The following is a 118,862-nucleotide window of genomic DNA, read 5'->3' as shown; positions in this document are numbered from 1 at the left end:
CCCAATGACTGCTGAGGGTCCGCCGCACACACTGGTCTCAGGGGGACAGAGAGAACAGTAGGATACATTGCGTGTAAACCTAAGAGAAGCTTATTTAAGGTGAATTCATGTTACAGTCTGGATGCAGAGCGATGGTTGTCACTCTGCCCTGAGCGGCAGCTGAGATCACTGTGAAAGCTTGTAGCGGAGACGAGCCAACGGCAGCAGCCGCTGCTCAGAACAGTAAGTAAGAAAACATTTATTTATATAGCACTTTTCAAGAGCAGAAACGCCACAAAGTGCTTCACAATCAGAGAAATAAAACAGAGTTAATACAAGAACAGTCACAATGCAAAATACAGACAGGTTAGACAAAGGCAAGTCTGAACACATAGGTCTTCAGCTGCTTTTAAAAATGTCCACAGAGGTCAGGGCTCTCAGTTCTGGGGGAAAACCATTTCCAAGTTTTAGGAGCCACAACCTCAAAGGCACAGTTACCGTTGGTTTTTAACCTTGTGTAAGGAACAACCAGCACACCCTGGTCGGAGGACCTCAGGGACCTGTTGGTATTATAAGGTCTCAGCAGCTCAGTGACATAAGCTGGAACTTGACCATGCAAGGCTCTAAACACAATAATAAGAACTTCATACTGGATACGAAAACTGAAGGGATAACTACAGAGTGATACATGCATTTGAGTCTCTAAAACACCAGAAAAAAATCCAATAACACAAGATAAAGTCCATACATTTGTCACTAGTCTCTGATGAGAAAAAAGTTGCTAAAAGCATTCACAAAAGAAACCGCTAAAGGAGCAGAGAGAGGATTCTACATACTGCAGCTTTAAGTATTCAGCTGTTTAAAATTAAACACAAGCACTTCCAGTCTATTGTATTTACTTCATTCTTATTATTATTTTTTTTACTTGTCTGCACATGCTGTCAAAGGTCAACACTACAAGAAGTGCAATCTTTTTTTAGACAGCAATGCATTTTATTATTATTATTTTGTTATTGCAATTAAATAAATTGCATTATTTTATTGCATAATTGTGTTCACTTTAAAGTTCACATTTATTTTTCTTTTATTTTGCCTTGTATTGGTGAATATTATATCCGATGTCATGATATTACTACTTTCTAACACTTTTTTCAAACAGTATTTGCTGAACTAATGTTTTTCCATCTACCAGTGTATTGTGGGTACAGGTTTTGATATCCACAGGTCTATCCCAGCTGGATCTGGTTATTTTAGACAACTAAGTGTGATACCTGCTTTCAGGTTGCATCTTTTAAAAGGTGTTTCTGAACTCGAGCACCAAAATAATATTAAAATAATGTAAATAGTCATTAAATATTGTTTGCTTTTTTATGCTTTTTTCTCTTTATTTTTTTATTAGAATCAAATTTTTATATAAAATTTTGTGCTATAAAGTGATTAAAAAATTGCCTACAGTGTAGTTTTGTTTAAGATAATAACACTTATGACATTAAGTTTATACTGCATATTATACTAGCTGCATTGTTGAAGTTCAATGTATCAGTAAATCATTATTGGTTTTAACAGAAATCCATGAATTGTAAATGATTTCAAACTATTTTCAGGGAATTTTTATTCCAACTGAGCATTTGATTGCTCTAAGTCTGCTTCTTTTTTTTTTTTTTTTTTTTTTTTTTACTTCATTGATCTTTTAACTTGTTTTAAAAACTGATCATGAGACTTTGGCCCGTTCTATAACACCAAAAAAGTGTTACAGATGAAATAGAATAGAGCTCAGGTATGTAGCCTCTGCTACTAAAGCTAGCAAAACAGAGGCTCATTTAGCTAACGGCTAACAGAGCATGCTAATTAAACTATTTCTCCTGACTATTTAGTTTTTCACTCACAAAACACACAAAGTGAAACCAACCCATCAAATGAATGAACAATAGATGATAGATTTAAAGATGAATAATACAGTTTTTAATTTGTGTAATAAATGTCTTTGGAATCGTCAACATTTGACCAACACCGGTCCCTCACATTTAATATTATTTGGGCTTCTTAGTCAAAATTAAACAGATCATATAAATTAGCATAACATACAACAAATAGACACAAGCTAACTGTTAGCACAGGAACAAAACTTCAAAGCAGCTTTTTTACAGTTTTTTTAAACAATACAACAAAACTGAGACATTAACAGAATACTCAACATAAATATGTGTATACATTTGTTGTAGCCTGAAGATGATGAAGTAGCTAATGGGCTAACATAAGGCTAAAACACAAATTGCAGCATCGTGCTTTTAGTTACCAACTTTAGTTTATAAAAAACGAGTATCTACGTATATTGACAGTTTATTGACTTCTTGTTGTAGTTTTTTTAGTCACAGACCGTTTCCAAGACAAATTTCACTTAAAGATGTTGAGGTTATTGTGTTAATTGTTTATGAGGTTTTACAGACTTTTTTGTATTTTTGGTGGTCATTTGATGAATACAACATTCAGCCATAAAATTACGACCAGCTAAATTTTGTATCGGTCCCACTCTTCTGTGATTAAACATTTTGCTTCTTCCAAAAATCAAGTTTTTGAGCAAAATTGAATTTGTTATAGCTAATTGTTGTCCCTGGGGCCATCATGGGTGTATAATAATTGTTTACGGACTGCAGCGCTCTTTACTCTGTTTAAGCTTGACAAATCCCCTTTGTTCGTGTATAACTGCTTATTATCCTGCTTTAAACATGTTAACAATTTCTCTTTCACTATTTAAAGGCAAGCTATTGAGGATTGTTGTGTAGTGTTCAAAGTCAGTTTGACTAAATACATTTTTGTGTAACCAGACTTTTAGTCTCTGAGGTCATTGTGCTCTAAGAACTTTTTTTCTCATGCAACAATAAAAAAAAGAAGTTTCTTTTGAACAAATTCCTCATTTGCATTCTTTTAAAGTCTCTTCTCTTTTCTACTTTGTTTTGTTTTGTTGTTCAACTTGTGATAGATGCAAAGGTACAACTTTGGTCATGTCGATGTAAAGAACACTTATTTAAAGAAGCTGGAACTGAAAGCTCTGAAGTTTAAATGAGACTTAAGATCACACTTGTGATACATTCTGTGGTTTTACGAGCAGCTCGTCTTTTATTTTTGCAACACTTCCTGTCCATCACATGAAAACCAACATTAACCTTGGACTTCCTGAATGTGTGTATTGCATAAGGATTAAAACACTGTTCTCACTACCAGTTATTGCACAGAGTTCTACATTATTTCAGTTTCTAACTTAAAGAATCTTATGAACCATAGATATGTTCACTGTTAATACATTTGCCCATTTGGAAAAGAAGAATCTCAGTTATATTTATTACTTTCAGGTTTTTATATCCCAACTTTTACCGTCATTGTTTCACTTCAGCGTGCACACCAAAGGTCGACATGTGCTGGTTAATAAGTAGAGTAATGTGAGAAGCATTTCTAGTGTGCATGATTTAGCTCTGTGGATCTATCACAGCATGGAGGCACCATAATTGTCCCTCCCCACCATCTCAAATCAGGAAGTCTAGAGCTGAGCCAGTTTCAGCTTCCTTTTGCAGCTTGTTCAGGCTGAGGATGAACAAGTCAAATCAAGCTTAATTGCAGGCCCACTGTTGGTAGTTATTAAGCCAGGAGTCTTTTAGTTAGTTTGTTTATTTGCTGGAGTTTTTGGTTGTGAGGGCAGATGCAGCACCATTAACAGCTTAGGCTCGTGTGTTGGGATCAGGATGACAAACCATCAGCCTTGGTACCATGGAAATATAACCCGATCCAGAGCTGAGGATCTACTGTCCAACACAGCAAGAGATGGAAACTTCCTAATCCGGGACAGTGAGTCCATACAGGGAGCGTATGCTCTCTGTGTCTTGTAAGTTTAAAACATTTATAACCTTTATTTATGACTTCACTTCAGTTTGAACAAGCAGCAACCAACTAACGGCGCAGGTTACCATCCAACAAGGGAGTGATAATGTAACATGGAAAACAAAATAACTTTGAGTTGCAGTGACCTTTGTCTTTTAACTGTGCACATTAGACTAGTTCCCCTTTATTTGCATGCTCCTTTGCCACAAAGCGTTGCCCGACACATCCTGTTCAGCATATTTCACAGTGTGACATTCACTCAGCAGTTCGACTATAGCCTTTTAACATATAAAGTAGATGATACCCACTGTGAATAACATATAAACATAATATTACACTGTATGTTTTAAATGCAGACACCAGAACTGTGTGCACACGTACAGGATCTTGCCAAATGAAGATAAGAAGCTGTCTGTCCAGGTGAGTGATGTTCAATTCTACACAATTCCTGTGAGGATAACCAAATAGTGTAAAAAAAGAACAATCTTCAATATGATCTAAAATATACCCTCCCAAAAAAAAAAATCTATAGAATAACTGACAGGTGAGCTCTGTTCATCCCTCGATCACATAACAGACAGTGACTGGACCTCAAAGTTGATGTGTTAGAAGCAGAAAGAATGGCAAGGTGTGTGTTTCTGAATGCAACTTCAGACCAAATGGACTCATGTCTCAGCAAAACCTGCGTCAAATTACACAGCGTCACTTATCAAAACAAGTGCCCAGTGCCGTCAAATGACATGGCCTTGGGCTTCAAAATAAAAGTCATCAGACCCAACGGCCTCAGGCCTTAAAACACATGTCGTTTTATTTTGAAGGAAACAAAAGTACACATGATGAAGTAAGTTGAAAAGTCGTTACATATTAATGTATTGTGGGATTGATGAATACAGAGTTAAATGAAACGCTGATACATCTTAACCTTTAAAAATAAATCAGCTTTCAACTTACTCTCATATCCAAAGCAGCGCATATTGATGACATCATGTGTATTTCTGGTTTCTTCAAAATACAACGTTATGTTGTGTTTTACAGCCTGAGGCAGTCGAGTCTGAAGACTTTTATTTTGAAGCCTGAGACTGTGTCATTTGGTTTGACAAGCGAGGCCACTTGATTTGACAGAGGTTTTGCTGAGTCATCAGTGTGTTTGGTCTGATAAATGCCAGAGGTTTTCCTGATACCTGATGCCTCACTCTGAGACCTGACGATGTCCTTGAACATAGACCGTACACCCGTGATGAGTCGCTTGAACATAGTTGTTCTTTTTTCTTGCACCATTGCTTCAATAATTTCAAAGCCTGTTTCCAGCTCAATTTTTGTTTTCTCAAAAAACATGTTTCTCCACTGACTTGACGACCGGGAAGTGACATAGCGAGAAACTCTTTGCCAATTGGATATTGCAACACGGCGTCACTCGAAGTTGCTTGAAAAGTTCAACATTTTCAACTTTTATTGAATCGTGTTTTTTGAAGGAAGGTTGCTTGACATCGCGTCATTTACATTGATTTTGAATGTAATTTAGTCTCAAAAATCTCTTTCACAAGGGCTCAAATATAGATGAGCAGAAAACTGAGTCAAAGCACCTGAGAAACCTTCCATCTTCAGAGGTAAACCAAGCATTCCTGTTTTTAAGCTGCTGAAAATAAAACACCACTGTAAGTGAGGAAAAAACGTGAAAGAAAGACCTGTACACGTGGTGTACAAACAAGTGGTGGAGAAACAAAAAGACATGAACCTTTGGTATAGTAACACACCAAAAACCACACAGATATCTACACATGTGCAATCACGCATACATGTCATTTACATGAAACACAGCTACACACACAAAGGAAATTCTACACACAACATAATGACAGATGCTCACAAGTATCAATGTACTGTTTGGTTCTGTATGAGAACATGAGCTTTCCTTCTTCTGCCCTGTGCTCTGCAGGCCTCTGAGGGAGTTCCCATCAGGTTTTTCAGTTTGCTGCCTGAGCTGGTGGAAGCATATCACAGTCCAAACATGGGTCTGGTCACACATCTTCAGTACGCTGTTCAAAGGGAGGAGGAAGTAGAGGAGGAACAAGGTCCTAAATCTTCATCCCGACCATAAAGCATCCAACATAAGATATCCCAGTCCCAGATTCCAAATGTCTTCTTCTTCTCTCTGCTACAGAACACAACGACCTCCCACCTCAGCTTCCACCAAGAAGTTCAAAGGACTGCGACTCCAAGAACTCAGAGCACAACTGCAAGTCTTTGTCAGACTTCTACCAGAGCAGACTGCAGCACATGGACCTGTCCACGTATGTCCTTTACATTTTAGTCATAGTTCATGCTCACAGGCATCTCAACTGCAAATCAAAGTAAAAACCTAAATTGACCTACATAGGTAAGGCAAGGCAAATTTATGAGCACATTTCATACACAATGTGATTAAAAAGTAAAAGGACCACATTTATACACCAGCAGCACAACTTTAAAGTCTATTCTAAGGCTGACAGGGAGCCAGTGTAAAGACTTTCAAACTGGACTAATGACCTCTAACCTCTTTGTTCTGGAACAGCTGTAGATGTTTGATGAAGACCATTACAATAGTCCAGTCTGCTGGAGATGAAAGCATGGAGCAGCTTTTTCTGATCTTTCTGAGTCATTAAACCTTTCACTCTGGAGATGTTCTTTAGGTGGTAGAAGATGTTTTTGTGATAGATTTGATCTGATGCTGAATGTAAGATCGATTTCAAGTCCCACGATTTGGGACTTGGTCTTTAGCTTTTAAAGATGGAGATGGAAGGTCCTTGCTGACAGCAGTCCTCTTTTCCTTATTACCAAAGACAATCGCCTCCAACTTGTCATGATTTTGTTGAAGGACATTTTCCCTCATTCAGCAGTTTACTTTTTCTAAGCAGTCACACAACACCTCAATGGGACCATAATCATCTGAGTTCAGTGATAGATAGAATTGTATGTCATCTGCATAGCTCTGATAATCAACCTTACAGTTCTGTAAAAATTGTCTAAAGGAAGCATATAAAGGCTAAACAGAAGGGGTCCAAGAACAGAGCCCTGAGGAACCCCACATGACATTGTTCTGCTTACAAATTAAAGTCACTTTTTTTTTACTTTTCACTCAGAACTTTGAGTTACTGAAATATAATTTTTTTTCGAGTGAACGTTCCTCAAATCCTTTACATTCTACTTTGATAGGAACACATTTTGCACTCTGTTCATGCTCTGATGACCAGTTGTTAATCTTTGAGTCCTTTTTTTCCTCTCAATTCCACTTGTGTAACATTTACAGAATAGCTGAAGAGCATCAAATGGCCATTCAAGAATACTTCAGGACTTCCATCTGTTTGGATGCTGAGCAGGTGCAGTGTGGTAACTCTAACCTGTCAGGTCTGAAGAAGCTAACAATGGAAATCTGCAAGAATCTAAACAGGTACATTTGATTAAGAACTACTCTTCATATACTACTGCTGCTAAAGCTAAACTCATGCTCTAATCTCCACCCTGACAGTGAAATTTCCAGAGTTCTGCCCGCTCTGGAAGTCTTCCACAGAACATTCGACCATCAGCTCTCACCAGAGATCAAACATTTTCCAAAACACGTGAGAAACATTGTTCCTCCTTTGGAAATGAAATGATCAGCAAACATATAAGAGCCTTTGTCTTCTGCTTTTATAGATGTTTGACTACTCAGGACAGTCTATATCCTACAGGCTGGAGCAACTCACCAAACTTCTGTACTCAATAGAAGATAAGGTAACACATATTGTAAAGCCTCCAGAGATGGGGCTGAATTTCAAAAAAATTCAATCAAAATATGACTTGTATTCATTTATTAGGCTAAAAGTTCTGTCTGTGAATCTGTGGGATATGATGGAGGTCAAAGGAAGTCTGTCATACCGCTTGTTACTTATGAGGTACTCCTTAAAGCAAAATGAAAACAATGAATCCGTAAAATGAAAGCAACATTGTAACCTTTTCTGCCGCTCCATAATTTTTGCAGGTCAAGCAAGAATCTCTCGGAATTTCCACAAAGATTCTCCTGAAAGTAGACGTTGAGAGTGGAAAGCTCTACTTCAAGAAATCTAAAGATGGACCTGAAGATAAATACTTTGTTCAGAATAAAAGTAAGGAAGTCCACTCTACGACAACAAAGGGTTAGGGTAACAAAGGACACTTAATGACAGCCTTCGTGACACCTCTTTCATGCTGACATCAACAATCACAAATATCTTCTTATCTTCACCCTTCTCAAGTTGTAGCGAGTTGTATTTCACAGTTTCAGGATGATGAATATTACTGATTCCATCAACAAATGTGTGGGAAAAAAAGACTAATTAATTAAATAAAGCAAACAAGTGATCATTTTGAATAAGATATTTTATTGTGTGCTTACAGATTATTATTCTTTTTTATTATATATTATTCCTCAACAGGATAAGTAAAACTCAGGGGCAGATTTCACATTGTATATGACATTGCATTATTATGTTTTTAAGTGTGCAGGAATAAGGGGTACATGGTTTCAGGTTAAATGTCTAAAGGAGGGGAAAGTTTGGGAACCATTGAAACAACGGCCGATGACCAACTCACATAATCCTCTCAAGGTCACGTTGTCAACATTGATCATATTGTTTTACCTGAATTGCTTTTTTACAGAAATGATCTTGTAAAGCTTTTGTAGCAAACCGTCCATCTGTTTTAAGGTTTTCAAGGGTAATTCAAATGAAATATTACAATAGAGTAATCTTATTTGGTCCGACTCCGAGAAAAATAAATAAATAAAAGACTTGGAGTGGAATGTGAAAAGGCAAAGCTTTGGTGTGCTATCAAAATTACCATATCTTCATCAATAATTGCATGATTAGAATAAATCAAAGAGTTTCTGAGAGCTTGGTTATTGTACTTTACAGACAATATGATTATGATCATTACTGTAATTTCATCCACACTTTGTTTGGACAGCTTCAGAGACACAGAGCGGAGTGAAGAAAAGTGAGCAAATAACATTGGATTTTGAGAAAAAAATGCTAGCAGAAATAAACGGTGCTTTCAAAGTTTACAGAGAGGGCCGCTGCTGACTTAGCAATTATCCGGTATATTAGTATTACAACAGAGGTTCTTAACATTTGGGTCGAGACACAAAAGTAGCCAAAAACGCCGCAATTACGTAAAAATCTTTTGCTCTTATTGAGACTTCACTCCTCTGACAATTTACAACAATAGTCATCTGCACTTATCAAAATAAAACCCAACAATTCCTCGTGAACATGCATCAGCTACAATGGGGAAAAAACCTCCAGCAGAACCAGGCAACGTTATTTCCATTTTAATAGCAAATAATGACAATTGGATTTTATCACACACATCACCTCGTCATTGACTCAATCCTGAGCTCACCAAACTGGACCCCCTCAATACTCACTTTTGTTTTGGTGTTCTGTATATTTGTATTGTCCTTTTGTGTTTTTATGTCTTTTTGGAGTCATTCTGTGTATTTTTGTTGTCTTTTTGTGTAATTGTTGTAGCGTTTTTGGAGCCATTTGTGTGTTTACGTTGGAGCTGCACAGATTCAGACTGCAGGACCGAATCTAAAATGGCTTAATCTTTTGTTATATTTGGATTTAAAGGCCCAGTTTGGACTGTCCTCTAACTCATATTTCTTTGGTAACTTCTGTTCTCAGTCCTTCAGTTGGTGAAATCTCAGAAAATGCATACCAAGCTCACTGTGGTCGTGGAGACTGAGAAAGAGAAAGTTTTACGAAAGGAGTTTGTGTTTGATGACACCAAGGTAAAGAAAAAAAAACCTGTTATCCATCAGTGAACAAGCTGTGTTATTTCATCAGGAGCATTGCTACATTTATTTTGTCTTGTGACTTTAGAAAAGAGAGGGTTTCTGTCAGCTGCTTCAGCTGATGAAGAACAAACACTCTGTGAAACCGGAACCAGACATGATCACAGTCTTTGTTGGAACCTGGAACATGGGTAACAATGGACTCAACCCTGATCGGAGTCATACATAAAATACTCCAGTACAAGTAAAAAGTAGCTCAATTAAATAGTACTCAAAGTAAAAGTTACTAGTTACTTTCACCCCCCATGTTTATTTTGGGTAATAAATCTTGCCACGGTTCCCTAACATACAGTAAACATCTCATGTAGAAACTTTAAAAGTAAGAGAGGAAATCTTGCACAATTGGAAATTAATTTATTTTCCACAAAGGCGTCTGTATAAAATAAAATATTTGTCAAAATTTACTATTTTAAATAACTTATAAATAATAATAATGATATATAACAAAAACAAATACAAAAATAAATAATAATAATAATAATATAATTAATTAAAAAATAACTAATACATAATATTGTAGCGTCCCACAGAACGCTGGAAAGGACGACAACCTTCTTGCTTGTTAGCCGCTTTATTTCCGTACAGAACTGCGGTTACTGTCGGCCGTAACCATGCCAAAAACAACAAAAAGGGTCAAAGCTTATCAGGCTCCTCTCATTCATCTACCTCCCCAGCTCTCACTCTCACACACAGGGGCTCACCTCCTCTCTCTGACCCGCCCCCTCGTTCACTCAGCCACTCACATCCCAGCTCCCCCAAAGGTGCATTCAAAGAACAAGCGATAATTGGAACCATCAACATTAACATTAGAACGACAACACTACAATTATAAAACCTCCAGGGATGCTACAATATTAATGATATTAATTAATATATAAAATAATAATAACTAATAAATGCTCAGAGAAAATAACCTTCATTCTGCTGTTTTGATGGCGTGCATTACTTTTAATCTGATTGATTGGCTATGATGTGATGCATTTGATTGTTGTCTGGTTATTTTATTATTATTTTTTGTAGCTTCACAGTGTCTTTTGATCATTTTAAAACCAAAAAATAGTAATTTACTAAATAACAGTGTGTATCAAATGTATCAAATTACTTGTTTCTTTAAATTTTTAAAAGTGTAAATGTATAAGTGAAATTACTGATTTAGAAATATACTCAAAAAAGTACAAGTACCCATAAAAGCAACTCAATTACAGCAACATAAGTACTTGTAATGCATTACTTTCACCTATGGTTGGCTGTAGGTAATGCTGGACCTCCTCACAACATCAAGTCCTGGTTTCAGTGTAAAGGTCAGGGAAAGACACAGGACGACACTGCGGCTCACATTCCGCATGATCTTTATGTGATCGGGACCCAGGAGGATCCTTTAGGGGACCGCGAATGGACGGACCACGTCAAGGGGGCCCTGAGGAGCATCACCAACATTAGCTTCAAACAAGTGAGTGACACAACCACCAGGTCACAGGTGAAGGCATGGAGGACTAACGCATCCATTCTCCAAAAACACAGGTGGCCATTCACACACTGTGGAATATTCGGATTGTAGTTTTAGCCAAACCTGAACACGAGAACAGGATCTCCCATGTTTTCTCTGACAGTGTGAAGACAGGAATCGCCAACACTTTAGGTATTTCCTATGTTTCACAAAGTAAAACCATTAAATGACTGATGACTGTCTTAATAATCCTACACCAGTGCTGCTCTAATGTTTGATTTGTAGGAAACAAAGGAGCGGTGGGAGTGTCGTTCATGTTCAATGGAACGTCTTTCTGCTTCGTCAATTGTCACCTGACCTCTGGGAGTGAGAAGAAGCTCAGGTGAGCAGCAGGATGCAGCACTTTTCCAAACTAAAAGTACAAAGTGATAATGTTCTTATGAACATTTTGTCCACTACTTTCAGAGCATCTAAATCAATTACTGTAATACCAAGTTTGAAGAGCAATGCCTCTTGGGCCACTCAAGTGTTTGTCTAAGACAGGGGTTCTCAACCTTGGAGTCAGGAGACACTGGGAGGAGGTCACGAGATGCCTTCAAGAAACTAAGAATATATATATATAAATATAAATATATATATATTTTTTTTTTTTACAATTTGAGCACATTTTTGCTTATTTTTACCCTTTTTCTGCAACTACACCAAACTTGTCATATTTTTACCTATTTTCATCACTTTTTCTTGCCATATTTTTTCTCCTTTTAATACATTTTTGCTACATTACTCCCATATCTGCCACTTCTCCATCTAACTTCAATGCCTTTTCTGCACATATTTTCCACTTTCAAGACATTTTAAGCACTTATAAACCCTTTATTATTGTCACTTTTAACCTCTTTTCGCCAATTTAACCACATTCGTGATTAGTCATGCCCATTATTTTCCATTTTAAACTAAATGTTCCAATACTGACACTTTCAACAGTTTTTTTTACCACTTTCTCTGTCTGTTTTAATCCAGTTCTTTTGTTTTTAAAATCCCATTTCACCACCTTTTCCACCATTTTTGGTCACTTTGAACCCATTTTATTTGTGATTAAAACAATGATTTCCATCTTTAATCAGAATCAGAAATGTTTTTAATGGCCATGTACAGTTTTAAGGACAGTACAAGGAATTTGTCTTGGTAGTTGGTGCACAAAACAAACAACAACAAAAAATAAAAAAACAAAGAACAACCCAGCAACAATAATAATAATAATGATAAATATAAAGGATGAGGGATAAATAAAGGATAGATAGAGAATAAAGGATAAATAGGATAAATATATATATATATATATATATATATATATATATATACAGTGCAGCAGAAAATGTCATCATGGAGGTGGTGATCGGGTGTGTGTGTGTGTGGGGGGGGTTCAGTGGGTGACTTGGGGTGTGTTCATGTGGATGGTGGCAGAGGGAAAGAAGCTGTTTTTGTGTCTGGAGGTTCTGGTCCTGATGGACCGAAACCTTCTTCCAGAAGAGAGAGATTGAAACAGTTTATGACCGGGGTGGGAGGGGTCGGCCACAATCTTTCCTGCACGCCTCAAAATCCTGGAGGCGTACAGGTCCTGGAGGGAGGGCAGATTGCAGCCGATGACCTTCTCTGATGACTATATTAATAATAAACGTTCCTGGATAACAGTGGATATTATTCAGATGAATAAATAAATGTGGTTATCACAGATTCATAGAACAATGGCCCATCATTTTACTGACTTTATGGATGGACCCCAAAAATCTCTCCCCTTTATTCCCCCTTATAGATGGTCCTGTCTCCACATGACTGTTCTTCAATGTTCATGTCTGTGTTCAACCACCCTCAGCAACAGTGGGGGTCCCCATCTCTGGGACCTTTATTTTGGGGGTTGCAGGCTGAAGAGGTTGAGAACCACTGTTCTAAGAAATGCAATATATCTAAACATCCTAGTTGAGATTTATTGCATCTGCAGCATCTAAACATCTGGATAGGTTGATATCCAGTGCTTTAGGTGAATCGGTTTGTAACGGTACACATTACCAGCACTTTTGAATTTTACCCCACAGCATTCGGGACTTTTTTCCGGCTTGCCCTCCTTCAAACGTCCTAATTACTCAGGGTCATGGCTCGGTAAGATAAACCTGCCAGACTAAAGAAGTGAATAGGGAGCAGGCAGTATTCCACAGAAAAAGCTCATTCAGCCATTTCACAAGAACAAACAGTGCATAACTCTACTCAACCATAACAGTAATAAACTTATTAAGAACGATTTTTGTAATAATTGTTGTAAATCTTAGCTCCAAATGGGACTTATTACTTCTTTATGTTTTTAAGGAGCTTTTATTTTATATACAGTATTCATTTTTTGTCTATGTTATTTTCACGTCCATGTTAACGCCATGAGACTTGACGTCATTAAAAGTGGCTCCAACTTTGAATTTGGTTCATGTTGATTTAGAACTGGCCATTCTGTAAACAAACCATTAACTAATATTTCATAAAAAACTAATTTAGCCACAATTAATTCTCTGAGCATTTGGAATCCAGAAAACAAAACATAATAATCCATTTTGTTAGTAGTAGTGAACGTCCTCATGCCCCATAATCTAACTTTCTCACACCTTTCCACTGGTTTGGTGCTGAGCTCAGATAACGTTAACTTTAACGCTCGTCGCTCTGATCAATACAGGTGGAAATAAAAGAGCTGTAGAAATCAAGTTCATTTATGGTTTATTACAGAACTGTTTCCAACTACTGCTCTGTGAGAGACTGTGTTGTAGTTTAAAACGTCATACTTTTAATATTAGCAAAAAAATGAGTATTGGTTTATATTGGCTGTCCTCTAAAATCTGATTGTTTTTATTGGATTTATTGAGGTTATTTTTCAGCTTCTTCTAATTTATCTAATTGTAGAATATTCTTATGTTTAAGTTAAACTAGTGGTTATTTTGCACTTTAAAAATGTGATTTCTTTGTTTTATTTTGGATTTAATGAGGATATCTTTCAGGGTCTTTTAATGTAGTTTTTGTATTTTATCTAATTGTTAAGGTTAAAATGTCTGTAACCTGTTGGTTAATAATAGATGGGTGAGTTTTTCTCATCCCTACTGTTGACAACTATTAATCTCTGAGTAATATGACTTGATCAAGCCTTTTCTAACATTCAACACCACAAAATAAGTAATAAAAGTATGTTTGATCCGTGATGATATTGTATTGGATCAATACCGGCCAATACTCAAGGAGGAAATATCAGTACAGTATTGGGACACTGCTAATCTCACAATAGTTTTACTAAAGATAAAGATGAAGATAACCTTTATTAATCCCACAGGAGGACATTTGCACAGTTTCAGCAGCAGATAAATAAAATAAAATGAAATGAAACAGCATAATAAAAAATATGAGATATATACACGCATGGGATATAGATTAAATATATAGATTATAGATTAAAGTCATCATTTAGGCAGAATATTGAAATACTCTGCACATTGTGTAATTTAAGGGGGCAGCAGGAATGTGTGGATTAAAATTTAGCATTGCTTTCTGACATTTTTAACATTATTTGGCTACAAATATGTTATGACTTTATGACTTTTAACCCAATATCCGGTTGAAGAAATATAAGAAAAGTTAAGTTATCATTTGTTGCCTCGTTATTAACGGTTAAAACAATTTAACTTCTTCTGTTTTCCATGTTTAAATAATTCACCATCATCACCAAGATGAACAGACCAGCCTTCTTCTTCTTCTTTTTTTACTTAATTTACTTTAATATAGAAAAATTAAATATCATGAAAAATAAACCTTGCACATTGAATATTATGATTTGTCTCTTATTTGTGATATTTTTTTGTTTTACATTTCAGGCGAAATCAAAACTTCATCAATATCCTACGAATTCTGAATCTGGGGGACAAGAAGCTGAATCCGTTTGATATCACCCACCGCTTTACGCACCTCTTCTGGTTCGGAGATTTGAACTACCGTGTTGAACTGCCGTTTACGGTACACCGTGCACGCTGGTCGTCATATTGCTTTAAATGTCAGAGGTCAAATGTGCATGACTTCTGAACTTTTAGCTGCTAACTCCATCCATCTGCATAGAGTCACGTCTGTCCCCTCACAGGAAGCTGAGAACATTGTGACCAAGATCAAACAGCAGCAGTACCAGGAACTTCTCAGCAAAGACCAGCTCACTGTGGAGAGGAACGATGAGAAGGTCTTCTTGCATTTTGGTCAGTTTCAGAACATATTAACGAGTTCTGGCACATGCAGAAAGTTACAGATTTTTATTTCTAATCAAACAGTAATATATGTTATTAGTAGATTATTTGTATTAAATAGAGCAGTGGTTCTCAACCTTTTCAGCCCGCAACCTCCAAAATAAACCCCCACTGTAGCTGAAGGTGGTTGAACACAGACATGAACATTGAAGAACAGTCATGTGGAGACAGGACCATCTATAAGGGGGAATAAAGGGGAGAGATTTTTGGGTTTCATCCATAAAGTCAGCAAAATGATGGTCCATTGTTCTATGAATCTGTGATAACCACATTTATTTATTCATCTGAATAATATCCACTGTTATCCAGGAACGTTTATTATTATTATAGTCATCTTAAAGATGAAAATGCTTGTTTTAATCAGAAATAAAAAGGGTTAAAAGTGACCAAAAGGGTTGAAAAGGTGGTGAAATGGGATTTTAAAAACCATAGAAATTGGGTAAAAATTGTACATCAGAGTGGCCAAAAACAGACAGAAAAAGTGGTCATTATTGGAGCAAACATGCATTAAAAGGAGCAAAAATTTGACAAGAAAAAGTCATGAAAATAGGTTCAAATATGCCAAGCTTAGTGTAGTTGCAGAAAAACGGTAAAAATAAGCTAAAATCGGTTCAAATTGTTAAAAACATGTTTTTAGTTTCTTGAAGGCATCTGGCGACCGCCTCCCAGTGTCTCACGACCTGACCACAAGATTGAGAATCCCTTAAATGGAGAATTGATATATGTGAAATACTTTCCAATAATGTATTATGTTCTTATTGTTTTTCTCAAAAAGTAAATATACATTTAAAAAAAAAAGAAGCTTGATTTAGTGCCTTTAAAAGCAAATGTTATTACAATACTAACGTTGGCTTTTTAGTCACGAACCTACTTTGATGTCACTATTTTAAACATATTTTGATTAAGGATTCAACAAAAAGTACACAAATACTGGATATGTGTAATATAGGGTTTATATCAGGGGTGCACGATCTTTAAAAAGCCTGACCTGCCAATCCAGATTTTGGCTGATCTTTTTTTTTTTTTTTTTATGAAACTGACAGCATACACCTTGAATTTTCCAATCAAATTTTATTGTAAAACAATGAACAATACCTGTGAAACAATACAAACTTGTTGCTTTAACTGCACATGAGGTAGTTATCTCAAATACAAATTAAAAGTTTAGAACATTGCTGTCCAAAATACTCAGTTATACCAGTTCTTTTAGTCTTTCATTTTAAAAACAAACTAAACTTGTGCAACAGGTTACACAGCAGACCTGTTTTTAGTTCTTTAAAAAAAAAAAAAAAAAGTATTTTGGTTTTATAAATAAAGAAAATCACAACATTTGAGAGAGTATAAAATAATAATTTAGAGGAGCGGCCCCCTGGTGCCTTATGCGGCTTGGGGTGTGGTCGTCCTCCCTGGGCGGGCTGCTCCTGGTGCTGCATCCATTCCGGGTCCTTCTGGCCTGGGGTCGGGCCCCTGCTGGCTCTGGGCTCGCCGGCGGGTGCCCGCCGGCTGCCCGTTCGGCGCGGCTCTGGTCGTCTGCTGGGCGTGGGCTTCGGTTCCTCCGCTGGGGCCTCGGGCAGGGAGTTCTCTGGGCCCTCCCCTCGGGGGGTTGGGCGCGGGGGTGTGTGTGGGGGGGGGGGTCGGTGGGGTGGGGGGTCTGGGGGTTGGGGGTGGGATCGGTGGCGTGGTGCGCTGGGTCCTTGGCTCCTTGGGGCTTTCTCGGGTGTGTATGGGGGGGGCGATGGCTGCCTCTCGGCTTGGGACCTTGGGGGCGTGCGGGGGGCTGCTTGGCCGTGGGGTGGTCGCCGGGGGCCCTTAGGCTGCCCGCTCTCGCTGCTGGCCTGACTGCTTCTTCGGGCCCGGGGACGGCTCGTGGGTTTTGCAGTGGCGGTTCTTGGAAATACATTTGTCATGTATGCACTGGCCTTGGGCTGTGGGATAACACTCATACTGGGCTCAACCTTAGACACCTTGTTCCCAAATACCTGTTTTATGGAATTTCCACTCACCTCTTCCTCTGTTCACAGCCACCACTATTATTCCTAAACCGCACACTGGTCACCAAACTGCACAATATACACAACCACAATTTCACATCGCATCACTTGGAACCTAACAACTATTCCCCACTCATTCCATATCCTATCTTGTATCCCTCTTCCCTGTTAACTTCCCCACCCCCCTCCAACCCCTCACCTTGGTGTAAACACTGCCCTCTCTTTTTTTACATCCTCCCTTTAATAAAGTATTTCTTACCCTTCCCTAGGGAGGGCTGGTGATGGTCACAATTATGCAATGAAATAAATAAATTTATTTAATTGCAATAATAAAATATGCATTGCTGTTAAAAGATTGCACTTCTTGTAGTGTTAACCTTCGACAGCATGTGCAGACAAGGTAAAAAAAAAAAAAAAAAAAAAAAATAATTTAGAGGACAAACTAAAAAAACATTTTAAATCATTAATAAAGTCTCCTGAGTTTTAAGTTTCCAAGCAGTGCAAAAGAAAAAATGTCCAATCAGGTCGGTGCATCCTTAGTAAATACTGTATATAAATGAATATAATCATGTATTATTGGGTATAAATAAATGTAGACATAGTGCTTGGTGTAGTTTGAAATAAACCACACTTTATAACACACTCTAACCCTGATTCAGGCTCATAAATGCATTGCAATAGAACTGTATTAGCTTTATTATTGTATTTTCTCTGGGTAATGCAAACTGCACAGGTCTAAATTAACCCTTGTGATCGATGGAAGACCAAACATAATTCATTTTTTCATTGCAGATGAAGAGGAAATCACATTTGCACCAACATATCGCTTTGAAAGAGATTCTCGAGAAAAGTACGCCTACACAAAAGCTAAAACCACAGGGGTAAGCCTGAGTTTACTGCAGAGTCGTACCCTTGGTTCACACACTCAGCTGCAGTGATGTTTGTGTCTCTGTTTGTAACAGTGTGTGTGACAATATGTGCATTTTACTCTGTAGACAAAGTATAATTTACCATCTTGGTGTGATCGTGTCCTGAGGAAGTCACACCCTTTGGTTCATGTTTTCTGCCGAGCATACGGTAAGATATGATCCTTTAAAGCACCTGTGTCAAACTCAAGGTCCGAGGGCCAAATCCGACCCTTCGGAGCAACTGATTCGGCCCGCAGGAGAATTGAAAATTATTGTGTAAATTACCAAATAATTCAGTTGTAAATTGTTGTTGAAAGCACTCTAGAATTTTACAAAATCCTGCAATTTTTCTGAAATCATTCCACAAAATTTCTTTAAATTAAACAAGAAATTGTAAAAAAAACAAAAATATATCTAAAATCAAAGAACATTTAAATAATTGTCACTTATTGCTAAGATAATGTTGATGCCTTCCATACTTTATGTCTAATTTATAACTGGAAGTGCAAACTTCACATTAATGTTAACACCTAAAACCTGCAGCCCACTTGTGATCAAACTGGTCTGTATTTGGCACTTGAACTAAAATGAGTTTGACACCCCTGCTTTAAATTATATTTATGATGTGTAATAAATCTCATAACATTTGGTGTGCAGCAGGAATTAAGATACATTTTTTTGCAGGATGCACGAATGACATCGCAACCAGCGACCATTCCCCTGTGTTCGCCTCATTTGAAGTTGGCGTTGCCTCACAGTTTGTCTCCAAACAAGGTCTCATGATGATGATGATGATGATGATGATGATGATGATGATGATGTGGTTGGAAACCATTCCAAAGTTAAAGATGCTTATTTTTTCATTTTCAGACCCAGACAGTGAAACTCAAGGTGCCATACAGATTATGAACTGTGTGGCCATGTTATTGACTAAATCAAAGACCAAGTTCTTCATTGAGTTCCATTCCAGCTGCTTAGAGCGTAAGTTTTGACACTTTGTTTTATTTTGAAGGATTCAAGTTTCAATGATTGCTGCAATGATCTGAAAACCCTTCCAGAAAGAAAGACGATCTCAGAGGGAGAGAACACGGATCACTCTAATGGATTCGTTAGGGTTTGGTTTGGCAATCAGGTTGAGGTAAGTAACCACTTCACATCAGCTTCTAATAAGGGTGTAAGAAAAAATCGATTTGGAGATATATCGTGATATTTCACCACACAATTATTTTATTGATCCAAAAAATGTCCAAATTGATTTTTTAATCATGTTTTTTAACTAAAAAAACATTTAACTGAGCTAACATATGCATACGTAAACACCCTGTCACCTCCTTAAAACACTTCCTTTGTTGTTGCACGTCTAATGTGACAATAATAACTTTCAAGTTTAATGCTAAAAAATGTCCCAGTCTCTTCCTCTGTTTACACGTACCGCCTCATGTTTTTTCTGAGAGCAGTGGTCATGTGACCAGGTATGTCACGTCCTGTGACGTGTATTAGTGGAGAAACGTGTTTCCATAGCGCTTTTGCAACACATTTCAAAATTGAAACGCCTGAAATTCATGAAAGCGTGAAAACTTTTGAGCGATATTTGACAATATGAATCAAAAATTAAATCAATTGTATTTCAAACCATTTTCTACTTGTAAAGTTGAAATTTGTAAGTATTGATATCATGATATATTGTGATGCATATCAAACTGTGTAGTATCATTTGTGAGATATCGTATCGTGACATGCCAATAGTGAATTGTATCGTCAGATTCATGGCAACGCACACCCCTACCGTCTATGTCATCTATGTCAAACTCAAGGCTCGAGGGCCAAGTTTGGCCCGCCAGAGCATCTAGTAGCAGGAAGATTTTGTTTCAGGTAAAAATTCGAGCAAAAACAGGACATTTTGTAAATTGCCATATAAGTTGCAGATAAAATAGGACGAGGGTTGCAGTACTACATTATTTACATTAATATTATATTACAATTTATCTTTAAGAACCTGGAACATTCTTGCAAATTGTGCCACAGAATTCTGGCAAATTACATCGCAAATTTTGAGAAAAAGTGTTGCAAAGTCAAGGAATTTTCAACAATTGCAAAACACTCAGGATTTTGTTTGAATTTGTTGCTTTTTCCTTCACATTTTTCTGGTCCGGCCCACTTGAGGTCAAACTAGGTTGTATGTGGCCCTTGAACTAAATGAGTTGTGTTTTTAGCTCATCTGATATATCTTGTGTTTCAGAGCTTATATTTTATTGTTGCCTTTTTAATTGTAAACCAAAACTGTAGTTTTGTCATTTGATAAACCTGATCTGCCTAAAAATGTGCTGAAGCTCACCCCGATCATCTCCGACCCCGAGTACCTGCTGGACCAGCACATCCTTATCTGCGTGAAGTCGACTGACTGCGATGAATCATACGGTAAGATTGTGATGAATTCAGTTCATTCAGAAACACTCTGACTGCTTGTTGTTGTGCTGCTTTCATAGGCGAGGGCTGCATTGCGTTGCGTGCGGCCCAGTCCTGTTACACTGAGTTTCACATCACACTAACTCATCACGGTGAGAAGACGGGAACGCTGACAGGAGGGATCCAGCTACGCACCTCAGAGGGGAAGCTGACTGAGAAGCTATACGGTGAGTATGGGAATGAACTGTAAACTGCATATGAGGTAGAGCTATTTTGGGGATTTAGAAAATTACAATATCGCCTATAATGGTATATTTCTATTTTATAGCTTATTTTGCATTAAAATACTCGTTTAATGAGTCACTCACACGTGCTGTCCTTTAGAGGAGAAAAAGCCAAAAGTGGCACATATTGGGCAGTTGTTTGTTAACAAATTAGCTTGAGTGGCATTTTTCATCAGCAAATTTGTCCCTGAATTTTATTTTTGATAAGACTTTATTGAGTTAGAAATATTGAGATTTATATTGTAATTCACCATTTTGAGAAAAAAATATCGAGATATGAGTTTTGGTTCATATGGCCCAGAAAAAAAGCTTTTTTCTCATCTCGACTAATTACATTGCAAAAAAAATTATATATATATATATATATATATAAAGCATCTAAAATCTCCAACATGATATTATTTTTGAGGGTCTTCTAATTTATTCTTCATTTGTTTCTTTTTTTTTTTATTGTAGAATATTCTTCCGTTTAATGTTAAAATGTTCAATGAATAAGTAATTTTTTTCTCATACCTACTGTTGTCACTTGATCAAGACTCTTCACTTCACAAGTCATAATATGATTTGCTTTGATATGATATATATTAGGTATTTATAGGAAGTGAAGAAGTAGTATCTGGCAGAGGTGTTCACACAATGATCCACCTTTTCTTGGGCAGGTCGTTTGCCAAGAGAACTGATTGGTCAGGAGGCGGGACTTTAATACTCACTCAGATCTTATCCAACACTTAACCTATTCCCAACCAGGTTAGGTGTTCAGCCTAAGTTACCATGGTGAGTTAGCCCAATAAGAAGTTAGCCAGTGTTGTAAGACAGCTCACAAGAAATAAACCCTGGACGTTAGTGTGATAACAGGAAATACAGCTTCGTAGTACAGGCCCTAAAGTCACCGCTTCTCAAGTCTGAAGTCATGTCACTAAAGTCCTGAGTCGAGGCTATTTGAGTTTTCCCCAGTCAATAAAGTTTGAGTTAAGTCACGAGTAATTTGTTTTCAAGTCTTTAGGGGTTACAATTAATTTGTGATTTTGTCAAGTCGAGTCATCAACATTTGTGACTTGAGTCCATGTCTCTATAGTATCTGGACACCCCTAGATATTTGTAGGTATTACTTCAATAACTTCATTGGCTCTTATTACATGATCTGATCCTAACCATGTGCCTTTACATCTTATCTTTTGATCTGCTTATAGACTTTGTTAAAGTTGAAAGAGATGATCCTGCCACCTCCAAGAGTAAAGGTGTGGACCATAGCAAGTAAGGCCTTTCCTACTTTGATTTTATTTGAAATAAAAATGCAGGGTGCAATGTTTCCCCCCTTTTGTGTTCTGGTGAACAGGTTCTCAGTCATCCAGACCCATGACGTTTCCAACCCCAGTTATATGGAGTTGTCTTTGAAACATGGTAAGGTGACGGATAGGGGCTGGAGTTACAGGAAGTCACAGCTAAATCTCCCCCTCATCGGGCCTGGAGGTAAAAAAGAGGCTAAAAGGAGTGGTTATGACACGGGTGGACATAGTCCGACGGGAAAAGCTGCTGCAATGTAAGGATTTTGATCGTAGTTTCTGTTCCCATTCAATGACCAGTAAGAATTAAGCAACATCACACGAAAGGGAGTGCTGTTGTGATGAAATATCAGCACTGGTGTGATTCAGTCGTTGTGCCGTAGATGATTAGCTTAGAGCAATTCCAGACTCATCCACTGTACCAGATCTAACTGTAACACAGATAGATTTCTGTTTGGATTTCCAGGCAAGTACCGCAGATAATCACGCCAGTGCTGATATTTCCTCACAACCAGAGATGGCAGAAGTACCCAGATTTCTTACTCGAGTAGAAGTAAAATACCTTTAGTAAAAGGAAAAAGTACTGATTCAAATATATACTCAAGTAAAAGTAAAAAGCACAGGCTTTGAAATGTACTCAAAAGTACTTTCAAACGTAAAAAGTATTTCTGTTTCACGATTCACTGGCTGCAAAACTATTAAACACAGGATAATTTATAAGGAATCTGCTTTAGCAATGTTATTGTTTGACTAAACACTACCTGTCGAGTTCACTATATAGTTTTTTAGGCATTTGTATTGTACACATAAGGTTAACACATCACACTCCTGAACATCGTGTGCATCTCTGGTTATGACATAAGAGCCTTAAGTCATAACCAGCCACATTTTTTTAACCTGGTTCTCAAAGAGCACCAGAGGTTGTTTCTTGGTGGCGCTCATTTTTTTATTGTCTGAGTCATGGGTCAGATATTTTGTCTGACAAAATAAGATTCAATACAAAATTGGCATTTAAATCAAACCTACAGATAACATGTGATTTCATAAAATGAAAAAGTTCACTATAACATTACTGCTGTTGACAGTACTGGTTCGCTATTTTGATCATTTTAACAGTAGCAGCACCTAAAATCATTTCCCCAGACAATGTTTGTATGCCTAAGAACTAACACACTTGGATGTGGTGCTCATTTTAATATTTTCAACACTCATGAGTGCTTCATGTCCTCTGATGTCACCTGACTTGCTACTAATAGCGTTACTGTTTTGGCTACTATCTTAGTAGCGGTGTGCACCGCTACTAAGATAGTAGCTAAGTAGTACTAAGATGTTTGATTAGATTAGAATAACTGAAGAGGACACTTGAAATGAATTTGTTTCTTTTTACAGCAACAGGTTGAAGTAGTGATTGTACTTCCACGCTGTAAACACCAGTTTTAAATCAACAGACTTCTCCAGGTTCCACATTATTGCTTCTTGTCCTCTGTTAACACAAGCTTGGTAGCAACGCCCACTTACCTAAACACTGTCACTGATGGAATTTCACTCTACCTTTAGCCAATCATCATTAGTCTGTGTAAGCCCTCCCCCTCCCCTTACTTTCAGCTTCGGTCTGATCCTGGCTGCTGGGTCAGAACTGTTGACACGCATTGGTGTCGCTGTGCCAAAAAATACAAAATATAGGCTTATTGGCCATATCAGCCTGGCATTGCCTGATCCCGTTAGATCTTGGAAGCTAAGCAGGTCTGGGCCTGGTTAGTAGTTGGATGAGAGACCACTGAGAATTACAGGTGCCACAGTGGGGTGGCGGTTGCTGCAGTGGTATCTCTCATTGTGCCCTTGGGCAAGGCACTTCACCTACATTGCCTAGTGTGTGAGTGAGTGTTTGTGGTGGTCGGAGGGTCCGATGGCGCACTATGGCAGCCTCGCTTCCGTCAGTCTGCCCCAAAGCAGCTGTGGCTACAACAGTAGTTTGCCACCACTAAGTGTGGAGTGAAAGAATAATGCCTTAATTCTGTAAAAGAGTCTTTGAGTGTTTATGATAAAGCGCTATATAAAATTGATGCATTATTATTACATATATATATATATATATATATGTATATATATATAAAACGAGCCTTTTTGGGAAATATAAGGAGTAGAATGTACCGATGATTATGTTGAAAATGTAACTGAGTAAAAGTACAAAGTACCTGAAAAATCTACTGAAGTAACAAAGTATTTGTACTTCGTTACTTGCCATCTCTGATCACAACAGCACCATCTTCTGCACATGCAGGGTCGCATTCCAATTATACTCCAAACTGATTGAAGACACATTTAATATGTAATGTGAACAAGCACACAAAACAAAATGTGATTTTTTTTTGTTTAAACAATCCAAATTGACAGTGTACTGCAGTGCTGCCCAAGATGTAACAGTTAACAGTATTTAGATCACTTGTACAGTGGAGTGATATTTTTTTATTAGCACTCTTGGAATGTCTGTTGTCCACTGAATTCACTTGGTTGGAAACAACTGTTGTATAATTCAAAGTTTCTCCTTTACACTCTGGCTTCTGATGTGTAGGAGTGAAAATTCTTCAGAGATGTTTGACAATCCGTTGTATGGTTCCATGGGGAAGAGCCACGGTTTGGCTAAAGGTCAAGACCTCCAACATAAAGACCACCTCACAGTGCCCGTTTCCTTTAAAGCATCAGAGGGAGACGTTGATCGCCCTCCAGTTCCGACTCCGCGCAACCGCTCCTTCACGAGCTCTGAAAACAAACATCAGCCTCCAACCAATGTGAAGCTGCAGACTTCAACACACAAGAAACCAGTGACAGCCTCATGCCATGACGGTGGACCGTCAGCTCAGAGTCGTCCTCCTATACCGGCTAAATCTGAAACCATGGCCCCGAAGGCCAGAGACCACAGAGACGGCTCTGAGCTCCAGGGAAAACCACGACTTCCTGCAAGACTTGATCAGCACAAGGACGGTAAGAAACACCTCAACATTGATGAATAAAATACCGTAAATGATCCAAACCTTTACCGTTTCTTAGACATTCCTGGAGCTACCAACATGAACCATCCTGTGAAGTGAGCTCCCATCGCTGTGAAGCTTCTACCACTTTTGAGGCGCTTCATAATTAGCATTTGAAAAGTAATCTAATTGTTTCCTTTGTGTCTGTTCCAATTTCAAAATACATGAATCCCAATGTAATCCACGCAACCATTCATCAAGCTAGCTAGCCGAGCTTTCCAGCTAACTAAATACTGTATGTTGCCACATCTACCAAATATTCACCTCAGCATCAGGGGTACAATACAGTCCTAGGTTGGAAACATTTAAACCAATAAAAGAAGAAACTTGATCATTGTTGTGGTGGTTTGCATGAATGAGACTGAGTCAAGCTTTAGGGTTGTTGGTCAGATGCAGACACAGGGTGTATTTGGTCAAAGGGTTTTGGGGAACAGACCGGTTTGGGATTTGGAAGTAAACAAGCTTTCAGTTACTATGCCTCAGTGAATTTGCTGCTGTTCAGTGCACTCAGGACCTATACTGCAAAGCCAGATAATCATATCCTGGGTTTGGCCGTACTAATTAAGACATTAAGCTATTTTAGATAATTATATTATTTAGTAGCAACAAGTTATTTCTATGTAACAAGACTTGCAATAATCTTGTATTTACCTTAATAGGCTACAATATATTCAACCTTAAAAATAGGCTATTACTAAAACTGTTATTATTCTATTCAAGGCAACTACAGCAGGGAAGCAGTAGGACATCTACCAGCTAAGAAGTTGAGATAGATGTACGTATCTCCAGATTCATCTACAGATAAAGCAGAGTCTATAGCAGCACCAAGTCTATGCACAGTTACAGAATCAGAAGTGCTGTCTGATGACCAGAATGATGGAGAACAAGAAAGGCATGATGTAGCCGCTGCATGTGAAACAGAGTGCTATGCTTTTATTCAGATATTAACATAAATAAATATCAACATGTGCCTGTAATGTTTATTTATTGTTTAAATCTCACACTGCTATAATAAGGCAGCCGTCAGTTCTACATGCTGCATAAAGTGCCCTTATTTTTCACTGAGCACCTGAACCCCAAAATGTCTCTGATGCTGCGTTCATACAGATCAGCCTACATCATAAGGTGGAATATATTTGTATTTTACATAATCTTGCAGGACTGAGGCTCTCTGCGTTAGAGAGGTTACTGTACTTTATTATGACCAAGATATTATGTTCACTTAGTTTTCTTTAAGTGGAGAAATAAAATAAATGGTTCCTTCTTCACTCGACACAATGTTTTTGGTCTTGTTTTTTTTTTCTGGTCAGGTCTTACCAAATAGATTAAATAAATAAATAAATAAATAAATAAATAAATAAATAAATAGTGCTCTGAATTACACATATACTGTACTCTAAAATCTAGCTTTGTCAAAAAGCGTTAATGGCGTTTCACAGTGTTACATTATGTGCTGCATTTACAGATTTTTTCATTTAGTTTTTTTATTTAGTTTTTTTTTAGTAGTCCACATTAATAGGCTGAAATATAATTATTAAACCTCAATAATGACAGCAAACTTAGAAAATTAAACAATTTTATCTATAATTTATCATTTACAAGGGTGTAATTTTATACTTTTATGAATTATTAAACCTTTGACTTTCATCACAATGTTGTATTTTGACAATTTTCGTTCATGTAAACTAAGATGCATGAGAATTTAACATTACAAAATACCGTTTTGTTGTAAATTCTTGATTTTATTTTATTTTAAACTTTATGTTGTCATTTACATTATTGAAATAAATAAATCAAAATTTAAATTTTTTTTTTTTAAAAAGAAGCTGTAAAATGTAGCACAAATTTAAAGAGCATTCCATTATTAGACTGCATTAGATATGCAACCGGGAACAAAACGTGGAACAATAGCTGACTTAAAAAATGTATATACTTTTTTGTTTTCTGAATTGTAAACACTGTTCAGTTATTTCCTGTATTCTTCAATGCTACACTTTTACATTTGTTGTTATGCAGGTATTTAGGATAATTACATTTTTGAGTTATTATGAAATATGATGTTACTTGTTTAGTTTTTTTTATAATTATTATTTTTGCTTCTTTTGATGCATTTTTGCTACATTACTCCCATTTCTACCACTTGTCCATGAAATGTCAATGCCTTTTCTGCACTTTCTTTCCACTTTCAAGACATTTTCAGCACTTTATAACAACAACAACAACAACAACAACAACAACAACAACAACAATAATAATAATTTACACTTAATCATCACATATGTAGAGCTACATACACACATGTTTGCCAAATTCACCACATTCACAATATGTCATGCTCATTATTTGCCAGTTTAAACTAATTGTTTCTACTTTTTAAATGACATTACCCCTACTCCCCTCCTCCCATTTCTGCCACTTTGAGGCCAATATTGACCTTTTTAACCCTTTTTACCACTTTTTCTGTCCGTTTTTGGCCACTCTAATTTGCAACTTTTAATCAACTTTTTAAAAATCCCATTTCACCACCTTTCCACCATTTCACCCATTTTATTTCTGATTAAAACAAGTATTTACATCTTTAAGATGACTATATACTATGGCACAAATAATAATATACTTCCTGAATAACAGTGGATATTATTCAGATGAATGAATAAATGTGGTTATCACAGATTCATAGAACAATGGATCATAATTTTGCTGATTTTATGGGTGGACCTTAAAAAGCTCTCCCCTTTATTCCCCCTTTTAGACCTAATGGACTTTTTTAAATAGCAACAGATAAATTCGAGTTTGGGGTCATTTCACTACATTTCAAACGGACCGTGGATGTGGACGTTGATACTTTAGCGCCTCCGTGTGGTTAAACGGTAAAGTGCACCGGTCTGACCTTAAGCGTGACGTCATCAACAAGGGACGGAGTCAGTGATTCTTACGACAAACCAACGGTAACAATGGTGAGACGTGCATAGAAATGCTTCTATTCTGCTGCTTGTTTCCTCTAACATATTAAGCGACTTTCTAATAAAGTGTGGTTAACTATGACACGTTCACTGTGTTTGAGCTGAATTGATATATTATACGGACAGTTTGGACGTGGTGTGGCCGTGATGCTAATGCTAATGTGTGTTTGTGTGCGTTTGCAGCTTTTCTACTCGTTTTTCAAGTCGCTGGTGGGGAAGGATGTGGTGGTGGAGCTAAAAAATGACCTGAGGTTTGTTTTTAAACTCATTTTTAATTTTGAAGAAACGTGGTCAAACCTACAGATAACATTTAGCCTGAAAGAGAAACGGAGGGAATTCAGTTGTAGATAGCTTCAGCTTAATATACACAGTTTCCTCATGTTTATATCACATGATGGCAGTCGTTTTTCGTTTTAAAATTGTTGAAAGATACTATTCCACAAATACTTACATATTATCACAAACCTAAGGAAATTTAAGATCATGCAGGGACTGATGTCTGTCACTTATTGATTAGATATTTCTTCCATACTTCACACAATGTTTTTATACGTCCAAACTTAAAAAATGTAAATATTGCTCTTTTTCCCCCACTTGAGATCAACACCTGAACTAAAAAGAGTCTGACACTGATGTCTTGGTTACACATAGATTTTAAAATATAAATATACAGTACATTATTTATTAGAATCCTCACTTGTTGAAAGCAACTTGTCTAAAAATATAACAGAAACAAACACATCACTTGTTGGATTCAACAAGTCAAAGCAAAACAGGATGAAGTTCATATAATGAATGTAATGTAACAGCCCATTAATAATGAATCCTTATTCTAATAGCACTGTTCATTAGTGCAGTGGTTCTCAACCTTGGGGTCGAGAGACATTGGGACGGGGTCGCAAGATGCCTTCAAGAAACTAAGAATATTTTCTGAACAATTTTAGCCCATTTTTGCTTATTTTTACCCTTTTTCTGCAACTACATTAAACTCTCCATATTTTCATCACTTTTTCTTGTGATATTTTTGCTCCTTTTAGTTTATTTTTTCTACACATCTTTTCTCCTCGCAGGATATTTTCGGCACATTATAAACCTTTTCCACCCAATGTCACATATGTTGATCCATTATTGTCACTTTTATGGGGGTCGTGGGTTGAAGAAGAACAGCTCTAAAGTCTGAGCTTTTGTTTGGGAAAAATACATGGAAGTTACCATGTCTGTACGACTCTGGTCCTGGAGGGCCGCAGTTCTGCATGTGATCGTCATCTCCGTCAGTTTAAAGTTGTCATATTTGATGTGAGTGAATAATGTCGATTCTCCTTTTCTATCTCTGTCTCTGCAGCATCTGTGGAACGCTGCACTCTGTGGACCAGGTTAGAAACAAACACCCACATGTTGTCTGTTACCGACAGTGTTGCCAACTCCTCAGTAAGAAAAGTAGCTATTGGTTGTCCCAAAAGGTGCTAAGTTACGTCATCACCTAATTTGCATAATAATAATACATTTTATTTATTGGCGCCTTTCAAAAAACCCAAAGAAATTTTACAAATTAACAATAAAAACAGAATTACAAAGCAGCAAATATAAAACAAACATTAGGGAGTTAAAAAAGAGGTAATTAACAGTTTTACATAAAAACTCATTTTAAAACAGACGTTTTACAGTAAAGTGGATGGAAATCAGAGTGAGTAGGCTGGTTTGAACAGGTGGATTTTGAGACGTGATTTGAAGATGGTCACAGTGTCAATGTTTTGGATGTCAGGTGGGACGGAGTTCCAGAGGTGGGGGGGGCACAGCGGCTGAAGCCTGTGGACTCCATGGTGGTCATGCGGGCAGGAAAGATGAGGAGGCTGAGGGAGGAAGATGATCTGAGGGTCTGATTGGACGTGTTTATGTGGAGGTGTTCGGTGAGGTTATGGAAGGCCTTGAAGGTGAGGGGAGTTTTGTAAACAATGCGGTGTGTGATCGGAAGCCAATGGAGTTACTGGTGATGTGGTGGATGAAAGGTGTTCTGGTGATGATCCAGGCTGCAGCATTCTGAACCGGTTGTAGTTTATTTAAGGACTTATGGGGGAGACCTGAGAGAGGGGAGTTACAGTAATCTATACGGGAGCTGGCCAGAGAGTGAACCAGAATGGAAGGGGTGAGGGCGGTTGATGTTTCAAAGATGGAAGTATGCAGATTGAGTGATGCTATTGATGTGGGTTTGGAAAGACAGTGACGTCGAGGACGACACCCAGACCCTTAACCCTCTGGGGCCGACGTATGCGGCGGCACATCCTGATCACACGATCGTTTTAAAGAGCCAATAGCAGAAAAGCACAGAGTCCTTGGATCTCCGTTTCAAACCGTGTTGAAAGTGCGGATGTCAAACTACAAACCAGTTTTCAAATCATGTTGATAGGCCAAACAGAAGTGGAGTTATGAGGGGAAATGTGTGTGTTTTGAGTGAAAGTGTTGTGCAGCAAATTTGAACAACACTGAAATGTAACATTATAGCTGTTTGCTATTGGTTGAGAAGAAGAAGGCCATTGTCCAATCATAATGTCCACATATAGCGAGAATTTAGTTTTCAAGCGACAGGTAAACAGAGACGGAGAGAGAGAGAGAGAGTGAGAGATTGAGAGATAATAGTGATTATTACTGTGATTTGACTGTTTAGTTAGTGTGTAGTGAGTGAGATTGGACTGTAGTGTCTACTATATTTGTTTATTGTTTTATATCAACACAATGAGGCACAAATCATTTGCCTTTCCCTGTATTTGTGATTCATAATTTTTTGTAAATAGTTGTACAAAATCGACATTGCTTCCATTTCACTGTAAATAGCTATATATAACTGTGTTTTTTGATTCATCTGTATATAAGTTTTTGAAATATATAGTTTAGATGTGCTATACAAGCAATAAAAATGATCCGCTACCGACTCTGTAGAGTTACGGACTCTGTCCGTTACCGACTCTGTAGAGTTACCGACTCTGTCCGTTACCGACTCTGTAGAGTTACCGACTCTGTAGAGTTACCGACTCTGTAGAGTTACCGACTCTGTCCGTTACCGACTCTGTCCGCTACCGACTCTGTAGTGTTACCGACTCTGTCCGTTACCGACTCTGTAGAGTTACCGACTCTGTCCGCTACCGACTCTGTAGTGTTACCGACTCTGTCCGTTACCGACTCTGTAGAGTTACCGACTCTGTCCGCTACCGACTCTGTCCGTTACCGACTCTGTAGAGTTACCGACTCTGTCCGTTACCGACTCTGTAGAGTTACCGACTCTGTCCGTTACCGACTCTGTAGAGTTACCGACTCTGTAGAGTTACCGACTCTGTAGAGTTACCGACTCTGTAGAGTTACCGACTCTGTCCGTTACCGACTCTGGCCGTTACCGACTCTGGCCGTTACCGACTGTCTGTTACTGACTCAGTCTTTTATTCTGCTGTGTTTCAGTACCTAAACATCAAACTGACAGACATCAGTGTCACAGATCCAGAGAAGTATCCACACATGGTGAGTTCACTGTTGATAGTGATTTTATAGTGTGGGAAAAACTCACTCATCTATTATTAACCCATGTTTTACAGACATTTTAACATGAAATATAAAAGTAATCTACAATTTTGTCAAATAAATTTAAACCTTAAAGAATCCAATAAAAATAATACATTTAATGTTGGAGATTTTAGATGCAGGTCAATATTTTTTTTATTTTTTTGCTAATATCATATTGATATCAATATTGGACCAGGACCCCCTTAATATTTATTTTACTTAAACCAAATCTTGTGGAAACTGATCTGACTCTGAATATCAAAAGATTTTTTTTCAAGAAAGAATCACATTTACAAATATTGGGAACAATTTAGTTTAGGGAACACCTATTAACCATTAATTTGTTGCTTATTGTTACCCAAATCTTTTCTCTTGGTGGTTCTTGTATTATTTATTGATTTATTTATTAATGAATTAGAATGCAGCTCTTCTGATCACACGTGAATAAAATCTGTTTATTTATTCATAGAAGTTTGAGGTGTTTTTAAAATCTGTCAGCACTGAGCAACTGTTATCCTCTCTCTCTCTATATATATATATATATATTTACGCATACACATTTGTGTATGATGCTACACTCTACATTGAAGCAATAAACCCTTGAATTCAATAATAAATAAATAATAGTACATAATAAACCCAATCACTGTGATGTAATGAAATAATTACACTATTAGGGGAAAAATATTTTGCCTGCTTTATAATGGCTCATCATCTTGTTACATTATTTACCAGTTATTACATTTTGCATTTTGTTAAAGTTGGAGTCTTGTTACATTTTGGGTTGTTGTTACACATCAGGCTCTATCATGGCCGACTTGTTGAAAAATCCACACAGAGCACTCATTGGCCACATCCTCATATTAAAATGAAAAAAAAAATAGCTGTCTATAAGATGGAAAATGCAGTATGTGTGAGTGAGACTAAAGGATCAAACACAGCAGAGTTAATCCTATCAAACTAATGCTTATTCTGTTTAATCTCTTAGTACTGTTTGTTTTTGTGTGCAAACGTCTCATCGTGTGTAAAACGAAGCCTCGTCTCGTTGTCATTTCTCAGCTTTCTGTGAAAAACTGCTTCATCCGCGGGTCGGTGGTTCGTTACGTTCAGCTTCCTGCAGACGAGGTGGACACGCAGCTGCTCCAGGACGCCGCGCGAAAAGAAGCCATGCAGCAGAAGCAGTGACGCATTCAGAACCACAAGGAGAGGCTTTTCTTTAGTTTGTTTTAAAAAGGAGGAGTCAGCGATTATTTTTGTTTCTAGAGTTTAGCAGCATTTCTGTCATCAGTGAGAATCATTATGATTATTGTAAAGAAAAGAACAACACTGCTCTCTAATGTTTATTTTATTAAAAAATGACTTCTGTTTTTTTTTTTTTTTTTTTATGCATCTTGGAAATAAAAGTGACATTTATTTTTATTTATAGATAACCATGTCTCCACGTGGCTGTTCTTCAATGTTATGTCTGTGTTCAACCACCTTCAGTACCTGAAGTGGGGGTACCTTTATTTTGGGGGTTGCGGGCTGAAAAGATTGAGAGCCACTATACTATAGTGAGGAGTGAAAATGGGCAAAAACATTTCAAACACCAAAAAATGGATGTAAGGCTTAAAAACGGGCAATTTTCAAACACCTCGAACAGACAAAAAAAACGGGTGAAAAAAATTTCAAACACCTCAATACGGAGGCAAGGCTATATATATATATATATATATATGTAGTAAGGCATAAAATAAAAAAAAAAAGCAAAAAACATTAAATTGCCTCAAAACCGAGGTAAGGCATAAAAAGGGCAAAAAAATCTTAACGCCTCAAAATGGGAGGAAGGCCATAAAAACGAGTAAAAAATGTAAACTCTACATATGCCTAAGAGTCATATTTTAGCTCCCTTTAATGCATTTTTGCTGCATTAATCCAATTCCTACCACTTAATCATCCACTGAGCACCCAGTGTCATTTAGACGCTCTTTTGGTCTGTATCTGGTTGGTCCGCCTCGATTTAGTCAAAAAATAGTTAAAATTGGGTTGTCATTGGATCGTCCAACGTAGACCAATTTTAGCTGGTGTAGTCATAGAAATTGAGGTCCACATTTTTTCACAATATAGTTGTAGAAATTGGGTTGTTATTGGACCGTTGATTTGGTCTTAATGAGAATAATCAGAAAAGGTATTGTAACAACTTCAAACATAAACCAAACACTTTTAATGAATTAATTTCATTGTATAGTGACTTTGAGTACCCAGAAAAGCGCTATATAAAATTTATGTATGATAATGGTAATTTTGAATGCGTAGTACTTCAACCAGAAAAAGAAAAAAGGCTTTTCACTTTTCTACCAAATTTAAAAGTTGTTTTAGAGGTGTGACAAAAATGTCCTTTCTTTTTTATTATTTCTTCACTTTTCTGCACATGCTGTCAAAGATCAACACTACAAAAAAGTGCAATCTTTGCAATGTTTTGTTCCTGCAATTAAATAAACTAATTTATTTATTGCATAATTGTGACCATCACCAGCCCTCCCTAAGGAAGGGTGAGACACACTTTATTATAGGGAGGATATAAACAGAGGGCAGTGTTACACCTAGGTGAGGGGGAAGGGAACAGGGAGGAGAGAGTCAAAGTAGGAAATGGAAAGGATGGGGAAGAGATTATTATTTGAGAGTGAGGTGTGAAGTTGTAGTTGTGTATATTGTGCTTATTGTGTTGTGTAATCAAGCCATGGTGACCAGTGTGAAGCTTAGGTATAATGGTGGTGGCTGTGGACAAAGGGAAGGAGTGAGTGGTAATACCTAAAACAGTTATTTGGGATCAACGTGTCTAAGATTAAGCCCAGTACGAGTTTTATCCCACGCGTGCTAGTGCATTGTAAACCAATGTATGAGCAAGAACCACTACTGCAAACCCAAGCGCCGCCCTGGGCCCGAAGATGCAGCCAGACCAGCAGAAAGAGCAGGAGCCAGGGCAAAAACATCCTTTCAACCATATGTTGCTGGTTGGGCAATGCTGTTTTTTCTTCTTCCAAGATATTTTCAGCACTTATAAACCCTTTCCACCACTTTTTCCACCTAATGTTGACCCATCATTGTCCACTTTTTTTAACCATATTTCAGACCTACATTTTTTTTTTCCTTTTTAACCACGTTCACGATTAGTCATGTTCATTATTTTCCACCATTTTGGGTCACTTTTATCCCATTTTATTCCTGATTAAAACAAGGATTTACACTTTTAAGATGACGATATACTATGGCCCAAATAATAGTAAACATTCTGGATAACAGTGGTTATTATTCAGATGAATGAATAAATGTGGTTATCACAGATTCATAGAACAATGAACCATCATTTTACTGACTTTATGGATGGACCCCAAAAATCTCTCCCCTTTATTCCCCCTTATAGATGGTCCTGTCTCCACATGACTGTTCTTCAATGTTCATGTCTGTGTTTAACCACCATCAGCTACAGTGGGGGTCCCTGTCTCTGGAACTTTTCAGTTTTAATTTAGTTTGTTTCAATAGGGGGCAGTGCAATTTAATAAAACACATGAGTAAAAAACCCAGAATTAACCAAGGAGGCCATTTTTCATCTGTAGTACCCTGGCCATGTTTGGTGGTTGTGGGCTGAAAAAAGTTGAGAACCCCTGCTCTAAAGAATAAATAATGTTGGAATCTCTCAATTGATGTTAATCAGGTGAAAACTTTTATTATTTTGGCAAAAATCAATACAAAGGAAACTGTCTTTGTGAAGTTTTCAACCTCAGTGAAGAGATGAATAGAAATAACAGAAACAAATTCATTTCAACTTCAATTCTACTGTATTTAACAATAACGTTTCTTCAACATAAAATAAAAAAGTACCATTTAAACACTTTAATCATAAAGAGGACTAAACTTCTATATAAAAAAAAAAGATGATTACACATTAAGGAAGCTTTTAGAAAACTGCATTTATATAAATTGTTCAGCACAACAGTTAGGATATATGATATATTACCATGAACAGGTGACATGATAGTGAGTGCAGCACACAGACAAACATCCTGATGTCCTTATAACAACACGTAACGAGTGACTCCGCCCCCTCGGACTTCCCTCAGGCGCTGGCAGTGACGCAACATGTTCAAAATTCCCTGAAATCGTTTGTCGACCTTTGTCTGCGTGAACTCACGAATGTCATCTTCCACAAAAAAACACTGACCTGCAAGAAAAAAACAAAAAAGTGTTAATGCATGCACTGTATAAACCTATGAAAGCTCAGTGAACAACTTAGAGCAGAATGCAGGCTTTGCACTTAAACTAAATGTTTATGTCTATATGTAATAACATAAATAATTGTGTCCATTCAAAATAATACAATTAAAAAACAACATTTGGACTTGGGAAATCATTAATATAGTTTGGAAAATATATTTTAGCCAGGGTTGGGGTCATTTATAATTGCAATTGCGTAATTGGTAATTAATTACAATATTGACAAAATTATAACTGTAATCGAAATTGAAAAAAATCTGTTGCTTGTGTAATCGTAATTGAGTTCAGGTAATTTACTTTGTAATTGTCATTAACATTCTATAAAAACTGTCACTTATAATTTAATTAAATGCTAAATTGGGGAACAATGTTACACTTCTATGACTTACACATATGTGATTAATAATAATAATTATTATTATTAAGGGTGTCCCGATCCGATATTGATATCGGTCCAATATCAGCCAGAAAACGAATATCGGAATTTTTTTGACTGCATCTAAAATCTACGATATATATTATATTATATTTATTCAATTGTAGAATACTGTAGATATTATGTTGAAGGTTAAAAAGTATGGAACCAATTGGTTAATAATAAATGGGTCAGTTTTATTTTATCCCTACTATTGTTGACTATTGTTCTCTGTTTGAGTGACATCACTGGATCAAGCCTTTTCTAACATTCTACATTACAGAATAAGTTATAAAAGTATGTACGATTTGTGCTGATATCGTATATCATATCAGCCAATACCGAAGGCTGCAATATTGGGTATCGTATCGGAAGTGAAAATGTTGTATCGGGACATCTCTAATTATTATATTATAATTCATTTAAGTTTACCTGTTTGTTGTCTTTGAATAATAATAATAATAATAATAATAATAAAAAAACAGACACAAAAAGGCTCAGATGTAATTTAACTATAGTAATTGAGAACATACTTGTAATTGACTTTCACGGCAAAATAATAATTGTGATTTTAATTATCATTATAAAAATGCTGTAAACTTAATCATAGTTGAGTTGTACACTGAACAAAAATATAAATGCAACACTTTTGTTTTTGCTCCTGTTTCTCATGAGCTGAACTCAAAGATATAAAACATTATCTATATAAACAAAAAACCCAATTTTCACAAATATTGTTCACAAATGTGTCTAAATATGTGTTAGTGAGCACTTCTCCTTTGCAGAGATAATCCATCCCACCTCACAGGTGTGGCATATCATGATGCTGATTAGACAGCATGATTATTGCACAGGTGTGCCTCAGGGTGGCCACAATAAAAGGCCACTCTGAAAATGTCCAATTTAATCACACAGCACAATGCCACAGATGTCGTTAGTTCTAATTAGCATGCTGACTGCAGCAATGTCCACCAGAGCTGTTGCCCGTGAATTTGGCAGTACGTCCAACTGGCCTCTCAACCGCAGACCACGTGTAACCACACCAGCCCAGGACCTCCACATCCAGCATGTTCACATCCATGATGGTCTGAGATCAGCCACCTGGACAGCTGCTGCAACAAGAGGTTTGCATAACCAAAGAATTTCTGCACAAACTGTCAGAAACCGTCTCAGGGAAGCTCATCTGCATACTCGCCGTCCTCATCAGGGTCTAACCGACTCGAGTGGGCAAATGCTCACATTGGAGAGGTGTTCTCTTCATGGATGAATCCCAGTTTTCACTGTTCAGGGCAAATGGCAGCGTGTGTGGTGTTGTGTGGGTGAGCGGTTTGCTGATGTCAACGTTGTGGAGTGGCCCATGTTGGTGGTGGGGTTATGGTATGGGCAGGCTTAAGTTATGGATGTGTTTTAATATTGTTTTAATGTTTTAATATTGTAACTGGTACTGTCATTGTTGTTATTGACTTGTACATGTATTGTCATGCTTGTATTTTATTGCCTTTTTACATCTTGGCCAGGGGACTACAGATGAAAAATAGCCTCCTGGCTAATTCTGGCTTTTTTTAACCATGTTTGTTCATAGGTTATATGAAATTGCACTGTCCCCTTTCAAATAAACCAATACAATACAATACAACACAGGTGCATTTTATTGATGGCATTTTGAATGCACAGAGATATTGTGACGAGATCCTGAGGTCCATTGTTGTGCCATTCATCCACAACCATCTCCTCATGTTGCAGCATCATAATGCACGGCCCCATGTAGCAAGGATCTGTACACAATTCCTGGAAGCTGAAAACATCCCAGTTCTTGAATGGCCAACATTCTTACTGGACATTTCACCCATTGAGCATGTTTGGGATGCTCTGGATCGGCGCATATGACAGCGTGTTCCAGTTCCTGCCAATATCCCGCAACTTCACACAGCCATTGAAGAGGAGTGGACCAACATTCCACAATCAACAACCTGATCAACTCTATGTCAAGGAGATGTGTTCCACTGCGTGAGGCAAATGATGGTCACACCAGATCCTGATTGGTTTTCTGACCCCCCAATAAAGCAAAACTACACACTTCAGAGTGGCCTTTTATTGTGGCCACCCCGAGGCACACCTGTGCAATAATCATGCTGTCTAATCAGCATCTTGATATGCCACATCTGTGAGGTGGGATGGATTATCTCTGCAAAAAAAGTGTTCATTAACACACATTTAGGCACATTTGTGAACAATATTTGAGAGAAATGTCTTTTGTTTTTATAGAAAATGTTTTAAATCTTTGAGTTCAGCTCATGAAAAATGGGAGCAAAAACAAAAGTGTTGTGTTTATATTTTTGTTCCTTGTAATTTAACATAGATAATTGAAGACGTAATTGTAATTTAAAAAGGTAATTTTAGCATTATCTAAAATATCAGCATTAGTTAATTGAAATGACTCCCAATTTCAAGTTAGTTCCAATAAATAATTCCCATGAAAAGTTTATATTTTTAAATATTCCCATATTTTCCCACCCCTTTGCAACCCTAGTCCTATGTCCACATCATTTTCATTCATAGCTTATTCATCCCATAAGGTTCTCATCTGTAACACACTAGAAAAACATGGAATGCTTGAAGCTTTTTGTTTCATTTGAATAAAAATAGTTTGTCAGACATACCTTTAATATCTTTAGTCTCTTCATCCTTAAACCTCTGGTGCAGTTTTCGAGTGTGATTATTCAGATTTTTCACAGACTGGTGAAGAATCTTGTACTTGGCGGTCACTGCAGCGTTAACAACATGCACAGTGGCATTGACTTGGTCGTACAATGTGCGTCCTTTCATGTATCTAAATTAAACAGGAACAGGACAAACACGTACGTTAAAGTTTATAATCGCTAAAACTGGAAATCCAGCAAAACTAAGTAGGACAAAAAAAAAAAAAAAAAAAAAAAAAGCCAAGGCCAGGGTCAATTATAATTGTAATGTGTAATTGATAATGGTAAATGGACTTGATTTATATAGCGCTTAATAACCACACTGAAGCAGTCCCAAAGCGCTTTACATATCAGCTCATTCACCCAATCACTCTCACATTCACACACCAGTGGGACAGGACTGCCATGCAAGGCACTAGTCGACTACTGGGAGCAACTTAGGGTTCAGTGTCTTGCCCAAGGACACTTCGACACATAGTCAGGTACTGGGATCGAACCACCCACCTCTCGATCAGAAGACAACCCTCTACCACCTGAGCCACGGTCGCCCATAATTAATTAAGAGTATGACGTAATTGTAATCGGAAAAAAGTCTGCTTCTGTTGTAATCGTAACTGAATTGTAACGGAGTTCAGATAATTGACTTGTGGAACCATGTTACATTTCTATGTCTTACACATATGTTCAGTTCTCTTGAGCAGGGGTTCTAGACCATGGCGTCAGACACTGGGAGGGGGTCGCCAGATGCCTTCAATAAATAATTTGAGCCCATTTTTGCTTATTTGAACCTATTTTCTGCAACTACACCAAACTTACCATATTCTAACCTATTTTCATCACTTTTTCGTGCCATATTTTTTACTCCTTTTAATGCGTTTTTGCTACATTACTCCTATTTCTGTCACTTCTCCACCAAATTTCAATGCCTTTTCTTCAATTTTTTTTCCACTTTTGAGACCTTTTTGGCACTTATAAACCCTTTCCACGTTTTTCCACACCTAATGTTGCATATGTTCGCCCATTATTGTCACTTTTAACCTATTTTCACCATAATTCATGCTTATTTTTGCCAATTTAACCACATTCATCATTTGTCATGCCCATTATTTGCCAGTTTAAACTAATTATTAGGTACAGTAGGGGTCCCTGTTCTATGAAACCTTTAGTTTGGGGGTTACGGGTGAAAAAGGTTGAGAATCACTGGTCTTGAGGATCATTTTACCATTTTTATAAACATTTTAATTGAGGGGTATACTGACAGAAAAAAACAGCTCAGACACCCACACCAAAAATAGAAATAGCAATATTTTCACTGATTAGGAAAACTAACAATGTAACCAACAGATGAAAAACTAATTAGATGCTAGATAATATTTTTTGTGTATTTTACAGCTGACCTGTTATCATAAGAGATGCTAACAAAAAACTAACACAAGAGGAAGCTTAAATATTATGGGGTTATTTATTAAAGACAAGTAATTGACTTTCAGGTAAAAAAAAAATATAGTTATTGTAATTGAGTTGTAATTGAACATGGATAATTGAAGACGTAATTGTAATTGAAAAATATGAATGACCGCAACACTGACCCAGGCCAAAAAAACTAAAAAGATAAAAGAAAACTGTTGTAAAATGTTGAAAAAGTTTTTTAAAAGAAGAGCATGACGAGGTTGGTAAACATTGAAAGAGCTTAAAAGATTGAAAAAGTTAAAAAACAACAAAATGTTGGAATATAAATTTTAAAAAAAATGCAACGTTAAAACTTTAAAAACGTTCAGATGCAAAAGTAAAGCTGTTAAAATGTTAATTTCCCCTTGTTTTAGGATTGAGTTGAGGAGTGTAATAAACTGTGGAGTTTGTAATCTGACAGTTCTGAATCATAATGCATTCTGTCCTCCTTCTTATTTGCAGTTAATCTATGTAGTAAACCATGTGCAAACAAATAAATGAGAGAAAGACACCAAAGTAAGGGATTCCCTGGTTAAATGTAATTCTTAGATTAACACACTTACTGAGGAATGCTTTCAAACTCTGGTAAAGTGAGAACCTCCATCGCTTTAACAAGGCTCTTAACGGGCTTCTTAATGTTCTCCTTTTGGAATGAAAAAACTTCAGGAACTTTATCCTTAATTATTCTCGAGTCAGATTCACTACGAGGGGAAAAAAGAAGAAATTAACAAATCAGAGAAAACACTCAAAACATCTGAAACAAAACAATGAAGAATCAGGGAAATCACAAACACTGGATCTTTATTACAATGATTTAAAAAAGGTGATATGATGATAAATGTCATATACTATTTATTATATTATAGTGCACTCACCTGACTGAGACATCTGTCCTGGGCATGTGTGGAGGAAAATTGTCCTTCATTTCCTGAAGACTTTCTACATATTTTTTGTAACAGGAATCAATTTCCTGTAACACAAACATCAAGTGTTTTATTCTCAAAATATGATTGGATTTGAGCCAAAAGTTAAAAAAAAAACACATCACAATATAAGATTTACAGTACATGTGCTCTATTCTTTCACTCCCAATGTTTTTACTACAATAGTTGAATTAATCTCTAAATGTTAGAAGGAAGTTCACCCTTCATACCATTGTGCTTCTCTAGTAGCAGCACCTTTACAGCTACTCCAGGTTTTCATTGCTTTTATTTTGTGTTTCCTTAACTGGGGGGGTTTCATTAAACCCAGCTCAGGGTTAAGTCCAGGTTTAACGTGATAGTCCGGCTCAGTTAAACCGGGTTCTAACCCGAACGGCCGATTCATCAAAGAAAAAACACCTTAATTGCCATAGTAACACAGTCCGTGGGTCAAACCTGCTCCCGACCAGGCTTAAAGGTCCAGTATTTTTCACACATCTCCATTTGTTCTAAGAACCCCAACAACATAGTACTTCAGGTTTATTTTCCCAGAGTTTAAAGGTGCAGTCTGCAACTCTTTTAAAAGTGACTTTTTGTCATATTATCTAAAGCTGTCACTATGTAAGGACAGCTTTACATCAAACTAGTAGTTTGTGTGAAAAAATACTCATTGTGTACTCAAGTGTATCTGGAGAAAATCACATATCCTACCTTTAAACCTAGCTTCTCCCTGGGTGCTACACTGGGGCTGCTCCTCAGGGAGGGGTTAAATGCACGCAACAAATCGTGTATGTAGGTTTACATATATGACAATAAAGTATAATGTATATTCTATATGTGTTTTGTTTGACCTGTGAGGTAGTTTGAGAGGGAGGAGCTCACATTCTTATAGGGTAGGGAGAGCCAGGATTATCAAAAGGAGGAGTTGCCACGTTGTGACATCATTACGTGAGAAAAATCCAAAGCGCCCGTTTGGAGGTGATTTTTTTACAAAATGTGGAATAATAAGGGAGGGAGGAAACAGAGCTTTTTCAACTTTGGTCCTCTGAATGAAGCTAAAGGGATGTATATCACGAATTAATTTTTCATATTACTTCCCCTTTAATAAGCAGTTGTTGGTTGGATTGTAAAAAGTTATCTTTAAATTTCATGAAAAATCTAAGAAGATTCAGATTAGTGTGACAATCCAGTCCACTCACAGAGTTTCTATTTATTTGATCTCTTATTCCAACCACATTAGCTCCTCTTATTAAATGTCAATTATTGTTTTATTGAGGCTTTGTTTGCAGACAAGCTCCACACATGGTGTGAATCAATGACAGCTTCTATTATTAATAGGAAAACACATCCATGTATTAATTAAAGTGAGAGGAAATACTAGCAAAATAAAAGTGATTGTTACTCTGGTGTCTCCAGTTTGCAGCAGACTAACCTTGAGCTGCTTCGTGTACTCCTTGTGTTGTAAAACACAGCTGTTGAGCTTCTCCATGAGTTCCTCCAGTGCGAGAAGTTCTCTTGAGAGTTTTGTCACTTTTTCATTAGGCAGATCTACAAAAAAAAAAGAATTATACACCAGGATTAATGGACATGTAGCTTTTAAATGTTCTAAAATTGGTTTCGTCTGAGTAGAAAAACGTGAAGGTACAGATTCTATGTGGGAAGGAACTCTGTGATTTTAAAAAAAATGTTTTTATATACATTACATATTGCAATGTTTCGCATTAATAGACTCCTTAATTGAAAAATACAGACATACTAACTGAGTGGTTCTCAACATTTTCAGCCTGTGACCCCAAAATAAAGGTCCCAGAGAGCGGGGACCCCCACTGTAGCAGAAGGTGGTTGAACACAGACATGAACATTGAAGAACAGTCATGTGGAGACAGGACCATCTATAAGGGGGAATAAAGGGGAGATTTTTGGGGTCCATCCATAAAGTCAGCAAAATGATGGTCCATTGTTCTATGAATTTGTGATAACCATATTTAACAGAAAAAGTGGTAAAAAAAAAGGGTTCAAAGTGTCAATATTGGAACAATTAGTGGGAACAATTAGTAATGGACATGACAATTCATGAATGTGGTTAATTTGGCAAAAATAAGCACTAATTATGGTGGAATAAAGTTATAAGTGACTGTCAGGGCAAAATTGTTCGTTATGTTTATTAACATATTTACTCATAGACCTTATTCCTTTTAAGGCTTTAAGTTGAGACTTTTCATTTCTGCTGTCTCATGTTTTCTGCTCTCTTCTCGAGGTCAGCTTCCCAAAACACATCTTATCCCTCAGACACAGTGGCATCGCACACTCACATGCCTACACACACTCACATAGTCACACACAAACACCCAATACACATCCATTCATACACACAAACACCATACACGCACATACCTCCAACACTCACGACAATCAGGAGATACCAGAGAACTGGTTGTTTTGACCTAAAGAAGAAACAGTCTCTTTTCACTCTCTTCTTTCACCTCCTCTGTCCTCTTTATCTCCTGGGGGGAGGAGGGAGGGGGACTGAGGGGGAATATACGTGATGAGTTAGAACTGTGGGCCACTCGATCATCGGACCCGGGCGGTCACTAATTTTGTCCATCTTTGTACTCTTTTTTATTTAGTTTTATAATAAACCTTTTTTATAAAATCATCAATGCCTCGCCTGGACTCCATCACTCAACCAGAGCAATAAATCATGTCTCCAAATGAGGTCAACCGCAAATTTGCCGTGACATGACAATAATGGGTCAACATAGAGTGACATTAGGTGGAATAGTGGTGGAAAGGGTTAGAAAATGTCTTGAAAGTGGAAAAAATGTGTAGAAAAGGCATTGAAATTTGAAGAAGTGGAAGAAATGGGAGTAATGTAAATTAAAAAAAGCAAAAAAAGGCAAGAAAAAGTAATGAAAATGGGTTAAAGCTGATATCTGGAGTTTCTGAGAAATCTATGTTTATGTATGATTTTTTTTTTTAATTCATAAAAATACCTAACTAGTATTTTACTATGGTCTACTGCTGGTGGTCATTCATATACGTTAATGTATATAAGTCCCTCCTTCGTCCTATAGACCCCTATACAAATGGAAACAATCGCCCCAGAGCCACAGGTTGCAGACCCCTGCCCTGGGAGAACCACAGCTGAACATCTGTCCTGGCATCATAGTCCATCAGTTCTGGTCCCTCCATGCTGATTCTGATGAGCATGTACGTTCTATCGCTGAGCTCGGCACCTTCTTCCTTTTTACTGCTGTCCTCAATGTGAGCGTGCTCTCAGTGAAAGACTCGTTATGCCTCCGTTCGCGGACCACGCGCACTCCAAAGGAGCACATTGGTGTTTATACTTGGTGCATTCACTGCTGCATTACCCGCAGCCAAGTTGCAGAGAAGTGCACTCTGTGTGGGACGTGACGAAGCACTCACCCGCTCCGTATAAAATAACGTCACCCTATACGAACTCGCACGGATGCAACCAGATAAAATTTTCACTCGCACACAATGAAAATATACTCGCATATGCGACCATTTTGGTCGCAGTCTCGAGCCCTGAGGAAGTGAGGCTGTTTAGGGCGGGACATCGAGACATTTCTCAGAAACTCCGGATAGCAGCTTTAAAATATGGCAACTTTGGTGTAGTTGCAGGAAAGGAGCAAAAATAAGCAAAATGGGCTCAACTTGTTAAAAAATATCCTTAGTTTCTTAAAGGCATCTGGCAACCCCCTCCCAGTGTCCCCAGGGTCCTGACCCCAAGGTTGAGAACCCCTGTGCTGACGAACACACTGAGGCATAGACAAGCATTGTGCGGTTGTGTTTCTTGGATGTGGGAACCAGAAATCACATTTTACACCTTTTCATCAGAGTTTTCTTTAGATCTAAAGAGGAGAAAAACTGCTCCGTTTCTTCACTTTGGTTTCAAGCCAAACTTCCAAGTCCACTTGTTTTAATGAGGCTAGAGTTACAACGACTAGATTCAAGGTGACCTGACGACAGAACTTTCAGACAAACACTGAACCTCACCGACAACTGCAAAGTCCACAAGGTGCTGCACATACAATATTTTCTCGTCCATGCGGTGCCAGAGCTCTTCCAGATCACTCATTTTCCTGCAACAATAAAACCTTGTGTCAGTTAGTGATTATTTTCAATACAATAAAAGGATGTAAAGACAATGATGAAAAAAACTCATTAATAATAACTAGGGATGAGCAATATTGACAAAAAAAAATATCCTGATAATTTCTGGTATTTATCATGATAATGATAAAAATCACAATAAATAAAAAATAAAAAAAAAATTCACAACTTTAGTGTAAACAAGTTCCTTACAAACACAAATAAATGTGAATACATCAACACTAGACACATTAAAAAGGCTACAATAGCTGCTGACTTAAAGAGTTCATGTGCTGATATTTTCTGGAATATATTTGTGCATGTGGATCACTATTATTGTTATTGTAGGCAATTTATTTATTTCCTCACTTAAAATTATTTAAAATCAAAAAAACACATGAAAAGCACAAAGTTACTGCTGAATCTTGTTTCATTTATCTGATAATGATATACATAAAGTTATGGTTAATAAATAACTGATTTCCTATAATTAAACCAGATCAAGCTGATGATTTAATCATTCAGTATATTTTGGTGTAATAATCTCAATAGTTACATTAGTCTAATGGGACCAGCTTTGTCAGTGAACACATGAAATATAATTAAAAAATATTGCGTTTCACAAATTGGGACGAATTAATAGTGACATTAATATTATGCTAACATTTATTTCACACAACGTGTGACATGTTTATCTTTTATCCTTCCATACAAGTGTTAAATCTGACCATTAACAAATCGATGGCTCTCTGTGGCTTTATGACATTAAGACGTGTTCTTTTTACTTGGTTTATTCCTTATATGGAATGGTTAGCATTAGCTCGTAGCCCAGTCTGTGTGTCGGAGAGTTAGCTTAGCATAGTTAGCTTTAGTTGAGTTTCCAGTTCATAATCGATGCTGCAGGTTCATCTCTGTCCCCGTGTTTGTGGAACTTTGGGTGGATTTGATGGAAGAACTTGGATTAGTTGACTTTGTTGGATGGTTATCTGGTTTTAAAGGAGCAGTCTGCAACTCTTATAAAAGTAACACAAGTGTGTTGTTTGTGTGTCCGTGCAGCAGCCTCCGTGTGGGCTGCTGTAAGTGACACTGTGTCGTTGCTGCTGCTGAGGTTTGTGCACATAGAGAGAGAGCGAGAGAAGCACAGCAATATGCTTTTAACAAAGCATGTCATATTACTGTGATGTTGCTGTCTGGCTAATGTTAGCTCCTCTGAGGGAGGGACTTTGGAAAGTTTGGAGGCAGGGCAAGAGAGCAGCGGGGAGGGAGGGGGAGAGAGGGATCTGAGAGTTGTGGATTGCACCTTTAACCAAGTGGCGGTCCATGATGTATCGCTGCACGGCAGATTTAGGTAGCCGTGCAGTGCCTCACACACAGAGGGCGGTGTGTGAGGGGGCGGTGGCAGTGCACACCGTGGAGCTTCCATAAACAGTGTTCTGCTCCAGAGAATAATAAGTTGTTGACAACAAACGGGGCAATTTTAGCCCGTGGATCACGGGTTTTTTTTTTTTTTTTTTTTTTTTTTGGGGGGGGGGGGGGGCATTCTTGGCTAAGTTTCCGACATGGGAATTTATCGTTTATATCTTATATCGTGGGATGACAAATTCTTACCGGTGAAAATATCACACATTCCTAATAATAACCATAAATTATTATTTTTTAAATACCAATGATGGCTTACACAATGTTTTGATCAGGTACTTAAACTAAATAAATACTTAAAGTTTAAACAATAACATAGATCAGTGGTTCTAAAATGTTTTGGCTCCAGTACCCTCTTTCTCTCACATTTGAATCCAAGTACTCCCCTTTGTCCGACTAGAACATATGCTCAGAATTACTGTATGTGAAAAAACAACTATAGAGCATAATGATAGAATGAATGAGTGATAACACACATTTAAAAAAATAAGTTAAACACTGACCTTAGTATTTTCAGTTCATGTTCTAATCAAGATAATTTCTATCATAATTATGTTTGTGTATTTTTGTTGTCATTTTGTGTGTTGGTATTATTTCAATAATTCTCTCTCAATGTCTGTGTTTTCGGTGTCGTTTTGTATGTTTCACTGTTATTTGTGTGTATTTTGTATTGATCTTGTGTATTTTTCTATCATTTAGCGTGTCTTTGTTGTCATTTTTGTGTGTTGCTGGCAATAGTAAGTATTTTTCTAGTGTGTGTGTTTTTCGTGTCATTTTGTGTATTTTGTTGCTGTTTGGTCTTTGCATTATTCGGTATTGTTTCTCTTATTTTGTGTTTCTTTGTTGTCATTTTGTGAATTGCTGTTAAAATTTAATATGATAAACATTTTTAACTAAAAATACAAAATGACAAGACCCCATATTTTAATGCTTTCATGTCCTCTACACAGTCTACCAACAGGAAAAAGAAATAATGAACTTATCCAATGACATTAATCTGACACACACACACGAAAGAAGATACGTCGTTCGTAAAAAGTGTGTTTAATAAAGAAAATATGTACTTTCAAAACAATTCCCCGTATAAAGCGCTTTTTAGAGCTTTATAAAGTTAGTTAAAGTTAGTAAAACAAGCCTCTCACCTTGAGTTGCTGTTTGTTTCTTTTATTCCCGCTTTTCTCTGAACATTTGTTTTGTATTTTCTTCTTCTACTGCGGCTTCTTCTTCTTTGGTATTTTTAAAATATTACTGTTTTCTAACGTCTATCAGAGCTTTACCGCCACCTACTGGTCAGGAGTATGACTATGGATTTTAGGAAATCCTTTTTATATAGTAAAAGCAATGACCGCATTCTATTACTTCTTGTCTCTCAAGTTCCTTTTAAAATATGTGATAAATGTCCAGTCTCCACTTTATTGTATTTAACTTATTTTGTTACATAATAATAGAGTGGTTCACAAACTTTTCACAGTCCCGCACCCATTTAACCTGAAGCCACGTACCCCTATACTACACACTTAAAAAACAATGTTTTTCAAGCCTGTCGATCGTGACCTCATATGGGGTCACCTGAAATTCAAATGAGGTCCCCTGAAATGTCTAGTAATTTATAATAAATAAATAAATAAATAAAAAAAGCACTGATTAAATATGTATTTTTAAAATGTTTAAATTATTATTCTTTTTCAAATTTTAACACCACATACAAAACAATTTTAAATAACTGTATTCTATACTTTCATTTTCTTAAATATAAATCTGGATTAAATAAAATGCATCTCGTCACTTTGTGCACTAATCCTGGCAACAACAAACATTGTCAAAAGCTAATTCGTGTAGAAAGAAAAAAACAAACTTGTGATATTGAAATGTGGTCACGACCCAAAAGAGGTTGGGAATCACTGATGTAATGTCACATACAATGTAGCCCTACAGTGAAATGTGTCTCTGAATTTTACCTATCCCGTTGAAGAATAATGTATAATAGCAAAATAAATAAATTATATTAATCTGTAAAGAATATAAATAAGTAAACCAATGTAGCTCTCATCATATTTGCACTTTTTTGAAGAGATTATTTCTCTGTAACCATGGGGAGTCTTACATTGCCTAATGTAAGACTGCTCGTCGATTTATTTTCTAGTTTCTAATTTTTATTCTTTATTCATTTACCCCCATGACCATTTGCTTCCCCCTCTTTAGGAACAACATAGACATTAATACATCTGTACATGGTATTATATTGTTATATATTAATATTTTGAATACAAACATGCCAGTATATGAAAGAATATAGAAGAATTTGATGGCATGACAGCCAAAGTTGTCATTGGCGGAGCAGAGTCCGCCCCTTTCGCCGTGAACGTCGGTGTGAATCGAGGCTGCCTGCTGGCGCCCGTCATCTTCAACCTTTTTCTTGCGGCGGTGACCCTCGTTTCTCGCCAGGGCATGTCACCAGGGGATGGGATCGCCATCAGCTACAGGACCGATGGGAGTCTCTTCAACCTACGCCACATTCAGTCCAGGATGAAGACATCGCGCGACACCATCTCCGAGCTCCAGTATGCACGCGACGCAGCATGCCTATCCCACACTGCCAGCGGACTGCAGTGGCAGTGCTACCTTTACCTCAGCTCTCCTTGTCTGCAACAGAAAGGACGTCTTTAAAAAGCACATCATGTAAAAAACATTAAAACATCAAGTGATTTTTGATTGAATGAATGTTTTAGCAGCAGACTCAATGTCCATGGAAAAACACTATTACATACAAAAATAATCATAAGAACAGTTCAAATGAACATTACATTAGACAAGGCATTTGTTTCATTTACTATATATTTATGCTGATTAACCTACAAGTGCACTTAAGCTACTACCTGTCTTCATAACACTGGTAGTAGATGAATAAGAGTTTTAATTAATCTAAGTTTGGTGATATGATTTTTTTCCCCCATATCGCCCACACACATAGGAGTGGGCGATTTGGGGAAAAAAAAAAATCATATCACGATTTTTTCTTTGTAAAATCACAATGCGATTTTTTTCATTCAAATCATTTTGACTATTTCAAAGTTATTTACCAATAAAACAAACAAATTCACTTTAACTAAAGAATGTAGCATTAGCATTAGCAACACTTGCTACATAACAAGGCAGCATATCAGTCTAGTGATTTCTATTTGTTATTGAGGTAACACACTCATATTAATAAAATCCTACTGTAAACAGTGTTTGAGTCCCTCATTTCACACAGTTTATACAATCACATCCTTTACAAGATAAAAGTTTACTGCTTTGGTTACATCAGGCCTGGGTGATATGGACCAATACTCATATCTCTATATTTTTCCTCAAAATGGCAATAGGCGATATAAAGCATTTATATTTTATCAATAGTTTTACAAGAAAAACAATAATGGGTCAAAGTCAGTGGAGCCACAAAGACCCTTTTATTAATCACTAGCAGCACAATAACAACATTTTGTGTCACTTTTGACTTTTTCCTTCATTAAGGCTGAAATGTGATTAAATTATGTAGTGTTGCTTTTTTCAGGGCAGCTCTGAGTTGTTGAAAGTAGTTTTTAAAGTAAATCACATTCAGGACACTGTCTCTTTAAGAATGTGTAAACAGGCCCGTTAGCTACAGCAGCAGATCTCTGCTGAGGACCAACAGAGAGTTAGTTAGAGAAGAGAAACACATGCAGTGTTTCCTCAAACATCTCTCAGTGCTTCAACACTCAGAACTGATGGAGTTTACATGACACTTTACTGAGACATTGTCGGAACACATATGCCCAAAGATACAATATTTTACAATGAATACTACCCAGTGATGTGCCGTGACCACTAGGGTTGGGGAGGCACGTTGCAAATCGAGACCACCAATGACAATTTGATATGTTTCTGCTGTCAAGTGTTAATTCAATTCAAATCAATTTTATTTGTATAAAGCAATTTACTACAGTCATCTCAATGCACTTATCAAAATATAAAATTCATAATAAGAAAGAAAAAACCCAACAAGATTCACATGAACAAGCATTTAGCCATCTAACAAAATCAACATCATAAACACCATTAAAGAAACATAAACAATTATTTTATATAGCCTCCATACTCTCCCAACAAGATATATCTCATGACACGACAGCACTTCTGTGGTTTGTGTTGGATACACAGAAACACGGAGAAAATGACAACAACAACAACAACTCAGAACAGCCTCAGTGAGGACCATCCACAAAATCAATCTTTCCTTTTGTACAATTCACTGTATAAAATACAAAACATTTTCTGACCATACCTTTGCTGAAGGTCTGGTAACTCAGGTGTTGGTCTCCATCTTTTAAAAGCTGTCGTTTTTCCTCAAAACTGTCATCCTGACTGTAGTGTTATCCCGCCCACTCGCTAGAGAACGTAGCAGCAGCAGTCACGTGGGATCAATTCACTAAACGTGTAAAGGCAGCTCTCTACGCTGCCTTTGGACGTAAATGGTTGTCATCTTGGGGACCTGACTGCGCATGTGCAAACACGTAAAAACATGCAATGGGAACTGAGACAGAAGAGCAACGTGCCTTTGGGAGGGGGCGTGGCCTCCCTCTGCAAAAAAAAGACTGTGCAGCTGTTCCAGGAAATAGGGCTGTTTAGTAATTTGGGCTATGAAACGCACAAAATGCGGACACTTTCAAACTAATAGGTACTGTAGGCTATTGGAAATGGAAAAAGAAATAATTTATAATTATACTATAATTCAAAAAAAAAATAATAATAATAATTAAAACAAATAATTAAAATATCAATTCACCCATGGGTAGGCACTGCCTACCTTGCCTACCCTGACGGCACGTCACTGATACTACCACTCTCTCAGTAATGTAGGGGAGTCGGAGAGGAACTCCAAACTTTATTCTCCATTCAACCACACTTCTCTATAGCCCTCTAACATCACAGTGCACACACTGAGTCACACCAAAATACATCCGACCGGAAACACCGCCTTCTCAACACACTTCACAGTCAATGGGTGAATTATCAACGTTGATCACCACAATATCATTCATTGTATGACCACCACCGGCAACAGAGTAGCCCCTCCCCTAAACGCGCTCTCTTCCCAACTTGTTTGGGCACACGTTCAGAGCGTCTTCGACGCTCGGTGACTAGTGTCTGATTCACTGAGCACAAGCATCTTAAACTCAATGCTGCTCAAGGTTTAATTGAGCATTTGATTTTTCTTTTCTTGAAACATTTTCTTTACACATTATATCTAAGTGCTAAATTATCCAGGTGTTCAAAGGTAAGTGATTCAACTTGTTTCCATCTACCAGTATTTTACAAGTTCTTAAAAAATAAAAGATATGGAATTTGCTAGTTTAAAAACTCTGTCTTATTATTGAAGGGACAATTGTTTTATTTTTTCACTTAAGTAGGAGCATGTACTTTTACTCAAAAGTAAGTAACTTCAATACTTTTACTTTTACCAGAGTAATTTTTTATTCAAGTATCTATCTGCTGTATGTAACCTTACTGCATTCCAACACTGTCTCAGCTGGTTTATTATACTATCCTGCCTTTTAGCATGTATGTAGCTGCTCAGATTTAATATTTACAAATTCCAAGACCTGGGGTCTGAGGGAGGGGTGTTTGGGGTGGGGGTCAGAGCAGAGAAGAGGAAAAGGATTTCCAGCCACTGGGGTCGAGGGCATGCAGCCTCTTCTGGGCGCTCCAGTCTATCGATTGCATTGAGAGACCAATTGATCAATTCCATAATTCCAGTTTGGAATAGGATGCAAAGAGAGGCAGCCATTAGATTCACAAGACCAGACAAAACAAAAGCAGCAGCAATTCAGATATGGGCGGAAAGAGAGGGAGCCAAAAAAATTGTGACCGCCTTCGTCGAGTAGGAGGAAAAGAACAAATGGGATCATCGTGGGCTGATTCAAACTGGGTAAACAGGAACCATCAAAACACACACATTTACTGCTTTGAAGTCCTCCATTAACATCCACACGACACGTAGGTCCAACACTTGGGAAAAAGGCAGGTTTATTAAAAATGGGCAAACATTAAAATATTCAACAATATATGTTAAACAACAAGCTTTAAAATGCTGCAATGAATATTTGATTACAGATACAAATGTGTACATTTCAGCCACATCTACGCCTTGACGAGCAAAGATACACTGCAGCTCAGTCTGTGATTTACAGTCACAAAATAATCCCTATCAAAGCTTAGAGTGTGCATTCCCCAACACTAAAACCATTCAAAGCCATTTGGGACCAAAACAACCCAGTTCATCACATTTGACTGTTTTATACACACTAACATTATATTTTGTTATATATATATTAATTGTTCAGCTCAATGTCCCAGCACAGGATTAACGAGTTTTAGAAAATTAATGACTAATATTGTTAATTATTAGTTCGTTGTGAAATTTGTGTGAACCTGGCTCAGCCATTTCGGAGGGCTGAAACCAAAGATCCAAACAGTTTGGTTCGGACAAACTGGGCCAGGTTCACACAAACTTCACAACTCGTGTTTGTCTTTGTTGGTCCTTACTTGAACTTTATTGACCACGGTATCTAAACTTAAAATAGAGAAGTTAGAATGAAGCTACTTTAGCTTCATAAATGTATAATCGCCACAAGAGATTCATGTTTCTGAAACAACGGTTTCTGAATTTATGTTTCTTTATTTTGATCCTAGCATGTATTTAATAAAAGAAGTTCTACATTTTGTAACATTTCTACACTTTAACACACATCAAACATCACATTGTAAAGGTTACACTCCAGTGTGGATGTTCACATTTCTTTAAAGTCAAATTTGTTGCAAAGTTTTGGCCACAAACCTCACATTTGTTCTGTGAGTGGTTGTGAGTCTTTCTTGGAATTACAAGTTTTACGACAAACATCACATCCAAAGGGTTTCTCTCTAGTGCAGGGGTATTCAGGACGCCATCGTCTGAGTCTTTCCCTTTCTTCAGCTCTGTCATCTTTCGTTTCTTTTCCTCCATGATGCAAACTTTCATTTCTTTTTCTTGTGTGATACACTCTTGTCAGTCTCTGATCTGAGTCGTAATATCTTCCAACCATAAAACAAAAACCTGATTGGTTTAGCCATGTCACGTAGGACAGAGAACTTGCATGTGATTGGCCTGAGTGTTTCCTTGCACAGGCTAAACATAGAAGCGCTACATTAAGTTTTCACTCTGCATGGCACCCCCTGCAGTCCAGACCCAGGGTATGCCATTTGGTGACAACTGCTCTAGTGTGTATTCTAATGTGTCGATTCAAGTGATTCTTTTGAATAAATCTTTTCTGACAAACATCACAAACATAGGGTTTCTCTCCAGTATGGGTTCTCATGTGTTGCTTCAGTTCAAAATTGCCTTTATATCCTTTTTCACAAACATCACATTTAAAAGCTTTCACTCCTGTGTGGCCACTCATGTGTCTGGAAAGACTTCTCTTAAAAGAAAAACTTTGACCACAAACACCACAACCAAAGGGTTTCTCTCCTGTGTGGATTCTCATGTGATTAATCACTAACTGCTTGGTAGTAAATCTTTTTTGGCAAACATCACATTCATAGGGCTTTTCTCCTGTGTGGATTATCATGTGATTAATCACTAACTGCTTGGTAGTAAATCTTTTCTGACAAACATCACATTCATAGGGTTTCTCTCCTGAGTGGATAAACATGTGAAGCTTCAAATGCTTCTTTTGAGAAAACCGTTTCTGACAAACAACACAACCATAGGGTTTCTCTCCTGTGTGGATTCTCATGTGATCCTTCAAATGTTTTTTTAGAGAAAACCGTTTCTGACAAACATCACAACCATGCGGTTTTTCTCCTGTGTGGATTATCGTGTGGCTCTTTAGACTAGATCTGTTGCTAAATCGTTTCCCACAGACGTCACAAGCAAAAGGTTTCTCTCCTGTGTGAATTCTCATGTGTGCAGAAAGACTCGCCTTTCGATTAAACTTTTGACCACACACGTCGCAAGCAAAGGGTTTCTCTCCTGTGTGAATTCTTGTGTGGACCTTCAGATTTGTTCCGTCGCCAAAACGTTTCCCACACACATCACAACCAAAGGGTTTCTCTCCTGTGTGAATTCTCGTGTGGATCTTGAGATGTGTTATGTTGCTAAATTGTTTCCCACACAGGTCACAACTAAAGCGTTTCTCTGAGTTCTGTGATTTTCCTTTGGTGTTCTTCTCAGTCCTAACCTCAGATGTCTGAAAGCTCTCACAGCTCATGTCCATGTGTTCACTCTGAGCTTCAGACTGGGACAAAGGTTCCCTCCAATCCTCACTGTCTTCAGTGTCAGAGCAGTCTGTTTCCTCTCCATCAGTGTCTGGTTGTGTACAAGTGTTTGTTGCTTCTGGACCTTCACTGATGTCTCCATTTGGTTCTACTTTAATGAGTTTAGCTGAGCTGCAGGTTTCAGGATCTCCTTTGTTGTTCTCCTCACTTTGTCTCCAGAGAAGCAGAGAACACTGAGATTCCTCCTCTTCATCTTCACTCTTCACAGTAACAGCTGTAATATCCATCTCCTGCTTTACCTCCAGACTTTCCCACAGTTCTTCCTCCTCCTTCTTTATGTGGAGATGATCCTGGAGCTGCAGTCCATGAGCTGACTTTCCTTCACAGGAAACAAAAAAAAAGTTTGTTTAATTTTGTTGTCATTGTGTAGTTGTTGTGGGAAATGTTTGTTCACACATTATTGTTCCAAGTAAACTGACGGGCACAAAGATGAAAATATCAGAACTCATGCTAAATGTTGATACAAAATCTCATGATATGACAGACTTCAACCTCTGAAATGTAAATATCTTTATGACACAGACTAAACCCTCACCCACATGTTTTGGGACAATATCAAGCATTCCACCATATTTTTCACAGTAACGAGTAGGGATGTGCCGATCTGGTTTTTTTGCCACAGAGTCCGAGTCCTTTGATTTTCAGAATTGGCTGATACCGAGTCCCGATTCGAAATTTCTAGAATACATTAAAAGATAAAGAAGAGCAAAAAAAAAAAAAAAAAAAAAAAAAAAAAGATCCAGGATGTCCCTTATTTATTTTATTCACATTATTTTACCATTCAAACCTAAACAGAGCACTTCTGTGATGTAGCTTGAACAATCAAGCAATAAATAAATTTAAAAAAATCACGTTACACTTTAAAGTTACTCAGGCTACTCAGAGAGATGGGGGTGCGAGGGAAAGACCACCGGCAAACATTCAACGACCTCTCCAAGTTTGCTGAAATTGGCAGTCAGTGGCTGCGAAGGAAGAGGGAACAGACCATAACGTGTTTTTTCTGGATCTCCCCAATGCCTTTGGCTCAGTCCCTCACAACCTTCTGTGGACAGCCTTTGACTACTTCAACGTGTCAGCAGCACTCAAAACCCTTGTAAAGGCCTACTTCCAGCTCTGCCTGAGAACAGCTGAGTAAACCACAGCATGGCAAAACCTGGAAGTGGGAATCATTGCCAGATGCACCATCTCCCCACTGGCCTTCACCTTGGCCATGGAGGTGATCATCCGTACCTCTCGATGGGTTGTTTGCAGACTTGGCCTGAAGCTGCCTTCTGTCAGAGCCTATAATGGAAAAAGTAAATGTACACTGTTTTCCAAGATGGCGCCAGTGTGTTTCGGCTGCCGTCTGCCTGCTGTGCTGGAGCTGTTCCTTATTACTGTTTTCTTTGGATTTTTGTACCAAAATGTCACTGCGTTGCTGGTTTATGACCGTCAGGCACCTATGAACTTAAATCGTTCACATGAGGTACGTTTTTACCACAACTTGGAGGACCAAGCATCCAGACTTCCTCCTCACATGGCTTAAGTTCCTGCTTACCTGCTGCGCACACCTGTCCCACGGAGGAAACGTGTGAAAAGACGGGGTAGACGCAGTGGTTTCCTGGTGAGGATCAAGGCGATTTTGAGGCCCAATCTCGGGCTGCTCTGTTTTGGATACAGTAGCTCCAGCTAAAAACACTCTAGGCCCTCATAAAAACCATGTCCGTGGATAAATTAAGTTTTTTCTAACATCAGGAAAAGCTGCCGGAAAGTGGAACGTTTGTGGAAAGCCACAAAATTAAAAGTACATAGACTCCATCTTAAAGACATGATAATGGAGCTAAATGAAAAAATAAAACACGCCCGCTCTGCCTATTTCTCAGATCTTGTATCACGAAATAAGAAAAACCCCAAAGTGTTGTTTGAAACTATTGAAAACCTTGTTGCACCCCAACCGCCCCATGTGTCAGTGCACACGCAGGATGACTGCAACAATTTTTTGAAATTCTTTGTAAACAAAACATCAGGGCCAGTATCACTCCTCCTTTGACCAGATTGTGCACTACAGTAGCCCCTGTGTGCTCATGGTCCTCCTTCACTCCTGTCAACCTACAGGATGTTCAGGATTTTAGTGGGAAAAATGAAACCCACATCGAGCCCAGTGGACATTGTTCCCACTCTATTGCTCTTAAATGTTTTTGATGTCGGCCCTTGGGTGGTAAAACTGATTAATCTCTCACTTTTATCTGACTTGGTCCCCAAATTTTTTAACATGCTGTATGTTACGGTCTCCTGAAGAAAATGTGGCTTGATGAAGGGAGACCACTAACATATACAAAAGGACACAGACAAAAGGGTTCGAGTTGGCAAGTTTATTGTAAATAAAACATTAATGAGTCAAAACATAAATCAACAAACCAAAAAGGCTATAGGCGCCGGCCAAAATAAGGAAAAGAGGGGTTAAGAACCTGGCTAACAGCTCCATGGGCCATCGGACCAGGCCCCACCCTGGCTAAGCTACCTCAACCAAAACTAACTATTAAACCAAAAAAAGAAAACCCGGAAAACAGGACTACCGGCGACTATAGCCAAACTAAAATAACAAAGCCCAGCAATCTAAACATGCCTGAGTTAAATAATTGCTACTTAAATAGAAAAAGGTTTCAAACCACTCAACAAAACAACCAACAAGACAACAACCAACCAAGCGACAACCAAACCTCACTATACCTCTGTCCTGCAGTGTGTGTGTGGCTCAGTGCTCAACTCTGCTCTGCCTGCTCCTCTCTCCTGCCATCCTAAATAATCTCCCTCACCCTGATTGCCAACAGCAATCAGGTGTGCTACAGCCACTCAGAAAGGGGAAGGAGGGAGACCGGCCATAGAGGAAACACGTAACACTGTAATAAATCTCATTCTTAAAAAGCCTAATCTGGATCCCGGGGAGCCTATAAACTACCGGCCCATATCTAAACTTCCGTTCATTTAAAAAATCATGGAGAAAGTGGTTGCTATGCAGCTGACCTCATTCATGGTACAACATGATTTTTATGATAAATATCAATCTGGCTTTAGGTCAATCCACTCCACTGAAACTGGTCTTCTGAAAGTTTCTAGTGACGTGTTGACGGCCGCTGACTTTGGTCGTTACACAGTTTTGGTTTTACTTGATCTGACAGCAGCCTTTGACACAGTAGATCACAGTATACTGGTTGATCGACTGAAATCTGAAATGGGGTTTTCTGGAGCTGTTCTAAAGTGGTTTACCTCTTATATAAATGGAAGAACTTTTAATGTTACTTTTAACGATGTAATGTCTAATGTGTCTGACCTGTCATGTGGAGTAGCCCAGGGCTCTGTTCGGGGCCTGTTTTGTTTTTATTGTACTTGATGTATCTTGGTTGGTTGATCTGTGGTTTTAAAAATGTGTCCTGACTAAAAATAGTTTTTATCATCTGAGAAATATCTCCAAAGTGAGGAATCTGCTGTCCAAACCAGATCTCAAAATAATCATACATGCGTTCATCTCGTCATGCATTGATTACTATAATTCGGTTTTCTCCTGTTTTACCACATTCTTTCTGGTCTTCATTGGCTCCCAGTTAATTTCCGTATTGAGTTTAAAATCCTAGTCCTTACTTTCCGTGCGCTGCTTGGTCAGGCCCCTCAATACATTACTGACTTGTTGTGCCCCTACACTTCAGGGCGCACCATTTGGTCATCAGGCCAGGGTCTCCTCATGACCCCAAAAACACATTTTAAAACCCGGGGTGACTTGGCATTCCAGGCAATAGCACCAAGACTCTGGAAAAGCTTACACCAGTCCCTCCATGAGCTTGTCTGTGTGGACTCTTAAAAAGCAACTGAAAACCACGCTTTTCAGAAAGGCTTTTTGTTAAATTGCTTTAAAAAATGTTATTAACTTTTTATGATGTTCCTACTGTTGTTTTAAATTGTTTGTGTTTTATTATCCTTTTGTGACAACAGTGATATACATTTATTTCTATCGTTATTCATGAATGAAATCTCCCCTGTTCTATACATAATCTCCCGTTATATAAATATACCTGAGGTGAGGGAAAGAAAACATTACACCAAGGCATGAGACTGGTGGCCTAGTGCAATGTTTCCCACCCAGGGGTCCGCGTACCCCAAGGGGTACGTGAGCACATTGCAGGGGGTACGTGGAAAAATTAAGAATTTATTTCCAAGATGAAAAAAAAAATATTCTCAGTCATTTTATAAGTCCGTCAAAAACGGTCCGTGTGCGCTATGACTTGTTTCCCTGGGGAGAGAATAACCTGTGGCACAATCAGAACAGCGGAACCCTTTTTACCTGCAGCAGGTGTAAATATGGATAGATGGATGAAACGTCCTGTTGCTGTGGATACAGGAGGGGGAGAGGAGCCTGCCGACAAACGCAAGAAAGATGCCAAACCTAAACCAAGGCTGTATAGTGAAAACTATGTTTTATTTGGATTCACTTCTACGTCCGCAGACCCGCCGCAGCCTCAGTGCTTCTTTTGCAGTGAAATCCTGGCAAATAACTCCATGAAGCCAGCCCATTTACAGCGACACCAGAGTACCAAACACTCGAAAAGTGTCAGTAAAACTGAGGAATTTTACAAACGTAAATTGTCGGAGTTTAAATCAAGACAGAATGTAATGATGAAGGCTATGAGTGTGTCAAACAAAGCACTGGAGGCATCTTACGCCGTATCCCTGTTCGTGGCGAAATCAAAAAAGCCTCACTCGATTGTTGAAGAGCTCATTCTCCCTGCAGATGGCTGAAATTATGATCGACAAGAAAGCAGCCGACACACTCAAGAAAATCCCCTTGTCGAACAACACCGTGTCCCGTCGGATTGATGATATGTCGGTGAATATTATTGAACAAGTAGTGAAAAAAAATTTAAAAAGCCGGTCAGTTTGCTTTGCAGCTGGATGAAATGACAGATGTGAGCGGTGATGCTCAGCTCCTGGCCTTCGTTCGTTACAAAGATGTGTCGGACATAAATGAGCATATTTTATTTTGCAAAAAGCTCCCAGGAAAGACAACCGGGGAACAAATGTTCCAAATTATAGATATCTTTTTCAAAGAACACGATTTACAGTGGAAAACCTGCGGTCACATCTGTACTGATGGAGCTGCTGCAATGACGGGGAGTGTGAAGGGACTTTTCGGACACGTAAAAAAGGTAAATCCCGACATTAAATGGCTGCATTGTATTATTCACCGCGAGGCACTGGCAAGTAAGCGAATGAGCTCTGATTTAAGTGATGTTATGGATGATGCTGTGAAGGTGATTAATTTCATCCAATCCCGGCCACTGAATCACAGATTGTTTGAAACTGTTTGTGATGAGAGCAGTACAGAGCACGGACAGCTTTTGCTTCACACGGACGTCCGCTGGCTGTCCCGTGGGAAAACACTACTCAGACTTTATGAACTGCGCAGTGAAGTTTCTGTTTCTGACGCAGCATCAGCATCCTCTTGCTTTGGTGTTTGAGGATGCTGAGTGGGTGGGGCGCCTGGCGTATCTCGCCGACATATTTACCAAACTTAACGAGCTCAACCAATCGCTTCAGGGAAAGGAGTCACACATCCTTAAAATGTATGACAAAATTAAAGAATTCACAAAAAAGCTCAAACTATGGGAGAACAAATGTGATGATGGAGATGTCAGCTGTTTTCCACTACTTGATTCCCATCTTGCCACCACTGATGTTGCCAGGGGTCCAATAGTCAAACTGGTGCAAGCACATCCGTCCAAACTTTGCATGGATTTCAGCCAGTATTTTCAGGACATTGAAAAAAAGTCAGAAGGACAGGAATGGGTGAGGAACCCATTTATTGTGGGTGAGAGCTGCAGCAAACTTCCTGCAAGGCTGCAGGAGCATCTGATGGATTTATCATGTTATCAGGGTCTGAAAATGACCTATGATGAGAAGACATTGACTGAGTTCTGGTGTGATGTGGAGAAGGAATATCCTGAGCTGGGAAAACATGCATTGATTGAGCTTTTGGTTCTACTTATGTGTGTGAGGTGACATTCTCAGCTTTGACACACATGGTATTTGGTATTTATATTTTTTCTAATTTCAACTTTCTAATTTTTCTTTAATAATAATGTATTAGTATTAATAATACAGTATTAATAATAAAAATGTTTATTATAATATTATTTCTTATATTTATCATTTTTATTGCCCTGAAGGCAACACCATTTTATGTTCAATTTGAGTTGAATAAGATAATGCCTGAATATTATTTGTTCAATTTAAGAATAGGAAATAAAATGACGCTTTGAATATTCAGTTGTGCTGTGTTCTACTTTTGAAGAATCATGTGCACACATGAGTGAGGGGGTACTCATGGGATGACAAAACGGCTCAAGGGGTACACAAGACAAAAAAGGTTGGGAACCACTGCATTAGACAGTAATGTAACTATTGAGATTATTACACCTAAATATCCTGAATGCTTAATTCATCCAGTTTAATTATAGGAAATCAGAAAGATATTTATCAACCATAACTTTGAGTTATTTCGACTTTTCATATGCTTTTTATTTTAAGAAAGTAATTTAATTTTAAATGAGGAAATAAATGAATTGCATACAGCAACACTGAGTAATCCACATGCACTAATATATTCCACAAAATATCAGCCCATGAGCTCTTTGAGTCAAACAGCTATTGTAGCCTTTTTAAAGTGTCTAGTTTTAATGTATTCTATTTAGTTTTTTGTTTGTAAAGAACCTGTTTATACTTTAAGATGTAAAAATCGTGATAAATACCACAAATTATCGGGAAAGATTTCCTAGTCTATATCGACCATCCCTACAACAAGAGAAACAAACATTTTATCCGACACAACAGAACTGACATTTTGACCTTGGAAGGACGTCAGAGAGCCTCTGGCTTCCTGTGGAATGAGCAAAATACAGCAGACATTCCCATCAAAAGAATAGCAGCGTCCTTTACATTAACACCAGAATCATTAATAATAACATGTTACTGTAATACAACAGCAGATGTTACAGAAAATCAGAACATGTTGACAATGTTTGTAGAGACGTATTAATTAAAGTGTAGATGTTAAGTTGAGGAGCTGTGGAAGTTCTCATGTGTTCATCACTGTTGGCCCACAGCACAATATGAACAGATGAAGAGCAAAGATTCAAGTCTTTTCAGATGAATTTCAAAATAAAAGTAAACTTCATTACCACACAGGACGTTGGCTGGAATCCTCTTGTTCTGGAACAAAGCTTTTATTTCCAGTTTCTGAAAAACAGTAAATATATTTAATCGGTTATTGATTAGCGTGAGCAGCTGTAGAAATATGTAGGTTAGAGAAGTCTGCAGTAAACATGGTCATAGATCTGTGATGTTACCTCCTCAGGTTCTCTGTCAGTCTGCTTTGCCTCCTGGCTTTGCTCAGTCATGATCTCCTTTATCAGCTGCAATTATTCACAGAGAAGAAGATTTAAACAAAAGGTCAACATGGAATCAAAAGCTCACTGTAGACATGTCAGGATAGATCAGGGACAGGCAACTGCAATCACCAACACATGTAATCTAGCACAGATCTATACAGGTAAAAGCCAGTGAATTAGAATATTTAGAAAAACTTGATTTATTTCAGTAATTGCATTCAAAAGGTGTAACTTGTACATTATATTTATTCATTGCACACAGACTGATGCATTCAAATGTTTATTTCATTTAATTTTGATGATTTGAAGAGGCAACAAATGAAAATCCAAAATTCCGTGTGTCACAAAATTAGAATATTACTTAAGGCTGATACAAAAAAGGGATTTTTAGAAATGTTGGCCAACTGAAAAGTATGAAAATGAAAAATATGAGCATGTACAATACTCAATACTTGGTTGGAGCTCCTTTTGCCTCAATTACTGCGTTAATGCGGCGTGGCATGGAGTCCATGAGTTTCTGGCACTGCTCGGGTGTTATGAGAGCCCAGGTTGCCCTGATAGTGGCCTTCAACTCCTCTGCGTTTTTGGGTCTGGCATTCTGCATCTTCCTTTTCACAATACCCCACAGATTTTCTATGGGGCTAAGGTCAGGGGAGTTGGCTGGCCAATTTAGAACAGAAATACCATGGTCCGTAAACCAGGCACGGGTAGATTTTGCGCTGTGTGCAGGCGCCAAGTCCTGTTGGAACTTGAAATCTCCATCTCCATAGAGCAGGTCAGCAGCAGGAAGCATGAAGTGCTCTAAAACTTGCTGGTATACGGCTGCGTTGACCCTGAATCTCAGGAAACAGAGTGGGCCGACACCAGCAGATGACATGGCACCCCAAACCATCACTGATGGTGGAAACTTTACACTAGACTTCAGGCAACGTGGATCCTGTGCCTCTCCTGTCCTCCTCCAGACTCTGGGACCTCGATTTCCAAAGGAAATGCAAAATTTGCTTTCGTCAGAAAACATGACTTTGGACCACTCAGCAGCAGTCCAGCTCTTTTTGTCCTTAGCCCAGGTGAGACGCTTTTCGCGCTGTTTCTTGGTCAACAGTGGCTTGACACGAGGTATGCGGCAGTTGAAACCCATGTCTTTCAAGCGTCTCTTGGTGGTGGATCTTGAAGCACTGACTCCAGCAGCTGTCCACTCCTTGTGAATCTCCCCCACATTCTTGAATGGGTTTTTTTTCACAATCCTGACCAGGGCGCGGTGATCCCTATTGCTTGTACACTTTTTCTGACCACAGTTGTTCCTTCCCTTTGCCTCTCCATTAATGTGTTTGGACACAGAGCTCTGAGAACAGCCAGCCTCTTCAGCAATAACCTTTTGTGTCTTTCCCTCCTTGTGCAATGTGTCGATGGTCGCCTTTTGGACAGCTGAGTATTGTACATGCTCATATTTTTCATTTTCATACTTTTCAGTTGGCCAACATTTCTAAAAATCCCTTTTTTGTATCAGCCTTAAGTAATATTCTAATTTTGTGACACACGGAATTTTGGATTTTCATTTGTTGCCACTTCAAATCATCAAAATTAAATGAAATAAACATTTGAATGCATCAGTCTGTGTGCAATGAATAAATATAATGTACAAGTTACACCTTTTGAATGCAATTACTGAAATAAATCAAGTTTTTCTAAATATTCTAATTCACTGGCTTTTACCTGTATGAACATCACCCTATGTAGTATAGATCTATATGAACAGTAACATATGTAACATAGATCTATATGAACAGTAACATATGTTGCATAGATCTATATGAACAGTAACATATGTTGCATAGATCTATATGAACAGTACTGGTTTCCATGTGTTTCCTATCAGTGCAGTAGGAACTAATCTCCTGTAAATAAAGCCAAATAAATTCCGGAAAACCATAACCATTAAAATATATTTTTCACCTGGTAAAGATAGTAGCTCTAACAACCAGAACAATGTCTGTGTATGTAGTAAGGAGTCGTATTTACTCGTATGTTTCCGGTTTTTGTATCACCCGATTTATTAGTTTTTAAGCCCCTAATACCGGTATCGGCCCCAAATATCCTGAATCGCCAGAGCTCTAATATCTAGTATAGATCTCTATGAACAGATGTGCAAATATCTATAGATCTATAGAAGGAAACTCCGTCATTAGAAGTCCTCGTACAGTGAGCTGCTACACAGTACCGAGGCATCTGTGGTGCTGAACTGGTGTTACGGTTCAACTGGTGACCGTGTTACCCTGAGGCTGGGCTGAGTGGAACAGTCAGTGTTAGGAAGATAAACACGGTGCAGATGTTCTCCTAAAGGAGGTTTGACCGACAATAATCAGCTTTAAAGACAGAAAACAGCTTCTCACCTTCTCCTAATTGTTCTTCTTCTTCTTCTTCTTCTTCTTCTTCTTCTTCTTCTTCTTCTTCTTCTTCTTCTTCTTCTATCCGCTGCTTACATCCTTATTGTTGCTCTATCGCCCTCTTCTGGATCTGTTTACCTCCTACATTATCCAGGTCCTTATTTTCTCTGTATCAGCCCAGTTAGCATCTCATTCCCAGTCCCACCACAACCAGTCAGTCCTCTGAGTCCTCCAACATGTTTAATGCAGTTGAGGCGATGAACTGTGTTTGATTCAGTCTTTGTTTTATTGCCTCAACCGAGAAGCTCATATTTTTACCGACATTTATTTATTTGTTTGTTTTTCTGTGAGCAGGATTACGTCAAATCCTGGATCAATACACTGATTATGGATCAGTTTTAAAAAAATAAAAAAATAAAAAAAGAGGTGGCAAAAGTACACGTCTTCAGTACTTAAGTAAAAGTATAGATACTTGAAGTAAGAGTAAAAGTAAAACAGTAAATGCTACTACATTTACTAGAGTAAAAAAGTAAAACAAATATCCTGTCAATAATAAGACAGGGTTTTTAAACCAGCAAACTCCATATATTCTTTTTTCTTTTTTTGTTTGTTTTAAAGAAAGTGTAGAATACTGGTACATGGAAACAACTTAAAGCTGTTACCTTTGAACACCTGGAGAATTTAGCACTCATTATAGATAACATTTGTAAATAAAATGTATCAAGAAAAAAACAAGTACAAATGCTACATAAAAACCAGAGCAGCTTTGAGTTTAACATTTTTTTTTAAACTTGTAAAAATCTGTTACATGGAATTAAATTAAATATGTTCCCCTTTTTGAACACCTGAATAATTTAGCACTCATCATTGATAAAACTTGTAAATAAAATGTTTTAAGAAAAAAATGCAAATGTTCAAATAAACCCAGAGCAGCTTTGAGTTTAACATTTTACAAACATTTCACAAAACCATAAAACTAAGGGACCTGCCAAACAGAAAAAGATCAAACTACCAAAAGTTGACGTCTTCTTACATCGTGACGTCATCTTCGAAGGTCTGAAAAGTAACAAGCTCATTTTTTAAATGTAAGGAGTAGAAAGTACAGATATTTGTTTAAAAAAAAAAAAAAAAAAAGAAGTAAAAGTAAAAAGTGGCCAAAAAACAAATACTCAAGTAAAGTACAGATACTAGAAAGTACAGTAAAGAATAGGGGTGTGCAAAAACATCGATACGATATATCGTAATATTAAGTCTTGCGGTAAGTTATCGATACACTGGTGCCAAATATCGATTATTTAACTGAAATGTTTATTTTCCATAAAACAACTTCATTCTGCTTGTTAAGCAGCACTGATATCTGTCCATGTTTACAGAGAAATTGATAATGCTAGCAATGAAATGACTATTTTCTGCATTCATTTTGTTTTTAATGATTTAAAGTTAATTTGCACAAACATCATTAACAATATTTTGGTGAAGCATTAAAGACTTAAACACAACACAAGGACGTTGGACGAGTTGTGGACAGTGTGTGTTAAGAAGAGCCACCGTGCAGTATACACTTCGTTTTAATCTCCTGTCATTCATGTGCAATTGATTGACAATGTTTTGTAATTCCCGTGAAATGGATTCAGCGCAATAGATAAATTAGAAATTTCTTTAGTGACAGACATCGTAATGTATTGTAGATTAGTGGTCTAGAAACAAAGTATTTGCCTCAGTAACCACAAACAAAATAACATCCCAAAGCTTCACACTGCAGAGGGGAACGAGACAAGGTTGCCCACTCTCACCTTTGCTTTTTGCAATATTTGTTGAACCTCTCGCATCAGCTGTTCGTCAGAACTCTGTTATTAGAGGGATCCACTCATCCATCTCAGAACACAAAATTAATCTTTATGCGGATGACATTTTACTCTATTTAGAAGAACCCCAATCTTCATTAGAAGAATTATTTAAACTAATAAACAGCTTCTCTAAACTATCAGACTATTCCATTAACTGGTCAAAATCATCAATCCTTCCTTTAACGAAAAATTCATGGAACCCAGCAATCCAAAACCCACAATACCCCTCCCCCACAAATATAATTAAATATCTAGGCTTAAATATATCACCAAACCTAAATGAATTAATTAAACTGAATCTAGACCCTCTGTTGGATAAAGTCACAGAAGACCTGCGGAGATGGAACAATCTCCCCATCTCACTCCTTGGCAGAATAGCCTCAGTTAAAATGAAAATCTTACCTAAAATAAACTATCTGTTCTCTATGATCCCACTGAAACCACCAACGCAATGGTTCAAAAGATTAGATTCTGCAATTACAAAATTCTATGCTAAGAATAAAAAACCCAAAATAAGCCTTTCAACTCTTCAAAAAAATAAAAGCGAGGGAGGGTTGGAAGCCCCTAATTTCACACATTATTACCTAGCAAACCAAATTCTATATTTAACAGAATGGTTAAAACCAAAAGAATACCACAACACCTGGCTAGAAATAGAACAGCTAGACTGCAAACATATTAAACTCTCTGATCTCCCTTTTATCACTATGACCCTCAAACATCACAACTGCTTTAAAAACCCACTGATTGCCTCCACCCTGACTGCGTGGTGGAAAGCCCTGGACATAACAAATGTTCAATTAAAAACTAACATGCTGTCTCCAATCTGGCACAACCCTGACTTTAGAAACAAAAAAACACCACTCTATCTAAAAACATGGGAAGATAGCGGAATTATTCATCTCCAAGACCTCTTCGAAAATGATAAGCTCAGGACATATAACAATCTAACCCAAGCATTCGATATAAATAAAAGTAACTTTCTACAGTACTTACAAGTAACAGAGACAATAAAGAAAACTACTCCACTAGACTTAACTACTTTACAACCTCCAGAACTGGCTATATATATGAAAAAAATTTCAACAAAATCAAAAAAACTCTCAAAAATATACAGAGCGCTCTCGAACACTAACTGTAATTACTTACCAATCGCGAAGTGGGAGGCTGAACTCTCAATCACCCCGAGCACTGATTTCTGGACAGAAATTTGTTGTAATACTTTTAAGATGACAAAAAACACAAACCTTCAGCTAATTCAATACAAGGTCCTCCACAGATCCCACATTACCCAACAGAAAATGCATAAAATGGGCTTCTCAGCAACAGACATCTGCTCTCAGTGCACCCAGAATACAGCGGATTCCTATCTACATGCCTTATGGCTTTGCCCCCCAGTTGAACACTTTTGGATTCTAATCACTGAAAAACTGTCCTCCATTTTGGACTGCAGGATTCCTTTATCTCCAAATCTTTGTTTGATTGGAGACCTGACAATGCTTCAACTTCCAGCAAACCAATCACATTCAATCAATAGCAAAAAAAACAATATTACTAAATTGGAAAGACAAAAAATCCTTAAACATAAACCAATGGCAAAATCTCCTCACAGAAATTATTTCCATGGAAAAGATGTCTGCTCTTAGAAAACAAAAAAAAACAATGTGCTTTGAGGAGCGTTGGACTCCTTTTTTAATTGCATTAAATCTAAATTTTTAAAAGCCTGATGATCTAGCCTGCAAGCGACTGCCAGCACCACTCTTTACTAACGCACTAGCCCAACTGTAGGCCTGGACCGCCTTGGGCCTCTGGGGTGGTCTTGGCCGGGATGGCTGGGGTGGGTTGCCGGGGTGTCTTGTTGCCTCGGCACGGGTGTGCATTCCTTCTGGGTGTTCACGAGGTCCCGGGGCTGTTTGATTTGGCGCTGTTGCCCCTTGCATACGCATCTGGTTGGTCTCTGGGGCTGGGGGCCTGCGTGCTCCCCTGCCGCTCCTTCCTCCTGCTCCCTGTCCCCCTGTCTCGTCCTCCCCCCCTCCTCCTCCTTTGCTCTTGCGCCCGCCATCCTGTTGGGTTGGGTGTGGGGGGCTCCCGTTGGTCTGGGGCACTGGTGGGGGGGCTGTGGCTCCCGCCTGGGGGGCGGGCGGTGCCGTGCCGGGTGGGTTGGCTGGGGGGTGGTCTCGTTGGGGGGCCTGGGGTGGTGGGGTCCTTGGCTCCGGTCCGGGGGGATCCGGGGTGGGGGTAGCTTTGGGGGTGGCTGCTGCCCGGGGTCGGCGATTGCCTCCTGGGTCGCTGGGTGGCGGGGTGTGGCTGTGGGTTGCTCCGTCGGCCCTTGCGGGTCCTCGGCTTGGCTCCCTTGGGCGCGCCCTTGCCAGGGATGTCGCTTGCGCGACGAGCCAGGCGGGGCCCCCTCCGGGGCTTTTGTTTGGCCGCAATGGTTGGGGTGTGGCCGTTACGGCTAGGGGTGTGGGGTGGGGGGTGCTATGGGGCCTCCCCGGGGGTCGTGTTGGGTGGGTGTGCGGGGGCGCGGCGCGTGGCTCTTGGCCTGGTGGATCCGCGTCGGGATTGGCTGGTCTGCTGGCTGGGTGCACCGGGCGCCGTGGGCGCCATTCCGGGGCGGGGGCGTCCCGGGGGTGGATCCGTGGTCTGGGTGTCCGGGGGCGTGCTCTCCTGTCATCTGCCCGGGGACCGGCCGCGGCGCGTGGCGGAGCCGCGCAGCCTTGGGCGGGGCAGGGCTGGTGGCCTGGGGCCCGCTGTCGTCCGGGGTGTGCTGGCGTCGGGGGGATGTCTCGTGCCGGTGCGTGGGTCGTCGGGGATCGCCTCCGTTGGGGGGGGGGGGGGGGGCTCTACTGGCGCCGTTGGTGTGGGATGGCGGTACCGGGCTGGGGATGCTTCGGTACTCGGGCTTGCCGGTCCGTGGCTGGCGGGGTGGCCCTGCTTGGCGGTAGATGGTGTCCTCTTTCGTCGGGGGGGCCGGGGCCGCCTCCCGGTGGAGAGTGTTATATCGTGGCGCCGGGTGGGCCTGTGCTGGCCCTGGTGCGGGCACGGGCCTCCCCCCTGCTCGGCCGCCCTCCTTGGCGGCGGGGGGGCGTCGCTCTGGGCCGGCGTGCGGCGGGGGTCGCCCCCTGGAGCACCGGGGGATGGGGTTGGTGCCTGGCTGCGCCCGGGGGTGGGGGGTGCCGCCGTGCTCCGCGGGGCCGTCGCGGTCTGGGGGGGTGCCGTGGGGGGGGTCTCCGGCTTTGCTGCTCCGGGGCCCGCAGTGCCGCTTGCCCGTCTGCACCATCTACCCTCTCGCGTGGCCCGCCATGCGGACGGGCCCGGCTCGCACCAGACAGGCCTCCTACATGTACACTTCACCTCACTCCCAGCTGGTCTGGCTCACTCACTTAATGCACCACACACCCATACCCAACCCTTGGGGGGCTGGATGGTGGGACTGGGGGTGGAGGGGGCCGCCACCTGTGTCACTATGTAGTGGCGTGGGGGCGGCACTCCCACCTCTAGTTACCATACTAATCCCTCCAATTTTAATCGCACTTCAACATGCCACCCCCCGGAGGGTGTACTCACCTACACCCTCCGGCCTATTACACCACATACACATATATCCACAGAGGCAGGATGGGGAGCACCGCCCCCTCCTTCCCCCTTCTTTTAATTACACCCCATACATTCACTAAACACACATTCACACAGGGGATAGGGAAGTGCCTCTCCATTGGGGAATGGAGAGGCACCATAACAGGGTGGTGGGTTGGTTCACATATTTGGGCCTCTCCGGTGGGGGCCTGGCTCCTCTGTTGGTGGCTGGGCCACTGCTTAGAGTAAAAATACATCAGGATGGTGCGGTCGGGCGTGGCGGTGGGTCTCGGGGGGGCTTTGCTGGGGTCTCTCCTTGCGGGGTCTTTCCGGGCGGTGTCGGCCTGGTGGGGCGCGGGGGTGCTTCCTCCCCTTGGGTGTGGCTGGGTGCTTGTTTCGTCTCCTGGTGGCCTTGGGGGCGGGCCCCGCGGTGTGCGGGCCCGGGGCGGCCTGCCTCGCCGGTTTGGGGGGTGGGTGTGCTGGGGGTGTGCTGGTGTCCTCGCCGGGGTTGGGGCGGGGTTGCTTGGCGCCTCGGGGTGATGCTGTTTACTGGGGGGCGGCGCTAGCTGTTCCGGTGGTGGAGGTTGCTGTCGGCCGCCTGGTGGGTCTATCCTGCCGTTTGCGGACTGGTGGGTGGGTCCGGGGCATCTTTGGCTGGGGGCTGCTGTCCCGCACTTGATGTGTGCCATTGGGGTGCCTCCGTCCCCGCGGTGGGGATCGCCGGTTGCTCGCGGGCCGGCGGGGGGCGCTGCTCCGTGGCTGGCGCTGTCCGGGGGGCGGCGGGCCCTGGGCTGCTGGCCGTGGGCTGTCCGGGGCTGTGCGGTCCTGCTGGGCCGTGGCCGGGTCCCGGGCGGGGGTGGGGGATGCGTCCCGGGGGGCTTGGCCCGGGGGCTTGCCCTTGGGGGGTCCTGGTCCCGGGGGGTGCTCCTGGGGCCCGGGGTGCTTGGCCTGCTGGCCGGGCCGGTCCTGGCGGGGGTCTTTCGGGGCGGGTGGCGCGTGCCGCGCCCTTGCGTACCTACTGGTACGGCCCCTGCTTGGGCAGTGCCCCGTGAGGTAGGGTGTCGGGGGCCGGAATAGGGGGCCACATCCCGGCGGGGCGGTCTGGCTTGGCCCTTGGAGGGGGCCCTGGCTTTAAAAAAAAAAAAAAACTGAAGCTCGTGGCGCGGGCGGCATCAGTGAAGGGTGATCTGGGGCGCCGTGGGGGGCTAGGTTGGGGTGCCTGGGGGCCGGCGGGGAGACTCCCAGCGGCCCCCTGGTGCCTTATGCGGCTTGGGGTGTGGTCGTCCTCCCTGGGCGGGCTGCTCCTGGTGCTGCATCCGTTCCGGGTCCTTCTGGCCTGGGGTCGGGCCCCTGCTGGCTCTGGGCTCGCCGGCGGGTGCCCACTGGCTGCCTGTTCGGCGCGGTTCTGGTCGTCTGCTGGGCGTGGGCTTCGGCTCCTCCGCTGGGGCCTCGGGCAGGGAGTTCTCTGGGCCCTCCCCTCGGGGGGTTGGGCGCGGGGGTGGGGTGGGGGGGTGGGGGGGTCGATGGGGTGGGGGGTCTGGGGGTTGGGGGTGGGATCGGTGGCGTGGTGCGCTGGGTCCTTGGCTCCTTGGGGCTTTCTCGGGTGTGTATGGGGGGGCGATGGCTGCCTCTCGGCTTGGGATCTTGGGGGCGTTCGGGGGACTGCTTGGCCGTGGGGTGGTCGCCGGGGGCCCTTAGGCTGCCTGCTCTTGCTGCTGGCCTGACTGCTTCTTCGGGCCCGGGGGCGGCTCTTGGGTTATGCAGTGGCGGTACTTGGAAATACATTTGTCATGGATGCACTGGCCTTGGGCTGTGGGATAACACTCATACTGGGCTCAACCTTAGACACGTTGTTCCCAAATACCTGTTTTATGGAATTTCCACTCACCTCTTCCTCTGTTCACAGCCACCACCATTATTCCTAAACCACACACTGGTCACCAAACTGGCTTGACAACACAACAATAAACACAATATACACAACCACAATTTCACATCGCATCACTTAAAACTATTCCCCACCCATTCCATATCCTATCTTGTATCCCTCTTCCCTGTTAACTTCCCCACCCCCCTCCAACCCCTCACCTTGGTGTAACACTGCCCTCTCTTTTTTACATCCTCCCTTTAATAAAGTATTTCTTACCCTTCCCTAGGGAGGGCTGGTGACGGTCACAATTATGCAATGAAATAAATAAATTTATTTAATTGCAATAATAAAATATGCATTGCTGTCAAAAGATTGCACTTCTTGTAGTGTTAACCTTCGACAGCATGTGCAGACAAGGTAAAAAAAAAAAAAAAAAAAAAAAAAAAAAAAAAAAAGAAACAAAGTATTTGTACTTTGTTACTTGTCACCAGTGACGTGCCGTCAGGGTAGGCAAGGTAGGCAGTGCCTACCCAAGGGTGAACTGATATTTTGATTATTTGTTTGAATTATAATATAATTATAAATTATTTATTTTTCCATTTCCAATAGCCTACAGTACCTATAAGTTTAAAAGTGTCCACATTGTGTGCGTTTCATAGCCCAAATTACTAAACAGCGCTATTTCCTGGAACAGCTGCAGTCTTCTTTTTTTTTTTTCACTTTGCTGTAAGGCAGAAGGAGGCCACACCCCTGTTGCCATTGCATGTTTTTACGTGTTTGCGCATGCGCAGTCAGGTCCCCAAGATGACAACCAATTACGTCCAAAGGCAGCGTAGAGAGCTGCCTTTGGACCTAACCGCGCTATGCTAAATGCTATACCTAAGTTCACAGTACATTAGTGAATAGATGCCATGTGACCGCTGCTGCTACGTTCTCTAGCTAGTGGGCGGGATAACACTACAGTCAGGATGACAGCGCTAGAGATGATAGAGAAACTTTGTTTTGAGGAAAAACGACAGCTTTTAAAAGATGGAGACCAACATCTGAGTTACCAGACCTTCAGCAAAGGTATGGTCAGAACATTGTTGGTATTTTCTACAGTGAATGGTAAAAAAGGAAGGATTGACTTTGTGGATGCTCCACACTGAGACTGTTCTGACACTCTCTTCCAGCAGCTCAGTCAGTTAAAGGCTTGTACAATATTATTTAATGTATGAGTGTGGTCAGGTTACTTTATTTTACTTAAGCATTAATATTAATTTATACAATCGCAATGTTTTAATTTCAGTGGTTAGTACACATTCAGAGCCAGAAATGCAATGGGGGAATAATAATTTGCACAATAATTTCTTTTGGTGTTTCAGTTTCTGTCAAAAATTGTAATTTGGGTGCATCCCTAATAGAAACTGCAGCATCATGTTTCATTTATTTCTGAAAAAGGAAACAATATCACAGTACAATGTGAATGATCTCTGCCTGCTGTTAAAATATTGTCGTCATCCAGGGATTTTTGCTTTTGCTCTGTATTATCTGTACTGTGCTGTAAGTAAGCGGGTCAGAAAATGGATGGATGGATGAATGGATTGTGTTGTAAGTTATAACCATCCAGTCTTTTAAAAGCTCTTCTATGCTTGGTATATCAGTGATGACAATGTTGATCATTACCTCATTTAATGTTTAATTAAAATATATCTATGATCTTATTTAAGTAACAGTGACTTGATAAGCTATTATATATATATATATATATATATATATATATATATATATATATATATATATATATATATATATATATAATGTTTGTTTATTTTTAAGGAAAAAGAGCAAAGAAGAGGCCCAGCCAAGGCCCTCCAAGAGAGGTGGAGCAGCTTATCCTACAGACCTTCAGGAGACCACCTCCTCACCACCAGCTCTGACTGAGGATGAGATGTTTTTCAGAGACCTGCTTCCTACCCTGCAAAAAGTGCCACCAGAATTTAGGGAACATTAAATTTCAAAGTTATAAACTTCTTGATTATCATCCGGTAACACTAAATTTGGAAGATTTTAATTAGGTTTTGGATTGGGCTGGATGGGCTGGATGGGCTGGGGTGGGCGGCACTCTTTGCATGGCAGGAACCACATTGTGAATAGTTGTTGATACTAGTTTGTTTATTATGTAAGTATTATAATATTGAAGTTAATAGTTTGTTTAAAATTGAGGTATTATGTTAATGTACATGATGTTCTTTCAGAATTGTTGATTAAAAACACATTTTGAAGTGTACTTTTGCTTTCTTTTTAATTTATATCAATGCATATTAACAGCAATGTGTACACCACATCAAGGTTCTATATTTTGTTCATACAATATATAGTTTCCTCATATTGATTCTCTGTGAGACCTTTAATGCCTTAAATTAATTTCAGAGGTGAGGTTTCTTGGATTATTTCTTTCTGGTTAAAAATGAAGCTGACAGACGTTTCTCTCCCCATTCTTCCATATTTATTATACACATGTTAATACAATAGGAAGTTTGCTCTATAGAAGTATGTGGTTGGCTCTTAAAATAGTCGTTTTGGGTGTGCTGGTGCAATATGTCTAGCCATGGAATAACTCATGCAGAGAAGTACGATGTGAAGACCTCTCGTCCATAGCTGTTAGCTGTGGTCCTGAAGGAGTCACCTGTGGCCAGATACCTGCACAGTGAACAACATAGAAAAGCTCAGATCATTGATAATCAGATATGTATATTGTGGGTGTGTGTACGTGTGCATAAAAGGTGGAGAGATTAGAGAGAACAGGCCTTATCTCCCAGAATGTGTTGCCAGATGACAATAATTAACAGTAGTAAATAAATAATGATTTATTAATAAGAGTTAAAAACAATAAATATTAATGAAACAAGCCTCATCTTCCAGAATAGGTCTCCAGAGGAGAAAAAATAACAATAGTAAATAATTTATTATAATGACTTTTATTTTAGTTGTAATATATTTATGATAAAGACAATAATAAAGCAGGCCTTATCTCCCAGAATAGGTATCTCCAGAAAACAATAATTTTAATAATTCTGCTTTTAAATTCCCTTGGGATTAATATAGTATCTATCTATCTTATTGTGTATTTGAGAGATGTGTCTGATGAATCATGGCATCTTCATGCAGAGATGGAGCTCCGGTAGTTGGTATCCTGCCGGGACATCCGTGGGCCAATCCGACCCAGCAGATCGTCGAATCGGGCGCTGGTCATCCACAGGTACCACTGGAAGCAGTCATCATCCAGGTGTAGCTTCTGAAGCAGTCAGTGAAGCTCACCGAGTTGGATGTGGCGCTGGTTAACCTGGTGAAGCCAGGAAAGCGGACGTTTTTTCCCCTTCCGAGGTTAGGAGCAGTGAATTGACGGAGGTCCTCCATAGTTGATGGTGGAAACAAACAGAGCCTGGTTGTCGCCTTTTGGGAGTCTGGTGGGCGGAGCTTCGCTTCAGACGCGGATATGAAGCAAATAGGGAAACGCAGAAAACGCGTTTGGTGTAAACGCAGCATAAGAGTGCAGTCCTGTAGCTGGTGCCTCCGGCTCTGCAGACACATAATATTGCCTGGTGAGCAGTTCGGGGTTAAGGGATTTGCTCAACAACCCACAGTGATGGCCCGGGTGAGATTCAAGCCGGCAACCCTCCGATTACAAGCCCAGCGTCCTTAATTCGTAACTTTTTCTGCGGACCAAGTCCTTCACAGTATGCCTTTGCAATTATAACGCATTTTGAGGAGCTTTTCTATCCATCGCAGAGTTTGGCTCCGATTTCCCCCAACATGGCCGCGCATCCGGGTTGCTACAGAACGTTACGTCGGTGAAAACCCTCTATAGAGTTGCGTGACATAACGTAGTTGGTGCAGTGACTCAGGTTCACAGTACATTAGTGAATAGATGCCATGTGACCGCTGCTGCTACGTTCTCTAGCTAGTGGGCGACATAACACTACAGTCAGGATGACAGCGCTAGAGACAATAGAGAAACTTTTTTTTTGAGGAAAAACTACAGCTTTTAAAAGATGGAGACCAACACATGAGTTACCAGACCTTCAGCAAAAGAAAGGTCAGAAAATGTTTCGTATTTTATACAGTGAATTGTACAAAAGGAAGGATTGACTTTGTGGATGATCCTCACTGAGGCTGTTCTGAGTTGTTTTTGTCATTTTCTCCGTGTTTCTGTGTTTCCAACACAAACCACGGAAGTGCTGTCGTGTCATGACATACAGTATATCTTGTTGGGAGAGTATGGAGACTATACAAAACAATTGTTTATGTTTCTTTAATGGTGTTTATGATGATGATTTTGTTAGATGGCTAAATACTTGTTCATGTGGATCTTGTTGGGTGATGTTCAGCTCCCACTTGAGGTCCTGAGTGATGATGGTCCCCAGGAAGCAGAAGTACTCCACAGAGCTCACTGTAGAGTCTCCCAGGGTGAGGGGGGTGAGGGGGGCTGGGTTCTTCCTGAAGTCTGCTATTATCTCCACTGTCTTTAAAGCGTTGAGCTCCAGGTTGTTCTGGCTGCACCAGGACACCAGCCGGTCTGTCTCCCACCTGTAGTCAGACTCGTCTCCACAGAGATGAGACCGATGATGTTCGTGTCGTCTGCAAACTTCAGGAGTTTGACCGACTGGTGAGAGGAGGTGCAGCTGTTGGTGTACAGGGAGAAGAGCAGAGGAGAAAGAACACAGCCCTGAGGAGATCCAGTGCTCATGGTCCGGGGAGCAGAGATGGTTTTTCCCAGTTTCACGTGCTGCTTCCTGTCAGACAGGAAGTCTGTGATCCACTTGCAGGTGGAGTCTGGCACGTTCAGCTGGGAAAGCTTGTCCTGAAGGAGAGCTGGGATTATAGTGTTGAAAGCAGAGCTGAAGTCCACAAACAGGATCCTGGCGTAGGAGCCTGGGGAGTCCAGGTGCTGGAGGATGAAGTGGAGAGCCAGGTTTACAGCATCGTCTACAGACCTGTTGGATCTATATGTGGCGTTATAAGGCGAAGCGCCCGTTAGGTAGAAAAAAATGACAACGCCAACCCCTCAAAATTAGGTTTAAACAGACTTCCGTCAAGGGGTAAACAGAAGACACACAGGTGGTCGTGTACAATGGAGAACAGAGACGCGTTTCTTGGTGGAAAAACTTACAATGGTTTATTCTTTAACAATAAAAAAAACAACTGTCCATATAAAAGAGTAAGCTCACTATATACAGCAGCAACCGGGCCTACCATCAACGTGGGAGGAGGGTCCAAATAAATCAAATCAAATTAAAGTGACACACTCACGACTATGTGGGGGGGGGGAGGAAACGCCCAAACGCCTACACCAGGACTGCACCGCACACGAAAAAAACCACCACCTCGGACCCACCACCACGATGACTGCTGCGGCTGCCGAGAGGAGAAGCACAGTAAGGATACAATATAACCAAATTTAAACACCAATATGAGCGGACATTCCATAAACAAAAAGAAAACACAAATAGGTTTACAAATCAGGTCTACAGTTGGGGGTATTCTGTCATGAAAACAAAACATTCAACTATTTTTTAACCAAATACATCTGACAAAAACAATATGCAAAACCGAACAATAAGAACACACAAGTGATGAATCTTCCCTTAGGCAAGACACACACACACACACCCACACTGACACGCAAACGTCACACACACGCAAGCATGCACACACTACACACTACACACTGACACAGACACGCAACGTCATGCACACAGAAGCTAGACCGGGCGATACCCGTCACTAACAGCCGCAGCCGGGGCAGCCGAGTGCGAGCCGGGCACCGGCTTCGATTAAAGCAGCCGAAGCTACCGATGCCTCGGGGTGTAAGCGTTCCCGTGGACACGCAGTAGGCGAAGCAGCAGTGTTCCTTGTTCTACTTAGCTTTCTCCAACAGGTCCCGTGTCCCGATCGCCGGCAGCCCTCCCCCGGTAGCAGAGCCTCCGTCCTGCGCGGCTGGTGTGTTCCGGTTCTGTTTAACACAGACACGTTATCACCACAGCTAATGGTAGCCTACACATTAGCCACAATCAATGCCTACCCGCTGCAGGGCGAGGTCAGGTTTGGGGGGGCTGATGATCGCCACCGTCTGTCGGTATTAAATGACCCTATAATGCGTAATAACCACGAGTCCATCATTAAGATCAGGCAATCAAACATTTGAAAATGAGCGAGTCGCACACCTACCGATCTGAGAATCAATGAGAGCACGCAGTTCCGGTAGCGTGCAACAGGAGTGCACGAGTCAGGTATTGGGAGGAGCAAAAGCCAGGGAGGAACGAGTGGTTGGAGGAAGAAACTCAATCCCTTTTATTCTCCCACCCTGTTAATAGGCCAGACTAACTTGCTAGCAGCAATACTGCTACATCCACCCCCCTTTTCTCTGATCGTCGCCCCGACGAGGCACCAATAGAAGATGAATGAGCCTAATTCCATGGTCGAAAGAAAACAGACATAGCAATTGATTGTGAGGAAACGGGTCTTGCGGGGGCCCGCTCCCTAACCGTCCGAGGAAGGTGATGGAGGTTTGAGTGCTGGCCAGCTGTGGAGCGTGTTGTTTGCCGCCTAGTCAAGCCCCTACTCCCCAGAGGGGAGCATGCTCTGGCGGCGGGATGAGGTGCCAGTGTCGTGGCTGGGAGAGCCGGGGTTAAGTCCTGGGTGACTGCCGAAGCACGCCTGGCTGGTGTGGGGGAAGTATCCCTCACCCATGCCATTACATCGTCCCCGGATGAATCATCCTGTCTTATTGGCTGGTCAGGAGAAGCTTGAGGAGGAGGGGATGTATCCACAGCGGGGATGTCTCCCGCAACAACCTTCAGGAGCGTCCGGTGTACACGTTTGACCTCAGTAGGTTCATTGACTGGGGCCACTGCATACACCGGGCCTTCCCCGGGCGGGGCTTTTACCACCCGATGCTGCACCGAACCCCACTTATCTTGGATTTTGCAACGGCCCTTTCTACCATAGTTTCGTAACAACACCAGTTGGCCCTCCACCAGGGGTTCCAGTCGAACACCCTGGTCGTGGTTCTTCTTACGGCGCTCGGCTGCGACCTTTAGCCGGTCTCGAACGCTATCAAAAGCTAGAAGCAACCGAGTTTGGTGCTCCTGCACCCAATCACGCACAGTCCCTCCCACAGGGTCTTGGACCCTCCCCAACAGAAAATCGACTGGAAGCCTTGCCTCCCGGCCGAACATGAGGAAGAAAGGAGATTCCCCAGTCGATTGGTGGGGAGTAGTGTTGTAGGCATACAACACTTGTGGTAGACAGGAGTGCCAATCCCGCTTACGGGATGTTGGCAAAGTACGTAACAGATCGTGAAGTGTGCGATTAAACCGCTCGCACTGGCCATTCCCAGCGGGGTGATAAGGGGTTGTCCGGGACTTTTCAATCCCATATAGTTTGCAGAGCTGTTTGATGAGTGTACTCTCAAAGTTCCTACCCTGGTCCGAATGAATCCGGACTGGAGCGCCAAACTTTGAAAACCACTCCACTGACAACACCTGGGCTACTGTAGATGCAGTTTGGTCTCGGGTCGGAAAGGCCAGGGTGTACTTGCTGAACACATCGGTCACCACAAGGACATTCTCCAGTGCGCTACGAGATGGCTCGAGCATGGTGAAATCTATGGCTAAAATTTCATTCGGCTCTGAAGCCAACAAATGGCCCAGGAAACTCCTAGCTGATGGCCCGGCATCCTTTGCGACCTGACATCGTTCACAGGTTTGACACCAGTGCCTCACATCCGACGCCATCCCCGGCCAGTAACACCGCTGCCTCAGCAAGTCCAAGGTCCTATCTACACCCTGATGGCCCTGATTTTGGTGGAGCTCAGTAAGAACCTGTGCTTTCAAGGCAACAGGCAGGAGCACCTGACGAACTGGCTCACCACCATCGGAACGCGAAACCTGTCGATAAGCCACCCCAGTCTCCTCAACCAATTGACCCCATTGTCTGAGAAGTGCCAGCGCGAGCCGGGACAGCTGGCTACGCTCATCGCGGTTTGGGTACCGTTTCTCACGCCAGAATGCCAACACCTTACCGAGCACCGGATCAGCCTGCTGAAGGGCTGAGAGGTCAGTGGGTAGTTGCTGGGGAAATACTTGTACAGCGGCTTGCTGTGCTTCAAACCCTCGGGTTTGCAAAGCTTGCCTCAAGGGTGATGGAAGACCGGTACCGGCAACCATTGCATCCAACTCTATGGCCACCGGTGGGTGCTGACGGGACAAAGCATCCGCATTCGCGTTGTTTTTACCTGGACGGTAGCGGATCTCAAAATCAAAAGCAGCTAGCTGGGCTGCCCAACGCTGCTCTAGAGCGCCAAGTTTGGCCGAAGACAGGTGGCTCAGGGGATTATTGTCCGTGAAGACAACACACCTGTGGCCAAGCAAATACTCTCGAAATTTATCGGTCATAGCCCATTTTAACGCCAGGAATTCCAATTTCATAGAACTGTAATTTACTGGGTTGCGCTCTGTCGGTCTCAATCCTCTGCTAGCAAATGCTATAGGCCGAACCTTCCCCCCTTGCTCTTGCGAAAGAACAGCGCCCAGGCCACCATGACTGGCATCCACCTCTAGGATGAATGGAAGGGAGAAGTCAGCATATGCAAGCACAGGGGCATCTGTGAACTTGGACTTCAATGCCTCGAAGCTCTGTTGATGTTCGGACGTCCACTTGCCCGCAACCAAAGGCTCAGACCGCTTGGACTTCGACCCTCCGAGATCGGCTACCAGCCGGTGAAGGGGGGCAGCCAGTTTGGCAAAACCCTCCACAAAACGACGATAATAGCTGGCGAACCCGAGAAAGGATCGCAGCTCTGGGATGGTGGTGGGGGACGGCCACTTAGCTACCGCCTCAATCTTTGTGGGGTCAGTGGAGACACCACTGGCAGAGATGACGTGCCCTAAATAGCTAACCTCCGGTCTGAAGAAGGAACATTTAGACAGTTTTGCCTTCAGGCCCTCCCTCTGTAGCCGCTGGAGCACTTCCTCCAATCTCCCCAAATGTTGCTGGAAAGTGGAGGAGAAGACAACAATGTCATCCAAATACAAGAGTAGGGCCTGACACTGCTTATCCCCAAAAATCCTCTGCATGAGGCGCTGGAACGTGCTGGGGGCATTACACAGCCCAAAGGGCATACGGTTCCATTCAAACAGACCGAACGGAGTGCAAAACGCTGTCTTCGGCCGATCTGCTTCAGCCATCGGAACCTGATTGTACCCACTGGCTAAATCCATAGTGGAAAACCAGCGAGCTCCAGTCAACGCATCTAGTGACTCCTCTATGCGGGGAAGGGGGAAGGCATCCTTTCTTGTCTTACGGTTAAGTTGACGGTAGTCCACGCAAAGGCGCAAGCTACCATCCTTTTTCTTAACCAGGACGATCGGAGAAGCAAAAGGACTGCTGCTCTCCCTAATGATCTGTGCACTTTACAGGTGATTTATATGCTCTTTGACTACTTCGTATTCCGAGGGAGGAATACGTCTGTAGCGCTGTCGGATGGGGGCATCATCTAAGAGAGGGATCTGATGGGAAATTAAATTAGTACAACCTAAATCACTGTCATGGGAAGAGAACACAGAAGTGTACTGATTGAGAAGACAGCGCGCTTCCTTCTGCTCCTCTCTGGACAGGAGGGAAAGGTCTACTGCCTCAACCTGATCCAATAACGTAGGGGCAACTGCCTGCGATGTCACAGTGGCTACATGGGCAGAGGCCTCTTCAATTACTGAGGGTGAACTCGCCACATGAACTTTCACCAGGGCTCCTACTATAGTACGAGGGTAAAGCACCACCTCCACAGTACCGACGTTCACGATGGGAATATACGCCGTGCTGTACTCCACATCCACCAGTGATGGGGAGGCCAGCAATCCAGCAGGGAGTCCCTGGATTGGGGGCTCATAGAGTACTCTGGCACCCGAAAAATGGGCTGAACAGGTGGCTTGTATCACCTGCATGGTGCCACCAGGGATCCTACAAACCTTCTGTCCGCGCACCTTCACTCTACCAGGGACCTCAGTGAGCGAGTCTATTGGGATCCGGTGGCATTTCTGCAAAGCTTGTGCCACCGATGGGGGTGCTTTAGTGACGATTGGCAGCTCAAACAGAGCGAGACCATACTGGCCAAACAGTGTTTTGTAACACCTTTGCAGGATGTTCATCCCCAGAACACCAGGTAAATGAGGAGAACCATCAGCGGGAGGGTGCTGGACCACCAGTACTCCGCATCCTGGTAGCAGGTTGCCACAGAGCTCAACATCGAGCTCCAGGTAGCCGAGGTAGGGAATGGGCAACCCATTTGCCGCCCGAAGTTGCAGCCACTTACAGGATTGTAGCCTATCCTGGCCCCACGGTTCAAAGTGCTCCTTAAAAAAATGCTGTGTGACAGTGGATACCATTGAGCCGGTATCGACTAAGCATGGAACCAGTACCCCCCCCATAACTACCTCCAACTGCGGACAAGCGGCGACTAGCTTAGCTTGGTCCTTATACCCAGACATCGCTAATGAGCCTCTGGTGGCCCCCTCCGAACTTTGGCTCTGCAGCTCGGCGGGCACTAGTTTTCCGACTGCTGAGAGGAATGAGGCTGCAGGCCCGGCAGAGCGCAAGCCGACCGCGGTTGGGGACGGGGAGGACCACGCCCTCCCTCACATTCTCTGGCAAAATGGCCGGGTTGCTGACAACGTCTACAAATTACTGTAGCCCGGTTAAGTGGCCGATTGTACTGCTGGTTAGTCTGCAGCCTAGCCAGTGTTTCGGTTAGCTGGTTAAGCTGTACCTGCTGGAGCTTTAACATCTCCTTTACTTCGAGCAGCTCACTAGGTGGTGGATTAGCCGCCGGGGGGGCGCGCTGGACTCCATACTGTAGGCCCAGTACTGAAGGGACCGAGTGACTCCGCCCCCGCACCCCTCCTGGTAATCCCTCCTTCTCCCATCGAATTGCCTCGGCTCTCACTTCAAGCAGAGAAATTACAGGCTGCCGACGTACCAACTGTTTTAGCTCTCTGCGGAGGGAGCAATCCAACACGTTCTCAATAAACTGATCACGCAATAAAACGTCCGAGTTAAGCACATTACTTGGAGCCCGTTGCTTCACAGAGGCCATTAAACTCATGAGTGCAAGCGAAAACTCCTGAAGAGTCTCCCCCTCCTGCTGCCGTCGTGAGAAAAAGGCCTCCTGTAAAGCAACGTAGGAGTCCGAACAGCCGTAAAGCTCCCGCAAAATGGCAATAATGGTGTCTGGATCATTGCGCTCTACGTTTGTTCGGTACTTTATCTCCTCCCGTGCTTCTCCTGTCAAGTGATCATAAAGAAAAAACGCTTTATCTGATCTTGACAGATGACGTGCTCGCATACATGCCTCAGCTTCCTCCAGCCATTCCTCCAGCCCTAAGCCTGATCTACCTGAAAAGATGGGGCACTTCCTGTCTCTAGGTACTAAGACCAGTCTCTCAGCGACTGGAAAGCTAGTAGCAGAAGATGCCTGCTGGGGCTCGGTGGGAGTGAGAGGTGCGGCACTAGGACCAGGCGCAGCCTGCTGCAACCTCTCATTGTCTGCCCTCAACTGTGCTACCAAGTCCCTCAAATCCTGAAGTTCCCCCTCCATTATGCTACCGTGACCACTAAATCTAACCACTATAATCAGGAAACGCACTGCTGCTTCGCCTTAGAGTCAATATCCGTAGGACTACCATTAAACAAAAACCATCAACGTATCAAGAAAAAAAAAAAAAAAACACACCCCAAGCCCTCACGTCTCCACGCTCACTATACACACGTCCTGTCGACAACGCCAAATGTGGCGTTATAAGGCGAAGCGCCCGTTAGGTAGAAAAAAATGACAACGCCAACCCCTCAAAATTAGGTTTAAACAGACTTCCGTCAAGGGGTAAACAGAAGACACACAGGTGGTCGTGTACAATGGAGAACAGAGACGCGTTTCTTGGTGGAAAAACTTACAATGGTTTATTCTTTAACAATAAAAAAAACAACTGTCCATATAAAAGAGTAAGCTCACTATATACAGCAGCAACCGGGCCTACCATCAACGTGGGAGGAGGGTCCAAATAAATCAAATCAAATTAAAGTGACACACTCACGACTATGTGGGGGGGGGAGGAAACGCCCAAACGCCTACACCAGGACTGCACCGCACACGAAAAAAACCACCACCTCGGACCCACCACCACGATGACTGCTGCGGCTGCCGAGAGGAGAAGCACAGTAAGGATACAATATAACCAAATTTAAACACCAATATGAGCGGACATTCCATAAACAAAAAGAAAACACAAATAGGTTTACAAATCAGGTCTACAGTTGGGGGTATTCTGTCATGAAAACAAAACATTCAACTATTTTTTAACCAAATACATCTGACAAAAACAATATGCAAAACCGAACAATAAGAACACACAAGTGATGAATCTTCCCTTAGGCAAGACACACACACACACACACACACACCCACACTGACACGCAAACGTCACACACACGCAAGCATGCACACACTACACACTACACACTGACACAGACACGCAACGTCATGCGCACAGAAGCTAGACCGGGCGATACCCGTCACTAACAGCCGCAGCCGGGGCAGCCGAGTGCGAGCCGGGCACCGGCTTCGATTAAAGCAGCCGAAGCTACCGATGCCTCGGGGTGTAAGCGTTCCCGTGGACACGCAGTAGGCGAAGCAGCAGTGTTCCTTGTTCTACTTAGCTTTCTCCAACAGGTCCCGTGTCCCGATCGCCGGCAGCCCTCCCCCGGTAGCAGAGCCTCCGTCCTGCGCGGCTGGTGTGTTCCGGTTCTGTTTAACACAGACACGTTATCACCACAGCTAATGGTAGCCTACACATTAGCCACAATCAATGCCTACCCGCTGCAGGGCGAGGTCAGGTTTGGGGGGGCTGATGATCGCCACCGTCTGTCGGTATTAAATGACCCTATAATGCGTAATAACCACGAGTCCATCATTAAGATCAGGCAATCAAACATTTGAAAATGAGCGAGTCGCACACCTACCGATCTGAGAATCAATGAGAGCACGCAGTTCCGGTAGCGTGCAACAGGAGTGCCCGAGTCAGGTATTGGGAGGAGCAAAAGCCAGGGAGGAACGAGTGGTTGGAGGAAGAAACTCAATCCCTTTTATTCTCCCACCCTGTTAATAGGCCAGACTAACTTGCTAGCAGCAATACTGCTACATATAGGCAAACTGCAGGGGGTCCAGGTGGGGGTCGGTGATGTCCTTGATGTGGGAGAGCATGAGGCGTTCAAAGGACTTCATGACCACAGATGTCAGAGCGACGGGTCTGTAGTCATTAAGTCCTGTGATCCTCAGCTTTTTAGGGACAGGAACGATGGTGGAGGCCTTAAAACAGGCTGGTACAGTGCATGTCTCCAGTGAGGTGTTAAAAATGTCTGTGAACACTGGAGACAGCTGATCAGCACAGTGCTTTAAGGTGGAAGGAGAGACAGAGTCCGGTCCACAAGCCTTACGGGGGTTTTGTCTCCTGAAAAGTCTATTTACATCTCTCTCTTTGATGGAGAAAGGTGTCTCTGTGGGAGGGGGAGGAGGGGGGGAAGATGCGGATTTTACGACAAAAACAAGACAAAAAGGTGCGCACCAACACACCACAGCAGCCATCCGCAGCGCCTTCTTGATTTAATATATACTGTATATATATATATATATATACATAAATATATATGTATATATATCAGTATATATATGCATATATATATATATATACTGTATATATATATACAGTATATATATATATATATATATATATATATATATATATATATATATATATATATATATATATATATATCTATTCGGGAGCCACTAAATCAGTGTTTTTCAACTTTGGGGTCGAAACTCCTTGTGGGGTAGCCTGGAATTTCTGAAAAATTAGAATAGATTTTTGAATTGTTTTCTCTCTTTTTAATTAAATCAACAATGTTAAAACAACTATATTTCCATACTTTCACATTGTGAATCTAGTTCAACTTAAATGCAGTAAAACAAACTATCTGAACTCAAACATGATCAAAAACTAATTCTAGAAAAAATGTCTCGGGTCGCCAGAAATTCTAGATCTCAAAATGGGGTCACGATCCAAAAAAGGTTGGGAACCACTGCCCTAAATACTGGTTCTTTACAAAAATCAAACTCATTAATTCCCTCATTATGCTCTATAGTTGTTTTTAACTAATTTTCTAAGCAAAATGTTGTATTCGGACAAAAGGGGATACTTGGATTCAGAAATAAGAGAAAGGGGGTACTTGAGCCAAACAAGTTTAAGAACCACTGGCCTAGGCTATTTATTTTTTAAAGTCATTACTTATTTTTAAGCCAGAATTTCTTAAAATATGAGTCAAATGTCAATATTTACAAGAAACAAATACTTGAGTAGCCACTAGAGGATGCTGTAAATGATTACAAGCTCATTTCATTCTATTTTTTTTATTTTAATTCATTTTATTAGTTTATCACTTCAGAGCAAACAGTTGGTTGAACAATGACTGATGACAAACTTTTGGGGTGTGCAGTTACATCAAGCCCTTTAATATTCTTCTCCTTCCTCTCCCTCATCTTCCACACTATCAGCGCCAACTTCTTCATAATCTTTCTCCAGGGCAGCCATGTCCTCTCTGGCCTCTGAGAATTCTCCCTCCTCCATTCCCTCTCCAACATACCAGTGGACAAAGGCTCTCTTGGCGTACATGAGGTCAAACTTGTGGTTTAGTCTGGCCCAGGCCTCAGAGATGGCAGTGGTGTTGCTCAGCATGCAAACGGCCCTCTGCACTTTGGCCAGGTCTCCTCCAGGAACCACAGAGGGAGGCTGGTAGTTGATGCCCACCTTGAAGCCAGTGGGGCACCAGTCCACAAACTGGATGGAGCGTTTGGTCTTAATGGCTGCAATGGCAGCGTTGACGTCTTTTGGCGCCACATCACCTCGATACAGCAGACAGCAGGCCATGTATTTACCATGTCGAGGATCACACTTCACCATCTGATTGGCTGGCTCGAAGCAGGCGTTTGTGATTTCAGACACAGACAGCTGCTCATGGTAGGCTTTCTCAGCAGAGATGACCGGGGCATAGGTGGCCATTGGGAAGTGGATACGAGGGTAAGGCACCAAGTTGGTCTGAAACTCTGTCAGATCAACATTCAGAGCTCCATCAAAACGAAGAGAAGATGTGATTGATGAGATGGTCTGGCTCATGAGACGGTTAAGATTAGGGTATGAAGGGTGCTGAATATCAAGGTTCCTCTGGCAGATGTCGTAGATGGCCTCGTTGTCCACCATGAAGGCACAGTCTGAGTGCTCCAAGGTGGTGTGGGTGGTCAGGATGGAGTTGTAAGGCTCAACTACAGCAGTGGAAATCTGGGGTGATGGGTAGACAGCAAACTCAAGCTTGGCCTTTTTACCATAGTCAACAGAGAGCCTCTCCATCAGCAAGGAGGTGAAACCAGAGCCAGTGCCTCCACCAAAGGAGTGGTAGATGAGAAATCCCTGCAGGCCAGTGCACTGATCCGCCTGTAAAAAAAAAAGCAATAAAATCCTTATTAGTTTTAAGATTAGGTTTTATTTCCTGCAACTTTCATTTCTTTTAGCTGTACCATTTTACGAGTCCTATCCATAACAAGTTCTATGATCTCTTTCCCAATGGTGTAGTGTCCTCGGGCATAGTTGTTGGCAGCATCCTCTTTTCCTGTGATGAGCTGATCTGGATGAAACAGCTGACGGTACGTTCCTGTTCGCACTTCGTCTATAGAGAAACTCAAAGCAGTAAAGTTATGTAGTTTCAAAATAATCTAATGAAATACACAATTCAGAATAATCTTCAATCCATAGACGTTTTTTTTTTAAAAAAACATGACTTATTTAATTGGTGCAGTTTTCCTGATGTTTAGTCACAGGCCCAGGGCGCCATCTGCTGGAAGGGGGCCAAATAGCACCACATTTCTTTTTTTTTTTAAATGATAATTTAAAAAGGTATAATGAACGTGAAACACACCCTTTACAATCACTGTACATGTTTTCTCCTAATTGAATATTAATACTAAAAATCTGTAACTTTATATGTTAATCTTCTGCTCATATTTCTATTTATTTTATTCTAATTCTTGTTCTATTCTATATACAGTAATTATATTATGTTGTTTGCACATTGTGTTCTTTGATTTGATTAGTCAGTAACACAAAACCTAAAATCAAACAGGAAAGTAGAAATGTCCTTGTACTGAAACTGTATATACTGTATTTTAACTTTTGATTGCACTGTTTTACATTGTTTTTGGATTTTTGCACCATTGTTGTTATTGTTTCCTTGAGACATTTGCACTACACCTGTAAGTGTCATGTTGTATTATTGTAATTTAAAATTTTAAAATAGGTTATATATTTTTTCAATGGGTTTGTTGTATCACAGAATTGCATTGTTTTGTCTTGATATTTAAAAGAAATGATAATGTGTTCACAGTGATTCCAGTATAAAGAAGTATTCTGTGTATAGTTATAAGTTTGTTAGTCATAGTTCTGATATAATCATATAATAATGAGTAATGATATGATTACAAACCGATGACAGTAGGCTCCAGGTCTACATAAAGCGCTCTGGGGACACGTTTCCCTGTCCCAGTTTCACTGAAGAAGGTGTTGAAGGAGTCGTCTCCTCCTCCAGATTCCTGGTTAGAAAGCACCTGTCCGTTTGGCTGAATCCCATGCTCCAGACAGAAAAGTTCCCAGCAGGAATTACCGATCTGGACTCCAGCTTGGCCCACATGAATAGAAATAATCTCACGCTGCAGAGAGAAAACAATATATCAGGATCCTGGCATCACTTAATCATGACATCAGTTGGTCATATGCTAATTTGTTTATTGCAAAATCTAATCATTTGTTCAATTATGAATATAAAGCAGATGAAGACAATGAAATCCTGTCTTACCATTGTTTATCTTTCTTTTTAAATGCTCAGGCTTTGGAGAGAAGTTGTAGTGTCAAAGAGAACTTTCACTCTGCGTTTCGACACCGTGTACTGTGAACTACACGCACTAAGTCTGACGTCATAACCAGTACGTCATAACCACTACGTCATTGCGTTCCAATAATGTACACATTACACGCAATTACGTACTGGTTCTTACGTCAGATTTAGTGCGTGTGTACACACACACACGCACACACACGGTACATACAAATAAAATTTAGAGAAGAGAGGAAAACAAAAAAAAGAATTAAATGAAAATAATAACAAGTTAAAAAATGTAGCCAATTAAAAATATTTTGCACAATTTATAAATTCCTTAAGAATATTTTTGATAAATGATTTTGACACATATTATGTGTATTTTGGTCTTTAACTTAATTCTCTTCTACTACTCGATGAAGGCGGTTAGATTTTTTAAACTGTACCTGGCAAATAAAATCCTTTCTGATTTCTGATCATTTTTAGGCCTCATCAACGCAGATTCACGTTCACGGAAGTTACTTTTCAACGTCAGGCTATTGGTCGTTTCCTGCTCGTTCCATGCAGCAACATAGAGCCATGACAGCAGACTATACATTCATCATGAGTGGGACTCATTTCCAGCTCTGGAGCTTCATACCTCAGACCGGCCCACTTTAGACCGAAACATATTATTATAATAATCATGTTCTAACCTTACATGTTGAGTCTACAATAGCATGCTGTTCTGTAAAGTCTTGTATTTCTGTGTATTGTTCAAAAAGATTTCAATTCAGTGCAGGTAAGGGTTGCTTCAAATGTAGAATGACGTCTGTAGTAAAGTTCTCTGGATTAAAACCTTTATCCAACTTTACTGATGAACTTTATCCAGAGAACTTTACTGATGTCAGTAAATGTTTTAATGCAGATCAACCTCTCAGTGACTTTCACTAAATGATCTACATCTACAATGTTAGAGAGAAAACTACCATTTGCACAAAAAAAAAAAAAAAAAAAAAAGTCGTATAGCAACACAACATTAGTAATGATGTGAACACGTCTGTGGTGTGTGATGTTACTAATGTGTTTCAGAGAAAAGTGTTAAGGTTCATTAAAGTGTTAAGAAACGGTGTTCAGGTGGGCGGAGCCAGGTAGAAACCCAGGGTTTGCGTTCCAATAATGAGCCAAAAAATGCCCGGATGTACACTATGGCCGTGTTGTAAATGTCTTTTTTTTTTACTTTTTGTGTTAATGTCGAAGACGCGACTGTAGACTTAGATAAAGTTATAAAAATATTCACAGATTCAGCTTTTCTGGACCAATAACTCATCAACGGAACATTGCTTTTACAAAACCGAGACCTCGTTACAATCACAGCAAGGTGGACTGAACGCTACAAGCGGATTTTCCTCAAAACGAGCCGTTCTCCGCTCTTGGTCATTTATATTGGCCTCTACGCGGAGCCGACTGTGGCTGGAATAAGCAGGGACCGTCTGCAAATTACAACACCGGAAAAAGGTACAAAAAATAAAAACCAATAACTTCACAAAGGAAAGTGGTAGTGTCATAAAACTTACAGCACACATAGCTGAACTTTTCTTGATTATACTACAACACTTAGTTTGAATAAATATTCATGTAATTTTAGTGATTTTTTTCATTAAATAAGTACTAAAATATGCAATAACTGTACTATTACATGTTGTAGTGTAATCAAACTCACAGCACACATAGATTAACTCTTCATGATTATACTACAACACTTAGTTTCAACAAATGTGCTTTTGTAACATTTTAGTGACTTTTTTTTTCATTAAATAAGTACTAAAATATGCAATAACTGTCTTATAACATGTAGTAGTTTTTTTATTTATTTTTTTTCTCAGAGCACACATAGTTAATCAAGAAGAGTTCAACTATGTGTGCTGTGAGTTTGATGACACTACAACATGTTACTGAATGAAAAGCTGAACCTGTGAATATATTTCTAACTTTACCTAAGTGGTTCCTCACCCCTCCTGTTCCACTGATTGCTGGGCGGTGACTCACACATTTTATATACGGGTCTGGCCGCACTGTGTTAGTGTTCCTCTGCTGTCAGAATACCGCTGCTGCGTCAATGCGGCTGTTTTATTTTTATCAGCAGCCTATGCTCTTTAGACTTTGATTTATTTTGTATTTCTTTTGTGTGCATTGACATTCTGTTGGAGATTTAATACTTTGTTTATTGATTTATTTGCTCCTTCATTTGTGTTCTGATTTCAATTTCAATTATTTCGTAGTTCCTTTGTATTTCAAATTTAAATATTTGTTTACTGATTAATTGAATTTCATTTCTTTTGTATTTCTTTTGTTTGCGTTGATATTCTGTTGGAAATGTAATTATTTTTCATTCGTTTATTGATTTATGTGATCCTTCATTTTTGTATTGATTTGAATTTGATTTATTTTGTATTTCTCTTGTATTTGAGATTTAATTGTTAATTGTTGATTGAGTTCAATTTATTTCGTAGTTTGCTTTTGGTTATATTGTATTTTGTTATTTCCATCCATCCATCCATTTTACCGCTTTTATCCGGGGCCAGGTCGCGGAGGCAGCAGTCTCAGCAGAGATGCCCAGACCTCCCGATCCACGCACACCTCCTCCAGCTGTTCTGGGGGGACCCCGAGGCGACTCCAGGCCAGCTCAGAGACATAGTCCCTCCAGCGTGTCCTGGGCCTACCACGTGGCCTCTTCCCAATAGGACATGCTTGAAACACCTCCTGAGGGACACGACCAGGAGGCATCCAAAACAAATGCCCGAGCCACCTCAGCTGGCTCCTTTCAACGTGAAGGAGCTCTACTCCGAGCTCCTCCCGAGTGACTGAGCTTCTCACCTTATCTCGAAGGGTGCGCCCAGCCACTCTGCGAAAGAAACTCATTTCGGCCGCCTGTATCCGCGATCTTGTCCTTTCAGTCATTACCCAAATCTCATGACCATAGGTGAGGGTAGGAACGTAGATCGATCGGTAAATTGAGAGCTTTGCCCCCCAACTCAGCTCCCTCTTCACCACAACAGTCCGATACAGCGACCGCATCACTGCTGACGCCACACCGATTCGTCTATCTCAATCTCACGCTCCATCCTACCCTCACTCACACTTAGGGCGACCGTGGTTCAGGTGGTAGTGGGTCGTCCTCTGATCGAGAGGTTGGGGGTTCGATCCCAGTACCCGACTATGTGTCGAAGTGTCCTTGGGCAAGACACTGAACCCTAAGTTGCTCCCAGTAGTCGACTAGCGCCTTGCATGGCAGTCCTGTCCCATTGGTGTGTGAATGTGAGAGTGATTGGGTGAATGAGCTGATGTGTAAAGCGCTTTGAGACTGCTTCACTGTGGTTATAAGGCGCTATATAAATCAAGTCCATTTACCATTTACCACTCGTGAACAAGACCCTGAGATACTTGAACTCCTCCACTTGTTATTTCTATATTGTTTATTGTTTAGTGAGTGTGCTGGGTGGTCATTTTATGGTTCTCCTTTGCCCTGTGGACAGGTGCTGTGGACTCCGGTTGGCGACCCAATCCCTGGTGTGTGTGTGCGCAGTGTCACGAGTGATTGTATGATTTCCTCGTCCCTCCTTGGTTTTGGGCCTCCGAGGTAACCCAGCACTGTCCATTCCCCTCTGCTGGCCTTGTCTAATATTAGGTATCGATAGCAGGTGAGCTGCTTTTAACACTCATTGTAATAAAGATTATTTGTACTTCTGAACACTGTCTCTGGCCCCGTGGTTAATTTTGAACCTGTGTAGCCTTTAGTCCACATGTTACAACTGGTGATAACTTCCTGGAGTGAAATTCCCCAGGTGGCGTTGTTCAGCAACCAGATTGATTATTTTATGATCCTCATCTTGCCACACAAACTTTAACTCATATTCAAAACACAGATGATATAAACTCCCCTGCCAAAAATATATGAAGGTAGATATGTTGCAAAATGGGATTTAGGTGAGAAAAGTATTTGTGCATTTGTAGCTGCAGAATTGAGAAGTTGTAACCGTAGAATTGTGGTTATAAACAATAACTGGCACAAGTAATACAAAAAAAAAAAACATACGAGTAAATGTTTGGTTACATGTTTGCGGCTGTCATTTTATTTTTGTAATATCATTCTACACATTTGGTAATATTTTTTCTGTGACTTCACATTCAGATCATGCATGTGTGAATATTTTCTTTGGGTTTAAATTGTAATTCTACAGGTTTACATTTTTTCCCATCATTTGTCTCGTGAAAATCATTTCACACGTGGGTGAATTTTTTATTTATTTTTTAACACAAGCTCACATCACATTCAACAAGTTCTCCCATTTTGCAACATATCTACCTTCATAAAAATACACAGCTCCAACATCTGCAATAATATCAATGATTCATGTAAAAAAAATACTTTGAGTCTTTGTGCAGTGACTCAACAGAAATGTGAACCTACCTCAAAATCTATTAGCTAAATGTTGCAATATCAGCTCATTTGTGTTCCCTACAATAATGTACTGATGTTCTAGAACAGTGGCTTTCACACTTGTTTGTACCCCCTTTTTCTTATTTCTGAATCAAAGTACCTCCTTTATCCGACTCCAACAATTTGCTTAGAAAACTATTTAAAAACATCTATAGAGCATGATGATGGAATGAACGACTGATAACACACATGTTAAAGAATCTCATTTTGTAAACAAGTGGAAATACACATTATTTAGTGCAGTGGTTCCCAACCTTTTTTGGATCGTGACCCCATATTAATATCAAGAATTTATGGCAACCCCAAAGACATTTTGTTTTCTAGAATTAGTTTTTGATCATGTTTGAGCTCAGATATATTTTCACTGCATTTTAGTTGAACTAGATTTATATTTCACAAAGTGAAAGTATAGAAATACAGTTGTTAAAGATTGTGTTGTTTAAATTTAATTAAAACAAAAACAATAATATATTAAAAATCTTATTGAATTTTTCAGAAATTTCAGGCAACACCAAATAAACTCCAGGTGACCCCAAGGTTGAGAATCAATGATTTAGTGCCTCCTGAATAGATTTATATCTATAGTTTTCATCACATCCAGTCATCTCATGTCTGGGGTGGGACCAAGACAGACACTTTATTTGTTCCACTCTCTTTCTCTCTCAAGTAACCCCTGTAGTGCCATCGCGTACCCTTAGGGGTACACGTAACCTAGGGGGTACACGTAACCTAGGGGGTACCCTCCTAAAAGTGCAGGAATCACAGGATATTTTAAACCTTGGAACAAATTACCTATGAACCTGAAATACATGTCAGCTTTACGCATATTTAAAAGATCTTTAAAATCATTATTTTACCAACATTAATGTATATATCGTGTTTTCTTAATGTATTTACTGGTGTAACGAACACGTGTCAATCACCATGATGGAAGCTAATGGGGATCCAATGAACAAATAAAGCAATAAACATGCATCACAAAGCTTTAAAATAGACCCTGATTTCTTATTTGTAATCATTGATCAGCTGATCAAAGGTTCAAGTTTCAGTAATGTGTAGCTCTACTGTTCCTGTTGATCACAGTGCAGGGCACTATGTCTGTTAAAACTTATACCACAGTGTTTTTCAAATCATAATGTTTCATGGTATCAGAGTATAGGGTATAGTTACTGCAGTACTTTATAAATGACTTTTTTCTTTTTACTGTCATAAGGAGTGAATGTTATAGAAACAATAATTAAATACACATTGTGTCTCTGTGTCAGACTTTCAGACACTCATTCACAGTTGAGATATAAACCAGTAATGTACTGTTGTGGCCACTAGACGGCGGTGTTTCTCCACACATCAGCTGTCCTTCTTTAGGACGCACCACACTGGGTGAACTAAACACACATTCTAATATATTATTATAAATCAGATATTGATAATTCATCACTTACGTTTATTTTGCATTAAAATTTTCAACATATTTGAAATGTTATTTTATGAATTTTTTTTAAAGTTTGGATTTAAACATTTGTATTTTTTTATTTTTTACTTAAAAAAGGTGTGTCTTATTACCAGTATTTGAAGCTATTTTATATTGTATTAGTCCTTACTTTATATGCCTGTGAATCTTGACTTGACTTTAATTGTATTTAAAGCACTTTGAAATATCATTATTATATAAATATCATTAGTCAGTATGTAGCAATTAGAATTAACAATAGGTGTTCAGAATTAACTGAAAAAGGCTGGAGGTAGGTTGTAATACATTTATTAACACTGGCACATCAAACAATATAAGCCCAGTAATCACGATAAGTATACTATCACTTTGGAACTCAGGGCACACAGCAAACCAGCAAAACCACAGCAACTTAAAATACGGCCGCAGTGATAGATAAATATAATGATTACCAGCAATACATAATTACCAATTAAGGTGACATGATTACATTAAAACATATACAAATGGTTAAAAGGTTGGTGGGATAAAAACAGTGACAGGGGCTCCCTGGCCCCCGCTCTTTCTGCTGGCCTGGCTGCATCTGCGGGCCCAGGGCAGTTCCTGGGTTTGCAGTAGCGGGTTTTTTTTTTTGCACATATACTGGTATACGATGCACTGGCACGCCTTGGGATGTGGGATAAAACTCATACTGGGTTTAACCTTAGACACGTTAATCCCAAATACCTTTAGGTACTACCATTCACTCATTCCCCCTGTTCACAGCCACCACCATTATAACTAAGCTTCACACTTGTCACCATACTGGCTGGATTACACAGCATAATAAGCACAATTTATTCTACAACCTCACATCTCACCCTCACTGTAAAACAGTCTATTCTTCCCCACCTTTTCTATTTCCTGCCTTGAGTCTCTTCTCCCTGCTCCCTTTCCCCTCCACTTAGGTGTAACACTGCTCTCCCTTTTTATATCCTCCCTATAATAAAAGACTTCTTACCCTTCCTTAGGGAGGGCTGGTGATGGTCACAATTAAGCAATAAACTTAAATCAATGTATTTTATTGCAATAACAAAATATGCATTGCTGTCTCATAATGATTGCACTTCCTGTGGTGTTGACCTTTGACAGCATGTGCAGACAAGTAAAAAAAAAAAAAAATAATTCTTGAAAAATAAGTTTAATATCTTATGTAGATGATACTGTTTGAAGTGTGAAAAAACTCTAAGTATCTTTGTATCAGAAGTAAAACAAGCTATTTTTGTGAAGTTTGAAAGCTTCAATTGTAAAAACCTGAGTGAGGAATGGCTGCTGCAGGTAAAACAGACTTTACAGACATAATATGAGAATGAATTTGAATCAGCTAAGATGAAAGAACACTGTAGTCATTGAAGGATTCACTAGATTTTCTATAAAAAAAAACAAAAACAAAATAAAAAAAAACCAGAAGTACAGATTGTCATTATTAGAGAATACGTTTACTCTAGTTTTAATATATTAAAAAGACTTTTCCTTGAAAAATAGGCTCAATATTTGATGTAAATGATACTGTTTGGAACACTTTGTGGGAGCTTTCAGAATCAAAAATGTGTGTGCATATCTTTTTACTGTAAAAAGTGCTCAGTGTACCAACAGAAAATTAGGATGTGCTACACATGCAGTCAATACAGGGACAGGACTTCACATGTACAGTGGATTTTCAGATACTGTTGGATTCTCTATCATCTTGCAGTTAGACAACCTTTCACTTTCAAATAATGTCAATAATCTGTTTCCTATATTGTACATGCATGTATTCAGTGTGGACAAATGAACTTAAAGTACTTAATACTGTACGTAACTATTTTTGAAGTATCTGTACTTTATTATTATTCTTGCTGGATATTTTTTCATTACGTTTCTATTGATGCTCTTGTTACTCAGTACTTTTTCCTCTTGGGCTTTTTTTCCAACCCAAACTTTAGAAGTGACAGGACAGAACAATATTTCCTTCTTTGTGTGAGCATTAGTGTTAAATTACTGAATACTAACCTTGTGCCCTGTCATTTCACTTTGACAGCACATCCTCTAATGGTAGGGCATGCCCTCCACAGCCCCTCCACTCGATACACAATCCTAGAGTTTATCGGAGAAGGTAGCTTTGGGAAAGTTGCCAAGTGTCGTGCTCACAACAGCAGCAAATTGGTGGCAGTAAAAATCCTAAAGAAGGAGTATTTTCAAGATGTGGAGGACGAAGTAAGTGTTTGGTGCCTTCAACAGAACTTTAACTATGAATTTTTGGGGTAAAGTGATATGAAGGTGATCTAACTGTCCTTTTTTCCCTCCAGCTGTCAGTGTTGAAGACCATCAGCTCTCTGAATGCTGACCACTTCAATCTGGTCACATTCTATGAGCAGTTTGAATACCTGGGCTATAAGTGCCTCGTCTTTGAGCTGTTGGACGTGGATTTGCTCCACCTGGTTCGTTCACTGAACGTCAACCACATCCGTCCTATTGCAAAGCAGGTATGAATCTTTTTGTTTTGTGAATTGTCTTTCTGGTCAGACTTGATATGAAATAAAAATGATTGAGATTCACCATTTTGAGAAAATGTATTGAGATATGAGTTTTGGTGCATATCGGCCAGCCCTAGTAGGAATGTTAACAGCATTTTAATGTCAACAAATGAAGGCCTACCAGATTCTAATCACATTTGTATTTAAGTTTTAAGTTGTTGACATTGACAAGTGGCTATTTTAGATTTCCTGTACACTTGTATTAAAATATAAGGGATACTGGAGCTTGGTTGGGTTGGTGGGTTAGTCATATGTTAATGACCTGTTTGCCTTTAAATCACTACATGCTGTAAAATCATTATACTGCTGTAATTATTTTACTGTTGCAACTTAAGGGTTCAAGTTAAAGATTACTATATGATTATGGTCCAAAGCAACATCAAATGCAGTTTTTTTTAATCAAGGGACATGAAACTTATGTTGCCGACTGGCTGGCTGGCTCCCCACACCTCGTATGAAGTGAGTCGGTCTGTCAATGACTCTCGGGACATGTTCGTCCCCCAGTCTGCCCCTGGTCTAATGACAGAAACAAGGAGGAAATATATCATTGATCCAAGACGAGGGAGCCGACTTGTATGGATCTGCATCAGGTTGTCACCTTTCAGAAAAGAAAGTAAAGGACACCCACGTCACCGTGAACACAATCCTCATAAATAGAAACATTTTGACATAGAACAGTGTTTACCAAATGTTATTGCCCCATGTTCATTTAGGGTCAATCCGAAAGGAGAAAACCACACGAGGCAGTAAAAATGTGCAACATGTTATCATTCACGATATATCATCAAAAACATTCTCACTGGTAAGAATATGTCATCCCTCGATGGAAACAATAAATGCTCATGTTGGAAATTAGTGAGTGCAATGGGCCATTTGTCCCTAAATTTAGCCAAGAATGTCTCTAAAAACCTTGTTCTACGGGCCAAAATTGCCCCCATGTTTTTCGTCATAAAAGGATTATTCTCTGGAGCGGAGCACTGTTCACAAGAGCTCTGCCGAGGAGTGTCCGCCGTGTGCGCCGCCGACGCTCCCACCCCACACACACACGCACACACAGCTCTGCTTGTCACTGCTTAAGCCTGATTTAAGGTTCTGCGTAAAATCTCCCCGTAGACGCACATAGGCGTAGACCCCAATCCCCCGTAACCTTAGATTTTAAGATGCTTAAAAACATTAAACATAGTTTTCTGTGACTGTAAAACAAACAAGAGCTTTTTAATGGACATTTGTAACAACAACACACGGCCACAACCCCCTAGAGGCAGGGCGGCCAATCGCATAGAGAGGTGTTCCCTCCACGCAGAAGTAAAAGGGCCAACCTTGTACCTTGGCTCTGAGCTCATGGTATATATTATTTATTGTGTCTGCAGGCTCGTCTAAACTCTTTCCTTTGTCTCGTCCATTATTAACCTTGAATTTAGGCCTTTTTATTGATTTATTTCTGATTTTCTTGTTCATTTTGGTGTTGTGCAACAACTTATGATTGATAGATGAAAAAAAAGTCTTTGATGTTGAAAAATAACCTGAAATGTTAGTGTGAACCTCCTGAAAGGTGTTCATGTGCCCTTATGGCAGCAGTCTATAACCATTATTCTCAAAGGAGCCATTTTGCTTCCTCTCACCTGGATTAAAATGTTTCTGGAGCCAAAAAAATACCATCTCAATGAAGACAATATAGTGTATAAAATTCTAGTTACAATTATATTGAATAATATTATTAATGATAATTAAAAAAAAAATGATGTATTTGTAGTGCTACAAAAAATAACTTGAATTTGATAACACATGATCATGTCGGTCAACACACACACACACATATATATATATAATATATATATGTATGTATGTGCTTGTACAACCGGACACATATGTGTATATTAATACATGTAAAATTCTGTACATAACCTCCCCAGCTAGGAGCTGCTTTCTTCTTCTAGTGCTGTAAACGTGCGTCCGTAGAATAAGGCTGCAGGATAACTGCATTTGTTAATCTAGGAAATAATTTTCAGCAAATTGTATTTTGCACACATTTAATTAAAGTCAGCACCTGTACATTACATGACACATAAAAGGCATGCTGACACCAGTGTAGGAGAATTACTTTTAATTTACCCTTGATCATGTTAATACCTAAAACATCAACTGACAATTGTTTCTATGTTGTGTATGTAACCTTTGTAACTATAACTATAGAACTAGTTAAAACCTGACATACCACTTTCAGGTGGTGCTTTTTTGTTTTACATATATTACTAAACTGTAACAATAATGATTATATACCACTTTTAGAAAGCCCACACTTGATGCATTGTTCACTGTTTATTGCATTAAGTGTAATGTTTCGTTCATTTACAGTCAGTTTTTCTTATAAGTTTGATATTTCCCATGTTGACGCACCATAGTTGTCCGGTGTTTATGAATGTATCACTCGCACATGAACGTGCTAAATGCTAATTTCTCACGGTGCAGTTGTAAGATGGTGTGTTTGAGCTGATGCAGCTCCATAGTGTGTTTTTCCTTTGTCTTTTCACTCCATTCATCTCAAGTCCTTGTTTTATCACTGTGTTAATGACAGAAGATGAGTGAGATGATGTTAAAATGCTGAAGTTTGGAGTTTGGAGATGTTATTATTTATGTAGAGCTAACTTTGTGTTATGCTAGTGTGTTAATGAAGCTAATTTGTTTATTTGGCAACCCCATGTGACGTTATTTGCTTTGTAATATGATAAGTGTTGAACATTGAATGAATACTGTTTTCCGTTGATATTGCTCATTTCAGAGTAGTTTACATGATGTGTGGTATCTACTATACTGATAGACGTTTGTTATATCACTTTACAGACCACAGCAAAATAAACCACCTTAAACCTGGACATCTGTATCTGTGTTCTTTAACTTGAGCACCAACATCCTTCACTTTGCCGCTCTAAACCAGGACAATTTTGGAGACATTTCCTCTCCTTTTTAACATACAATAATCATTATAGTTTGGTCTGTGGTCTAGGTCAACGATTCAACGGAATTTTTCATAATTAATGAGTAAATAGATTGATAATCTTTCAACACCTTATTTGTTTATTTAAACTACCAGTCTGTGTTAAACTAAAACAGTTCCTTCAATACAGTGTAACTGTAAAAGGGGATTTTACATTTGTCTAAAATAATACAGTGAATAGGTTACACGTATTCTATCCTTTTGTGTCTTTATTTGCATGTTTGGTATTGAAGTAATCCAAACGTAATCAGTTACATTACTTTAATATAGTGATACTTAGATTAAGTTACTGATTCCATTTTTAGCAGGTTAACAGGTAACTTGTAATTGTACCGAATTACTTTTTTAAAGTAAACCTCCCAACCCTGAACATATCTAATACGTACATAGCCACTGCAAGCAGGAATCGTGTGATCAGGCATCGTCTAGTCAACCTGGACAGAAGGACCCAAGTGGGTCTTTCTGGGTGCTTTGCTTTGACATCGCTATTACTTGACAGCTTGAGCCATCAAGTAATAATAATAATAATAATACATTTTATTTGTAATGCACTTTACATTTGATGCCAAACCTCAAAGTGCTACAGGATTAAAACAATACAACACAACATATATTAAAAGACAGGACTAAAAGAGGCATTAACTGTTAAAATAAGTTTCTGTAAAAAGGAGTAAAAGCAATGTCAAAACGCAAATGGGAAAGAAAAAACAGAAAAACAAATGACAAAATGGAATAAGCAAAAGCAAAGAAAATGGAAAGAGAATATGACTTCATTGTATATTTTTCATTATTGATTCTCTTTAAATTTCCACATTTATTTCCTTTTTGGCACTCCTGTGATTCCATACTGCTCAGCAACAAGTTCAGGCTGCTGCGACGCAGCAAACAGGACGGCAACGTGTTCGGCTTTCCTTCGTGTCTTGTCACTGTTAGGTTTTGTTTTTTAAGAAAATCTTTAAATGTAGGAACCCGTCCACCATCTAATATCGACAACTCAAAACCCACAGTTGCTCTCAGCGGTCAGGGAACAGCAGCAAACGGAGTCAAAAAGCTGTAACTTCCTACTCTATGTACAGCCGCGCTCTCATAACAAGCCTACCAAAGAGCTCTCGAAGTGCGTTTGTATCAAATGACCACACCATGCAAATGGGAACCGGTTTATTGTTGTTCTACTTTTACAGTTGTATATGTAACTGTGCTGGCATAGAATTCAACTGCAGTGATGAGTGGAAACAACACGAGGCAGGAAAGTGCAATCACATCTCCATTTAGTCTCCTCAACCCCAGTGTTGGGATAGAATAGAATAGCTTTATTTTTAGTGGCATGGATTGATTGTTGGTTGTTTTTTTTTTATTGTTTTTTATTGTGAAATCTTTTTAAATGTTGACAGTGCACTTTGAGCTCCTTGCACATTTTTTTCCAATGTGGTTTTCATACTGCAAATGGCAGAGGGGTGTTTGGGGCGGGGTCCAGGACAGAGAAGGGGAAAAGGATTTCCAGCCGCTGGAGGGCGAGGCTGTGCAGCCTCTTCTGGGCGCTCCACTGCGCCTTCCCTGTTGCTTGGAGGGGAAGGAGGGTGGACAGTTCACTTTGTTTTTGAAAACAGTCTGATGACAAGTGATGATTGAATAGATCCAGTTCAGAACAAAGTTCCATGTGGCGTGGGGGAGAGGAGGAGGGGGGGGGGTGGGTAGGGGGGGATGGAGCATCTGTCTGCATAACACCAGGTGAGTTGAGGCAGCCTTGAATGGATGGCTTTGGGAGGCAAAAGAAGATAAGCAATGTGTTTTTGATTCAGGCTAGGTCAATTTCAAATAGCATTCTGTCCTGGGTCTCTCTGCAGTAATCCAAAATGGTGGCCTTTTTAACTTGCAGAAATAACTGGCAGCCTTCCCAAAACAGTTGCCAACATAATACAGACTTTGTGATAGGTCTGAAAGCTGCCAGCTCCAATCAACAGCATGTCTGCTACCATAATTCCAATCATGTAGATGTCCTGCACGTCTTCCACAAAAAGCACTGACAGACACTTGTTCCAAGTGTCCATTGCAAATCCAGCCACATTGCCCGGTCTTTTTGTCAAAAAACTGTGATCGATTGCATTGAGAGACCAATTGATTAATTCCATAATTCCAGTTTTGAATGAGATGCAAAGAGAGGCTCCTATTAGTTTCACAAGACCAGACAAAACAAAAGGTCAGATATGGGTGGGAAAAGAGGGAGCAAAAAATAAATAAATGTGACCGCCTTCCTCGAGTAGCAGGAAAAGAACAAATGGGATCATAGTGGGCTGATTCAAACTGGGTGTACAGGAACTGCTTGAATCCTTCATTAACATCCACAAATGACATATAGGTCCAACACTTGGAAAAAAAGACAGGTTTATTAAAAATGGGCAAACATTAAAATAGTCAACAATATATGTTAAACAACAAACTTTAAAATGCTGCAAAAAATATTTGATTACAGATACAAATATGTGCATTTCAGCCACGCCCCGATGAGCAAAGATACACTGCAGCTCAGTCTGTGATTTACAGCCACAGGATAATCCATATTAAAGCTTAGAATGTGCATTCCCCAACACTGAAACCATTCAAAGTCATTTGGGACCAAAACAACCCAGTTCATCACGTTTGACTGTTTTATACACACTGGCATTTGATTTTAATTATTCAAACAAATAATTAAAAAAAGACTAAAAAAAATACATAGTTCTAAATACAGTTGTTACGATACCAAAATGAGTAACCACGATACTATACCAGACAAAGTATCACGGTTCCGGGTAATATCACAATACTGAAGTCTTTTTCTAAAAATCATTTTTATTATTATGAACTGCAATGTATTTGTACAAGTTAGAAATACGTATTAATTACTTATAGTGTTGTTTGGTGCATGATAAGATTACATGAACAAAAGCATATAAGCATTAAAAAAAACTAATATATGAAGCTAGAATTCACATGGTTGAAATTAAAAAAAATAATCATTCAGTTTCCTTTTTGCACATCAATTTGTTTAACTAATATAAATAATAACTTAGGATAACAAATTACCTGTCATTAAAAAAAAAAACAAAAAACTATTTTACAATAATGCTTCTTCTCCAACATAATAAACCATAAAGGATAAAATGCAATAAACAGGAACTGATTCCCTGAGAAAACTATATTTGTATGCATTTTCTGGGTGACGTCACTGCTGTTTATGAGTTTGGATGTGATCCCTCCTTTGTATGAAAAAAAAAAAGATCGCTCTGAGTCCGTGCAGATAAAACAAAAAAAATTTCCTCCTTTGGCTCCTATAGCTGGTGGTGCTTTACCGTCTCTGCCTCGTTTAAAGCCAAAATAGTTCCAAATGGGACGTTGTCGGAATTTAATTTTTTGAGAAAAATTAGTGATGCCACTGACGGCAACGTTGCCGCCGCAGAAAACTCGCCACTTGGGCCCGGTGCTTCTGCCATGTGTTGTCTCGTGTTTGTGACTGTAAGCCTTTACTTTCCCCATAAGGCAAACTTTCTTCTCTTTTTCCATTTTCTCGTGTGATACACTCCTGTTTGTCTCTGCCCTGAGTCGTAATATTTACCAACGGCTATACAAAAACCTGATCGGTTTAGCCATGTCACGCGGGACGGAGAACTTGCATGTGATTGGCTTGAGTGTTTCCTTGCTCAGGCTAAACATAGAAGCGCTACATTAAGTTTTCACTCTGCATGGAACCCCCTGCGGTCCGGGCCTGGGGTCTGCCGTTTGGTGACCCCTGCTCTTGTGTGTATTCTAATGTGTCGATTCAAGTGAGTCTTTTGAATAAATCTTTTCTGACAAACATCACAAACATAGGGTTTCTCTCCAGTATGGGTTCTCATGTGTTGCTTCAGTTCAAAATTGCCTTTATATCCTTTTTCACAAACATTACATTTAAAAGCTTTCACTCCTGTGTGGCCACTCGTGTGTCTGGAAAGACTTCTCTTACAAGTAAAACTTTGACCACAAACACCACAACCAAAGGGTTTCTCTCCTGTGTGGATTCTCATGTGATTAATCACTAACTGCTTGGTAGTAAATCTTTTCTGACAAACATCACATTCATAGGGTTTCTCTCCTGTGTGGATAAACATGTGACGCTTCAAATGCTTCTTTTGAGAAAAGCGTTTCTGACAAACATCACAACCATAGGGTTTCTCTCCTGTGTGGATTCTCATGTGATTAATCACAAACTGCTTGGTAGTAAATCTTTTCTGACAAACATCACATTCATAGGGCTTTTCTCCTGTGTGAATTATCATGTGATTAATCACTAACTGCTTGGTAGTAAATCTTTTCTGACAAACATCACATTCATAGGGTTTCTCTCCTGAGTGGATAAACATGTGAAGCTTCAAATGCTTCTTTTGAGAAAACCGTTTCTGACAAACAACACAACCATAGGGTTTCTCTCCTGTGTGGATTCTCATGTGATCCTTCAAATGCTTCTTTAGAGAAAACTGTTTCTGACAAACATCACAACCATGCGGTTTCTCTCCTGTGTGGATTGTCGTGTGCCTCCTTAGACTAGATTTGTTGCTAAATCGTTTCCCACAGACGTCACAAGCAAAGGGTTTCTCTCCTGTGTGAATTCTCATGTGTGCAGAAAGACTCGCCTTTTGATTAAACTTTTGACCACACACGTCACAAGCAAAGGGTTTCTCTCCTGTGTGAATTCTTGTGTGGACCTTCAGATTTGTCCTGTCTCCAAACTTTTTCCCACACAAATCACAACCAAAGGGTTTCTCTCCTGTGTGAATTCTCGTGTGGATCTTCAGATGTGTTATGTTGCTAAATTGTTTCCCACACAGGTCACAACTAAAGCGTTTCTCTGTGTTCTGTGATGTTCCTTTGTTGTTGTTCTCAGTCCTAACCTCAGATGTTTGAAAGCTCTCACAGCTCATGTCCATGTGTTCACTCTGAGCTTCAGACTGGGACAAAGGTTCCCTCCAATCCTCACTGTCTTCAGTGTCAGAGCAGTCTGTTTCCTCTCCATCAGTGTCTGGTTGTGTACAAGTGTTTGCTGCTTCTGGACCTTCACTGATGTCTCCATTTGGTTCTACTTTAATGAGTTTAGCTGAGCTGCAGGTTGCAGGTTCTCCTTTGATGTTCTCCTCACTTTGTCTCCAGAGAAGCAGAGAACACTGAACTTCCTCCTCTTCATCTTCACTCTTTATGGTAACAGCTGTAATATCCGTCTCCTGCTTTACCTCCAGACTTTCCCACAGTTCTTCCTCTTCCTCCTTTATGTGGAGATGATCCTGGAGCTGCAGTCCATGAGCAGATTCTCCTTTACAAAAAACAAAAAAAGAGTTTGTTTGATTTTGTTGTCATTGTGTACATTTTGTTTTGTTGTTGCTTTTTTATAGTGGGGAATGTTTGTTTACACACTATTGTTTAAAGTAAATTGATGGGCAAAAAGATGGAAACGTCAGAACTCTTGCTAAATGTCACGACAAAATCTCATGATATGACGGACTTCACTCTCTGGAATGTAAATATCTTTATGACAAACACCCTCACCCACATGTTTTGTGACAATATCAAACAGTTCCACCATATTTTTCCACTGTAAAACAAGTGGATTCATGGCTAGCTTTAGCAAGTGTAGCAAAAACAGATGGACACATCAAATCTTGTGCTACGTAATCTCGTAGGAGGGGAGGAGTGTTCTTGGTCTTGGGTCCAGCACACCAGCCTGAAACAAGGCCACTTCAGTACAGAGATGTAAGCTGGTGGTTCAGGAGGTACGTTGGGAAGAGGAAGCAGTGGCACAGGCAAAGCTAGGGCAGTGGATGGCATGGGAAGGAGTGGAGAAGAGGAAGATATCTTGGAAAGAGCTGTGAATGATAGAGACATTCAGGTTGAGCTTTACCATCAGGGCTGCCTACCATGTCCTTCCTTCTCTCACAAAACCTAGGCCGGTGGTTTGGTGAAGACCCCACATGACCTCTTTGTCCAAATCCAGCACAACCAGGTGTTAAAGTGTCTTGCAGCAGTGCTGGAAAGCAATTGGACAAGTGTAAACGCATTCCCTCCCTCATGATCACGCTGGCAGGCAACAAAATTTGTCCAGAAGGGGCGAGGGTCAAGCAAGCCTCACTACATTAAGCCCAGACAGTGGGCAGCTAGTCAATGCATGGGACTAGAAGATGCTGGCAGACTTGGACCAGAAGCTTATTGTTCCCTAAATGAGTGCAGTGGAGAAGACCTACAAGCACGAGAAGCTTTGATATGCTGAGCTGGCAGGTGATGCATAGCAACAAGGCTGGAAAGCGAAGGTTCCTCCGGTGAAAGTAGGTGACAGAGGGTTTGTAGTCACCTCAGCACCCAGGCTACTCAGAGAGATGGGGGTGCAAGGGAAAGACCACCGGCAAAGCAGTCAAAGACCTCTCCAAGGCTGCTGAAAATTACAGTCAGTGGCTGTGAATGAAGAGGAAAGACTCCACATCGGCTATCAAATTAAATTGATGGCATCTAGGGGTGAACCTGGAATGCTGGGATTCACTATTGAACTCTCTGGAGGTGTTGTGGGCCTGTCAGCAAAATACCCAAAGATACAAGGTTGTTCACCCAATTGAACACCCCACAGAGTCTAAGCAGCACCTCAAGACGTATGCAACGAGGGATACTAACATCTTATCCTATACAACAGAACCGATCATCAGGTGAAACGGACTGCTGCGAAAGGGCAGCTAGCAACAAGGGAAAGACTTTGTGTTGGCACGGAAAGACAGCTGACCGGAGGGAACAGTCCCCACTGGGTCTGCCATGGGCTAGCTACTCATGGCGGTGGGATCCAGTACAAATGGTGCATGGGTCCTTCCCACACATGGCTACAAAAAATCTAAGAATAAGATACCCCTGAGCCAGCCAGAGCGGGGGCATAAAACGGCTCATCAGCAAACAACTCAGTAATGAACGTTGATGTTCCTGATTGATGATCAGCATACCTGAGGATCCAACAGCTAAAACAGGACGCAAACTCCAGAACTGTGTATGTGGCTGTTTTTTTTCCTCTCTTTTTTATTGAGTGTCTACAATCATTCTCTTTGGGCACAATTTGGAAAATATTTTTTTTTGGAATATACAGTATATACATATATTTTTTCTTCTGTTTTTAAAAACTATATTTTTTTTATTTAATTCATTATGTTCTATTATACACAAAATACCTTGTTCCAATTTATTTGAAGTTGGTGGTGCAAGTAATATTTCCTATATAGTCCACATTCCGTAGGAGAGTAGAGTATGTTAGTGACTGCTTTCCCTGCCTTAGGCCTTATTTGTATTTTTGTTGGGGGAGGGTCTTTGTGCATCTTGTTTAGGGAGATGCTTCTGCGAGTTCTTTGTGGGTTTTTTTTCTTTCTTTTGTGTGTGTGTGTTACTGTGTTTTTTTTTAGTTTTTTTTTTTTTATTTATTTTATTTTTTGCAGGTGCCTAGTGAAATTTGTTTCCAAATTGGCTAGGATATCAAAATATATGGCGCCCATACCAACAACAGCTGTTGCAGGACACAAAATTCGCTTTACGAGCTTTAACTGCAAAGGGCTCAACAATCCTTTAAAGTGCAGTAAGGTACTACATCACATTCAACAATTGGGGGCTCATTATTTATTTGCAAGAGATGCATTTGAAAAATTTACATCATATGAAATTAAAAAAAGAGTTGGATAAGTCACATTTATCATTCGTCATTTAACAGCAAATCTCGAGGGGTGGCTATTTTGGTACGTAAATCTCTCCCTTTTGTATATTTACAAAAAATGTGTGACTCCAATGGTAGACTGGCACTATTCATAATATTCCCATAGCCTTGGTTAATATTTATGCTCCCAATTTCAATGACGAGGGCTTTTTTAAAACAGTTTTTTGCACGAATTCCAAATATGTTCTCTTATCATTTGGTAATGGGAGGGGATTTCAACTGTTGGCTGGACCCTCAGTTGGATCGATCTTCTAGTAAAACAGCAACTTTAACCCTTTCGGCAAAAGTTGTCAACTCCTTTATGACAGAATTTGCCATCTCGGATACTTAGTGCTTTTTCTATCCACAACAAAATGTATACTCTTTTTTTTTTTTCTCCAGTTCACCACACTTTTACACGCATTGACATTTTCTTACTTGACAATAGATTTTTGTTTTCTCTGATGGATTGCAAGTACGAGGCTATTGTCTTATCTGATCGTGCTCCGGTTTCAATAAATATTAAATTTCAGTTACAATCTAGTCAGCCATTGTAGCGTTTGAATACACGCCTGATATCAAATGAAAACTTTGTTTCTTTTATTGAACAGCAAATAGACGTTTTCTAAATTAATAACAGGGGCCCTGAGGTGTCTGCTTCATTGTTGTGGGAAAAGTTAAATGCCTATATTAGAGGGGAAATAATTTTGTATATGAAGTATGAAACTAAACTAAAGAGAGGTTTTCTAATTTGACATGCCGTATTTCTCAATTAGACAGTCTGTATGCAACCTCTCCATCTCCAAACTTATTAAAAGAACATCTGTTAATACAATCTGAGTTTGATATATTAATGACGCAAACTACAACTGAGTTACTACTACAATCTGGTGCTCAGTTTCTACCTATAAAAGCAAGGACGGTCTGTGTGTGTGTGTGCGTGCGTGCGTGTGGAGCAAACATCTCCCCAACGCAGTGCGAGTTCGACCTGAAACTTGGTAAACGGGTTCCAAATACCCAAGTGTGTGTATCTGTTATTTTGGAGCAATTTGGTCTTTTCAAAATGTTTATTTTAATTTTATTTCACTTCTGGACGGCCCCGAAATGAAACCTATTCAACTTTTGACCTCAGGCTAGCGCATCATTTATATCTATTTCACTACACAGCTCCTCACCAGAGTCACATGTGCGGCCACTCCTCCTCCACTTCCTCCTGTGCCATGCTATCGTTAGCTTCTCAAACACGGGAGCTCTCTGAATAGATCATTTGAAACCGTCAGCCACTGGTGAGTCTTTTGCAGACACGTTTCCCATTGTTTAAACCATATAACTGTTGCTCAATAACGCGCTGTTTCACTAGAGTCGGAATTGAACTCAACCCGTTCAATACTCCATCTGGAAAACTGCAGATTATCTGTGGTCCCGTGCAAGGAAGCTAAGCTCTGACCACTCGGTTCGAAGGTAAAAAATAATTTTTGTTTTTTAAAAAAAGGCAGCCGAATTGTAGATAATACTTTAATTTAGTTACTCATGTAGTTTGGAGCTTCACGTGTTGTTTTGCGCAGTTTGGTTGTTTTTCTGATTGGCGCTACAATCACTATGGAGTTTGGTTATCAGTGTCTCAAACATTTCACGAAACACACACACACACGGTATTTATTTATTTAAATATACTAATACTAAATTATTAAAATAAAACACAACAAATGCACAAAAAGACAACTGAAAGAATAAAAAAATACACATGACTCCAAAAAACATACATTACAGAAAAATACAACAAAAATATGAAAATGCCTCAAAATACACAAAACTAAATATTTATACAAAAAATACACAAAATGACAACCGAAAGATACACAAATACACATGATGACTCCAAAAAACATACATTACAGAAAAATACACCAAACAAAAAAAATATAAAAGTGAGTAAAAAAAAAACCCAACAACAAACACATTTATCATGTTCATGTCCCATAGAATTAAACCAGGGAAATCGCACACGCTGTTTTATTTTGTACCCGAAAATAAATCCTTTTTCTTTTTTGGAAATGATGTCGTTTCAAAACGTTAGTTTGACCGTACGCTGTTTAGACCGGACAGACCTCACCCGGAAGTGATTCCCGGCAATGGCTGTCTACGTGGCCTAGTGGTTAAGGACGCTGGCCTTGTAATCAGAGGGTTCCCGGTTCAAGCCACACCTGGGCCATCATTGGGATGTTGAGCAAGTCCTTTAACCCCAAACAGCTCAAAATGCCGCAAAATGGCTGCCAACTGTTCCCCAGGGATGGATAGTGAAATTCTCCATTGTGAGATAATAAAGTATATAAAATTAATTTCCCTTTTGTACCTGATTAAACTGTTTGCCGGTATTAACACAACCAACACCTTACAATTCCTTAACCCCTGGCACATGCTTTTTATTTTTAACATATTATTGATAGGTTGAGATAAATGCAATGTTGTTGTTTTGTTTTTCTGTTGTTTTTATATATATAGGTGTGTGTATCTTGGTATAGTTTCTTTGAATAATGGGTTTTCATTACAAAAATGGGTTTTCATTTTTGTATTTGTGTCTTAAAAATTTAACAGAAAGTTGGGAAAAAAGAAAAGGATGCCCTAAGAAGAATCAACAGAGAAGTCGTATCAACAGCTACTTTCTGAGAAGCAAGCGGATTCAGTCAACTGAAGTTCAACAGCAGAACACACCACAGTCTGCCAAACATCAATACCACTCTCCCAGAGGAGGGAGATCTAGGCATGGAAAAATCAACCTATATAATCTATAGAACATAGAGGTTAAATGAAAGTGTTCTGCTCCGTCAGTCCTAGTCAAGAAGGAGGCAGCTGAAGAAGCAATGAAAGAAGGCCACAGAAGAGGAGAAGGAGGGCATAAACTTGCTGCAGGAGAAGATCCAGTTTAGGTTTACAACTCTGAGGAGACCTGGAAACCTCCTGAAGAGGCACAGAAAGAAGGCGCAAACAAGATCCTACCGTAACAAGGATTTCTTCAAATTTTCCTTTAAAGTCTTTTCACAAAGGAGAAAAGCAGAAGTCTCTCAGTGTCAAAAGCCAACCTGGAAGAACACCTGAAAAAGTCCTGTACAGATGGCCGAAACAACAAAGAACCTACGCCAGAGCTCGAACTAGAAATCAGCCCACCCAGATGGAGCAAAATAGACAAAACTGTGCATAGAGCAAGGGCCAGCTTAGCTCCAAACCCCAACAGTTCCATACAGGCTCTACAAACACGAGCCTGATGTCTTGCTATTCCTCTAGAAGCTGATGAGTTGTATGGCAAAAGAAGATGCCAATGTCCTGGTGTTGAGGTGGAGGGGTTTTTATATCCAAGGAAAAGGATTCACCAGAGATCATCAAATCCCACCAGATCAGCTTTCTAAATGTCAAAGGAAAAGTTTTCTTCAGCGTGTTAGCTCAGAGATACCAGCAAAAATACACCCTGATTAACATGTCAATTCAAAAACCAGGCCTCGCAGGCTTTTCCGGTTGTGTGGAACATGTAAAGTATCGTCTGGCATCAAATCGAGGTTGCCAAGAAAGGGGGAGCAGGCCTTCACATGGTTTTTCTGGATCTCGCTAATGTCTATGGCTCAGTTCCTCACAACCTTCTGTGGACAGCCTTAGACTACTTCAACGTGTCAGCAGCACTCAAAACCCTTGTAAAGGCCTACTTCCAGGACGTTCAGCTCTGCCTGACAACAGCTGAGTAAACCACAGCATGGCAAAACTGGAAGTGGGAATCCTTGGCAGATGCACCATCCCGCCACTGGCCTTCACCTTGGCCATGGAGGTGATCATCCGTACTTCTCGATGGGTTGTTTGCAGACGGTGTTGTGGCGAAATTAATAAATCATATTTACTCGTGCATCTTACTCATTGAATATATGCTTACTTATAAGATGTAACCTTCTACCTAGATGTACCTTTCTTTGTCTTTCTTTGGGAAAGTCAGATGCTCTCACATGCCTCTCATCCCCCATAAACACGAGATAACCACCAGCTGCATCTCAAGGCTACAGAACCACACACGCACGCACGCACGCACGCACGCACGCACGCTACTCAAGAAATCGTTTCAGTCCTAAAGCTAATCCATCGACACACAGACTGGGCAAAGACCTAATGCTAACCACTTCCTTAAAAGGAATAGATCAATTAAAAAGAGCCACCAAATTGTTTATGGTAAGATTCAACACTTGTATGGAAGGATAAAAGCCAACATGTCACACGTCGAGTGAAATAAATGTTAGCATAAAACAAATGTCACTATTCATCTGTCCCAACTTGTCAAACGCAATATTTTTTAATTATATTTCACAAGTTCACAAGACAAAGCTGGTCCCATGATTAGACAGTAATGTAACTATTGAGATTATTACACCTAAATATCCTGAATGCTTAATTCATCCAGCTTGATCTGGTTTAATGATAGGAAACCAGAAAGATATTTATCAACCATAACTTTATGTAACTTAGTATCAGATATAAAATAAACCAGATTCAGCCGCAGTAAAAACACTATTGGAGTTATTTTGGCATTTCATATGCTTTTTATTTTAGGAAAATAATTTAATTTTAAATGAGGAAATAAATGAATTGCATACAGTAACACTGAGTAATCCACATGCACTAATATATTCCACAAAATATCAGCCCATGAGCTCTTTGAGTCAAACAGCTATTGTAGCCTTTTTAATGTGTCTAGTGTTAATGTATTCTATTTAGTTTTTTGTTTGTAAAGAACCTGTTTATACTTTAAGTTGATAAAATTGTGATAAATACCAGAAATTATCGGGAAAGATTTCCTAGTCTATATCGACCATCCCTACAACGAGAGAAACAAACATTTTATCCGACACAACAGAACTGACATTTTGACCTTGGAAGGACGTCAGAGAGCCTCTGGCTTCCTGTGGAATGAGCAAAATACAGCAGATATTCCCATCAACAGAATAGCAGCGTCCTTTACATTAATACCAGAGTCATTAATAATAACATGTTACTGTAATACAACAGCAGATGTTACAGAAAATCAGAACATGTTGACAATGTTTGTAGAGACGTATTAATTAAAGTGTAGATGTTAAGTTGAGGAGCTGTGGAAGTTCTCATGTGTTTATCACTGTTGGCCCACAGCACAATATGACCAGATGAAGAGCAAAGTCAAGTCTTTTCAGATTAATTTCAAAATAAAAGTAAACTTCATTACCACACAGGATGTTGGCTGGAATCCTCTTGTTCTGGAACAAAGCTTTTATTTCCAGTTTCTGGGAAACAGTAAATATATTTAATCAGTTAATGATGAGCGTGAGCAGCTGTAGAAATATGTAGGTTAGAGAAGTCTGCAGTAAACATGGTCATAGATCTGTGATGTTACCTCCTCAGGTTCTCTGTCAGTCTGCTTTGCCTCCTGGCTTTGCTCAGTCATGATCTCCTTTATCAGCTGCAATTATTCACAGAGAAGAAGATTTAAACAAAAGGTCAACATGGAATCAAAAGCTCACTGTAGACATGTCAGGATAGATCAGGGACAGGCAACTGCAATCACCAACACATGTAATCTAGCACAGATCTATATGAACATCACCCTATGTAGTATAGATCTATATGAACAGTAACATATGTAACATAGATCTATATGAACAGTAACATATGTAACATAGATCTATATGAACAGTAACATATGTAGCATAGATCTATATGAACAGTAACATATGTAACATAGATCTATATGAACAGTAACATATGTAACATAGATCTATATGAACAGTAACATATGTAGCATAGATCTATATGAACAGTACTGGTTTCCAAGTGTTTTCTATCAATGCTTCCACCTGGCAGAATGCAGTATGAACTAATCTCCTGTAAATAAAGCCAAATAAAATTCCGGAAAACAATAATCATTGATAATTATTTTCACCTGGTAAAGATAGTAGCTCTAACAACCAGAACAATGTCTGTGTATGTAGTAAGGAGTCGTATTTACTTGTATGTTTCCGTTTTTTGCATCACCCGATTTATTAGTTTTTAAGCCCCCAATATCGGTATCGGCCCCAAATATCCCGAATCGCCAGAGCTCTAATATCTAGTATAGATCTCTATGAACAGATGTGCAAATATCTATAGATCTATAGAAGGAAACTCCGTCATTGGAAGTCCTCGTACAGTGAGCTGCTACACAGTACCGAGGCATCTGTGGTGCTGAACTGGTGTTACGGTTCAACTGGTGACCGTGTTACCCTGAGGCTGGGCTGAGTGGAAAGGTCAGTGTTAGGAAGATAAACACGGTGCAGATGTTCTCCTAAAGGAGGTTTGACCGACAATAATCAGCTTTAAAGACAGAAAACAGCTTCTCACCTTCTCCTAATTCTTCTCCTTCTTCTTCTGGTTTCCGGCAGGCTGTACACTAAAAGAAGCGTAATGCTGCCCTCTTCTGTTCAATAGAATTACTCCACTTTAGATCCAGGAATAACCAATACTAGACCCCTTCTTTTTCATCATCCACCTGCTGCTTACATCCTTATTGTTGCTCTATCGCCCTCTTCTGGATCTGTTTACCTCCTACATTATCCAGGTCCTTATATTCTCTGTATCAGCCCAGTTAGCATCTCATTCCCAGTCCCACCACAACCAGTCTGTCCTGCTGAGTAATCCAACATGTCCTCCTGTTTAATGCAGGTTTTATTTATATTGCACGTAATTAAAAAAAAAAAAAAAAAAAAAAAACATTAAAAAATAAAAGAAAAAAAGAATACATGCAATATGTGCAAGAAGAGGCAGAAAACCTCTGCCTCTTCTTTGAAAAAAGGGTCTTTTTTCAAAATCTCCACCTAATAATAATAATAATATATATATTTTTTAAATTACATGCATTTACAATCAAATATAGAGGACTGATTCAAACTGGGTTTACAGCAACCATCAAAACACATACAATTACTGCTTTGAAGTCCTCCATTAACGTTCACACATGACACGTAGGTCCAACACTTGAAAAAAAGGCAGGTTTATTAAAAATGGACAAACATTTAAATAATCAACAATATATGTTAATCAACAAGCTTAAAAATGCTGCAATAAATATTTGGTCACAGATACAAATGTGTGCATTTCAGCAACATCCACACCCCGACATGCAAAGATACACTGCAGCTCAGTCTGTGATTTACAGTCACAGAATAATCCAAATCACAGCTTAGCGTGTGCATTCTCCAACACTGAAACCATTCAAAGCCATTCAGGACCAACACAACCCAGTTCATCACATTTGACTGTTTTATACACACTGACATTTGTTTTCTTTTATTCTAATTATCCAAAGAGATCATTTTTAAAAGAGGACTAAAAAAGATTCAACATTCTAAATTTAAAATAGTGGAGCTGAAAGAATGAAGCTGTTTTAGTTTCATTATTGTATAATGGCCTCAGGAGATTCATGTTTCTGAAACAAATGATGTACTGCAATTTTACTTTTCTTTTTTCCTTCTCTGCTTTGAGTCGTAATGTTTAACAACGGTATTACATAGGGCTGTGCGATATGCCTGAAAAATGTATCATGATTTAAGTGTTTCATATCAGTCGAAATTGATAATTATCAATCTGGTTTTTTAACCTATTGAAAATAAGGACCAGGGGAAAAAAAAGGCAAATTTAAATATTTTTATTTTAAACAAGGTCAACAATACTATAGGGAAAAAAAATTCAATTAAAAAAAATTACATCTCAATATATAAATAGACATTAAATAAATGCTTAATCAAACAAAATGTGAAAAGCATTTTGTAAATAATAAATCAGTGCACATCTGAGGTAGAACTAACATCTCTGACATGAATTGAACAGCAGGATATGAAATTAAGAAAATGTTATAGAGGCAATTTTGGCATTATTTCCTAATGAAATAAAAAAAAGAAAGAAAAAAAAAAGCACAAATGAAACAAAATTAACTTTAATACGGTTTTTACTGTTTAATATAGGGCGACCGTGGCTCAGGTGGTAGTGGGTTGTCTTCTGATCGAGAGGTTGGGGGTTCGATCCCAGTACCTGACTATGTGTCGAAGTGTCCTTGGGCAAGACACTGAACCCTAAGTTGCTCCCAGTGGTTGACTAGTGCCTTGCATGGCAGTCCTGTCCCACTGGTGTGTGAATGTGAGAGTGATTGGGTGAATGAGCTGATATGTAAAGCGCTTTGAGACTGCTTCAGTGTGGTGATAAAGCGCTATATAAAATCAAGTCCATTTACCATTTACCAAGTCCAATATAAACCACTGCTGATGAATCTTGTTTAATTTATATCTGATGATAAGTTGTGGTTGATAACTTGAGAATGGCCCTCCGCAAAAGGAGGTTTTTAATAAGTTGATTAAAAAATTGGAACAAAGTCTTCGGGGGCATTCTTGGCTAAATTGAGGCCCAAAAGGCCCGTGGCCCTCGCAAATTTCCGACCACAGTATTTCATCAGCTACCAATTGTGCAAATACTACCACTTAAAAAGATGAGAGGCCTGTAATTTTCATCATAGGTATACCTAAGCTACGACAGACAAAATGAGAATTTTTTTTTCTTCAGAAAAAATCCCAGAACCACACGGGGGACCTAGTAAATGACCTGCAGAGAGCTGGGACCAAAGTAACAAAGGCTACCATCAGTAACACACTATGCCATCAGGGTCGCAAAACCTGCAGTGCCAGACGTGTCCCCCTGCTTAAGCCAGTACATGTCCAGGCCTGTCCGAAGTTTGCTAGAGAGCATTTGGATGATCCAGAAAAGGACTGGGCAAATTTCATATGGTCAGATGAAACCAAAATAGAACTTTCTGGTAAAAAGTCAACTTGTTGTGTTTGGAGGAGAAAGAACACCATACCTACTGTAAAGCACGGGGGTGGAGACATCATGCTTTGGGGCTGTTTCTCTGCAAAGTGACCAGAACGACTGATCCATGTAAAGAAAAGAATGAATGGGGCCATATATCGTGAGATTTTGAGTGAAAACCTCCTTCCATCAGCAAGGGCATTGAAGATGAAACGTGGCTGGGTCTTTCAGCACAACAATGATCCCAAACACAACGCCCGGGCAATGAAGGAGTGGCTTCGTAAGAAGCATTTCAAGGTCCTGGAGTGGCCTAGCCAGTCTCCAGATCTCAACCTCATAGAAAATCTTTGGAGGGAGTTGAAAGTCTGTGTTGTCCAGTGACAACCCCAAAACATCACTGCTCTAGAGGAGATCTGCATGGAGGAATGGGCCAAAATACCAGCAACAGTGTGTGAAAACCTTGTGAAGACTTACAGAAAACATTTGACCACTGTCATTGCCAACAAAGGGTATATTACAAAGTAATGAGATTAACTTTTGTTAGTGATCAAATACTTATTTTCCACCATAATTTGCAAATAAATACATTAAAAATACTACAGTCATTTTCTGGTTTTTGTTTTCTCATTTTGTCTCTGATAGTTGAGGTAAACCGATGATGAAAAATACAGGCCTCATCTTTTTAAGTGGGAGAACTTTCACAATTGGTGGCTGACTAAATGTTTTTTTATTTACACTGTATGTCTGTAAATGTTACACATTGGCCCTTTTCCAGATAAGCTAATACTGATGACAGCGTTTGCTGAGGTCATTTCATTTGGTGAAACATGAAACTGCTGATGTACACAGCTACTTTGGAGTGGCTCAAGCCGTTCCTCTGTCTACATCTCTGGGTCACGGGCTGTTGCTGTTTTTTTTTCTTCTGAGTCCAGTGAAATCATCAAAAATTCTCACATTTTTTATTGATATTAAGTACATATCTGAACATATATCACTAATTTTATCACCCAGGCCCAGTATTATACAATCCTGATTGGTTTAGCCATGTCACGTGGGATAAAAAACTTGTATGTGATTGGTTAGAGCGTTTCCTTGTTGGCTGGAATGCTACCGTAAAGACTGCCATAGCTGTACAGGTTAAATATAGAAGCACTACATTAAGGGGGCAGTATTATGAAAATTGAACTTTATAATGGTTTTCCTACAGTGATATACATCCCTTGAGCCTCATTCAGAG

The 118,862-nt window shown here is 40.0% G+C and overlaps 8 protein-coding genes and 2 long non-coding RNA genes across 14 annotated transcripts in view; 3 read left to right on the top strand and 7 right to left on the bottom strand.

The window, feature by feature from the left end:
* Positions 1 to 3,447: 3,447 nt before the first annotated feature.
* Positions 3,448 to 25,695, top strand: inpp5d (inositol polyphosphate-5-phosphatase D). 3 transcript variants are annotated; one of them, XM_028445125.1, is made up of 27 exons: positions 3,448 to 3,856; positions 4,209 to 4,272; positions 5,789 to 5,924; positions 6,014 to 6,143; positions 7,139 to 7,279; positions 7,358 to 7,448; positions 7,525 to 7,602; positions 7,686 to 7,763; positions 7,850 to 7,973; positions 9,531 to 9,637; positions 9,729 to 9,831; positions 10,954 to 11,150; positions 11,222 to 11,339; positions 11,433 to 11,529; positions 15,047 to 15,185; positions 15,307 to 15,415; positions 18,247 to 18,335; positions 18,450 to 18,531; positions 19,047 to 19,136; positions 19,233 to 19,343; positions 19,421 to 19,500; positions 20,693 to 20,780; positions 20,849 to 20,995; positions 22,243 to 22,306; positions 22,389 to 22,592; positions 24,908 to 25,317; positions 25,384 to 25,695. In XM_028445125.1, the coding sequence occupies exons 1-27, from the start codon at positions 3,717 to 3,719 to the stop codon at positions 25,422 to 25,424; spliced, it is 3,258 nt and encodes a 1,085-aa protein (XP_028300926.1). In that variant the 5' UTR covers positions 3,448 to 3,716; the 3' UTR covers positions 25,425 to 25,695. The 3 variants fall into 3 exon arrangements, with proteins under 3 accessions (XP_028300926.1, XP_028300927.1, XP_028300928.1); XM_028445126.1 differs by lacking the exon at positions 22,389 to 22,592; XM_028445127.1 differs by lacking the exon at positions 25,384 to 25,695 and having other exon boundaries at positions 22,389 to 22,453; positions 24,908 to 25,259.
* Positions 25,696 to 28,191: 2,496 nt separating this feature from the next.
* On the top strand, positions 28,192 to 33,227 carry smx5. Its single transcript, XM_028445178.1, has 5 exons — positions 28,192 to 28,321; positions 28,511 to 28,578; positions 29,670 to 29,700; positions 31,775 to 31,834; positions 32,936 to 33,227. The coding sequence occupies exons 1-5, from the start codon at positions 28,319 to 28,321 to the stop codon at positions 33,059 to 33,061; spliced, it is 288 nt and encodes a 95-aa protein (XP_028300979.1). The 5' UTR covers positions 28,192 to 28,318; the 3' UTR covers positions 33,062 to 33,227.
* Positions 33,228 to 35,913: 2,686 nt separating this feature from the next.
* ska1 (spindle and kinetochore associated complex subunit 1) lies at positions 35,914 to 48,304 on the bottom strand. Its single transcript, XM_028445176.1, has 7 exons — positions 48,291 to 48,304; positions 45,634 to 45,719; positions 43,046 to 43,161; positions 41,569 to 41,663; positions 41,257 to 41,394; positions 39,206 to 39,375; positions 35,914 to 36,077 (listed from the first exon to the last, which is right to left on the bottom strand). The coding sequence occupies exons 2-7, from the start codon at positions 45,713 to 45,715 to the stop codon at positions 35,929 to 35,931; spliced, it is 750 nt and encodes a 249-aa protein (XP_028300977.1). The 5' UTR covers positions 45,716 to 45,719; positions 48,291 to 48,304; the 3' UTR covers positions 35,914 to 35,928.
* Positions 48,305 to 53,191: 4,887 nt separating this feature from the next.
* LOC114462365 (zinc finger protein OZF-like) lies at positions 53,192 to 65,397 on the bottom strand. The gene is made up of 4 exons (XM_028445162.1): positions 65,291 to 65,397; positions 62,859 to 62,924; positions 62,691 to 62,748; positions 53,192 to 55,801 (listed from the first exon to the last, which is right to left on the bottom strand). The coding sequence occupies exons 2-4, from the start codon at positions 62,907 to 62,909 to the stop codon at positions 54,360 to 54,362; spliced, it is 1,551 nt and encodes a 516-aa protein (XP_028300963.1). The 5' UTR covers positions 62,910 to 62,924; positions 65,291 to 65,397; the 3' UTR covers positions 53,192 to 54,359.
* A 13,010-nt stretch (positions 65,398 to 78,407) lies between these two features.
* Positions 78,408 to 78,828, bottom strand: LOC114462378 (uncharacterized). The gene is made up of 3 exons (XR_003673942.1): positions 78,788 to 78,828; positions 78,642 to 78,708; positions 78,408 to 78,572 (listed from the first exon to the last, which is right to left on the bottom strand). It is a non-coding gene; the product is annotated as an uncharacterized LOC114462378 (long non-coding RNA).
* Positions 78,829 to 85,262: 6,434 nt separating this feature from the next.
* LOC114462377 (uncharacterized) lies at positions 85,263 to 85,795 on the bottom strand. The gene is made up of 3 exons (XR_003673941.1): positions 85,631 to 85,795; positions 85,485 to 85,551; positions 85,263 to 85,415 (listed from the first exon to the last, which is right to left on the bottom strand). It is a non-coding gene; the product is annotated as an uncharacterized LOC114462377 (long non-coding RNA).
* Positions 85,796 to 87,158: 1,363 nt separating this feature from the next.
* LOC114462369 (tubulin alpha chain-like) lies at positions 87,159 to 89,668 on the bottom strand. Its single transcript, XM_028445167.1, has 4 exons — positions 89,570 to 89,668; positions 89,201 to 89,423; positions 88,239 to 88,387; positions 87,159 to 88,155 (listed from the first exon to the last, which is right to left on the bottom strand). Exons 1-4 carry the CDS (start codon positions 89,570 to 89,572, stop codon positions 87,178 to 87,180), a joined length of 1,353 nt encoding a protein of 450 aa, XP_028300968.1. The 5' UTR covers positions 89,573 to 89,668; the 3' UTR covers positions 87,159 to 87,177.
* A 7,157-nt stretch (positions 89,669 to 96,825) lies between these two features.
* On the top strand, positions 96,826 to 99,221 carry LOC114462230 (homeodomain-interacting protein kinase 1-like). Its single transcript, XM_028444923.1, has 4 exons — positions 96,826 to 96,837; positions 97,580 to 97,755; positions 97,848 to 98,024; positions 99,189 to 99,221. Exons 2-4 carry the CDS (start codon positions 97,591 to 97,593, stop codon positions 99,219 to 99,221), a joined length of 375 nt encoding a protein of 124 aa, XP_028300724.1. The 5' UTR covers positions 96,826 to 96,837; positions 97,580 to 97,590.
* Positions 99,222 to 104,187: 4,966 nt separating this feature from the next.
* On the bottom strand, positions 104,188 to 115,214 carry LOC114462361 (gastrula zinc finger protein XlCGF57.1-like). The gene is made up of 4 exons (XM_028445137.1): positions 115,172 to 115,214; positions 114,189 to 114,254; positions 114,021 to 114,078; positions 104,188 to 106,390 (listed from the first exon to the last, which is right to left on the bottom strand). Exons 2-4 carry the CDS (start codon positions 114,237 to 114,239, stop codon positions 104,781 to 104,783), a joined length of 1,719 nt encoding a protein of 572 aa, XP_028300938.1. The 5' UTR covers positions 114,240 to 114,254; positions 115,172 to 115,214; the 3' UTR covers positions 104,188 to 104,780.
* A 2,946-nt stretch (positions 115,215 to 118,160) lies between these two features.
* Positions 118,161 to 118,862, bottom strand: part of LOC114462367 (zinc finger protein 664-like) — a 10,497-nt gene continuing 9,795 nt past the window's right edge. For all 3 annotated transcript variants that reach the window (XM_028445165.1, XM_028445164.1, XM_028445166.1), the window contains exon 4: positions 118,161 to 118,862. This exon is cut by the window's right edge and continues 2,315 nt beyond it. The gene's annotated coding sequence lies outside the window, so the exon portion shown is untranslated.

The sequence above is a fragment of the Gouania willdenowi genome, chromosome 4 (genome assembly GCF_900634775.1).
Source record: "Gouania willdenowi chromosome 4, fGouWil2.1, whole genome shotgun sequence".
NCBI classification, from domain to species: Eukaryota; Metazoa; Chordata; class Actinopteri; order Blenniiformes; family Gobiesocidae; genus Gouania; species Gouania willdenowi.
Note: the sequence above shows the minus strand (reverse complement) of the source record. Positions and strands in the feature narration are given on the sequence as shown.

What these genes read in the sequence shown, in the direction of transcription:
- LOC114462361 (XM_028445137.1), bottom strand. Translation starts at nt 114,239, where the DNA reads ATGACTGAGCAAAGCCAGGAGGCAAAGCAGACTGACAGAGAACCTGAG. An exon ending in CTGACAGAGAACCTGAGGAG is followed by an intron (nt 114,079 to 114,188) that starts GTAACATCACAG and finishes ACTGTTTCCCAG; the next exon opens with AAACTGGAAATAAAAGCTTT. An exon ending in TCCAGCCAACATCCTGTGTG is followed by an intron (nt 106,391 to 114,020) that starts GTAATGAAGTTT and finishes TTTTTTGTAAAG; the next exon opens with GAGAATCTGCTCATGGACTG.
- LOC114462230 (XM_028444923.1), top strand. Translation starts at nt 97,591, where the DNA reads ATGGTAGGGCATGCCCTCCACAGCCCCTCCACTCGATACACAATCCTA. An exon ending in TTCAAGATGTGGAGGACGAA is followed by an intron (nt 97,756 to 97,847) that starts GTAAGTGTTTGG and finishes TTTTCCCTCCAG; the next exon opens with CTGTCAGTGTTGAAGACCAT. An exon ending in TCCGTCCTATTGCAAAGCAG is followed by an intron (nt 98,025 to 99,188) that starts GTATGAATCTTT and finishes ATCTCCCCGTAG; the next exon opens with ACGCACATAGGCGTAGACCC.
- ska1 (XM_028445176.1), bottom strand. Translation starts at nt 45,715, where the DNA reads ATGAGTGATCTGGAAGAGCTCTGGCACCGCATGGACGAGAAAATATTG. An exon ending in AGTACACGAAGCAGCTCAAG is followed by an intron (nt 41,664 to 43,045) that starts GTTAGTCTGCTG and finishes TTTGTGTTACAG; the next exon opens with GAAATTGATTCCTGTTACAA. An exon ending in AGAGACTAAAGATATTAAAG is followed by an intron (nt 36,078 to 39,205) that starts GTATGTCTGACA and finishes TTTTTCTTGCAG; the next exon opens with GTCAGTGTTTTTTTGTGGAA.
- LOC114462369 (XM_028445167.1), bottom strand. An exon ending in CCTGGAGCCTACTGTCATCG is followed by an intron (nt 88,388 to 89,200) that starts GTTTGTAATCAT and finishes GTTTCTCTATAG; the next exon opens with ACGAAGTGCGAACAGGAACG. An exon ending in TGGATAGGACTCGTAAAATG is followed by an intron (nt 88,156 to 88,238) that starts GTACAGCTAAAA and finishes TTTTTTTTACAG; the next exon opens with GCGGATCAGTGCACTGGCCT.
- inpp5d (XM_028445125.1), top strand. Translation starts at nt 3,717, where the DNA reads ATGACAAACCATCAGCCTTGGTACCATGGAAATATAACCCGATCCAGA. An exon ending in ATACTTTGTTCAGAATAAAA is followed by an intron (nt 7,974 to 9,530) that starts GTAAGGAAGTCC and finishes TTCTGTTCTCAG; the next exon opens with TCCTTCAGTTGGTGAAATCT. An exon ending in AAAGGTGTGGACCATAGCAA is followed by an intron (nt 22,307 to 22,388) that starts GTAAGGCCTTTC and finishes TCTGGTGAACAG; the next exon opens with GTTCTCAGTCATCCAGACCC.
- smx5 (XM_028445178.1), top strand. An exon ending in GAGCTAAAAAATGACCTGAG is followed by an intron (nt 28,579 to 29,669) that starts GTTTGTTTTTAA and finishes CTGTCTCTGCAG; the next exon opens with CATCTGTGGAACGCTGCACT. An exon ending in CAGAGAAGTATCCACACATG is followed by an intron (nt 31,835 to 32,935) that starts GTGAGTTCACTG and finishes GTCATTTCTCAG; the next exon opens with CTTTCTGTGAAAAACTGCTT.
- LOC114462365 (XM_028445162.1), bottom strand. Translation starts at nt 62,909, where the DNA reads ATGACTGAGCAAAGCCAGGAGGCAAAGCAGACTGACAGAGAACCTGAG. An exon ending in CTGACAGAGAACCTGAGGAG is followed by an intron (nt 62,749 to 62,858) that starts GTAACATCACAG and finishes ACTGTTTTTCAG; the next exon opens with AAACTGGAAATAAAAGCTTT. An exon ending in TCCAGCCAACGTCCTGTGTG is followed by an intron (nt 55,802 to 62,690) that starts GTAATGAAGTTT and finishes TTTCCTGTGAAG; the next exon opens with GAAAGTCAGCTCATGGACTG.